Source organism: Magnolia sinica, chromosome 4, assembly GCF_029962835.1.
Source record: "Magnolia sinica isolate HGM2019 chromosome 4, MsV1, whole genome shotgun sequence".
NCBI lineage: Eukaryota > Viridiplantae > Streptophyta > Magnoliopsida > Magnoliales > Magnoliaceae > Magnolia > Magnolia sinica.
The window spans coordinates 80,319,931-80,464,109 of record NC_080576.1 but is presented as its reverse complement, the minus strand read 5'-3'; the positions used below and the strand labels follow the sequence as shown (position 1 = coordinate 80,464,109).

General features: G+C 40.9%; 1 protein-coding gene across 5 annotated transcripts; it reads left to right on the top strand.

Moving 5' to 3' along the window:
* Nucleotides 1-84,439: 84,439 nt before the first annotated feature.
* On the top strand, nucleotides 84,440-118,530 carry LOC131243274 (UBP1-associated protein 2A-like). Of its 5 annotated transcripts, none has more exons than XR_009169983.1 (5): nucleotides 84,440-85,794; nucleotides 86,623-86,802; nucleotides 95,391-95,518; nucleotides 117,236-117,475; nucleotides 117,914-118,530. XR_009169983.1 is itself a non-coding variant. In XM_058242499.1 (2 exons), exon 1 carries the CDS (start codon nucleotides 84,541-84,543, stop codon nucleotides 85,792-85,794), a length of 1,254 nt encoding a protein of 417 aa, XP_058098482.1. In that variant the 5' UTR covers nucleotides 84,441-84,540; the 3' UTR covers nucleotides 85,920-86,229. The 5 variants fall into 5 exon arrangements, 1 of the variants encoding a protein (XP_058098482.1); XR_009169982.1 differs by having other exon boundaries at nucleotides 95,382-95,518; XR_009169981.1 differs by lacking the exon at nucleotides 95,391-95,518.
* The last annotated feature ends 25,649 nt before the right edge of the window (nucleotides 118,531-144,179 follow it).

Here is a 144,179-nt window from a genome sequence, read left to right as displayed (position 1 = left end):
ATGGTGTACCTACAGAAGGTTTCAACGGTGGGCATCACTCTCCCCACTGTTTTCTGCGGTGGAGTCCACTCAAGCTTTGGATCTAACTCATTCTTTGGGCCCTAATATGATCTCTCCAAATGGATGGACGGTGTAGATACAAAACATACATTTATGGTGGGGCCCACATAAGTTAGTGACGTCGCTTCAGTGGCCAGTCTCGCCAGTCAACTTGTCATAGCTAATTCTCGACCGGGAAATAAATGCTGTTTTAATGATGAAAATGATTGTCCCGACTGCTCTTTGTGATTGGTTGGAAAATAAACGCTGTTTTAATGATGAAAATGACTGTCTCGACTGCTATTTGTAATGCGGTCCACTTGAGCTATGGATACCACTCATTTTTAGGCTCATGCTCCATGTAACTTTAATATCCTTTGAACCGTTTTACAAACGTGGCTCAAGGAGTGTGAGCGCTCCTCTTCACAGGAAACGTATCCACACTAGACAGGTCTGTGGTGTGCCGTACACCAAACACTTCGCTTCCAAAAATCGGACTGATGAACAGTGACGATGCGTGCAGACGCACGGTATTGAAAACTTCTTCACCCCACTGAAGTTGGAAGCGGATTGGCTGGTGTACCATGCACCATTGATCTGGCTGGTGTGATGCTGTTGATAGGTTCTGTGAGTCTTGAGTATCTGTTATATCCCAACCATCCTTGCGTAAGGCTTGAGCCAAAAATTAAGACATACAAAAATCAAGTAGTCTACACAGCAAAAAGCAGTGGGGATTGAGCGATACCATTGAAATCTTTTTGGGGTCACCTAAGTTTTGGATCAATATGATATTTTTTTTAACTCTTTATACAGGTACGCATGACCTTATGAACAAATTGGATGGAAAATAAACATTATAGTGGGCCATATGTTTTAACGGTAAGAATCATTATATGAATCATCTTTTGGGTCATGCTAAAATGATGTGGCAAAATGGATGAATAGTGTGGATATAATAAATACATCATTTTGGGTGCCACTAAACTTTGATCTCCTTTGAATCGTTTGTACAACTCACAGCTAGAGGAGTGGCACCGCTCGTATTCACACAACAGGTACCCACGCCAGCCAGATCGGTGGTGTGTGGTACACCAGCCAATCTGCTTCCCCTGAAGTTTTGAAGTAGGTCGGTATTTGCAGATGCAGTTTTACTGCAAAGCCCTCCTTAGAAGCTAGGTGGGGCCCACTGCGATGTTTTTGTACGTTTGTTTTACCCCAAATGTTAGGACATCGGCAAAAAAATGAGGCAAATCTAAAACTTAAGTGGGCTGCAGAACAGGAACTAGTAGGATTTAAAGGTCCACCATTGAAACATTTGTGGGGCTACAAAAGTTCTGGACAAGTCTTTTTCTTCTTCTTTTCTACCGTTCATCCCGGTGAGAATGAGATTATGAACAGTTTCATATAAATTGTTGTACACTATTTCTAATTATTCCTGAATAGCCAATCAAGAAAGAGGAATGTATAGCATTCGAGAGACATTTTGAGTATTATTTACGAAAATACAGCTAGCGTTAGATGCATAGCTGAGAAGTCCAAGAGGCGAAAATCAGTCGAGAAGCAGAAGGATGTGAAGAGCAGTCGAGAGAAGCTTGGTCAAGCAAAAGAAACAGAATGCGATCGAGAATTTAGGAAGTGCAGTCGAGCAGCCGAAAGGAGATATGCAGCTGAGAAGCCAGAAAGCGGAGAGCAGTCAAGAAGGAGAGGGACACGTATCAAAGAAAGTAAGGATCTCGAAGGCTAACGTGGAAACCCCTAATCTACCATAACCATCCAATAAAAAAGAGAAACATTTGAAGAATAATTACAGAAGAAATTTATAAATAGCAAGAATATTAACAGAGTAAAAAAAAAAAACACACAATCAAATCCAACAAACAAATCAAATATGTTTATCTTAGCCCAATCTATCTTAAAAGTAGCAATAATCTAAAAACAGTAATTTCTTAATTGTAATCTAAGTTTATGTTCATACGCTAAACATGATCCTTATCCAATACAAGTAGTTCTTTAGAGAGATGCATTCTTGTAATTGTCCTCAGTGACAGATTGTGAGTTTTCCCTTTTGTTTATTTGCGTTGGCATACTAAAAAGTCCCTTCTTGTGAAAGGCAAGGCGCAACCCATTTTTGGAGGAAGAATCCCACCCTCTGACAATCCCCTGATTATTATAAATATTATGTACGTCACTGAGTAGGCAACCGATCTTCTCAGATTTTCATCATATACATTGATATCGTACGTACCTGCTTATTTCGGCGCCGCAGTCAAAGTTGTTCGGTATGAATCGAGTCGTTACGTCGATTCTGGAACACTCATGTTATACCCTATTTCTGTTTGTTCCTAGGAGAGCCAATTAAAGAGGAACGCATGTAATTTTACGAGAGTTACATAATGTATTTGAGATCTATAAAGATATCGAAAGAAAATTTTGTGGTGATATAGTTAGCGTCTATCGAGTAACGCCACGTCATCCACAAAGCAAGGGTGGCTGAGGGGAATGTGGTCGAGTCGATAAAGTAGCTTTAAGTAGTCATGGGACAAATGTCAGGTTTAAGAGGGCTCCAGAAGATCAGTAATGCTGAAGCGGTTATAACTAGAGGTGTACACGAACCGAGTTAACTCGGTTAGCTCGACTCGACTTAGTTCGAAGTTGAGTTCGAGCCAAGTCGAGCTGATTTTTTTAGCTCGAAAATGAGTTTAAGCCGAGTTCGAGCTGGCCCTAGCTCAACTCGACTCAGATTGAACCCAGCTTGAATCGAACTCGGATCAAACCAGTTCGGTGACTCGATTACTTTGATATTGATGTTCCTCACCAAGTGTTTGATGAAATGACTCAAAGAAGTGTGGCTAGTGGCAAGGAAGGTATGTATATGAAACCTTCACCCTTTTTTTTCTTGATTTCTATGTTGCTTAGAAGGTATTTGATAAAATACTTGTAAAACCATTGATGTTGTCTCAAATATAGTGAGATTTTGAAGGTGCAGTCCAGGTGTTTATGAAAATGTTGCAATGGCGAACTCGGCTCCATCTTGGCTCGAGCTCAGCTCGAACTCACCCGAGCTGCTGACCGAACTGAGCCGAGCTGGCTAGTCAGGCTCGAGGACCAAGCTGAGCTGAGTTCAAGCTGAGGTTAGCTAGTGGCCGAGCCGAGTTGAGCTGAGGTCAACTTAACACGGTTTGAATTGATGTACACCCCTAGTTATAACAACCGCCAGAACATGGGAAGCATCCAGATAAAGCTATAAATAGCAAGGGAATTCAGCAGAAGAAGACATCTCATACTAACAAAATCAAATCAAATCTATCTTTCAATTATCTTATGCTCTTTAACATTGTCAGTCATTTACATTCCTTAATGTAATCAGCATTATGAATCATTTACATTCCTTAGTATAATCCATAGTAGTAACTAAGTAAATGTTAATTTTAGTTATAATTCAAGTCTACGCTCACACGTTGGATTTAGTTCGAGTATCAGGCACAGTTCTTGTAACGCCCCGGTTTCAGAACCCAAGTATACGACTCATTTACTGAAAACCTGAGAGATAGTAGATCAATAAGTGGTAATTAGAAAAGAATCAAAGTGCAAATAGCGAAATCAAGCATAATATATAAGCCACAACCAAATAATAACTATATCCTGGTCCATTCAACTGAGGACCCAAAATACAAAACCTCAAGTTTAAATGTACTAAATAAACAACAACATCTAGATGTACTGATTCAACCCAAAGTATTCAGCTGCTTCTTGATACGGCTCCTCCTCATACAGCTCTTCATCTGTTCTAGCTGCAATAGTCTCGAGATCTGCACTGTAATTGCTCATACTTGCACCTGTGTCCTCTAGACGGTTAAACATTGATGAATGAGTGACTAGCTCATTATAAATTCTCCTCAAGATTACAGACCACCGCCTTAGACAAGTATCGCATGAAAACAAATAGGCAAACCAAAACATAACAAAATGCAGTCTTATTATATGCATGGATGCGTGAATGCATTATCGACCTGGGGATGCTCATCCAGTCGGCAGTTAGGCTCGTCACCCATGCAAAGGCTGACCATTAATGAAGCACATCACGTGTGTACATCATATACCGCATAATGACTGCTTATCGTACATCACATACGTACATCGATAGTCGGTGGTCTGACAGCTAACGAAATGGTACCCCAATAACTCGGAGGCACGTATTACAGTATCTAGAAATATCCACTCATCATTGTCAATATACCATATATGCATAATTAACCAAGCCATTATTAGTCCAATTATAATCAGGCGGTTTAATAAAGCTCAAGGTCACTACGGGGGGCTCGTCACCCAGCGTAAGTCGACGGCTCGGGCATAGTGCCCCATTTCCACCATCCCCGGCCCATGAGTCTACCACCTTAGGATGTGGATAGAACCCATCAACATGTGGCCAATCAATTCTTAATATATGAGAAACTACCATCATATGCTAACTAGGAATGAAGTGTTGAAGATATTAAATATAGCGATTAAAACGAGTCGGTATGTATGATTCAAATGCGAATAAACAACGGCGATAAAAATGTTGAAAGGTTCATCCTATAGTCAAGTAGGTGGAATCACTCCATATATGGTAAATCTCATGAATTTAAACTGTCACTAACATAACCTCCATGTTGAAGATCTAGTCTTATCATAATCAATCCCGTTATACCCTAAGTACAGACTTTCTTTAAATAGAGGTTCCTCTAAAGAGATTTCAAGTCATATGTGTCTTGCAACCAATACAATAATATGAAAGGATGACATGGAGATTAAGTAGCAAACTAACTGAAGTGACTAAGGCATGATTCAATAATCAAAGTAAAACTCATGTACCCGTATAATTCAAGAGTCACTTAAGTAGTCAAGCCCTAACATTTATATGATCATAATTTATCAGTTCTAAGGCATGCATTCAAGTAAGTTACTCAAGTGATTTGAACAATTCTAAGACATGTGTTCAAGTAAATTAATCAAGTGATTTAGTTAATTCTAAGACATGTGTTCAAGTAAACTAACCAAATGATTAAATCACTTATCAGGCATGTATTCAAGTACACTAACCGAATGATTAACCAATTCTGGGTTATCGTTCATAGTTATTATAAAAACTATCCCCAGTTTAGTTTAGAAATGGAAAGCTCAAGGGAAGAAGTCATCACTTGTAGGGTCGTATTCCCGTCCTTGATCCAAGTTTTCGAGAGTACCTTATGGCCCAAAATCACACAAGTAATCTCCTAAAGTCATAGTTTATATTAGTCAAATGTTCCCAAGGTTTATCTAGCTAACATATTGAAGTTGTATGGGTTTGAAAAGTCCCATGAATAAGGTTATTTAGGCCTGCATTAGAGTGACCAGGCCTTCCAAATTCTGTCCAACAAGTGGCACAAATTGGGTCTAGAATCAACCCATCATTAAGGCCTAAACTGGGTCTGACTGGGCCCAGCTTGTTAAACCGAATAGATACTCAGCAATTGGGCTGGGCTAGACCGTCCCTAGCCCAGCAACCGTGCAGTTACGACGGGAATCGGCTAGGCCGTTTCTGGCCCAGCAATGGATGTGTATGTGAGGCCCAAGGACTGATCGACTGGGCTGGGCATGTCCTGGCCCAGTAAACTGTTAATTAACTGGGCCGTTTTTTGGCCCAGCTCATTGCTGCAAGGGTATGGGCCCAACTGCATGGTCCCAAAGGTTTGGCCATCACTTGATTTCACAGGCCGGCCTGGCACTACTTCGTGTAGCCCACTGAGATTCACGATGCGGCCCACAGGCGTGCACTCAGTGAGGCCCACTATGATGTGTGGCGTGGCCTACTGAGATCTCAACTCAGTGAGGTCCGATGTGAATTATGGTGTGGCCCACTGAGATGTTTCTCAGGTGCGGCCCCCCACATGGTTTCAAAGGGGATGGGCCGTAGCACTGCTAGGTGCAGCCCACTGGGATTTACGGTGTGGCCCACTGAGCGTGCAGCTTGGTGAGGCCCACTGTGGTTTGGAATGTGGCCCACTGTGGTTTCAAAGGGCCTGGATTTGGGCTGATTTCGGTCCATTTCTGGGAATGATTTCGGCCCAGTTCCAGGGCTGATTTCATCCCAACAAATGGCCCAAATCAAAGGTTGCCCTCAGCCCACACCATGGTCCAAATTTGGGCTGCTCTCGGCCCACGTTTCTGACCTAAAACTCGGCTTGATCTCAGTCCAGTTACACGGCCCAACTGAAGACCGTTTTCTGTTCAGTTCACGGCCCAACTAAGGGCTGTTTTCAGTCCATTTACACGACCCAACTGAAGACCGTTTTCAATTCAGTTCACGGCCCAACTGAGGGCTGTTTTCGGTCCATTTACACGGCCCACTACATGGTCTCAAGGTTGGGCCATCACATGATCTCAAGGCTAGCCCAACCACGGTGATGCCTACACGTCCAAAAGGGCAAGTGCGGCCCACCGACATCATGCAGGGTGCGGCCCACCTGCCTTTGGCTTAGGTGAGGCCCAGTGTGAATGCAAGGTGACCCACCGTGATGTGTGTGGTGTGGCTTACTGAGATTTCAACTCAGTGAAGGGAAGTGTGCCCAACCGAGTTGGGAGGGCAATCAGGTAGGTCAGAATGGGGCTCGGCCCAGTATCACTAACAGAGTCCGGCTTGAACCTTGGTTCCAATCCTAGCCGACCGTAACTCCAACAGCCATGTGTTGTTGGATGGGAAGAAAACGAGGGGAGGTTGAGAGTTACTTGGCCTACTACAATGCTGGCTGAGTCGACTCAAACGCAGCTACAGCTACAGCTACGATCACCTGCGGACATCCCTATCGAATTAGTAAGATTCTACGGCCAACAGGAGCTAACCGAGATATCCAGGGACCATACTTGATGAAAGACTCTGGTCCCAGGTCTTGGGTGAGCAGCGACTCACCCTGCCTGAGTGGATGAAAAAGGGCCGAGTCGAGCTCTCTCTCTCTCTCTCTCTCTCTCTCTCTCTCTCTCTCTCTCTCTCTCTCTCTCTCTCTCATATTTCTTCTTTGGTGCAAATTCCGAGGCGTGCTAAAGGCCTTTATAGCCGAGAGAGCCGGCTTGCACGACCCAGCCAATGGTTGGGATGAAAATGCCGCTTGCAATGGCCATTCTTGAAGATTCGTTGCGCATGGAGTCCATCCAACCATGGGGATGGATTCCCACTGAAATGGCCCACCAGGAAAGTAAATTTTTAGCCCTGGTGGGGCCCATCTCGTCAGCATGGACCAGACGCTCCAACGGGGAAGATGAGAGGGTCGTTAATGGCAACCTTCCATCTACGGTATTTCCTTTTGATCTGGTCCGTTTTAACGGACCAGATGGAGCTTTTGATCACCTTAGGGCCCACTTTTCAGGCTGTTCGAGCAGGTTTCGGAATATCCCACGAGATACTCCCTATCTCGTCGTTTTCTCTTGAGACAAGATGTCTCAGCTTCTAACTCGCATCGCCATAGTACGGTTGACTGGAATTGCTCCACGTGGCCCAGGGAAAGGCCCAGATCTCGCCAGCATCCATTTCTCGAAAGGGAAATGTTCCATTTTCCTTTTCCTGCCGCAGACGTCTGCCCGACAGTTTTTGGTAACGGGAGAGAGCGCTTTTAAATTGCAGATGGATGGCTGGGATTGCACGATCATGCCGATTGTGGGTCTCCCATGCGGCCACAAGTTGGCCCACCATCCAAGATCCTAGCCATACGTGCGTTTTTGAGAGGTACGAATCTCAAATCCGCGTCTCTTTGCATGGGTCCGGAAAGACCACTAGATTTTGGTCATCCGGGCCCTACAAGTCCGATAGACGGTTTGGATCGGCCAGATAGCCGCTAAGGTGGGCAACCGTGGAAGCTGATGTCCGCCAGTTTTTTTTTTTTTTTTTTTTTTTTTAATGTTTGCAGGAGGATTTCCCGACTTTTCTTATGGGGCACGGATCAACGCTGGTCAAACCAGCCGTCCCGTCCCATGCACCTCGTGCATGGGCGTATTTGGGTGCACTCGTAGTCTATGTGGGGTCCACCCTGATGTTTGTGATAAATCCGCTCCATCCATTCATCTTGGGAGCCCTACCTAGGGGCCTTGGCCAAGTATGGGGTGAATACGAGGCCTAGGTGGGCCGGATTGCACATCCCAAAGCTTATTTGATCAATGCATATTGACTCAGTGGTTGGATTGGCTTGAAAATGGGTTTCGACGGTTAAATGGGGGTTTAGGGGACAGTGACTGCTTGGTTGGCTACTAACTAATCCTCAAGAGTTGATCATAAGTGTATTGCCCCAATACTCTTTGACCAGATCATTTATAAACTGTTTTAACTTGAGGTGTTTAGTTAAGCTTACCCTCATGACTGATATAGGGTTCAACTCAGTTCCTAGAGTGTTTGATGAATGACTTTAATGATGATTGAAAGCCCCATCTTACATTCGTTGAATTACCGTTGTTTGTTAACAAATCTTGAAATCTCATTGATACAGGTTTAAATTGGTAACACCCGCGTACCAGAAGTGTGGGTGTTACAGTTCTCAATTTAGAAATGTGCTCTACAGTTGTTCTTTGTGGTCGATGTAAGAATTTCTTTTTGTTTTATCTGTATTGAAAAGGTCCTTTCATACGGAAGGCAGATTTTTAACCCATTTTCAGAGGATGAACCCCACCCTTTCATAATTGTCTAGTCATCTTAAGCAACAATGTGCAAGTGGCTGAATAGACAATCAATCTTATTCGATCTCTATCATATACGGTCGAGACGTATCTACCTATCTTAGCACTTGGGTCATAATTGTTTGGTTGAATTGAGTCGCACAATCAATTTTGGCACACCCACACAAATCACATGATCGAAATTAAAACTGAAAAAAGGAACAATAGTCACATACACTGCATGTGATAGAAAACAAACCAAGTGCCAATATAAACATCATAATGTACCTCGGGAGATTTCAACTATAGACATTTCCTGACCTACTTTTCCTTGTTGTGCGGCCCATTTAAGTTTTAGATCTATCATATATTTTGTACTCATGTGTTAATATGATCTGAAAAAATTAAATGGCAAAGATGGATTTCTCACAGAGGCCAGAAAGCTAGATTGATTATTTGTAGACTTCGATTCTGCCTTCCTAAGTTAGGTGGAGCCCACCTTAATATTTGTGAGAAATTTACCATCCATCCATTCCCCCCTTAATACTCTGTGATGCGGCCCACTTAAGTTTTGGATTTGCGTCATTTAAAACGGATGGATTCTCGCGAACATAACGGTGGGCCCTACCTTGCTTCTTGTATCAGGAAGTACCTGCAAAAGGCTTTTGCACGCAATTCCATCCCATATTCGTCCTAATTGTGCTCACTTTGTGAACTTATTGGATGGCATACGAACATCACTGTGGGTACCAAATGGCTTCACCGGTGGACGTTTTCATTCCCACCGTTCCATTTGGTGTGGTTCTCTTGACATTTACATGGACCTAAAATTTGGATATACGCACAAAAATGAGGTAACGGAACCGATGGACGGAGTGGATTTATCACAACCATCCAGGGTGGACGCACGGAACTTTTACTCGTAGATGCGAATCTCCGTACCGCATTACTCTGCTATGCTTGAAATCGAACCCAATTCGGCGTTGCGCTTTTTGGAGATCTCATTCCTCATGAACCGACTCACGATCTCCATGTCTGTCCGGCTATTCACGCACTTGCGATGCTTAGATAATCTGAACCGTCCATACTATGGGCGCTACTTTTCAGTGGCCTTCTGGTCAAATACTTGTCCGATTTATTTCTTATTTTTAATTTATCATGACCGTTGATTTATTGAGTATAAAGAATTAGAGACATTCTTCAATGGTCCACCTTTAAGTACAGATGCCAATAGTAAAAATTATAAATTCAGGTAGTTTTTGGTATTGACGCTTGGTGGACGGTTCTGATCATCCGACATCTCTTCAACTGAACCCAATGGAGCGATTGATTGCAGCATGGGCGAGACGAACTCTACTCCTCGGTACCACAATTACCAAATGCTGCGTGGCGAGAACGGATTGGCTACTCTCCCTGCCACCAGCCCCGTGGCTGATGGTCGGTGCTCTGTGTCCCTCACCATGTTGTACGTGTTTAATCCGTTCCTTTCATCCATTTTTAAAGATAATTTTAGAACTTGATCCAAAAAATCAGAGGAATATAAATCTCAGGTGGACCACATCACAGGAAAATAATAGTGATTGGATATCCACCATTAAAATCCTCCCGAGGCCCCCTGTAATGTTTATTTGACATCCATTCCATTGATTAGGTCATACAGACACAGGTGAAGGGAGAAAACAAAGATCAGCTTGAGCAAAAACTTTTATGGTCTCCAAAAAGTTTTTAATGGTGTACGATTCATTCAATACTAGTTCCTCTGACATGGTCCACTTGAGATTGAGATTGGGATATACCTCATTTTTTGTCTTCTATGTAAAATGATATAGAAAAATAGATGGACAGTATCCACGGAACGCATACATCATGGTGGGGCCCACAGAGCACCTACCGTAAGCCATTGGCTTCTGACAGGGGAGCAGGAGTAGCCAATCCATTTCCCTGCGTGGCTAAACACGTGTGTGACAAAGCGGACTGCGTGCAGCGGAAACGGATTGGCTACTCCCCTTGCCACCAACAGCTGATGGTCGGTAACATGTGAGCCCGACAATTATGTATGTGTTTCATCGATGCTGTCCATATATGTTTTCAGATAATTTTATGGAATAAGATAAAAATAATAATAATAATAATGTATATCCTAATCTCAATTAACCACATTACAAGAAAAAGAAACAGCGTTTAATGAGCGTTGACGGTTAAAAACTTTTTGGAGGCTATAAAAGTTTTAGATTAACATGGTCTTTGTTTTTTCCTTTCATCTGGGCTTCCATGACGTAATTAACTGATTGGAGGTCAAATAAACAGTACAGTAGGCCTTAGGAGGATTTTAATGGTGGATGTCCAATCACTGTCGTTTTCATGTGCTTAGGTCCACCTAAGATTTATATCCCTCTCATTTTTAGGATTTAGCTCAAAAATGATCTTAAAAAATGGATGAACGGCAAGATGAAACACATACATCATGGTGGGGCCCAAAGATCACCGACCACCAGCCACTGGGCTAGTGGCAGGGGAGTAGCCAATCCGTTTCCCGGTGCAGCACGACTGCGATGTCCTACTTTCTATGAGGCCCACCGTGATATATGTGTTTTATCCGCACCGTCCATCATAGTGGTGCAGGCAATCCACTTCTCGTGAAGGGAATATCCCTGTAGCAGCAGGTGACCCAAGCTCTGTATCTACCATGATGTATATGTTTATTCACGCTGTCCATGCGTTTGAACATCAAGGTATGCCGTAGGAGGGTTTGGAACGGTGGACGTCATTACACCTACCGTGGTGCGGTCCACTTTAGCTCTGGACTTGCTTATTTCTCCCCTCCCTCATGGTCTAAAATGAGGCAGCAAGGCGTGGATAAAACGGATAGGGGATTGCGTCCTGCCCCCGCCTAATCCGTCCATGCACAGCTCCATGGGCCCTCCTTCATGTAAGAAGTTTCAAATCCCTTCATCGAGTGAGTTTGAAATCCACTGTGAGAGCTTAGATTATATTTAAAATCCTTCCAAAAGTTGCATGTGTAATATGTGTGTCACTAGACTATTAAATTATTAGGCGCATGACCCACTAATGATATTCCGAAACAACTAGATTCTCAATTGCATCACTATAATTACTTTAATATGATAATCACCGCTGTGTAAACATTGTCCATTTAAATTAACGGTTAAAAATCATTTGTTAGTCACTCGGACATGATCTTGTGCTTGTGGCCCATATGAGAGATGGAATTTCATCATTTTCAGGCAAAGTATATATTTCATCGGGCTTATTACAACTATTATGGGGAAAAACGGACCAACCTATATAGGCAGGTCATGTCGAGACCTGGCACACCCCGATGCCCAATAGAGGACGAAAAACCCAACCGTCGGATTAAGGACAAAGGTCGGTACGACTAAGGTCGACCTGAAGGTCGGTACAACCTAGGTCAGTATGACCTAGGTCAGTACGACAAATGTCGGCCTAAAGGTCGATATGACCCAGAATGGACTCTCCGAGGGACAACCTAAAAAAGCTATCAGGACTCATAAAGAAGTTAAAGGCTACATAAATTAGACATCACAAAGATGTTCTTCCTAATTGAAAGGACAGGTCAGCAAGTGGGGATGAGCTTACCCGACCTTATGCATTGTTACCTCTATCATCTGACTATATCCGAAGGCAGGACAAATCCACCTTAATTCCTAACTAGCGTCTGACCTTATCCACGTCTGCAGTCCGACCTTATCCAAGGGAGCAGTCCAAAGTTCTCTCCAAGGATTGTGAAGGCTACTTCACGATTAGCTCAGGATCCCAAGATATCAGCCGAGGATCTCAGGAGAATCCCTATGCGTTATGAATCCTAATTCATCTACAACACGCATATATTAAACCAAGAGGATCCTTCTACGTTACTATCCCTCCTCAACTATAAATAGGGGGATCTCCAATGGTGGAAGGTACATACACATATTATCTCTACCCTTAAACCACTTCTACTAGACCCAGATTCCTGACTTTAGCATCGGAGGGTCTCCTGCTCTAACCAGGGTCTCTTTTGTCTTCTTTCTATGCAGGTACTCGAAGGTCCCAAAAGGGTGGACCAGATTTTTGCATCAACAGTTTGGCGCCGTCTATGGGAATCAGCATCGAAAGACATTCTCACCGCATCATAAGTTCAACAATGGCGCAAGGGAAGAAGAAAGCCCAGGCCTCCTCCGTTGCACTTGATCTCGCACCACCGGAGCAGCATGGAAGCCATCGGGATTCCACTTCCCAACTGCAGGCTGACACTGCTCCTACGAGGCAAGTGCAATGATCCCGCAATAGGGGAGGACACCTGGACTCCCTTGAACAACAAGTCGAAGCGTTGAACAACAATATGAATTACATGAGCCAGTTGTTGGAGCAGCTGCAGCCCCAGCCCATAGAAGGGGTCGGGCAAGCAGCAGAACAAGTGGTCCAAGACCCCTCTCAGCCCTCTGATGCACCTGTTGCCTCCCACAGAAGCCAGTAACTTAGATCAGTGAGGTCGGCGCCTTCTCATATCTCCAGTACTACAGCCATGCCCGCCTCCAACCTCCATCACGAGCTAGGCAGGAAGAGGCACGATAAGGCTCTCAAGGTAGCCGTTGAGGCAATGGCCAAAAGCGGTTGACCATGGGAAGCTGAGCTAAATGACCTGCGCGGCCAGATCGACGACATACGGTAGGCCTACCGTGCAAATGCTCCAACCTCAGTGGAAGCAATACTAGAGGAAACCGATCCTCCGTTTACCACTGACGTCATGCAAGCATAGCTGCCACCGAGTTTCCGCATGCCACAAATCGCTCAGTTTTCCCGAACTACCGACCCAGCCAAGCATTTGGAATTGTTCAGGGTCTGGATGGAACTCAATAACGCATCTATTGCGGTAATGTGTCGCGCGTTTCCACTAACCTTGACAGGAGCAACTCGGAAGTAGTTCAGACAGTTGAAACCACAGTCAATTAATTCTTTCTCCCAGCTCAGTAAAGTTTTCATCACTAACTTTATCGGCAAGAAGGAAAGACTTAAACCCGCCTCTCACCTCCTCTATATCATTCAAAGGGAAGGTGAGTTATTGAAAGACTGCATCAAGTGCTTCAACCTTGAGGCGATGTAAGTATGGGCACATTCCGAAGAAATTGCTTTGACCGCGATAATGGGAGGCTTAAGAGATGGGAGGTTTCTCTTCTCACTATATAAATACCCCCCGACGATGATGGCCGCCTTCTGAACAGTGCACAGAAGTATTCGAATGTCGAGGAAGCTTCCAGCCTACGAAAGGCTACCCAAAACAAGGGAACAGCGGCCAAGGATCGACGACCTAATGAAGAGCTCGGCTCGGCCAGGGAAACAAAAGGAGGAAGGACAACCAACCGCAAGGAACTCAGCGTTGGAACAAATGGCCCGACAGCAGATCCAGTAAGTACACTCCCCTCAACAAGATGGCCGAGCAAGTCCTTATGAAAGTCCGAGACAAGTATATTCTCAAATGGTCGAGTAAGATGAAGTCTGGTGTTGACAAATGAGACAAGCAAAAATATTGTCATTTTCATCGAGACCACGGCCACTCGATAAGCGATTGTTTCAACCCTAAGGAAGAAATCAAAGTGCTCGTCCGCAACGGGTATCTCTGAGAATATGTCAATAAAAGAGAAGATCAAGTTGATTCAAAGAATCAATAGACCATTAACAACGAATCAGCCAGAGAAATCCGCAGTGTTGAGTGTCAAATATTGCATATTTTCCCCTGTTTATATCTTGGTTTTATGAACATGATAATGCTTAATAGGTATATTTTATACATGTTTGATTGTAAGGTGAATTTGAGAGCTTAGGTTGAAAATAATGTTAAAAACATGGTTTGATGCTCAAGAATCACCAATGCAAGGGATGGATCTGAGGAGACTAAGATTAAAGATTTCAAGACTCCAAGATTCAAGGAAACCAAGTGGAGAATGAAGGAAGTCGAAAGTGCAAAGTGTAAAAATTTACAGAGTTTGAACTTTACTCTCTGTGTCATTGACCACCGTTCGATAATATCGAAGCCAGTGTTCAATGACATTGAACATGGGTTGATGACATCGAAGGATTACATGAAAATCAAGTTGGTTGTTGGACAAATTGGATACAGTTCTCGATGACATTAAAGCCTTTTTTGATTACTCAAAGACCTACTCGATGACATCGAAGACAGTTCGATGTCATCGAGATTTTTGTAGATTTCTGGAGCAACTCGTTAGAACATTAGAATGACACATTCTCGATTACTCGAACACCGTTCAATGACATCAAAGGTTGTTCAATGACATCGAAGCTATGTTCAATAATAAGAAAGTTACGCAGTGCGAAAGGCGTTATGCAGTGCGAAAAGACATGACTTCCAGATTCAAACTATGTTCGATGACATCGAAGGTTGTTCGATGACATTGAATGCGTTACGCAGAGTGCATAAATTTGAGGCAGTTTTCAAAGACGGTCGAACAAAGGCTATAAATATGGGTTCTTTGAGGAGTTCTAAACATGAATTAGGTTTTAAGAAGCAGAGACAAATGATGGAGCAGCCTCCCAAGATTTATTTTTAAGTCTTTCTTTTAGGGTTTTAGATCCAATCATGTCTATGGTTGGCCAAACCTCTTAGCTAGAGCTAAGAGCTGAAGCTTGTAACGTGTTAGGATGATTTTCTTGCTTTGATTCTTATTATTCTTGAATCTCATTGACTTCTAGTTTGAATTTAAGAAATATTTTCAATTTTTTATGATTTATTGTGACTCAAATTACAATAGATGTTGTGATAGCTTTGGATATCTTCTTCTCCTGTTTTGAAATTGTGAGATTGATAAATCCTGCTGTTCACCATCGTCTCCTGGGCATGGTAGGATGATGGAATCCCTTCCAATCATCACAATACTCCTTCATATGTGGTTAGGTCAATGAAAAGTTGAGATTTGGTTTAATTGCTTCATCTTCCAATTGGATAGGATAGGACTCCAATTCCAATTGTGTTTCTTGAATCAAAGTAAGTTAGCATCCTGATAGATACAAGTGGATCCTTGGCACCCTAGTTCCCACCTTTCAATTGATAGTTTTAATCAAAATTATTTACAATTACTCTCTTTTATTCCAAATATAGATTTAGATCCTATTCTGGTTCTAGTTCCAGTTATTTTCAGAATACGTACGAGTTTAATCCCCGTGGATTCGACCTCGGTTTCACCGAGTTATTACTACATCGCGACCCTACACTTGGGGTTGTGAACAAGTTTTTGGTGTTGTTGTCAGGGACTACGACTACGTTTTTCTGAGATTAATTGGTATTAGAATTAGATTAAGATTAGGGTTTATTTTTCTACTATGCTTTTAGGTTAGGATTTTTCTAAAATTGTTTTTAGAAACTAACTCTGTTTTCTGTTTTGTAGCATCTTAACATAGCAACCCTAATCGGGTAATTTCTCTCCAACTCTCTCTTATCTTTTTAGAATTCTTATTTGTTGTAGGTTTTATTTTTCTTTCTATTAGATTTCAATTGTTTAGTTACTTAAGGGTTGTGAGTGTTTCGTGCCCAAGTAGGTTCGTGACAACACTCTTCATCTCTTGAGTGAAGGAAGATTAGTTGAAGGGTTGCCTATCCATCACCGGATTAGACATCACTTGAGATCCTCTGAGTCAATAAAAGTGATGGCTGCACATCAACCTCAAAACTCAGTTGAGGAAGCCCAAGATGAGAATGAGGTGCATCATGCACCCCCACCTCGTACTCTATGAGATTATTTACAACAGGCAGAGGTGAGCACACCTTCCTGCATGATATTCTCATTGAATGAAGGAACCATGGATGTTAAACCAGGGGCAATTCAACTCCTCCCTAAGTTTCATGGACTTAAATCTGAAAGTCCATACTTACATATGAAAGAGTTTGATGAGATCATATCTACATTACACTTCCCAAACATGTCTGAGGACACGATAAGACTGAAATTGTTTCCTTTCTCTTTAAAAGAAAATGTTAAGTCATGGTTGCAATCCTTAAGACCACAATCCATTGACACATGGGTTGAGATGACAAGGGAGTTCCTTAAAAATTTTCTTCCCATATCACAAAACGAATACCTTAAGGAAAGCAATCATGAATTTTGCACAAAAAGAAGGTGAGACCTTCTTTCAATGTTGGGAACAATTTAAGTATCTCATAAATTCATGTCTATAACATGTCTATGAAATATGGAGGATAACAAGCTTTTTCTATAAGGGATTGACCTCATCCATGCGTCAATTTATGGAGATGATGTGTAATAGGGAATTCATGAATAAGGAAGCCGATGATGTGTGAGATTATTTCGATAAACTCACTGAAAATGCGCAATCATGGGATACCTCCTCAAGAAACACCACTTCTAAGCATACTCAATCAAAGGAAATGAGAGGAATTTATGTTTTAAAAGAGGAAGACGATATAAATGCAAGATCAGCCAAACTCACAAGAAAAGTCGAGGCCATGGAACTTAAGAAGGAAGAACCCGAAAAGACTACAGAAGTTGTCTGTAGTGTTTGTGCTTGTAACATGCATACAACTGAAAATTGTCCAACAATTCCTGCTTTAGATATTGAATGAGCAATCGAATGCCGTGAACACTGCCAAAGACCTTTTTGTAGACCCACCTCAAATATATATAACTCAAGTTGAAAGAACCATCCAAATTTCAGTTGGAGGAATGGACAAACTACTACTCCTCAAGGGATCCTTAACCAATTTTTGAGTCAAAGGAAACCTCGAGAGGATTCGGTCTTAAGACATATTTAAAATCAAGAGCTTTTCAACAAGGGTATGATACAAGCCTTCAAGACCTTACAAAGGCCATATAAGGGCTTGAGACAAAAAATTCGATTGGGGAGAAAGGGATCCTTTCGTCCCAGCCTCTCCCCAATCCAAAACCGCAATATGAAATAAGTGACCCAAGCTCTTCAAATCAGATGGAGAAACTTAAATCTATCACCACTCTTAGGAGTGAGAAGATTATTGACAAAACTATTCCACTGAGGGCTGAAAAGCCTTAAGATCCGGAAGAAACTGAGAATGATAGACCTAGCAATGCCTCAAATGAGAAGAACCGGAAAGAGTGAGTAAGCCGATTACACCATTCCCCTAGTGGTTGATTGCATTAAAACCTCTATCTAATTCTCAGGATATTCTAGAGGTGCTTAAGCAAGTGAATGTCAATATTCCTCTACTGGATGTTGTTAAACAAATCCCTTCATATGCCAAATTTTTTAAAGATCTTTGCACTACCAAAAGACGGAAAAATATTTAAAAGAAAAATTTTCTGACATAAAAGGTAAGTGACATCCTCAAGCAAGATGTGTCACAAAAATATAAAGATCTTAAGAGCCCAACTATCACATGTATAATTGGGAATCACCAGATTGAGCATGCACTTCTTGACTTGTGAACGAGCGTTAATTTGATTCCCTTCTCGGTATATGAACAATTGGGTCTAGGTGAATTAAAACTCACCCGGACCACATTACAACTTGTCGATCGCTCAGTTTGTATATCGAGAGGGATGATTGAGGGTGTGTTGGTACAGGTTAATAAATTTTACTATCCAGTAGACTTTATTATCTTAGATACTCAACCCGTTGTAGATATAAGCACTTAAATTCCCATCATTCTTGGTCGTCAATTCCTTGCTACATCAAATGCAATCATTAATTATAGGAATGGAATTATAAATTTATCTTTTGAAAATATGACATTGGAGCTCAATATCTTTTTCAACATGAGCAAACAGTAAGAGGATGTTGATGATATCCACGACATTAACTTGATAGATTCTTTTGTGAAAGATAGAGCACTTCTGACTCTATACTTTGACACTTTAGAGACGTGCTTGGCTCACACCCCTAATTTGGATGATGACACAATTAGGGAGATGGATGTTTTGCTTCATTCTGCGTCGGTACTTGAAGTTAACCGATAGAGGCCACAATTTGAGAAATTGCCCAAACTGATGTAGTGCCTCTACCGTATAGCCTCAAAGCACTGAAACTTAAAACCTCTGCCCGCTAATCTTAAATATGTCTATTTAGGTCAAGATGAGACATACCCGGTGGTGATGTCTTCCCACCTTGAGAAAGAAAAGGAGAGTGTGCTTATTTCCACTCTCATTGAGCATAAAGGATCCCTTGGATGGTTGCTTGCAGACCTTAAGGGAATTGACCATTTAATTTGTACTTAACGCATTTATCTTAAGGATAATGCAAAGACCTCCCAATAACAACAACATCAATTAAATCCAAACATGAAGGAAGTGGTTAAGGCTGAGGTACTTAAGTTGTTGGATGTGGGTATCATATACCCTATATCCCATAGTCAATGGGTGAGTCCAACTCAGGTAGTTCCTAAGAAGTTCGAAATCACATCGTAGCCAATGCTAACAATGAACTCGTGCCAACTAAAGTCACTACTGGTTGGAGAATGTGCATTGAATACATGAAGTTGAATACTGTCACAAGGAAGGACCACTTTCTTTTGCCCTTCATCGATCAAATTTTAAAAATGCTAGCTAGTCACTCTTACAATTGCTTCCTTGATGGCTATTGGGGCTACAATCAGATAAAGATAGCCCTTGAAGATCAAGAAAAGATAACATTCACATGTCCCTTTGACACTTTTGCTTATCGATGGATGTCATTCGAACTATGTAATGCCCCCGCCACTTTTCAGCGATGCACGTTGAGCATATTTTCTGACATGGTGGGGCAATATTTAGAGGTCTTTATGGACGACTTTTCTGTTTTTTGTCCATCCTTCAACAAGTATTTGGAAAATCTTAAAAATGTGCTGAAGCAATATGAAGAAAAGAATTTGGTTTTAAATTGAGAGAAATACCATTTTATGATTTCCAAGGGAATAGTGCTTGGACATATAATTTTGTCCAAGAGAATTGAGGTAGACAAGGCTAAAATAGATCTTATCTCTAACCTACCGCCACCCAAGAGCATAAGTGATGTGTGATCCTTCTTAAGACATGCCAGATTTTTTAGACGATTCATAAAAGACTTTAGTCATCTCTTTCGTCCTTTATGCAATTTACTTCAAAAGGATGCACCATGCAAGTGAACTGAGCAATGCCGAGAAGCTTTCACTAAGCTCAAGGCTATGTTGACTAATGCTCCTATCATGAAGCCATCTAATTGGAGCATCCCTCTTAAAATTATATGTAATGCATCCAACTATACTATTAGGGCGGTGTTAGGCCAAAGAAAAAAAAAAGAATCCCTATGTAATTCACTATGCAAGTAGAACTCTAAATTCTACTTAAATAAACTACTTTACTACAGAGAAGGAGCTCTTAGCTGTAGTGTTCTCTTTGGACAAATTTAAGTCCTACTTGATCGGATCCAAGATCATCATTTACACTAATAATGTGGTGTTGAAGTACCTTCTTTCTAAGAATAATGCAAAGCCCCGCATGATAAGATGGATCCTTCTAGTCTAAGAGTTTGACATAGAAATATGAGACAAAATTGGAGTAGAGAACGTAGTGGCCGACCATCTCTCTAGGCTTGATCTTCCTGATTCCCATGAACTAACACTGATAAACAACATGTGCCTTGATGAACAATTATTTAAACTCTTCCAATTACCTTGGTTTGTTGACATTGCGAATTATCTTGCCACAGGTTTCACGCCAACATATTGGACTGCGTAAGATAAGAAAAAGTTCTTCGCCGAGGTAAGTAAGTTCTTCTGGGATGATCCTTATCTATTTAAATATTGCCCAGACCAAATTCTAAGGAGATGAGTACCAGATAATGAAAGTCAGAGTATTATCTCATTTTGTCACCAGACTTGTGGTGGTCACTTTTCTGCTAAAAAGACCACGGCCAAAATTTTGTAGTGCGACTTTTATTGGCCCGCTATGTTCAAAGATACTCATAAGTTTTGCAAAGCTTATGAGCATTGTCAGAAATTAGGAGGTTTGTCCCGTTGAAATATGATGTCATTAAACCCAATTCTCATCATTGAAGCATTTGATTACTGGGGCATCAATTTCATAGGGTCATTCCCCCAATCCTTTAGAAACATCTACATATTGTTGGGAGTAGATTATGTCACTAAGTGAGTCGAAGTGATCCTGTACCGGAATAATGATCATAGAACGGCCATTAGATTCTTAAAAGAAAATATCCTTTCCCGGTTCGGAACACCTCAAACCATCATTAGTGATGGAGGGTTACACTTTTGTAATAGGCCATTCGAGAACTTAGTGAAGAAATATGACATCTCTTATAAAGTGAGCACTCCATACCACCCTCAGAGAAGTGGGTAAGCAGAGATTTTCAACAGAAAAATTAAACAAATTTTGAAAAATATGGTTAACCCTGACCGTAAGGATTGGTCAATCCGCTTGACTGATGTTTTATAGGCTTACTGTATAGATTTTAAGACTCATTGGAATGTCTCCCTTTAGACTTGTCTATGTGAAAGCTTGCCACTTGCTTGTGGAGTTGGAACATAGAGCTTACTGGGCTATCAAAAATCTAAATTTTAACTTGGACAACGCTGGCTCACTGCGCAAACTTCAATTGAATGAACTTGAAGAAATTCGAAACGATTCTTATGAGAACTCGAGAATTTACAAGGACTGGATGAAGGTATTCCATGATCGGAACATCCTTCGAAAATCATTCACACCTGGTCAAAAAGTCCTTCTGTACAATTCTCGATTACATTTTTTTCGGGTAAGCTTCGATCTTGTTGGACAGACCCTTTCACTTTTACGAATGTATATCCTCATGGGGCCGTTGAGATAAAGAATCAGACAAATGACAATGTTTTCAAAGTAAATGGACATCGTCTAAAGCCATTTCTTGAGAAGTTTGATTAAGAGGATATGTCCATACCACTGATTGATCCTGTGTATCAGGATTGACCTTCTAGTATGATGGAGGTATAGTTACGTTTATTGCTTTCATAGGATTTAGGTTTAGGATAGTTTGTTTTTCAATAAGTTTAGTCTTCATGCTAACCCATCTACATATTGAGAACTTTGGAAAAACTTCAATTCTCCTTCTTCAGGTATTACCTTTCCATCACTACTCCTTTATTTTCGTTGTCTCATAAGCATTGCATGTTTATATCTTTTATATTGAGGACAATGTAGATTTTAGATTGGGGGTGTAGATTAGGTAAACTAATCAGGTTTTTCTTAGTCTTTAAGTAAAAAGTTTTGAAAAATTTTAATTTTTCAAGTAAAAGAACTATTTGGAAAGCAATTGCTTTTGTAATTAAGAGTGCTTTAAGTATGATGATAAGATAGAGATTGAACTTTGAATTGCTGGAGTTTGATCAACCGAGTAGACTACTACTTAAGTTCTTTCATCTAATTGATTAAGAGGAAGTTTGAATATCATGTTGACCTAAATCACAAGACACATTCAATTTATTTTATATGAATTGTGCTAGAATTTCTAATTGCTAGTATATGAATCATTAATAGATGTTGAGAATTAAGTTTGGAGAATTCTATCCACTTTAAAAAGATAAAAAGAACCAGTTAAAATAACAGAGAGATCGACAAAAAGGTCATGTATGATGAAAAGACTAGAAAAGAATGAAAAGAATGAAAATACTGAAAGAATGAATAAATAAAAGTGATTGTCGATATAAAATCAAAAACTGAAAAAAGAAGGAAAATGGGATAAGTTCAGAATCAGTTCTTGATTATTCAATCATCTTGAGGTGATGAGCATGGCTAGCATTATGAAATGATAGTACTTCTATGGAAAGTAAGTTGAAATCTACTAAGCACATTGAAAAACTTGGTATGTGAACTTATACTCGTAAGTAATTAATAAAGAACCTATTTGATTGATCACTCATATGATTCGACTTTAGGTTTTCAAATTTTCACTCTTGCTTCTTTGAATTATACTCATTCATACTTGTTTGCACAAAAGATTGTTTTCTGAAAAAGGTTTGAACATTGAAAATTGAAGATTATGTCATGCATGTTTTGCTCGGGACTATCAAAATGCTAGTTCGAGGGTGTGTTAAGTGTCAAATATTGCATATTTCCCCCTATTTATATATTGGTTTTATGAACATGAACATGATAATACTTAATACATATATTTTATACATGTTTGTATTGCAAGGTGAATCTGAGAGCTTGGATTGAAAAGAATGTTAAAAGCATGGATTTGATGCTTAAGAATCACCAAGACAAGGGATAGATCTTAAGAGACCAAGATTGAAGATTTCAAGATCCCAAGATTCAAGGAAACCAAGTGGAGAAGGAAGGAAGTCGAAAGTGCAAAGAGTAGAAATTCAAAGCATTTGAACTTCACTGGCTATGTCATCAACCACCGTTCGATGACATCGAAGGATTACATGAAAATCAAGTTAGTTGCTAGACAAATTAGATACAGTTCTCGATGACATTGAAGCTCTATTCGATTGCTCGAAGACCTGCTTGATGAAATCGAAGACAGTTCGATGTCATCGAGATTTTTGTGGATTTCTAGAGCAACTTGCTGGAACACTCTAGACACATTCTCGATTACTCGAACATCATTCGATGACATTAAAGGTTGTTCAATGACATTGAAGCTATATTCGACGACAAGAAGAGTTATGTAGTGCGAAAGGCATAACGTAATGCGAAAAGGCATGACTTTCAAATTCAAGTTACATTATCGAAGGTTGTTCGATGACATCGAATGCGTTACGCAAAGTGCGTAAATTTGAGACGATTTTCAAAGACGGCCGGACAAAGGCTATAAATATGGGTTCTTTGAGGAGTTCTAAACATGAATTAGGTTTTAAGAAGCAGATTCAAATGGTGGAGCAACCTCCCAAGAGTTTTTCTTCTTTCCTTTTTTATTTTTAATGCTTTCTTTTAGGGTTTTAGATCTAATCATGTCTATAGTTGGCTAAACCTCTTAACTAGGGCTAAGAGGTGAAGCTTGTAGCGTGTTGGGATGATTTTCTTTTGTTATTAAACCTCATTGATTTGTAGTTTGAATTTAAGGAATATTATCAGTTTTCTATGATTTATTGTGACTTAAATTACAATAGATTTATGATAGCTTTGGATATCTTCTTTTCCTATTTTGAGATTGTGAGATTGGTAAATCATGTTGTTTACTATCATCTCCTAGGCATGGTAAGATGATGGAATCCCTTCCAATCATCACAACACTCCTTCATATGTGGCTAGGTCAATGAAAAGTTCAGATTTGGTTTAATTGCTTCATCTTCCAATTGGATAAGATAAGACTCCAATTCCAATTTTGTTTCTTGAATCAAAGTTAGGTAGCATCCTGATAGCTACAAGTGGATCCTTGGCACCCTAGTTCCCACATTTCAATCGATAGGTTTAATCAACATTATTCACAATTACTCTCTTTTATTCCAAATTTAGATTTAGATCTTATTCTATTTCTAGTTCTAATTATTTTCAGAATAAGTACAAGTTTAGTCCCTATGGATTCGACCTCGGTCTCACCGAGTTATTACTACATCGTGACCCTACACTTGGGGTTGTGAACACACACTATCTTCGATGGACCAACCAGTGAAGGGGACTCGAACCGAGCTCAAAGGGCTTATATAAGGAATATCAACTACTCCAGCTCGGAGCATCAGATCCTTGCCACCAGCAGACCCCTGAAAGACCAAAAAGTAATATCTTGAGGTCTGACCTTTACCGAAGAGGGCGCCCGAGTCACTCATCCCTATGATGATGCACTTATGGTTACGATGACTATAGCTAACCGCTAAGTGTTTCGAATCCTGGTGGACACTAGAAGCTCGGTCGACATCGTCTTTACCAATGCGTTCGACAAGATGGGAGTTAGACGGTCTCGACTCCGAGCCATTAAAACTCCCTTGCTCCGATTTGCGGGAGACAGAGTCACACCAGAAGGCTCGATACAGCTCCCACTCACCGCTGGAGATGAGCAGAACAAGGTAACTACCATGATCGACTTCTTAGTGGTAGACTGCCCGTCCATCTATAATGCAATTCTCGGCCGACCTTCCCTCAACGCTCTACGGTCATAGGCTCAACGTATCACCTCGCGATGAAGTTCCCAACTGAGCATGGTGCTAGACTGGTCAAGGAGGACTAATATGAAGCTTAGCAATGCTACACCATGGCACTGAGAGCTCGGCATCAAACAATGACGATCACCTCCCTCGATCCCCGAGAAGATTCAAGTGAAAGGGGATGTCCTATGGAGGACCTCGCGCTTGTCCCACTTGAAAATTCAGATCCTACCCGAACAGTTCAAAACGGGTTGTCCCTGACACCTTCTTTACGAGACAAAATTGTGGACCTCCTTCAGCAATACACCGATGTATTCGCATGGTCTCATCAAGATATACCCAACATCAACCCGAAGGTCATCATCCACAGGCTGAACATCAATCTTGACCACCGACCAATTCGATAGAAGCGTAGGCCGCTCGATCTCGAATGATATGGCATAATCAGAGAAGAAGTTAAAAAGCTCCTCAAAGATGGGTTCATAGAGGAGATCTACTATCCGGACTGAATAGCCAACATAGTTTTGGTTAAAAAGTCCAATGGGAAGTGGCGGGTCTGTGTTGATTACACCGACCTTAACAAAGCCTACCCCAAAGATAGTTTCCCTCTCCCTAGAATTTACCAGCTCATTGATAACATGGCAAGACATAAACTGCTGAACTTCATGGATGCCTATTTAGGCTATAACCAAATTCTGATGCACCCATATGACAAGTAGAAGACGACTTTCATCACCGACAAAGGCCTCTACTGTTACAGATTCATGCCTTTCGGGTTAAAGAACGCTGGAGCCACGTATCAAAGGCCCGTCAACAAGATGTTTGCCCGCCAAATCGGGTGATTAATGGAGGTTTATGTAAACAACATCCTCGTCAAGAGCAGTAAGGTTATAGATCATGTATCTGACCTCGAAGAGATGTTTGTAATCCTTAGAGAATACCAGATGAAACTGAATCCGAGCAAGTGCGCCTTTGGAGTTAGCTTTGGAAAATTCCTCAGATTCTTGGTCAGTCAGAGAGGAATCAAAGCAAACTCTGATAAAATCCAAGCTCTGCTCGATATGAGCTCACCAAAGATGACAAAAGAAATCCAGTGCCTTATAGGAAAGATTGTTGCATTCATCTGTTTCGTGTCTCGAGCTACAGATAAGTGTCTTAATTTCTTCAAGCAATTGAAAGGGAAACTAATGGTGGAATGGTCGGAAGAATGCGAGCTTACTTTTCAACAACTCAAGCAGTATCTGGGGTCACCACCATTACTCTTAAAGCTCGAGCAAGGAGAACCGTTGCTGCTGTACGTGGCAGTCTCAACCGTGGAAGTTATTTCTGCCTTGATTAAGGTACATGAAAGGAAACAACTCCTGGTATATTACCTTAGTAAGGCCCTAATCTCCACTAAGACTAGGTATCCAGACATGGAGAAATTGGCGTTGGCTCTAGTCATTTCATCCCGACGCTTACGGTCGTACTTTCAAGCTCATACCATTATCGTTCTGACTAATCAACCTCTCTGCCAAGTGCTACAGAAGCCTGAAGCCTCGGGAGGCTGACAAAATGGGCAATCAAGCTCAGCAAGTTCGACATCAAGTACCAGCCCCGAACAACAATCAAAGGCCAAGCAGTGGCTAACTTTATTGCCAAACTCATCCCTGATCACGATTAAGGATCCAACTCGAGCATTCAGCCTGAGTCGAAATCTGGTCCGAGCAATTCGCCCGAGCTAACCTTGGTCAAGTCCAACCAATTAACCTGGATGTTGTATGTCGATGGCTCATCTAATTCTAAAGCCAGTAGGGCTGGTATAGTTCTAAAAACTCTAGATCACACATACATACAGTATGCCTTAAGATTTGGATTACAAGCATCCAACAACGTCGCAGAGTATGAAGCGCTGCTAGCTAGGCTTAGGTTGGCGGCCGCCATGGGAGCCCAGCATCTTGAAGTTTACAATGACTTACAGCTTGTTGTTAATAAGATAGCCGACGAGTACCAGGCCAAAAAGAATGCATGAAAGCCTACCTACTAAAAGCCAGAGAAATGATCAGCAGGTTCCAGAAATGCAACATTGGCCTAATTCCTCGAGCAGAAAACTCTAAAGCAGACATGTTGGCAAAGTTGGCTACCACAACCGACGATGATATTCTAAGGTCGATCTCAATCGAATTCATTACCGAACCAAGCGTCAAAGAACAGTTGACCCTTATGGCCAAACCATGGTCGTTCGCCCAATGGGGAATCGACATCATCAGCCCCCTGCCGATCGGCAAAGGACAGACCAAGTTTACAGTGATCGCAGTCGATTACTTTATTAAATGGGCTGAGGTCGAACCCCTGGCGAAGATTACTGAGCAAAAAATCATGAATTTTGTCTGGAAGAACATCGTGTGTAGGTATGGGGTCCCTTGCACAATCATTTCAGATAATGGAAAGCAATTCGACAATAAACAGTTTCGAGGTATGTGTGAGAACCTCAGAATCGAAAATATTTATTCATCATCGTGCATCCACAAGCCAATGGACAGGTTGGGGCGATCAACAAAATCATTAAAAACCATCTTCGGATGAAGCTCGAGAAAGCCAAAGAGTCATGGGCTGAAGAGCTCCCCCACATTCTCTGGGTATACCGAACAATTGCCCGAACAGCCATTGGGGAGACTCCCTTTTCCTTATCCTTTGGGGCCGAAGCCATTACCCCAGTCGAATTGGGACTTCCGAGAGCTCAAACATTCTCATACGACGAACAACAAAATGCCGAGCTAATGGCATTGGACCTCGACCTTATCGAGGAAAGAAGAGGGCAAGCTTAGGTCAGGATCGTGATCCAGCAACAGCAGGTCACCCATTTCTACAACTCCAAAGTAAAGACAAGGAGATTTCAAGCTAGAGACTTGGTTCTCCGCAGAACCTTTCAAAACACTAAGGAACCTAACTTAAGAACCTTGGGACCAAACTAGGAAGGACCTTATATAGTAACGAGTACAAGCAGACCTGGATTGTATCGACTCGAGGACTTAGAAGGCCGGCTCCTATCACATCCATGAAACGTTGAACACCTCAAAATATACTATGCCTAGAGGGCCGACCTACCCTGAGTACGAAATCTATTATGTGTAGTCCACATTTAAACTATTGTAATAAAACCCCGAAGTCTACCTTCTACTTCTATATCTACAATTGATCATCTACTAGATGTCTACTGAGGGCTTCCCATGGCATTTGGGAAGAACAGCCCCTATTAATGCACCGACCCTCCAAGAAGAGGCTAAGCCATGTGCTACCGTCATTCACGTGTCCGACCTACGACAAACTACTAAGGGCTCCCTTGATACAATGAGAAAAAGAGCCTAAATCGATTACTCGACCCTTAACAAAACGGTCAGATATACGATGATTATAACAACTAAGGGGTCGAAGAATCAACCTACTTATTTAGAAAAACTTATGCACGGACGAAATGCTAAAAAATTGACTATATTGATAAAGCTCTGGAGAGCATAATACATCAGGTCTACCAAAAGAAAGGGAGAAACCATACTAAAAAAAAGGAAAATATAAGGATCTGGCTACTAGGGCTCGGGTGGCTGCTCGGCAAGTGCTTCATCAAGAGATGCCTCGGAGTCAGAGTCGGCCTCCTTAAAGGTCGAGAGATTAAGCTCTGGATGTACTTCCTTCACATCCTCGAGACACTTTTCGTAGCCAGCACTGTACAAAGTGTTTGTGTCCTCCACAAACAACTCAGAGGACTTGAACTCCTTGACAGCAGTTGCCCGAGCTGAGGAGATAGCTATCTGGGCCTCCTTGAGCTTCATCTCCAAGGTGCGGTGCATCCCGACATTATCAGCCTTCCACCTCGCCACCCTCTCTGAAGCCTTGGCCAGCTGCTTCTAGTTGCCTCCAGCTCAGCCGCCGACTCCATTGCCCGCGTCTCCATGGCAGAGCAAAGTTGCTCGATCTCAAGGCGAGATTGCTCTGCCTTGAGATGAGATCGCTCGGCTTTGACCCCTTTCCACAATAGTCTTACTTCTGCCTCCTTCACTTCCTCTCATAGACGCAAAAGTTCATGATGAATGTTCAGCAAGCAAGGGCCAAACTGCCAAAACAAGAGAATAGAAATATCAGAACGGGACAAATAAAGCAACAATAGCTTAAGAATAGCTTACCTTGAAGAAGGCCTTTACCAACTGGCTGATGGTTCCTTTCGGTGGCACGTTTAGCCAATGAGTAAATTCAGCGTTGGAAACATGACGCTCCACCTAAGGCAGAAATTGCTCCAAAGTCCTCGCCAACTTAAGATCACCCCAACTCTTGCCACCAACCGATGAGCGCCTCACTTGGGGTGTAGGAAGCTTTGTAGAGGTCTCCGCCACCTCCTGGACATCCATAGGACGTCATCGAGTGAGGTCATCCCAACGACCCCTTCAGAAATGGTGGAATGGGCTCTGAGGTCGGTGCCTCATGCTCGACCTCCACGACCACGGAGGGCGAAGGTCCAACCTTCCCTTTGCTCTTTGAGGTCATCTTCTTCTTCTTCTTTGAGGCCACACCCCTAAGAGGAGGTGCCCTGCACTTCGCGGCTGGCCGAGCTTCAGGCATGTTTGTACCAATGAAAATAAAAAGCTAGCAACAAATTCACAAAGTCCCTAAGTCCTAAGGTCGGTCAAGACTTGTACCCGTTAGTTCAGAGTCAAGGCCTGACTTGAGTAAGAGATCGGGTTAAAGGAGCCTCTGACAAGATCTCGCATCCTCCTCTAATAACCTTGCTCCAGCAATCCGAGCAAGAGCTTCAGGCCCAAGCATGGAAGGGAACTTAGTATAACTGTAAAAGGAAGTATATACGACCAAGTCAAAGTACCGAAGACGACCAAGTACCAAAAAAGGGGAGATGAACTAAGTCCGGACGATACCGACCTGGATCAGAGAAGGAAGTCGGGACCTAAGAGCGAAGCCCAGCCATTCCTGGCACTTCCCAATCTCCTGAAGCCCAAAACCATTTGTTCTTCCAGTTCTTATTCCGGTCAGGACGTTTGTGACTAAGGCCTTCCCCGTTCCCCGCCAAGAAGAAAAGTAGTATCAGCCATCATGCAGAGTGCTGGTTTTCACTTGGTACAGATGGAGGAATTCGTCCATGGTCAGCTCTGGCTGGTCAAGCTCAGACCAGATGACGAAGCATCCGACCAATGCTCTCCACACATTGGGGATCAGCTGTCATGGAGCCATCCCCAGATGCACGAGCATCCACCTTACTATCCTTTGGAGAGGGAGCCTAAGGCCACATTAGAGGGTGACTTAGAAAATGGCCACCTCTCCTGTGGAGGGGTTATTGGGAAGCTCACCCAGTGAGGGGACTCGGAGCACCACCAAGTCAGGTATATGATACTGTAATGCCCTGGTTTTCGAAACTCGAGTATATGACTCGTTTTCTAAAAACCCAGGTGTTAGCTTTTAAAATTCAGTGTAAATTTAAACCGCTTTGTCATTAATCAAAGTTGGCAACAAACGTAGCTAAAATAAACCATGCATTGTATGAGAACATTTCAAACACCATAAAAATTCAAATGTAGTGCCCATACAGGACTTATACAATCCACCTAACAAAAATTCATTAAATGAAAACATGAATCTATCATCTAATGGTGGAGTTCAATATGGGCCGCAGAGACCCTCTCTAGCTCCTTAGCTATCTGATCTGCTCTATCGACCCAGTGAACAACATCGGCTCGCTCTACACCTGTATCAACTATTATGGTTTGATAGCGTCAATGGCTATCGTGGTGAGGAGTACCCTCTAAGATTACACACTCATCATTCATAATCCAGAATAGATCTCAAGTCATAAGAATGGATATATTAAGTAGCGCAATTCATATTCATGATCATATACTCAAAAATTAAGTCAATCAACATAATCTCATCATAAGCAAAATATAATAGCAATCACAATGCAAGTGAATATATCCAGATAGTCAAATAATTAATCATACAACTTTCTATTGCACTTGGAAATCACATTATACGTGAACTCCGTAAAATGGCTAGAAAATCGATAGTGAACTCCCGCTCCACCCGAAAATCACAGTATAAGTGAACTCCGTAAGGTGAATAGAAAATTAAGCTTTAAACTTTTACTTCACCTGAAAATCATATCGTACGTGAACTCTGCAAGGTGGCCAAAAAATCAATAATTGAACTCCTGCTCCATCCAAAAATCGTGGTACGACTAAACACCGCAAGATGAAGAGAGAACAACATACAAACATCTACTTCACCAGAAAATCATATCGTACGTGAACACCGTAATATGGCTAAAAAATTGATAAGCGAACTCCCGCTTTACTCTGAAATCACAGTACGATTGAACACCGCAAGATAAAGAGACAATCAACATACAAACTCTAGACCACCCAGAAATCGTATCGGACGTAAATACCACAAGATGGCTAGAAAATCGATAAGCGAACTCCCGCTCCACCCAAAAATTATAGTACGACTGAACACCACAAGATGACTAGGAAACCAACATACAACCCTCTACTTTACCTAGAAATCATATCATATGTGAACACCGTAAGATAGCTAGAAAATCGATAAGCGAACTTCAGCTCCACCCAAAAATCACTATATGACTAAACACTGCAAGATGAAGAGATAATCAACATAGGAACTCCTGCGTCATTCGAAAATCATATAAACTCTGCAAGATAACTAGAAAATCAATAAACGAACCTTAGCTCCACCCAAAAATCAAAACGAACTCCGTATAATGACTCGAAAATCAACAAGATATGCGAATATAACCAACAAGCCACAAAATGGTGACGATGATCCATCAAAGCCACGAAGGGCAAATAAGCGATCCAAGCCGCGTCGGCCAAATATTTGGTATAAGCCATGTAAGGCAATGTGCGATCCAAGCCATGTATGGCAGATGTGTGATCCAAGCAACGTAAGTCAAATATGGACTGCAAGATGGTAAGACCACGACAAGTTTTATTCAATCCATCAAATAATCGCAAACGACAATCATACAGTTAATTAATAGATGTACAACTAAAGATAGCATGTTATCATCAAATCATTTATGATTGCTGTAATTAAAGAGACATATCCATTATCTAACATAGGAATAAATTTCACAGCAGATTAACATATTCATATAGTAAGATAAATAACTTAATAAGAGAAATCAAGGTATCATCTATGTCTAGATTGATGAATTTAAGTGGGAAGCTCAAAGGGTGAGTCCTCACCTTGATCAAGCAACCTAGTTGTGTGGTCTGCCAGATAGTTCGACTGTAGCTTGATAGTGTCCAACCTAATCGATAATTATGCGACCACGACACAATCAAAATATCATGAAAAACGGTTAGTACTTGACTTCTAAGGTCAATACGCTCAGCGAAATCTCACCGAGTCAACTCAATAACAAGCAAAGGAAACAGGTCACGATTTACCTCAACTAGATAATTTATCTTGGCGACTTGGGTCTAGGTCGACCAGCAAGGTGTGGATTCAGCCGCGACCCTAGGACTTAATGGGCCCAACTGAGTCCACTCGGTTTTGACCCGACGACATTTTCACTCTCTCTTCTCCCTTTTCCTTTCTTCCTTTCTCTTCCTCCTTCCAAACTCTGTAAAACAGCAACAAAATGACCAGTAACTTGCTGGAACCATAGCAACCAATACAGCGGATGAGTTAGCCGAACTCGACAGCAACCCTAGACTTGTTAAAACAACTCGACAGTTAGTCAAGATCTATACAAGCATCTCAAGTCGACAAAAACTCCACAGTAACTCTCCCATGTTTCTTCCATCCTTGGACTTCCCATGCCAACACAAAAATCAACCCAACTCACTGAGTCTATGGAATGACTTAGCGGTTGTACAGTCACAACTTAGTCCCAAGATCCTCGAGACTAACAGTAGTGTTCACGTATGCATATGGGATTGAGTTTCTGTCCAACCCAACAACAGACCATGTGTCGGCAGTGAAGGCCCAACTCAACTCCTTGAAATTCCAATCAACTCAGCGAGTTGATGCACACCGAATTTGGCAAACCCGACTTCCAGATCTGCATAAGCTAAACAGCCCCACTCTCTAATCTATCTTCTCCTCTTTTTCTCTTTTCTGGGATGGCTAGAGCGAGCCTGGACTCAGCCCCAACACACCAGGCCCAACTCGCAACCCAGTGAGTCGAGTAGGGGTGGTGCAATAGCAAGCATCCTCTCCTTTTCTCCCTTGTCTTCTTTATCTCTTTCTTCCTCGTTTTTTTCTTGCAACAATGACCAGCAGGGATTGAGCTCGATGTAAGGTTCGAACTTCGCAGCAGCAGCAAGGAGGAGGACAGCGACCTCCTCTTTCTCGTTTCTCTCTTCTTTCTATCTGTCTCCATTTTCTTCTCCTTTCCTTTTTTTTTCCCTCTGGATGGTACCAAGGTCCAACCGAGTCCGTGACTCGAGGTGGTAGCGAGTTGATAGCAACGGCAGTCCACTCCCTTTCTCTCCTTCGCTTTCTCTTTCTTTTCTTTTCTCCTTTTTTTAGAGTTGGGTTTCCCTAGTAGTTGCCTTTTATAGCCAACTAAGAAAACCCAAGCGTGTCGGATGCTAACCACAGGATTAGCCATAGCTTGCGACTTAAACTCAAAGGAGGGCTCGCATTCGTTGTTGATTTATCACGAAATTGGTTGCATGTAGATAGTCCACCTATACTAATGTATTTCTGAGGTCCTGGCCCTCAAAACGAATAGATTAGATCAACAAATGAGGCCCATTAAAGGATGATGGGTTTCTTGGTCAATCTGGGAAGAAGGCTTGGACGATCATTGCGAAATTTCAAGGGACAGGTGATCTAGTATCTGATGTGTTTGGACGATGTGGATAGGTCCTGTGATTGTTGTGGGACGCTCTAGATGGATGGTTATCAACGTCTTCACTTAACAAACTCGGGTGCAACGTGCGGCAGTGGCGGCGAGAGAAAAACTCGAGCCATAGCTGAGGTAGCCCTAAAAGGGAGGGATGAGATTCACTCAACTGGGTAGCCGAGATCTCTGGAGCAAGTTTCACGTGGATTGCCAGCATGGAAAGGCAAGAAAAATAGAAATTTTCTGTTTTCAGAACCAACTTTCGCCCGTGATTGTGCAGCCGCATGTGCAATTCATAGAGTGAACCTTTGGGAGTTTGGATGGATTCAAAGCCTCCACCAGATAGATGGTTTGGATCAGACGCTGGTAGCCCATGATCAACGAAACCAACAGTGTTTGGCAGGAAGCCAAAAGAAGAAAGAAAACTTTCTCCTTCGAGTCAAAGACGTTTGACAGGGGTTCTCGGCTCGGTGCACAGCGAGTGTGCACCAACTGTGCACATGCACCCCATTAAGTGGGGTCCACATGGAAGATCCTGATAGATCTTCACCGTTAATCAAGTTCTATGGGGTCCTATTAGGATATCTGGCCAAGGATGAGGCAGATCCCAGGCTTAGGTGGGCCATACTCGATCAATTCGAATTATTTGGTTGATTCGAGTTAATTCGACGGTCTGATTGACCCCAAATTTGATTATGAGTGTTCCTAGCCCAGTTTAGATGATCCTCAATGGCACTCCTATTGATCAGGCAATTTAAGTGTAGTAGTCGAGTGTTAGATCACTTGGTGCATCTATCAATCCAGGGTCCGATATTGATGATTTCAGCAAATCTATTCCTTCCATATGTTTTGTCAACTCGAATTGGGACCAACCCAAGGGATGGAGCAGATTCAAGTCTCAGGTGGGCCATACCTCCAAATCTCAACCTATATTTGAGAATTTTGATGATATAAGTGTTTTAGGGATCATAAGACTATCCACCTAGTGGTTTATGGCTGAATTTGAGGCCAAATTCCTATAGTTTGATCATGTATCATTCATGACCCATTTCTAAGGGTAAGGATCGATGGATTCAATGATCTAATACTATATGTTTCTAGTGGATGGTTAGGTTTACTAAAGAAATAAGTCCTCCAGATAACATGACACTATATTTTGAAAATCAATGGATAGATTGTTCTAAGGTCGATACCTTCTTTCCCCTGGCTAGATACAATTTTAAAATGTAACTTCGACAGTAGAGTTAGGCTTATTTTGATAATCCTATCCGAGCATCTGTGAGACTTTGTTCACATTGTAACACCCGAGTACTGAAAAGTACGGGGTGTTATAGATACCCTAACCTAATCTTCACCAGGTTAGCTTCCCTCAAGATGGACTCCACAGGTCCTTTCTCCTCCTCTCGTCCTCCCCTGTCGAGGACCCGACGAGCACTTCTTCTATAGGGAAATCCTCCTCCGTTTCAATTGGCCACTCCACCGGGGATCTCTCAAATACCCGTGATGCCTGCAATGCCCGAAATTCAACGTCGCTCATAATATCAGAGGAGATGGCGGATTTGACATGGGGCAGAGATTGTCTACCCCACTATCAGCACAAGAGGTCCGCTCCCGAAAACTTGAAGTTTCTGGCATGGCATTTGGTCCAAGAATGCCGAAAAATCGTTGTACAGAGAAGAAGATAAAATGAAGGGAGGGGAGATTAGGGATGGAGCTCACCGGAGATTTAATGTCACCGGGAGTCTGGTGCAGTGTGGTCACTAGAAATCGTCTACCACCAAGACTGGAGCAATTTGAAGGGAGGAAGAGGAAAATGAGCCCGATCGAGGTTTAGGGCTTCCCCTTTTATTTGGGAGCCATGTGTACGGGCATTCAATGCCCCCTTATTAATGTGAGGTTGTACAGCGCCTCCTTGACTCCCCCATTTTGACACGTGGTATATCCCCACTCGACACACGCCTCCACTACCGAGGATAAGCCATGTATCGCCTTCTCATTGGTCTGGCACCGAAAAGGCTGCCTGACAAATCACACTGCCTCGAACGACGACATGCCACCTTGACAGTGCCATATCATGATTACTGATATGCCTCAATTCTTGCACATGCCACCTTATTCAGCATTAATGGCGGAATGACCTGACCTGACTGTGTCCAACCTACTTTCCAAGCCTATTTCACCGACTTGAAAGTAAGAGGCTTATTGTTATAGGGTAAAACAGACCAACCTTTATAGGCAGGTCAGGTCGAGACCTAGCACGCCCCGATGCGCAATAGAGGACGAGAAACCTGACCATTAGATTAAGGAGGAAGGTTGGTACGACTAAGGTTGGTATGACCAAGGTCTGCCTAAAGGTCAGCACGACCAAGGTCGGCCTGAAGGTCAGTGCGGCCTAGGTCGTTACAACCAAGGTCGACAAGGCTAATATCAGCCTAAAGGTCGGTATGACCTAAAATGGACTCTCCAAGGGACAACCTGAAGAGGCTATCAAGACTCATGAAGAAGTTAAACAGGTCGGCAGGTGGGGATGAGCTTATCCAACCTTATGCGATGTTATCTCTATTGTCCAACCGTATTCGATGGCCGAACAAATCCACCTTGATTCCTGACTGGCGTCTAACCTTATCCGCATCCGCAGTCCGAACTTATCCAAGGGAGTGGTACGAAGTTCTCTCCAAGGATTGTGGAGGCCAATCCACGATTAGCTCAAAATCCCGAGATATCTGTCGAGGATCTCGAGAAAATCCCTATACGTTATGAATCCTAATTCATCTACAACACGCATCTACTAAACCGGGAGGATCCCTCTACATTACTATCCCTCCTCAACTATAAATAGGGAGATCTCCAATAGTGGAAGGTATATACACATACTATCTCTACCCTTAAACCACTTCTACTAGACCCAGATTTCTAGCTTTAGCATCGGAGGGTCCCCTGCTCTAGCCAAGGTCTCCTTTGTCTTCTTCATGTGTAGGTACTCAAAGGTCTCAAAAGGGTGGACCAGATTTTTACATCAACAACAACCATTGTGTCAAATATTACATACATTCAATAATTAAAGATATTAAAGTTGATTTAGTAATTAAATTCAAACCCTATAAATAACCATATGCAATACCTTTGGATTAAAGTTGATTCCCAATCTAGGTGCCAAATACAATAGGAGGATTTGAAATCTAGAGGCTTCCTATTGTGTGGTCCATTTGCTATTTAGACCTACCTAATTTTTTGGTTTATTATCTAAAATGCTATATAAAAAAAATGTTTTTATAGAGTGGATAAAATCCATACATTACGGTGGGCTGTCTAGAGCCTTTGCTTGGATGGATTATCCCAGTGGCAGGATGCAATCCACTGGAAACGGATTGGCTACTCATCCTGCCACTAGCCAATGGCTGATGGTCGGTGCTCTATGGGCCCCATCATGATGTAAGTGTTTCATGCATGCTGTCCATCTATTTTTCCAGATTATTTTATGGTATGAGACCAAAAATGAGATATATCCCAATCTCAAGTGGACCACATTACAGGAAATTGTGTTGAATGAGCTTCGACCATTAAAAAACCTTTTGGGGCCATAAAAGTTTTGGATCAAGCTGATTTTATTTTTTCCTTTTGTATGGGCCTGTATGACCTAATTAACAGATTGGATGTCAAATAAACAGTAAAGTAGGCCTTGGGAGGATTTTAATGGTGGATATTCAATCACTATTGCTTTCCCATGGTGTGGTCCACATGAGATTTATATACCTATCATTTTTGGTATAAAGCCCTAAAATGATCTGTAAAAATGGATGAACATAATGGATGAAATACATACATCATGGTGGGGCCTACAGAGCACTGACCACCACTCACGGGCAGTGGCAGGGGGAGTAGCCAATCTGTTTCCGAATCCACTTTGATAAAACGCATAGACAACAAGGTGGACTCCATAAAAATGGGAAATCGATTGGCTACTCCCCTGCCACCAGCCATCGGGCTAGTGGTCGGTGCTCTGTGGGACCCACCATGATGTAACATTCCATGCATCCATTTTTATAGATAATTTTAGGGCTTGAACCGAAAAATGAGAGGGATATAATTCTCAGGTTGGCTACACTACATGAAAACAATAGCGACTGTATATCCACCATTAAAATCCTCTGAAAGCCCACTGTACTCTTTATTTGACATTCAATCTGTTGATTAGGTCATACAGACTTAGATGGAGGGAAAAAACAAAGATCAGCTTGATACAAAGATTTTATGAACCCACAAAGTTTTTAATGGTTGACGTACATTCAACACGGTTTCTGTAATGTGGTCCACTTGAGATTTGGATATACCTCATTTTTTGTTTCATACCCTAAAATAATCTAGAAAAATATATGGACAGCATGGATGAAACATATACATCATGGTGGGGCCCACAGAGCACCGACCATCAGCCATTGGCTGGTGGTAAGGGGAGTAGCCAATCCGTTTTTGAAAAAAAATAAAATGATTCTATATAAGGACTTCTATTTCATTTTCTAAAATAACGAAAAATCTTTTCTTCTATTGTGAAAACTCTCTCTATCTTCTGGTTTATGAGTTTTGGTTGCTGAATTCGTCCTTGAGTCAACTAAGCACTTTCGGGTTAAACTGGAAGTGGTTCGAGCCCATTTATAGTGAGTACACTGCTGGGACCGGGTCATAGTCGTCGTATCTTGGAAGTCGATTGCTTTGGAAACCTGTTGCACTTGGGATGTTGTCTGAGGGGAGCAAATTTGATTTCAAGCCAAGTGACTCATGGTACGCCTCAACTCAAATCTATAAGTCTTCTATCTCAAATTTAAATTTTCTTTTTGGTTCTCGATTTTAAATAGTCTATTTGATTCAACCAAATATTCCAACACTGGATCGAGGGTATTTTTGTTATGCACGGTGAATATTCTCTCGCAGGACTGATAGACATAGTAGATGTTACACATGCATGATGGTAGGACCCATAGAGCTCAAGCTCGAGTGTTGCACTCACTTCTTACAATAGGATGCAAATTATTTGAGAGGGATGCGGATTCGGCTTTCGCAGGAACTTCTTGCACAGAAAGCTAGGTGGGCCCACCATGATGTTTATAGGAAATCCACCATGTCCATCAATTTTGCACAATCATTTTAGAAGATGGGTTAAAAAAATGATCTAAATAAAAAAGTCAAGTGAGCCGTACATCAGGAAAACGTGCGTAGATAAATTCCTACCATTGAAACCTCCTTAGGCATCACCGTGATGTTTATATACCATTCGTACAATTCATAAGGTTATTCATCCTTAGATGAAATGAAAACATAAAAAATAGCCTAATTCAATAATGGAATTTTGGATTTGTAAATTCGTAATTATAAAAGTTTGGATTAAAAAATTTGTGAAAGAAAATTGAAATAAAAAATAAAAGGTAGTGTAACATAATTAAGGACTTTTTAAATTCAATATTTCTCATATGTTTTAAAATAATGACTTTTGGATTAAATGAAAATAATTGTGGATTATATGAATGTTTAATAAACTTAAATCAATACTAAGAATAGATAAGGTAAGTTCACACGAGGCAGGTGACAAACGATCTTGAACTACACCCCTATTAATATAAAACGGCTCCAAACCATTTAAAACTCATTTTATTTATTTATTTTAAAACACCAAAAATATAAAAACCCCTCACATATTTTAAAATAATGACTTTCGAGTTAGACAAAAATAATTGTGCATTATATCAATGTCTAATAGACTTGAATCGTTACTTAGAATAGACAAGGTAAGTTCACAAGAGTCAAGTGACAAACAGTCTTAAACCAGACTCCTATTAATGTAAAACGGATACATATGCCACTCACAAAATTGTTTCAATATAAATGATTTTGTGGTTTGGTGCTTTTTAACCATGCACATTTACCTGAATTTCACTAGTGCTCTTAAGAATTTATCTAAATTCTCATTGGAAATAACAACACATCCATACTCGTATAGGTGAATTCCTTCAAATGTATGCAGCAATTGAATATACCACCAATATATATGACATATGAATTCATTAAGAGCTCAATACCCAACCTTACAAATTGTTGCTTACACTACCTACATCATAGAATAGTCTTTCTTATCACAGTGTTAAATGTCTCTTAGTGTTTCGTTGTTTACCCATTTGAAATCTATCGCATGGAATCTCCATTTATATAGGTTGGGTTGCCAACACTAGTAGTTCATGGTATTGGACTCAGCCATTCCCTTCGATGTATTTAAGACTAGTTGTTTACTAAGTCCTTTAGTCAGAGGATCTATCAGGTTCTTCTTTGATCTCATAAAATCAATGGTTATTACTTCATCATGTAGTAAATGTCTTACTATATTATGTCAGAGTCGAATATGCCTACTTTTGGCATTATAGATTTTACTATTGGCCCTTATTATAGTAGCTTGACAATCAAAATGTAAAGATACAGCCAAAATAGATTTTGGCCACAAAGGTATATCAGCCAATAAATTTCTAATCTATTCTGCTTCTGTTCTTACATTTTTCAAAGCAATGAACTCATATTCCATAGTGGACCGAGTAATACATATCTGTTTAGTGAATTTTTAGAGACAATTTCTCCACTCAAAAATGAAAACATATCTACTTGTAGATTTTGTTTCATTTGAATATGTAATCTAGTCAGCATCATTGTATCTTTACAATACAGCAGAAAAATCAACATAATGTATATCATATGCAATAGTACCTTTTAGATACCTTGGAACTCTAGATAAAACATTCCAATGATCATAACTAGAGTTAAGAGTATATCTACTTAATTATTTACTACGTAAGTTATATCAGGTCTTGTGCAATTTATTAGGTACATCTGGCTACCAATGATTTTGGAATATTCAAGTTGTGATATAATTTCACCCATGTTTTATTTAGATGTATAGAATAATATAAGGAGTGCTAACAAATATGTTGTCAAAGTGATTAAAACATTTTAATACTTTCTCAATATAATAAGATTAAAACAGGATAAAATCATGATATTTTCTTGTCACTTTTATTTCAAGAATCACATTAGTCCCACATATATCTTTCATATCAAAATGTGACAACAAAAATTTCTTAGTAAAGTTAATCAACTTAAGTGTGGTTTCAAAAATGAGCATGCAATTTGCAGACAAATAAATAATAACTCCTTCATTACCAGTGAATTTACTATATACGCATCTGCCTGCGTCATTTATTCTATAACCATTGAATTTTAAAGCATTGTCAAATTTTTCATACCATTGTTTAGGAGCTAATTTTTAGCCATATAGAGCTTTAATTAACATATATATTTTATTTTCTTAACCTTCAATTTTGTAACCCTTGGGTTGATCCATGTATATTATTCTTCTAAATCGTCATTCAAGAAAGTTTTCTTGACATCTATTTGATGTACAAGAAATGTATATATAAAGGCTATTGTTATAAGGACCCTAGAATAAGAGATCTTAGGTAGAGGAGAATAGGTATCAAAGTGGTCTATCCTTTTTTCTGTTTAAAACCCTTAGACACTAATTTAGCTTTAAACTTGTCAATGACACCATATGGTATTAACTTTTTTCTAAAAATTTATTTACAACCTATTGGCTTATTATCAAGTAGCAGGTCTACTAATTTCCAAGTTCCATTAAACGGAATAAATTCTAACTCATCACTTATATCTTCTTTCCAAAAGGATGCATCTGATGAATTAATAGCTTTTGTATACGTTAAAGGACTATCCTTTTTTTTAAAAAAAAAAGTATAGAACCCATCTCCTAGGTTAATCTCTTTCCTAACCCTTACACTCATTTACATTTTCTCTTTCTATGGTCTTATGATGTAACACCCCGTACTTTTCCATACTCGAGTATTACTATATAAACCAACTTAGTAGGATACAAACCTAGTTTAGTGAACATTTACATGCATCCTAGTTTAAATCTGACCGTCGAAGGTAATCCCCATCCACATATCAAACCACCCAGTGGTCAAATAATATATACTAAGTATATTATTTTATCTATTTATTATATTATAAATTTTATACAAATATGGATCAAAATATTATGGATGTATTCGATAATTTATTTATCATATAAATAATGTATGAAAATGTATTGTAGTGTATATATATATATATATATATATATATATATATATAACCACCGTATAAGAAATATTATGAAAATAACATCATATTAAATAAACATAACGAATGAAAATTTTACAATGTATAATTGAGCTATAAATATTAATGTAGTATTAAATATCTTTTAAGAAATATGTATACAAAAGATTATTAGATATTTTAATAAAATTGTATATTATCTAACAATATTACTGAATACAAATATGATTTTAATTAAATATGATATTTTCAATTTATGCATACGTATGTCTATTTATAATGTAATATTATGAATTATGTATTAATAGATATGTGATTAATAGCATGTATGTAGGAGTATGTTAATATTAGGATTTATATTTATATATATGTATGAGATTTTAATTATTTTAATTACAAGTAATACAAAAAGTAATGAAATCTATATTAATATTGGTATTGGCTAATAATAAATGATGAAAGCCTTACGAATGGCCCCTTGGACCTTTTAAACCGTTGTGGATCGATTTCGGGATAACCTTATCATCAGATCAACGTGAATCCGTGAATAGGGCCCAAATCATCTTGTGAGGCCCACATAAACCTTAGATCTACCTGATATTTGACCAAAGGTCCTGAGTGGACTCCTAGGAACGAATGGATGGTGTGGATAACGAAAAACAGCTAAGTAGACCCCACGTCTAGGTCGTGAGCGTGCACAACAAGGTGTGAACCCGTTGTGCACTGAGCCAAGGGGCTCGGTCAGATGCCTCTGACCCGTACCTAGCCAAAAGAGGCAAAGACCTCTCCTGTTTTCCCGCCAGCGTCCGTTTCAAATGGACGGACATTTTTGCTCAATCAATGGCCCACCATCGTGTCCCACATGAGCAATCTAAACCGTCCATCGTGTTCAGGGCTTGGGTCTTACCAAAATCCAACTCCTTTTCTACGCCGAAGCCCACGAGGATGTGCATATTTCTAGCCGAAATGGGCATGCGTACAAACAAAATTGTGTTTCCAGCCCTCTTAAAACTGACCGTTTGTAATCTACATGGGCCACCTTGAGCCAATCCAAACCGTTCAGGTTGTAGGTATCTCAAATCCATCCAGGATGGTGGACCCAAAATAATTTCATGCATACGTGTGTGTACTGAAATCCGGCCCAAAAACACCTTCACACGACCCGTTCCAAAAGTAGAAAACTATCCCCACCGTTTTCTCCGGCCAGCTGTTGTGATCCGTGTAAGGATCTCTCCTCCAATCACAGCTCCCTGTTTTATACCATCCAAAACTGCCTTAGAGTTTTCTACCTGCGGTGAAGAGAAACCACAACCGGTTTCATATTACTGGCGGTATTTGGAGCCATTGCACGGACAACACCATCCGAGCCACCCATTTTGGATCCTACGGTTTAGGATACTTAGAGAGACCCCATATATAGCTACAGATCGAGCGTACTAGGGTTCCTCACCATTCCTTGTGACCGGAAGGAGAAAAACAGCCGTTTTCTTCTTCCTTCAAAACCACCACCCAAACGTTGATGGAGCTTCGATTTGAGGCATCCATAAGCTTCACAGCAATGATTCAGACCTCTAGCACGCTCGTTTCAAAGGAACATGCTCATTAGTGAAATCCGCCATTAATGGCCAGTCATCTTCCTGGTCAAAACTCCATGCACGACCACCGTTTCGGCTCACCGAGTTGCTGCGATTCCAAACCGGTTCAACCTCAGATTAGAGGTGGCTGGAAGGAGAAGAAAGAAATGGAAGCGGAGAGAGAAGGTGAGCTCGACTCGAGCTGTTATGCACCACACCAGTCCGTTGGTGCTGATCCGACTCATTGCCAAGCTGAGCCTGTTCCAGGTTTACTGGGTGCTGGGAGACGGAAAGAAGGAAAAGAGAAGAAAGAGAATAGAGATAGGAGGAAGAGGAAGAAACATGGAGGAAAAATGAAGAAGAGAAGAAAAAGAGTAGGTGCGTCGCTGCACCAGCTCGAACTGAGCTGGCCCGACTCACTGAATCCGCTGGCCTGAGTTCAGTCCGAGTCCAAGCCGAGTCTGGGCCCTGTTGGACCATTAGACAGGCTTAAGAAAGAGAAAGAAAAAAAAAGTGGAGGAGAGAGTGGTGACAGTTCTGTAACTACACTGAGGTAAATGGGGTTGAGCATAGATTCCTTGTTGATGACAAATCACGTTGTGGAATGAACTCAACATGGAACTGGTTTCATCAAGCTATGAAAGAATCATGGCTAAAAGTTCATAAAAGACCAGCAGTCTTTATCTGCTAGGTGGTGTTTGATTCCTGGCAAGAGCAAAGCAGGTTTCCTTTATGTATTGCATTAGCCAAATGAAATCAACGGATCTGGTGGTTTGCATTTGCCAACGTGGTCCGTGTATGTGAGGTTAAGCTGCTCATTAGAAGGGGGGCTCGACCTTGTAAATCCGACGGTCTGTAAACCAGGTCAATCTGGTTATCTAGTGGGCCATACATAGAGTTCAATGCGAGCCATTGTGCAGTTTCTTATGGGTGTTGGTCCAGCAACCCTCTTGGTGCTTGGGCCTGAGTAAAGAAGAAAGTGAGAGAAAGAAGAGAAGGAAGGAAAGGGAGATGGGAGAGAGAATAAATGGGGCAGCTGAGTCAACTCGGCTGGGACCAAGTCCAGCTGAGTTCGAGTCACTCTCGATAGACCGCATCTTAAGGTGAGCCCACATTTTCTTTCTAGATTGAAATTATTTCAATTATCATTTTTATTATTATTATCATTTTTTCAGAATTATTAAATTTAGATGTAAATAACCATTGGCAAATGATCCATACTAATAATGGTTAATACATATAAGAATTATCATTATCAAAATATTAGTATTTTATTTTTACCGTTCTTAAAACATTAATATTGACGTTAGAGTAAACTATTTATTTCACCAAAATGATTATTAGTGTTGTGCTAGCTAATATTAGGAATATTGCTAATATTGATAATTTTTTGGAATTTTTAGCACTATTATTCATCATGGGTTGTTGTTAGATAATTTAATATGGCAGTAGCCATTGTTAAAATTCCTAAAATAATATATAACTAATCTATTTGATTATTTCTATTCATTCATTATTCCCTTTAATAATATCGTTAATGGCCATAGAAAAATAGGGTTTGAATCTAGGTGTAAAAATCTAATGTCGGTATATTTAAATACGAACTTATGAACTATCATTATTAACATGTTAACTAACATAAGTTATAACACTAATGCTAATAATATTCTTGTAATTATTAAGATTTAGTTTTAACTAATACACCAAGTAGAGTCCAAATCCTAGAATATAAACGGAAGACTAAACCTTAAGATGAAAACCCTAATCTCACATCAAAACCCTAAAAATGAGTAATCCAAACCCTAAGTTATAATCTTAACCATAGATAATATGTAGAACTTGATCTAACCATACAATTCGTAATTCGTGATAGGACTCGATTATAAGGGACCATACGTCCCCTAGCCATGCTGGTAGGCGATCCAACTATAAGATGATGATTTCTTCCCCTTGAGCTTTCCATTTTCCAATTAGCTTAAGTTATACTCTTTATCTTAAATTAATAATTGATATCTCTATTTCATAGTCACATATGTTAAATTGTTAGAATTGAATTGCTACATTACATACTTAATGTTTATCCTGTATATTTAATTCATGCTATTAGATTATTTATGGATTGCTTTTAGGATTTAAACTAGTACATTAGTGGGAAACCCCTACTTATAAATGTACACCCATACTTGGGATGTAACTCGATTGATTTTGGTTGTAATGAATCTTCGACTTAGTGATTATTGAATGGTGGGGTGATTTGAATATTGATGTGGACCTACCATCTAAGGGTTGTGTCCAAGTGATTTTTAAGGATGGTCTTTATTGCATGATTTTGATACTTAACCTATGTAGCTTATTTTGATATCTTGCGGCTTGTTTCGATATCGCCCTATATGGCTTTGTTTTAGTATTTGCCCTATATGGGGGTCAATGTTTTATATCGTGCAACCATGCGATGGTAAGCCCTATATATTGAATTTGATTGGCCACTAGTCGACGGGTTTCCATTAAACATCCTAAGGTGGTAGTCTCATGAGCCGGGGATGGTGGTATGGGACCTATGCTCGAACTGTCGGCCTACGATGGGTGATGAACCCCCCGTAATGACCTTTGAGCTTTCTTGAATTGGCTGGTTGTAAATGGAATACTAATGGTTGGGCTAATCATTCATTTTCATAACACATGGCCTTTTTCAGGTAGTTAATCTACCGTGGGCGATCTACATGGCCTTTTCCAGGTAATTCATCTACCGCAGGCGGTCTACATGACCTTTTCCAGGTAGTTAATCTACCGTGGGCGATCTGTATATCTTTTTCGGGTGATTAAATTCTCCTTAGGCGATCTATACTTTATGATCTTTTTCCGGGTGATTAAATTCTCCTTGGGCGATCTATGGTCTTTTCCGGGTGATTAAATTCTCCTTGAGCGATCTATATTTTATGGTCTTTTTCTGGTGATTAAATTCTCCTTGGGCGATCTATATATTATGGTCTTTTCCGGATAGCTGGTTCTTCTCGGGTGTACCTTTGTGTATTTTTTCAGGTGATTAGTTCCCCTAGGGTAACCCTTTATTTTGACAACGGGATGTGCATCCTCAGGTCGATGATGTACTCACGCACCCATACATTTAATAAGACTACATTATGTATTTTTTTGTATGCCTTGCCATGTTTTTATAACTATGCTTACCTAATGCGATGGTGTGTAATCTTGAGGGGAGTTCACATTGAGTTGGCTACTCATCTATCAAATATATAACCGTACAGGTAGCACAGGTAGCTTAAGTGGTATGCAGGTTCAGACTGATGAGGAGCCGTTATGGTGGTCAAGGGTGCGTGGTTGTACCTATCAAGGAAGCTGCGCAATCTTGTGGCTTTTGTTTATATGTCTTATATGCTTTTAATTTTCTCATGTATGTAATCTTATAATTTTTAATGTTAAGACATTGGTTTGTATAAGTCATTATGAGCAGCTCTTGTATATTTAAATGATAATGTAAACTTTTCTTTATGTTTGATTTGTCCATACTACGCTAATCTGCTTACTCTGGATGAAAAAAAAATGTATACTTGAATTTGACCATCCTTTACGGTTAACACTCGAGTTTTTGGGAAACAGGTCATGTACTCGGGTCTTGAAAAGTCAGGACATTACATACTACTTGAGGCAATATTAGGAGCATTAGTTTTTTAATTTTCTTTAGATGAAATTTCATTGAAAAAATATTCTCAAAGAATTATTAGTCTCTTGCCTCAATGATAGTGTTAGGATTTAGGATGTTGTCAATAGATTTCAAAACTAAGAATCTATACATTGCACTATTTTTTGTGTATCCTGTAAACACACAATCTAATGTTTTCAGACCTAACTTCTTTTTCTTAGTTTTTTATTACCTTACTTTTGTTATGCACCCTCACACTTTAAGATATTTATAACTTTCAATATGTTTCTTCCATAGTTCATACAGTGTCTTACCTGTAACCTTATAAGTTACTATATTTAGAACATGAAAAGTAGAAGGTATGGCTTCTTCCCACATGTTTAAAGGTAAACTAGAATTATTCAATATTGCATTCATAATTTCTTTTAAAGTTCTATTTTTTTATTCTGTTATAGGGCAGTGGTTTTATGTATTAATGCCATTATTTTCATAGAATTCTTTAAATTGTAAGGGTTCATATTCATCTCCCATATCTATTATAAGTCTCCTAATTTTCTTATTTAATTGGTTTTCAACTTTTGTCATATACTTGATATTAAAAAAAAAAAAAAAAAAAAAAAAAAAAACTCCAAGGCTTCATCTTTACTTCTTAGTAGTTATACCCTAGTATACTTAAAGAAGTCATCTATGAAAGTTATATAGTATTTTTTTTTCATTTTTATAAATGTGATTCTTTAAATCACTTAAGTCGCTACAAATCAGTTCTAGAATTTTAGTTTCTCTAAAAACTTATTTGAATAGTTTCTTTTGAAATTTAGATTTTATACACACTTCACATTTGTTTGGTTCTTAATTCGAAAATTCGGGTATAAGAATAAGTTTCCTCATTCTTTTCAAAACATCTACATTTACATGTCCTAATTTATTATGCCATAAATTAAGTGACTCAATCAAGTGAGCAAAACTAGAATTCATCTTATTAATATCAATAAAGGAAACATTCAGTACAAATAATCCATCATAACGGTAACCCTTCCCAATAAATGTCCCATTCTTGGATAGTAAAACCTTCTCCAAATCAAAAACTAATTTGACACAAACATTATTCTGAAGGGAACCAGAAACTATATTCTTTCTTATGTCAGGCACATGCGGAACATCATTCAGTGTAAGGGGCTTTCCACAAGTGAGCTTTAAGATCACTTTTCCTTTTCTAACTATTGAGGAGGTTTGAGCATTTCCCTTAAACACTTGTCCATCCCCTACTACTTAGTAGGAGGCAAACATGCTTCGATCCTTATAGATGTGGTGCGTAGACCCAATGTCTAATATCTAATACATTATGTTAATAAGGATTACTTCAGATACCACTACAACTATTTTATCTTGTCCATCTTGTTTCGTCAAATTAGCATAATCTTTAGAAGTCGTCTTCTTATGTTTACACTCTTTAATATGATGCCCTTGTTAGTGCACTCATTTTTGCACCCTGGTTTGTCAATCACGTGAGTTGTTGCATCATGTAGTCAATTGAGCCTTTAGAAAGTGAAGACCAAAGACACAAGCGAAGCTAGAGCATCAAGGAGCACATATAGGTAAAAGAGGTGCCTTGGTGACCCTAACCCTTGACCCAAAACAACCAATAACTTCTAGATGATCTTGACTCAATAGGAATATAAATTTGATCATTCCTAAGCCTCATGAGACCAAGAAACATATGATAAATAAGGTTAGAAGAGGTGTGAATTTGCTGTGTAAAAGTTAGCCCAAAATAGAAGATTCAAGCCATGTTCAATGGCATCAAACTGTCATCGAATGATCTTCGATGACATCGAAGACCTGGACGATGGCATCGATCGAGAGTCAAGGATGTCCAGCAATCTCCCTTGAGATTTCAACTCTAACGAGGATTCCAACCTCACCATTAGAGACATGCTTGAACTCCTCCATTTCCTAGAGATTGGACTTAAGCATCTTCATATATCATTGTCCAAGTCTTCTAGGAGACCTATCTGGTTGAATCCCCCAGGATAAACAACTACCCGTTAGTTGTAAGAGATTTAACCCACTCCTATCACCTTGGGCATCTCGGAAGAGCATCTAGTGCAAGGTGATTGATTGTGAAGCTGAAGTCATGGCGAAGCTGCAACAACATCATCGGGGGAGCATCGGTGAGCTAATTGGAGCATGTGAGAGCGAAGATCAAGCAACCCAAGAGGCTCAACAAGCGGGGCTCAATCATACAAGCGAGTTGTCATCTTTAGAGTCCATTATTGTGCTCCTTCCTTATGTAGGTTGAAGTGCAAAAGTTTGAGTCTAAACTCACTTAGGTTCTTTCGTAAGACTTTAGCTCTTTGGTAGGGCCTAAATCTGCGGTTCTTGCATAGGACCGAGGTTTTTAGGTAGCCTAAGAAAAAACCAATAAGAAGTCCTTTTGTAGGCCTCTGACAAGAGAATACGCATTGGGTTCTTGTGTAGGACCTTGGCTCGGGAGTAAAGCCTAAATTGTCAGGTTCGAGAATAGAACCTTTACTCTTGTGTAGGGCATAAAGAGTTGGGTCGTTAGTTAGGACCCTTGCTCTTTCATAGGGCATAAACTTAGAGTCCTTGTGTAGAGTTGTAAAGGTTAGAGATGAACCTGATTTAAAAACCCTTGATAATGAAATCTGGTATACTCATGGGTTGAGTGCGTCCATCGGGAGTGGAGTAGGTAAGTAACCGAACCACTATACATGCTTGTGTTTGGGAATGATTATTTATGCACATATTTAAATATGTTAATATGTTGAATGTCTAAATTGTGAATGCAAGATTAGATGTATGCTTAAATTGATAGGTAGCACATCTCACACACACATGTTCACTATCTCTATAGGCTAGTTGCTTAACTCGAACATCTTTTGTAGCCTATGTGATTAGACCCTCTATTGGCTTGGAAGCCTTAGAGTTAAATTGCCTCATTTAGTTTAATTGCAATTAGTTTAAGTTAGACATTATTGTTTTTAAATAGGCATATATTTTTAATTAGTCCTAATCACTCCCCCCCCCCCCCCCTTAAGACTTAGCCTACATTCCCTAGCTCCGCAAGCTTCCGCACTTAAAGGCTTAGTGGTCCATAAACCACAATTTCAACCCGACTTTGCCACAACGAAAAAAATTTCCTTTCTTTTTTTTATGGGTTATCCTTCTTTATTTTGAGCCTACATTGTTCAACACGATGGCCTGGTTATACAAAATGGAAACGGGTCCCTTTCAAGTATTGGCATTTATCAATAAGGTGACATGACTTTCCATAATGAGAACAAGATCCTTTGATCCTTTTGTTTTCCTGGTTCGTTTCAATTAAGTTAGTATTAAAAGCAATGCTAGTACCATTTCTCTTTTGATCTCATATATGATTAGCTTCCTCTATTTAGATATGTATGATAATGTTAGCATTTTTCTTGTGTTTCATCTTATTTTTGTGTTCTTTCCAGGAGAGAGTGAATTTTTCAATTAGAGCACCTCTAATGAAAACATCCTCCATTTTTAATCCTTAATATATAAGCCCATGCACTAAACTTTGATACTCAAGTATCTTATTATAGACAAGCCTATTATCTAACATAGAAAAATTCAGAAAAGAGGAAATGGCATGCATTTTGGCACCAACTTTTTCTAAAACATATTTCTTAGCTAATGTCAATCAAATAGCTTTGGCTCTTTCATATGTTGTGTAAATATCATACAACTCATTAGATAAGAAATTTAAGATGTAATTTTTATAGTTTTGGCCATCCCTTACAACATATTCTTCGTTGTCAACGTATTAGAAAGTATCAGACAACACATAAGATACTTTTAATGTATTTAAAGAAAAGATGAGTTTCCATTTCCACCTTTTAAAATGGTTGGATTTTTTATAATTCGGTGGTTGGGTTTGCTGTGATATTTGCCATTGTTATAGACATACAGATCAATAGATCAACTTCAAGATTGTTGGAATTTTGGATATGTAAATCCATAATTATGGAAATTAGGAAAAAATTCTATGGCCTCACGCATGTTTTAACAATGGGCGTTCAATCCTCTATTGTGTGGCCCACTTGACTTTTGGATTTTCATCAATTTTGGGCCGGTGACCTAACATAATCTGTAAAAATGGATGGAAGGGGTGAATTTCTCACAAATAACATTATGGGCCCCACCTAGCATCCTGTCACAGGAAGTTCCTGCGGAAGGCTTTCGCAGGAAATCCACGTCCATTCGAGAGTTACACTTGCGGCATTTGCTAATTTCCATCAGAGGAGTGTTAGAGTGCACTTAGAAATGCACTTACCTCATATAAGGAAGCCATAAATATGTGTGAAAAATCAAAGCTGCTCAGCGAATAATATATACTTTTTAGGTTAGCCTCCATGTAATCATTTAGTAATTTCTCGCAATCATTTATTGTTTTAAATGTGTGGGGCCTACCCTGATGATTACTTCTTCCTGCTTTAAGGCATCTCATCTACCCATTAGAGATTGACTAATGGAAGGTCCAGATGTTACACAAGTTTTCAAATTTTCCAAATGTAGTGTAAGTGAACTCAACATGGGTAGTTTTAAGTGCTAATGTTTTAAGCACACAAGTAGGTTATCAAATTTCATACACAAAATGTATAGTATATAGAACTTCAACACATTTCAGGTCACTTCAACATTTCAAGACTAGACCGCGACTCAACATCTCAAAATTAGAAGGCTCGAAAGGATTTCAAGAGAAGAATCTTTTGTATGCCAACCTATAAGTAAAGAAGACATTAGGAAAGATCCCAGGTTAAAGTACATCTTAGTGGTTTTTTAAGATTTCACTTATGGAAATTTTACATGAAAATTCAAAGGTGTTCGGCCATCCCAACCCTTCCTTCGGCCAATCGAACCATCTCAGGTCAGCCCGAGATCAGCCTAGGTCAAGTTTCCAGCAAACAATATCTTTGATTCTTATGTAACTTCAGCCAGCTGAACCATCTCAGGTCAGCCCGAGATTAGCCTGGGTCAAGTTTTTAGCAAACAATATCTTTGATTCTTATGGAACTTCGGCCAGGCGAACCAGCTCGGGTGAACCCAAGAGTGACCCAGGTCAAATTTGTAGTAATGTAAATTTTTTATTTTTCGGAAACTTAGGTCAACCGAAGTTTGGCTTGGGCCAACCTAAGTTTGTTTCAAAATCAAATCCCGTAAAATTTGATATCGTTGGAACAGAATCTGAAATTGCGGTAGAACCGCTATTACTGAAATATGAAGTGTGCCCAAATGTCCTAGAGGGGGGTAAATAGGACTTTTTCAAAGTTATTTCAAACTAAGAACAAACCATGCCTAACTTTAAAAACAGAAGAAGTAAGACAAAGTAACTTTATGGCTTCCAAGCCAATAGAGGGTCCAATTCACATAGGCTTATACAGGATTTATATATAAAAACAAAGCCTATAAGAATAGTGTATATTGTGTGTGGGATGTGATTTATATCAATGCTTATACATTAACTAAATCATGCATCATAATATTTATATGATAAACATAAGCATAATTAGATAAATGTACTCAAGGAAATCCCAAACACAATCATATATAGTGGTTTGGCTACTTGCCTACTCCACTCCCGGTGGACGTACTCTCTCCTCAAGTACACCGGATTTCACTATCCAATGGTTTTAAATCATGTTAACCGTGAACCTTCACAACATATATAAGGTTAACTAAGGGACCTACACAAGGTTTTCTTAAATGCCTACACAAAGCGACAAGTCCAACACATGGACGCAACTGGGTTCCTACACAAGGCATCCCAAGCCTACACAAGGCACAGCCTATACAAGGCAACTCGAGCCTACACAAGGTGATTCGGCCTACACAAGGACAATGTATTCTCCCTTCAGAAGCCTACACAGAGGTCTTGGCGAGTTTGTCACTCAAACTCTGAATCTCAATCCTACACAAGGAAATAGCTTCAGACGCGATGGACTCTATATACTTACAATAAGTTGATGAGCCCATTTCTCACATGATGTGAAGATCTTCGATGATGACGAAGAGTCTTCAACTCCCTTGAACTGCAACCTGTTGTTGATGCTTTCGCGAATGCTCTGAGGTTGTGAGGTTTAGGGTTTTTTATCTTCTCTATGAATATGATATGATCTTAAATACACATAGAGAAGGTTCCCATGAGTTATGTATTCAGGAGTTCTAATAACATGATTAACCTACAAGGAGGTTTGTTGGAATCTCACTAAATGCTAGAGTTCATATTTCAATCTTAAGCACATAAGATGTTGAGTTAATGCATATGTCAAGATTGAATGATGAACTCTAATGGGAAAGAGGGAATGAGGAAGAGGGTATAATGTATGTGAAGAACTCTCTCAAACTCTCTTAATTTTTAGCTCATTTTTTCTAAGAGGCAACTGTGGTATTTATAAAAGAAGAATCCCAATGGTAATAAAATGGGCAAAAATATGTCATTGTCGATACTATCAAATAGTCTTCGATATTATCGAAATTTGAATTTTGATGATATCGAGTCTCATTCGATTGTATCGACTTTCTACACATATATGATCATTTTTGTGTAGAATAGATTCTACTCGATTTTATTGAGTACCATTCAATGTTATAGACGTGCACTTCGATTGTATCGAAAGGTAGTTCAATCACATTCGATTTCTTCAGAAAATTTACATTTGGTTGTTGGAAGCTTTTGTCCAGATATTCAATGCAATCGATCATCATTCAATGCTATCGAATTTCGATGTTTGATCATATCGAATGGTCTTCGATGTAATCAAAGATATATATTTTCTTTGATAACTTGCTGGACAAAATGTTCCCAATATTTAGTGTAATTGAGCATGATTTAATATAATCAAGAACTTACTCTCGATAAAATCGAAGATGACTCGATTATATCGATGAAAACTTTTGAGAATGATTCTATGTAGGAGTGCCCAAAGTCGATGTTATCGAATAGGGTTAGATTCTATCGAATTTTGAATTTTGATAGGATCGAGTTATATTCGATGTAATCGAAATTTCCCAGTAGATGGTTATGTTGTTGCTGGATAGAATGGGTTTATTTATTCGATGCAATCGAACCATGTTCGATACAATCGAAAATGACTTCGATTGCAAATTGATGCAATCGAGTTTGTCTGTGTAATTCATGTTTAACTCCTTTATCATTCTAAGTGTTCAATCACTTAAACTTACCAAAGATGATTTCCAAGTATTGAAGTAAGACTTAAGTTTTAATGGGGGTCATTTACCTTAGGGTTTTGGTTAGGGAAGTGAGGTTTCATCTACCTATTTAGTGCACTCGATCTTCTTTCTAGTCGAGGTCTTGATCTTGTAATCTTCTTCTTGAGGCTCACTTAAAGACTGACTCAACATTCACGTAATTTGACAAACCAGGGCACATTCAAAATCAATGAACTCCGGCTAGCCGAAGGGATTCTTAGGCTGACCGAATATATCTTTGGCTATAAATAGATATCATTTCTCACTGTTTCAAAGCACGAAAAAAGAGAGAAAACTTCTAGAAACAAAATAGAGAAATCTTATTCTTTTTCAAGCTATTCACATTATCATTCTTATGTTACTTTTGTAGGTTATTCAATTCTCTTCTCAAGTAGCGATAAATTCAATTAGAGTGTGCCTTATACTCAACTTGATATTAGAGGATTAAATCTGTAGCTTTTAAGATTTTATTCTTTGAAAAATCATATATCCCTATATCCTTCTTGGTTGTGCATACATTGGTTCATCTTCATCTAAGAAAAAGGATTGTTGCATCTACTAAAGCTTAAACTTCATAGGCTTCATCGATATCTTCTCTTCGACTCACATATTTAAGAAGATAAGTTTTTAATTTTAGTAAATTACTTTCGGTTTGTATTTATTAAGATTTCCCAAAAATCTTATTGGGTTGGAGAGTGATAAGCCTGTGAAAATCACTTGTGTAAGACCCGTAACCTCGCGAGACCTTCCGTACACTTCTACTTCGACAACTACATGTTCCTGGCGAACTAGATCGATGAGTTTTGATCGCGGCCTTATTTTAGTACCGCAATACCCCAAAACTTGTACCATAGTAACCGCATGGGTGCTATGATTCCAACGCCGCATAACACACCCCATTGCGATCCCTAGTTTAGAAGTTGTAGTTTTGGGCATAATCCGAGGTGGGCTGCGCAACTCATGTAGGCCCCACTTGCACAAATCTCAATGTTGTCAAATCAGTCAATTTACTAATCAAGCCATTAATCAACTCATCCATCACTCATGTTACTCTCTCCTCATTAGTCAAACAAGCCTATGCCTTTCTCATGCAACCCATACTCTTACCCATGCTAGCCATCATTATTTCCTTCTTTTTCTCCTCATTTTACCCCTCTCTTTTCATAATTCCCTATCTACCTAAAAAGCTCTATCACAAAAACTCTCAAACCCCTCTCATTTCTCCAAATCTTCCTAACAAATATGAGTGAGAATAAAAGAGATAAGATATTAGAGAAAAAAAAAAGATAAAAGAGTAATTAGAAGGAGCGAGATTAAGAGAAAAGAGAGTGTGTGGGAGAGATTGGAGAGAGAGAGAGAGAGAGAGAGATTGAGGGTAATTTTGAGGGTTAAAGGAGTCTAAGAGAAGCTAGGACCATCCAAGCTGTCCGATCGACGATCTAGCCAGATCCGACCATCCATCGTCACTGTGAGTGCATGGGAGGGTCAAAACCCTCCCTTTCTTAGTATTATTCTACTTTTGGTGGGTTCACAAAGGTGGTACCCACCTTGATCTTGTATGATGTGTATGATAGACCCCATAGTGGCGAGGGACCACACCGATGGCTGGATCTCCTTCGTTTGCCTTTTCTTTCCATTTTCCTTTCCTCTCTTTCCTTACTTTAATATTATTGTGGGACCCATAAGTGGGTCATGCTGTTGGAGAGTGTGTCCCACACGCTATCACAGTGTGGACCATCTTGTGTGGCCCACCGTGATGTTTATTTTCCATTTAAACCTATTGATTTATGTAAGTACATTTGAATGGTGGAAATATGCCAAAATTGATATGATTGAAAGCTCATTGGCCCACAATGACCCTGCCAATCTAATGGACAGAGTGGATATGTTTAGGTGGACCCCACCACTCTACACCAAAAGAGAGAAAGAGAAAGATAAAGGGACAGATGCTGAACGTTGCTGTCTAGCGTCCTGACACCTATTAGTGGGAGTTGGGAGGTGGTCCACTCGTGAGATCCACCATGATGTATATGTTTCATCTATGTTGTCCATCTGATTCCCCTTTCTCATTTTAGGTGTTGAGCCCAAAAATTAGGTTAATCCAACCATCAAGTGGACCATACTGAAGGAAACAAAATCCGACTATGAAACTTCCTAAGGCCCACTGTTATGTGTGTGTGGGATGAAATCTGTCCAATCCTAGACTCCTTTAGTCCATGGAGAGCTAGCCAACAAGATAGATGGAGCGAATAATCCAGTCGTGGATCCCAATCAGCATAAAACCAAAAAAAAAAAAAAAAAAGTGACGTTGCGCGTTATTGCCTAGTGACGTGAGGGCGGAACCTCCTTGGGTTGCCCCCACTTGTGGGACCAACCATGATGTATTCGTTTAATCCACACCGTCCACCATCTCCTCCAGATCATTTTAGGTCATGGGCCAAATTATGAGGCAGATCCGAATGTCTAATGGACCGCACTAACGCAAATAAAGCCCATCTATTGAAATCTTCTGGGGCTCGCTGTGGAGTCCCTAGTCATCCAAACTAGCCCAAATCAGGGCCATTGGCCTCCAATATGGTTGGCCTACGCGGTGGATGGATCAGATCATTCACATGGGACCCCTTTGATATTGTGTGTGTGTGTGTGTGTATATATATATATATATATATATATATATATATAAAGCCAAGCACGTTGATGCATGCTGGGCGGTAATTCTTTATGGCCAGGTATGGGACTCACAAGTGGGACCCATCCTGATCTTTTTATGTAATCCATGTCGTTCACCGACTTCTCCAAATCACTTTAGGCCTTGGGCAGAAATATGAAGCAGATCTAATCTCTATTAGGCCGCACAAAGAGAAATAAAATCCTGCTATTGAAACCTTCCATGGCCCACTGTGGGGTCTCTGTTCATCAAAATCATTAAAACTCAGAGCTTAATAGACTTCTCTCGAATTGGACTACGCGGTGAACGGGTTGAATCATTCTAATGAGGCCCACCTTGGTAGTGCAATGAAAAAAAGAGAGACTGCTAGACATTAGCCACATGTTGGCAATGTTACCAGCGCCTAGATGGGCAGACGCCCTGCAGGGCATGGGGCCCACTCGTGGGAGCCCCATGATGTGTGTGATTCATCCATGTCGTTCATCCATCATGCCATATCATGTTCAGCTATGGGCCCAAAAATCAAGTGGACCCAAATCTCAAGCAGACCGCACCACAAGGAACTGTAGGGGTAGAAATCCCTACATTTAGGATCCATTAGATTTTGGTTGTGTTTGGCATCTTAGATTCAGAGTTCCTGCAATACTAAGTTAACAACGATGTGTATCTACATGATTTGGAATGAATTAGTAAATCAATTTAAAACCCCCCATAATTAGTGTATGCTTATAATGTTGACACTATGGTTGTATTAATCTGTTGGGGGATATACTTTGCCTGAAATGATAAAATCCCAAGACTCAAATGGACCATAAGCATAGGATCACATCCTAGTGACTAACCATCGATCTATAACTATCGATTTGTTTAGACGGTACAGATCATCCTAATAAAATAATTATAGAGATGTCATTAATAATTTGATTGTTTTGGGATATCAATAGTGGGCCATGTACCTAAATAGATTGATAGCCTAATGGGATATATGTTGCACATGTGAGTGTCCATCCTGGTCACTCCCAGTGGATCTCGCCTTGGTGTGTGTATTTTACCCATGCCTTATAAGCTACATGAAGAGCCGATTATAGTCTCAAGTAGGTCATGCCACATAAACCTTTACATTTCTAGTGAGGCCTGTCATTGGGTTCCAACTCTTTGCATATGATGTGCCAATTAGGGCCGATTATCTCATGAATGTCTGATAAAATGTTCATGTATTTAGCCCGGTAGGACACACTGATAACATGCTTAGTGTAATGGTTTTCATGCCCAATTATATGCCCTTACACATCATTTGTATGCTTGTTGTGGATGACAATTATTCATAGTATATGTTATTCAACTTGAGACACTCAGGGGACTTTATATGAGACAGGATCACCACAAATGATTCACATGGTACACGCAAGTTTGATGCATGCCTTGTGTAAGTGTTAAATTGTTTAAGCACACTTTAGTTGTCAAATTTTGTATAGCCAAAACAACTTGGGGATAGCTCAAGATCAAGAGAAGATCAAGCTCAAGATCAAGAGAAGATCAAGCGCAAGTTCAAGCTCAAAGTCAAGATGAAATCTGAGACTTCCTTCTAGTCACAGAAGTACAAATATTTGATATATCTCAGGTGGTATAAAAACCCTAAAAAGACCTTAGGACTAGGTGCTTTAAAAATTGTTTAAAGTTGGGTTTTTAGACTTATTTTTGCTTGGAATTCAGCCAGCCCAACTTTTGGTTCAGCTAACCCAAGGCTTCTTGGCTAGCCCAAGTTTAAGACCAAAGCAAAACTAATTTCTATTGCAAATTCGGCTAGCCCGAGTTTTGGTTCGGCTAGCCGAAGATTGAAATTCGACTAGCCCGAGAATCTTCGGGTCAAATTCCAGCAAACTCATTCTTTAGAATTCAGATGAATTCGGCCAGCCGGAGGGAAATTTCGGCTAGCCAAAGGTAACCTCGGGCCAGCCGAATTTTGGATAAATCTTATCCCGCGCGATCCAAAATCCATTGAACTGAATCCAGTCCGCTCAGGCTAATCGAAGACTATCTCGGGCTAGCCGAGGATTTAACTTCTTTGCCTATAAATTGAGTTTCTCTTTCATTCCGAATTACACAAGTTAATTATCAAAATCCTTCTACAAGAGAGAGAGAAGCTCAAGTTATTAGCATGCTATTTGAACGGTATTTATAAATTTAATTTATATAGCTTTTTGTTCAATTCCCTTAATCTCAGATCTTTCTAGTTTGATTTTAAAGAGAGTAAATTATACTCTTATTTTGAGATTTAAGAGAATTGATTCAAGTAGCGATTGGTTTGAACTTAATTAAAATTAATAGAACCCTAGACCATTTCTATCTGACTAAACAAGGAACATTCTGCATTCAAGAAAGCGGTTCTTTGGCTAAAAGCTTTTGATACATCTTCCATGGTGAAGATAAGTATACCTTTTAAACTCTGTTTGGTTTTTCTGAGATAGCCAGTTAAAATCTTGGTATCGGTTTTGTCTGAATACCCTGAAAATCACAGTGAGGGGTTTGATTGTGATAGCCCGTCAAAATCACAAGAATTGTATCAAGTTTTAAGGTGACCCTAAGAAAACCTTTTTCAAAGTGAAAGCCAAAATTACGTGGAGAGTAATTTTAGGAGTGGAGTAGATGTGGTTGTTTTTAAAGCACCGAACCACTATAATCCTCTGTGTTATCTGGTAAATGCCTTTATTTTTTATGTAGTGAATGACTATATTTAATTTCAAGTTGAGTTTGAATGTTGTAATATTTTATTTTTATTTACTCTTGCAAGTTTGAGGTTTTGATTTTAAAGAAATTCGTGAAATAAGGTTGTCCTGCCTAAAACTTTAGGTGAAGGTTGTCCTATGAATTATTTGGAATCAATGTTTCAATACTTAAGCAATTGAGATCTCTGATTTATTTACATATTCAGCACTTATTTCAATTATTTGGCATAATCCTATTCAACCCCCCCCCCCCCTCTAGGACATCTTAAGCTCTCATTTTCAAGTGGCTTTAGGTGTTTGGAAGTGGAGGACCTTGAAGAAGATGGGTTTGTGGGTTTTGGGAAGGGTTTGAGTTGAGATAAGGTAGGAATGGAGGGCTGCTTGGAGTTAGGAGGGGTTAGAAATGGGAGTTTAGGGTAAAAGGGGTTTTAAAAGGGGGCCAAGCAAGGGTAGGAGGGGCTGACATGCTCTTTGGGGGGCCCACACGAATGGCACTCGGCGAGGTCCCGCCAAACTGGCAGTGTCCCCGCCACCATCTGGACATCTTGGCAGGGTCCCACCGAACTGGCGGGGGCCCTGCCACCTTCTAGACATCCCGATGGGGTCCCGCCGAACTTGCAGTGGCCCCACCACCTTCTGATTCTCCCCCTTGTGTGGGCATGTTAAAACGGCAGTGGCTTCGCCACTGCTTGCCCCTTTTTCGGTGGGGGCACGCCCAAATGGCGATGGCCCACCTTCGCTTGACTATTTTACTAGGTTCCCGAGCAAGGGCGACACATTTTTCGTGGCCCCATGGCCCATCAGCGATTGGAGCTGTAAGTCGCACTCTTGTGGCATCCTTGGCTCGAGTGGTCGATTCCCGAAGTCGGCGGTGGCCCATTTGGGCTTAGGGGTGTTGTTTTATGGCAAACGTAGACCTTATTGGGTCTACACTTCTCTCATTCCCGCAATTTAGCTTTGATTTGATCATTCGACGATCTAGGTTGGCTAGGAAATCTTTGATCAAAGGCAGGGATGATTTGGTCCGTCAAAATTTAGAATGAATGCATGTCATAAACCGGAGTGAGTTATTGGACGTGCTATATGTGAATTCGGGGTTGGGTGAGCTTCTTTGGTCACCTGACTCATCTATGCTGGGTAGCGACATTAAAATCGAGGATTCCTAGTTAAGTGCAAGTCGAATTATCTCTTAACATCCCAAAGCCTTGTCCTTAGTGTTATCTCCACCATTCCTTCTGGCTTAAATCCCTTCTAAGTCTAAATCCTAGACTAAGATTACAGCATTCAAAATAGCTGGAGGGCTTGATCCTAGGGTTTTAAATGTTACTAGGTTTAATCGCTCCCACCTATGTCAAGAATTGCGTTATGATAGGCCCACAGCCCAGTTTAATTCCAAACCATGCTCTGATACCACCTATAACGCCCCAGATTTCAGGCCGAGTAAATACTCGACTCCCTACATCCCGGGTGCCACTTATGCTTTGCAGAAGCGGGATTTTATAATTTGTTTCACCTGGCATTTGAGTAGTTCATAGAATTAAAATAGACTATGCGATGTACCCTTGAATAAACATAAATTTTAATGCAAGTAAATTAGTTAACAAGTAGAATACGTTTATCCAGAGTACAGGACTACAGCCGAAGAAAGTTTACAGTTCTAAGAATACATGTGTGTTAACTCTAAAATCTCGTTGACATCCTGAAAGTGTCCTACATCAGCCCATCCAGCAACTGGAAGTACAAGAACTCCTCCGAGTCTATGTAAGCCTCCTTCAACGCATTGGATTCCTAGTACTTACATCTATGAAAGTGACTGGTTGGTGTTTTAAAACACCATCCCAAAGTGGGAGTGAGTGATCAACTCAGTGGATACCTGAAAAGGGTGAGCTTAATAGTCCTAAAGGGGGGTGAATAGGACTATGCCAAATAAAAATTGAAGTACATAAATAATAAACGAATCTAAAATCTCAATCTCACTAGTATTGAAAAATTGATTTAAACTAGTTCATAAGACAACCTACACCCAAAACGAAGTTTAGGTAAGACAACCTTATTTCACGAATGTTTGTAAGAATTAAGATCTCAAACCAAGCAAGAGTAAATACAACTATTTATTACAAACATTCACCACTTTTGCATAAAAGAAATTACACACATTCTCCACAACTGCAAAAAGGAAACATTCACCACAAACACTAAGAATTATAGTGGTATAGTGTGTACAACAATTGTTCTCAAACAGCCACACCTACTCCACTACCATCATTACTAACCTCGTAATCTCAGCTTTCACTATGAACAAGGTTTTCACAGGGTTACTGTAAAACCTGATACAATTGTGATTTTATCGGGCTATCACAAACAAAGAAACCCCTCTCTGAGATTTTCAGGTTATCTCATACAAAACCTCTAATGAGATTTTCTGGCTATCTCATAAAAAACCAAATACAGAAAGTAAAATGATACTTATCTTCGCTGAAAAAGAAGTTGTAACCGTAGATCACTTTTCTTGAATGACGAATGTTCAATGTTCAATCCAATAGAAAAGGTCCAGGGTTCTAGTTGATTTTAATTAGATTTAATCCCAAAGGCTACTTGCATTAATTCCCTCAAATCTCAATAAAAGTAAACACTCTTTTTGATAAATTAGAATGACAAAGTTTTGAGATAAATGAATTAATGAAAAAGCTATAAAATAAAATTATAAATACCGCTTGATAGCTTGACAATAAATGAGGCTTCTCTCTCTCTCTCTCTCTCTCTCTCTCTCTCTCTTGAATTAGGGCTTTGATAGGCTTAAGTTGCATTCTCAAATTAAGAAATGACCTTTATTTATAGTCACAAAATTTGTTCCTTCGACTGGTCGAAGGCAGTTTTCGAATGGTCGAACCACCGGATTCAGTTCCAAAAAATTTTCAAATTCGATCGGGATAAGATCCAACAAATCTTCCACTGGTCGAAGAGCCTATTCGACTAGTCGAGGCAGTAAAATCCGACTAGATTATAGTTGCTGGACTTCGAGTCGAGGAACCTTCAATTGGTCGAAGGGGGTCCTTCGACTAGTTGAGGACTCCACTTGACTGGTTGAAGACTCAACATAATTTATGTTATACTTCAGCTGTTTCTTGGACTAGTCGAGGAATTTCTTAGACTGGTCGAAGCAGAATTTGGACAAGTCAAAATTCAGACAATTATAAGTATTAAAAACCCAATTTAAATATGTTTTAAAAGCCCCCTAAACCTAAGGTCTTTCTAGGGTTTAAAATACTTGTATAGACTGAACTTCATAAGAATAGAAATTTGAAGTTCTCAAAGGATCTTGATCTTATGCTTAGAAGATTTATCAATAGGAGTTGAACTTGCACTTGGAGTTTGATCTTTTACTAGCATTTGAAGTAGAACTTAAACTTGCACCTGAAGCTTGATCTTACACTTGAAGCTTGATATTGAAGGTGAACTTTCCATCTTGATCCACATGACTTGAACTTTAGCTTGACTTCAACTTGAACATAAGCTAGACTTCAACTTGAACTTGAGCTTATCTTTAACTTGAAGAATACTATGCTAAGTTGTTTTGACAAGATAAAATTTGACAAACCAGGTGTAACATGTGCGTTAAACATAATAGCACTTACAATACCATTAGTAATAATTTACGCATATTATCAATCCTATGGACAAAGTTAGTGAAAAGTAATCAATCACAAGATCCTAATTACTCTTATTAATGTGTATGCATGGTTCCATGATATGATGCATGCCCTCACATCCAACACTCCCTTGAGCAACACCGTCTAGCGATCGTAATGCCGAACACTCCCTCAAGGTGACCTCGACTGCCAAATCGTCAACCTAACTAATGCAATGTGATGGTGAGTATGTTAGCCGTGTTGGTCAGTTACGTTCATTCAATTAGCAGTTTGGGAAAACTGAAACACCCTAACAGATTAATGCCCTATACCGATCGCGCGGCCGTGGCAGTCTTGCTCTCGCGATCCTTGGTCCGTTTGGGTTCGTCATTCCCAATAATTAAAAACATACAGGGGGTAATTGCAAGGAAGAGTTTTTGCTCACGGTAACTACGGGGAGGCTTATCACCCCAGCGTATGTCAACAGCTCGAGCATAGTGTCTCATTCCACCATGCCCGGCTCCCGAGACTTGTGGGCTACAACAAGCAGGTTATCAGTGGGTGCAACTGGATGCAGGGTGTCTCAGGTTCAAGCAAGCATGTACATACATGGTTAACAATCATGGTTGGCCAGCTGATGAACCAATTTGGCCCCTCTAGACGAATTGTGAAATGAACGACATTGGGAGCAAGCATCTCGCATAGTCCAACTACTGCCGACTATCCGTATTTTAACTAATTGGGTTAAATTAGTCCTTATGCGGCCCTACTTAAGGGGCTGTCCATGCAGGTTCTAAAATTTACTGGCCAAACCTGTAAGACGCATATCCTTGACCATACCGTACCGTAGGCTCCCGCGGTCCCCTCGGTCGAATTCCGGCAACCCTCGACCTGTATCCAACGTTTGTGCGTGATCCTAAGCCGAATCCTACAAACCGAAGTTGGCTTGACTCGAAACTTATACTCTAGCGACCGCACCGTCGCTGTGTTTCCAACGCCGGGACTAACGCACTTATCCGATATACAAGCCAGGAGATGTGGGCCCCCGTTCATTCTAAAGAGACACCGCGCGTTGCGAATTTCAAGAGAATCTCTACGAGTTGTCACATCAAATCAAGTCAAGTACACTACCATACCTCAATGCAACCACACCCTATCCCAAGTACAAATGCCCACTCCTTTTCCACAAGTCAACTCTCTCTCTCTCTCTCTCTCTCTCTCTCTCTCTCTCTCTCTCTCCCTACCCATCCCTCTTTTTTCAAATTTCAAACAAATCCTTACCTCTCCATCCCCTTTCCTTACAACACCTATTCTACCCATCCCATATCAATCCATCACCTCTCTTTCTCTCTTATTCTTCCAACTTCCATGAGAGCTTCCAACATCCAAGCTCAATCTCCCAAGTGTGGCCCATTTTCCATTTCTCTCACCTCCTATCTCAACCATCAAAACCTCATCATCTTCCGTTGAGACAGAAGCTAAGGCGACTACCTTTCCAAGGAGCTAAAGAAGGAGGCTAATAGGTGGGTGATCTTGGACCACATTTTTATTTTATTTTATGATTCAAGGGCCTACCTATGTTGGGACCCACATTGATGTATGCTATCCATGAGGGGCCGATAGTGGCGGGGCCCCTCCATCATGGCCGATTCCTCTCTCTCTCTCTCTCTCTCTCTCTCTCTCTCTCTCTCTCTCTCTCTCTCTCTTAGTGATGATGATGATGATGAGAGTGGCCCACTTATGACATATGTATTATATCCTTATCGTCTGTTTTGGGATTTATGGACACCACCATGATGAATGGATTAGATCCACACCGTCCATATGAGGACCACGTATGAGTGGGGCCAACTCAATATATGTGGTTGGTGGGCCACGTGTACGTGGACCCCACCTTAATGAATGTATTGCATTTATAAGTTAGACGTCCAGTAGCCTCTGCTGCTAGACTGTGTAAGGGATGACCCAAAAAAAAAGAGAAAAAGAAAAGAGAAATAACATTTAAAAAATATATCATATCTATATTATATATATATATATATATATAATGTTATCATGGTGGATCCCATGTGGGACCCACCTATTGTGGTTTAATTGCTGGAGCACCCAGCTGCTGGCTTTACGTCAACAAGTTGGTGGGGACCACCATCATATGTGTTACTGAAATGGCCAAGCTATATGTCCTAGAGGGTGGGTGAATAGGACTATGCCAAATTTAAAATAAATACAGCGAAAATAAAGAAAGAGAGATAGCCAAATAAATAAATCAATACACAATGCGGAATGCAATATCAAAATATTAATTGTTCTAAGGACAACCATGCACCATAAAAATGGTAGGGCAACCTTACTAGAACAAATAAATAAACTGAAGCTCAAACTGATAAAGAGATAGCAAGGAATAAATTGCAGAAATATAAATCTAAACTTATTGCAACATTCCCCACTAAGCTTCAAATAAAATGATTACAACATTCACATCCACATATACATCCCACAAATGAATAATTAAAGATATGAAATATAAATCACACAACCACAAAACACAAGGGATTATAGCGGTTCGCCTGTGTGTACACCAACTGTTAATAAACAGCCACACAGCTACTCCACTCTTAATATTCTCATACAGGGGATATCAGCATTCGCTATCAAAGATAGGTTTTCCAGGTTCAGCCAAAACCTTCACAATTGTGTCTTTCTCTGTGGGCTTACACAATTAAAAAAACCCCTATTCTAAGTTTTCCTGGCTCTCCTCAGATAACCAATACAATGAGATTTTTCTGGCAAATCCCAAAAGAAAACCAAATGATAGTAAATTACTTAAACATAAAATACCTGAATTTCTCCTTCGTTGTAGCAGCCCAGAAGAACCAAGTCGGAGTAGAGATTTGAATGTCAAAGTTCAATGTCCAATACTCACTTTATAATGGTTCTAGGTTCTTAATAGATTTTAAATCAAACTAAATGGGTCTAGCTTTAATTGATTTTGATTCCAGAAAAAGGAAAAATGAAACTTCCTCTTTTTCAGATCAAATTGGAATACAAGAAACAAAATCAATTTGAAAAGCTAAAGAAAGAGAATATTAAACACGCACACTTAGCTTAAATGGAGCACAGACTTATCTCCCAGAAGGCTGAATTAAATTAGCTTAAATTTCATATTTTGTTCTGAGATTCGTGCTCTATTTATAGGTGAGCAAATCATGTCTTCAATTGGTCTAAAGATCTCTACGACTGGTCGTAGAACCAACAGATATTTGAAAATTTAGGCACGATAAGATCTGGTGGTTTCACGACTGGTCATAGATAGTCTACGACTGGTCGTAGGTTTCTCATGACTAGTCAAAGCTAGCCGAATTTCAACACTGTACTTTGAGTCGTAGGACTACGACTGGTCGAAGCAACAGTCGACACTGTTCATACGACTAGTCGAACAATCCCTGAGACTAGTCAAAGCCTAATAGAAAATTTTTAAATTTTGCAACAAACTTAGGACTGATCCAGGAAATTCTTAGACAGGTCGAAGTAGTGCTAGGACTAGTCGAACAAAGTCCAAGACTAGTCTTAGAACCGACTAAACTCACTTATATAAAACATATGAATTATGTATCCTAAATGGCCTACTCTAAAGGTCAACCTAAGGTCAGTCATACCTCAATAGTGAAGTAAGGACATTGAAACTTAGAGACGAGTGACCTTTGAAAGTAATGAAGCTTGAAGTCTTGGTGTGTAACACTCCGAACTTTTCAATACCCGAGTATTGAAAGTCCTCGAGTGTTACCATAAATTTAACCTATTATATATACGTGTACGGTACTAATCTAGTCAACCTAACCCTACATCCATCCTCCAACATGAATCTGACCGATTATAAATGATATTCATCCATAAATCAAGTCATCCGACCGTTGATCATGCGGTCGGATACATGTACCTTCCCTCGACTAAATCGGTGAATAACTCTTTAACCATAATAATTTAGATGTAAGTTATTTTGTAAGAATTATTTAGAAATAGACATAGAACCAAGTAGAACCGTTAGATTTCACAAAACTCTTAGATCAACAATAATTACAAAAATGCCATCAACCTATACCTTGAATTCAAATTCACATGGTTCTCATGATCCATTTCATGTAAAATTTTATACCAGGTCTAATTATCATAAATCAACCGTACACATCAAATTTCAGCCCTTAGATCCCATTAATTTAGCTACTTGATCCCTACATCCATCCGTACACTTATCAGATTAAGATTCTGATCCGTTCACCTTGTTCACACCATATGAATATGCTTAACCCACCATTAGAATTACAATCTGAGAAACCTACACGTGTGAATAAGACACCCTAATCCGACGATACACATGTTTTACCCCTAATCCTCCTGAAACCCGCTTTACATATTATCCGTTTACGAAACTGACCGTATACCCACCTACATACATAGTAAGAGTGCTAACCATTAAGTTCTCTTATTTTTAGCTAGTCATCTGACCCCCAGTCATATTTGGATCTGCCAAACGGGCCACAAGAACATCACGGTAAACCGATCATCATGAAGATCTTAGGTTCTAAGTCCAAACTGCCTAGTAACTTGTTAATTAGAGGTGTACAAATATTATTTTAGAATTTTGAAGTATATTAGCCATTAAAAGAACATTTTATTCATCCTCGGGAGATCGTGACCCAAACTGGATCACAGGAAAGAGCACGAAAAATGATGCATGTTTGTCAAATTTCAAAACATTCGGACGGCACATTTCGACATAACGGGCGTCGGGTGCCGGTTGAGAAATGGATGGCGAGTTCGTAAATAGTGAATGCCATTACATGCCACCATTGATGCTTGAATCGGATAGTATGGCTCACCCGATCAACAGATCTACCCCATTTTTGGACCTTAATCCTAGTAGGATATGTTAAACACAATGAACAGAGCGGATCGTACAACTATAAGTAGTAAAGTGAACTTCTCACAGAATATCTCAATTCATTCAAATTCCTACATGCATGGGGTTTGACGGTAAATACCATTTAATGTATTAACAGATCGTGTGGCCCACCTGGAAAGCAGATCTGACTCAAACTTGGGGCTGTTGGCTACAACGACATGTAAATAGTGGTGAATGGCATGGATTCTCCGAAAGATCATCACAAGTGGACCCCACCTAATCAAACAGGATTGGCATTTTTCCGCACAAGCTAGCTGTTGTTACAGCGACTAAACCGAGCGGAATGATGGGTTTCACCCCACTTCCCTACCCCGCGTGTGGGTCACCTGATCAATGGATTCTCACCATATTTTCGCCCCTGGCCTAAAACAACCCTACAAAACTAATGAACAGATTAGATCTATGGGAATGCCATTAAAGTGGACCCCACTCAATGCTATAGTAAGTCACAACTCTCCAAGCTAGAATCCTTCCGAAATAAGTACGTATTCAAATTCAAAACGAACTGCCTCCATTTCTTCCTCCTAAAACAATCACGTTTCAACTAGGATTAGCATCAATAGATCAATCACGTTCCAACTAGGATTAGCATCAATAGATCTCACCACTCTATATGGGATGATCCCTACCCTCAGTGGACCCTGCTAACTCAAGGACCGATTTGAAAAAGAAACTCTCTCGCATGCTACAGCAGTGCCCATGAAAATCGTCATTGTAACGATATGTAGTTTAGATTTGGGGTGTACCCCATTAGCATGGGCCACTTGAGTTTTGATCTTGCACCACCCATAGTCAGATGGCCTAAATAGGACCCATAAAACATGACAGACGATATGGATCTCACTAATCATCATTGAAGGCCCCACACATTGGTGGTGCGTGTACACATAATGTGTACACTCCCGAGGATCACCAAAATTAAGGCGAGCCTAAATTTCACGCGAAGGAAATCCTTTCTTCCTTCTGCATTCACGGACGACCGTCCACTGGGACGAGTTGTGGCCCACCACGATCGTCCCTAGGATGATCTGAACCATCCATTCCGTTAGTTACGCGACAAAACCCAAAACCTCAAAAAATTGAAAGACTCTATACAACTCGTGACGTGCGCACCAGCCACACAAGGACAGCCGTTTCCCATTAAAACCGGTAGTGGCAATTGTTCTGCGTAAAGCCAATCATCTGGTTGCGTGAAGGATACGCATGGGTCCTCATGTTTACAAAAGACCTCCCATCCCACCAGTATAAGCCACGACAGAAAGAAAAGAAGAAACGTGGGAGAAAGAGAAAGCTGAAGATTCAGGTAAAACCCCAGATCTGAACTCCAATTCCCACCATTATTAGAATTTAGCCGTTCTCCCGTTTAGTTGAATTTAAATTCTCCTATTTTGATCACCTCATGTAGTTTTCTGTTTTAAAATTTCGATTCCAGTTCCAGTGTGGATCTCTTAAAACCGGTTGCATTTCGGCCACATTAAAAGGTCTGGCTCTCACTTTCTGATTTTAATATATAAATATCTATCTTTTTATCCATTGCTATAAAACCCCTCTCTTATTAGTATTATTGCCAAATAAATCCTAATCTTGTACGCCAGTTGGCCGAAGTTTTCCATCCCACCTGCCGACTTGGATGGGGTACTACTTCTCTAGTAATCTAAGGGGCCCACATGATCTCTGGTTTAATCACTACACATATATTCCATATAGAGTGTGGTCAACATTACCTGGATCTTACCTGTATCAATGTTCAACCCGACTAGGTAATCTAAACCTTAGGTTGAGACCTTAACCCTAAATAGTTTGTAAGCTTGAACATAACTGTATAAATTTATAACTCATGATAGGGTTTGATTCTAAGGAAATACGCACTCCCTAGCAACACTGGTAGGCGATTCAAAGTATAAGGTGATGATTTTTCCCCTTAAGCTTTCCATTTCCAAATTAGTTTAAGTTATAGTCTTTATCAAATGTTAAAAATTGTTAATTCATAGCATGCGATCTCTTATATGATTTATATATGATTTACGATTGATAATTGTGAAACATGATTGCATGCGATAGTTACTACATGATAGCTCTCATTTAAATTTATAATTCACATCATGACCTATCGTGATTATTATGCTTAACATATACCTGTCGTGCTATGGCAGTATATTTTCATATGAATTGTTGTAAGTCATCATGAACCTATATTCACTACACTTATTAGTGGGTAAACCCTCTAGTGTATGTGAACCCATACTTAGTATGTAACATGATGGAGTGTGGAATCGAATGAACCCTCGATTGGAGGTTATGAAGGACATGAGATTCTCTACTCAATTAATTTGATTGACCACTGATCGATGGGTATTAAGCATCCTAAGGTGGGAGAAATCTCATGAGCCAGGGATGGTGGTAATGGGACACTATGCCCGAGCTGTCGGCCTACGCTGGGTGACGAGCCCCCCGTAGTGACCATTGAGTAACTTAAAATGGCTGATTGTAATTAGAATAATAACGGGTTGGCTGATCATGCATCCATAGCATATTGGCGATGACGGGTGGCTAATTCTGGATGTTGTAACATGTTTCCTTAGGAGCATTAAGGGATTACTATGCTAGCTCCCAAACCACCGACTATCGACCTATTTGTCCGACTGGATACATCCCCAGGTCGATGATTGCATGGGTGACGAGCCCAAGTCCGACTGGATAAACATCCCCAGGTCGATGATTGCATGGGTGACGAGCCCAAGTCCGACTGGATAAACATCCCCAGGTCGATGTGCATTCATGCATCCATGCATATAAAAAGACTGCATCATGTACTATTTTGAATGTTTGTTGTTTTTAACTATGCTTAGCTAAGGCGGCGGTGTGTAATCTTGAGGAAAATTCACACTGAGTTGGCCACTCATCCATCAAATATATAACCGTACAGGTAGCACAGGTGGCTTAAGTGATATGCAGGTTCAGACTAATGAGGAGCTGTATAATAGTCAAAGATGCGTAGTTGTACCTACCAAGGAAGCTGCGCGATCTTACGGCTTTCGTTTATATGTTTTTATATATTCCTTATGTATGTAAATCTTGTAATGTTAACATGGAGGCATTGGTTTGTATAAGTCATTATGGGCAAACTCTTGTATACTCTAAATGTAAATGAAAATATTCCTTTATGCTGACTTGTTCATTCTACGCTTATCTGCTAACTCTGACAAAAGAAAAAGATTATATATGGAATTTGGCTCTTTTTAAGTTAACACTCGGGTTCTTGGGAAACGGGTCATATACTCGGGTCCTGAAAACACAGGGCGTTACATGATGTAGCTTAAACTTGAAAGCTTCTTGAGATCTTGAGGTTGAACTTGAAAGCTTCTTGAGATCTTGACTTGAACTTGAAAGCTTCTTGAGATCATGACTTGAACTTGAAAGCTTCTTAACAATGTCTTTGGCACCACAAATTTGACAACAAAAAGGGGCTATAAACTATAGCACTTACAGTTACACATCGGGTTGTCCGTGCTTGGACGATTTCGTGGGGCCCACATGATGTTTATGTCATCCAGACTGTCCAAACACTAGGTCTGGACGGAGGGAAAAACACGAATATCACCTTGATTCAATCATGGTGGCCCACCCATGTGGCACCACCATGATGCATATGCTTTCTCTCACTGTCCATATGACAAGGATGGTGGGCCCCTGCTACCATCCAGCCATCCGTCTAAGACACTGGATGACTGATTATTAATATATATATATATATATATAATATTTAATATAATATATTATAATATAAGAGAGAGGGTAGTGGGGTTGGCCCATCTACGTGGGACCCACCTTTAGTGTATGTGTATATGCACCATCCGGATCCATCTGGACGGTGCCATGAGGGCCTTATATATGTGGTGTAATCCACACCATCCACACCACAGGACAGTGGGACACCTCACGTATGCTGTTGCATGTGCAGCAGCAGCTGCATGCCTAGGTGATGCATTTAGTATCCACGCCGTCTATCTGTTCCCCTACGTGGGGCCTGCTGATGTATGCATTATATCTAAACCGTCCATTTAGATGGCGAGCTCGTCTCAGGGTTTGAGATTAAAATAAGACAGATCTTGTATCAAGTGGACCACACTATAGGAAGACAGTGGAGGTGGACGTCTGCCATTGAAACCCCTTTGGATTACTGAAGCTCTGAATCAATATAATATATATTTTTCCTCCCTGTTCAGGTCCTTGTGACCTTATGAACAAACTGGATGGAAATAAATACTAGGGTGGGGCCCACTGAAAGATTTAACTGTGAAAAATCATTATCACCACTACCAATTGTGGTATGGTCCAAATGACCCTTTGGAAATGGTTTCTTTTTCTTTTTGATAATACTCTACTATGATCTCTAACAATAAAATGAATTGTGTTGATTGGCCCATTCGACTTGGCCCACTTGACTCGGCCCATTTGAATCGGCCCAGTTGACTCGACCCATTTGGTCTGGCCCATCGATTTGGCTCATTTGAATCGGCCCATTGACTCGACCCATTTGTATCGACCCATTTGATTTGGCCCATTTGACTCAACCCATTTGCTTCGACCTATTTGATTAGGCCCGATGTGATATATGAGGCCCATTGTTAAGGCCAACCTTGATATATATGCAGCCCACTTGATGTGTTCGAGGCCCATGGGTTAAGGCCCATTGTGATGTATTTGGAGCCCATGGGTAGAGGCCCATTATAATATATTTGAGACCATGGGATGTAGCCCTTTATGATGTATAGTAGGCCCGTGCCAGAGGCCCATTATGTTGTGCATGCGGCCGATATGATGCGGCCCACCTGATGTATGAGAGGCCAATGGATGTGACCCATCGCGATGTGTGTTAGGCTCTTGTGTGAGGCCATGGGCCGACTATATGTTCGGCCCTATGTGGGCCACTCCTTAGGAGCAATGTTGGTTAAAGGTCCACATTAATGGGCAATGATCGTTAAACGTGCACATTGTGACCTTCCTTTAGGCCTGGTTAGGCCCATTCTCGTCATTCTCTAGTGGGTTACCCTAAATAGTTGGGCCTCATTGATATTGCTTAGTCCATCATCGGTTGTCCATCCATAGATCCCGCCTTATGTAGAGGCCGATTATCGATGCTGTTTATGGAGGCCAATTCCAATTGTCGAGGCCGTGGTTGAGGCTGATTCCGATTGTTGAGGCCGATTCTAATTGTTGAGGACAATTGTATAAGTCGATTATTGAGGTCAATTATCGAGGCTGATTCCGATTGTCGAGGTTGGATATCGAGGCCGATTGACGAGGCCCAATGTAATGTATATGAGGCCTATGTGATGAGGCCCATTATGATACATTTGAGGGCAAGGCGATAGAGCCCATTGTGATTTATGTTAGGCCCATGTGAAAGGCCCATCGTTATGTGTATTAAGCTCTTGAGTGAAGCCCATGGTGTTGTATATTTGACCCTTGTGTGAGGCCACGGGTCTACCATATGTTATGCTCTATGTGGGCCACTCCTTGGGGCAATGTTGGTTAAATGTTCACATTGTCGAGGCTGACTGTTGATGCTGATTATTGAGGCCAGTTATTGGTACTGATTATGAGTATGTGACAACATAGGATCATGATACATGCACATACGCATCATCTGCATGATTGTTATGAGATGTGGTTGACCATTACATATGTCATTGGGCAGGTTGTTATGAGACTCTCTGATAGGCGGAGATTATCTCACATGAGTGTACGATATGCGCAGGATTAATACATGACTGGATTGTATAACTCATCCATCTTGCATTACATGTTATGATTACAGTACGCCCTAATGACATTAGGGTCATAGCCTCCACAAGCATGTCGTGGATAGCTAGATGGGACACCAAAAATATTTAGTTCGAGCATCTGGGCACTTTGAATATCCATGGGTGAAAGTCTATAAACCTCCATAGCCAGGAGACGTGCCAATGTCAAGACCGAGTGGATACATGAGCGCTCGAGTACCGAATACCAAGAGGCCACGTCTCCCACTGTGTCTGGTCAGTTGGGAGGGGGTATGGCCTTACCTACTCAAGAGTAGGGGGCATAGCTAAGCTGAGTTTGACCAGCTCGTGAATGGGTCCACTATCGATGTGCCGGGTAAATATTGGCTGACGACTGGTCAGGCGGATAATGAGGTCTCTTCCATTTGCATGGTGGCCCGTCAGTGGGCGGTGATTTGCTTGTAGAGTGTACTAGACCCCGGTGATGATCCCAAAGATGTATAGTATGAATTTGTGGAGCAAGCATTGCATACTCATTCATTCACTATCCACGCGGTCTGATGGTGCGCAACTATTTGTTATGTGTGCTTTCACAATAGCCAGGATTTTGGTTGGGGGCGCGCGACTAACTTGAGATCAAGAGTTTATCATATTGAGTCTGACTATTCAAATTAGGTATGAGACTAGTTTGGATAGAAGTCCCTTGTGTTGAATCCCGTAGCCTGCGATACTACGTACTATCATCCCGACTTCACACTCCAGCATGGTCATCCCATTCACACCGCATATTGCATTACATCCACAGCATGTGGCATTTTGGGTTACTGTGTTATGCATTTATATGGTCTAGATACGGCTGACGGTATTCGTGAACTCATCAGGAATTATATATTGCATTGCATCCTCGGTATTTGATATTTGGCTCTTTATGGCTCCTCGTTTGTGTAACTGATATATATTACGTACTCTAAAATTGTATGACTTATGAATTTGTTAGTATTTTTGCTTATTCTGATATTATATGATTCATGATCTTATCAGTACTTTTGATATTGTATGATTATGACATTGTATTAAATACTTGACACTTACCTTGTGCATACACGTACACCACCCTTTAAGCTTTCTATAAGCTTATGCACGATAGATGCGTGCTAGTGATGTTAGGTTGCAGCAGTATAGAGCTTGAAGCTTGCAGCGGACTTCTGGAGCTTGATTTTTGATATATGTATTTCCCTTTCGGCACTGTACTCAAATATTTATATTAGTGGATATGTGATGATGATGTTGCCTTTGTGATTTGGGTAAACTTGTGGTTATGCTTCTTACGAGATAAATGTACATTGAAAAATCCTCCTTGCAGGATCCTAGGATCGAAATCTGGCGTATACATGCTCGAAGCCGAGAATGGGGTAATATGGAGGCTATCGGCACCGGATTTGGCGATCGAAAATTTTGTAAGCCCGGTTTCCGGGTTTGGGATGTGATAGAAGTTAGTATCAGAGCATAACTTGGGAATACCTGAGGATAACATCACATATCTGCTGATAGCTACCCTATACTCTATGATTGTCGAGAAATTAAAATGATTAGGTCCAGAGTTCGAATAACTTAGCGATCTTCTGTTATAGACTCTTAACGTGCGTGCCTTCGAGAGTTCTCAAGGTTAATATGCGCCTTTGTTCTTCCCTATAGGACATGCCGCCCAGGAGAGAGATTCGAGCGACTTCAACTCCACCACATGAGTCCCCTGCTCCCTAGCCTGAAGATGCCGCTCCTCTACCCGAGGCCGGTGCGGATCAAACCACCGGTGAGTGCCTCCCAGTTACAGCAAATGTTGCAAGCTGTGACGACCGCCCTCTAGGGGCAGGGCAGGCACCCCGTTATTTCACCAGCCCATGCAGAGCAGGAGTGCGCAACGCCCTTCTTCGAGAGTTCTAACAATTCGATCCACCGTGTTTCCAAGGCGAGCCAGACCTGACAACACTCGAGAGATGACATTCCGAGATAGATAAGATTTTTGATACAATAGGATGTACGACCCAACAGCGGGTCCGGTTAACCATATTTCTTCTCAGGGTGAGGCCGAGCACTGGTGGACCTTTGTTACCCGTGTTGTAGAGCCTGATTTCATCTGGACATGGGAGGATTTTATAGACCGATTCGACCAGCAGTACTTCCCCGACCACATTCGTTGGCAGTGAGCGTTAGAGTTCGAGACCTTGGTACAGGGAGACATGTCTGTGGCGCAGTATGCGGCTCGTTTCGTGGTGCTATCAAGGTTTGTGCCGTATTTGGTTAATGACGAGGAGCGAAAGGCCCGTCGTTTTGAGAACGGCTTACGTTTTGGCCTAAGGAGCCATGTCGTCGAACACATGCTCCCAACCTTTGAGCAGGTAGTTCAGAGGGCCCAGATTTACAAGGCAAAATGGAACAATTCACAAAGGGTTCATGACCACAGAGGAGACCGGAAGAGGAAGATCCCCTCTGGTAGTTTTCAGCAGCAGCAGCGTCGACGGCCATAGAGGCACAAGAACCGTCCATCCTTTCGAGCATCGGTAGCACCTTTAACACCACCAAAGAGACCGTTTACAGGCATTTACTTCAGATGTGGTGAGACGAGGCATCGTAAGTGTGAGTGCCCCCATTTTCATTAGCAACGACCTCTTTGGGGGGGACATACACCTCCCCAGCAGACCTAGGGCAGGTTTTATGCAGCTCTGCAGGACCCTCAGTTGTTAGGAGTCGCCGACGATTCACGTAACTAGGCATTAGGACCATCTTGTTAAATTAGTCATTGGTGAGATGGTGAGGTAGCAAGGTATCCAAGTTTCGATCGTTCTGATCCAGGATCTGATATTTAGTAGGGGTCACCATAGTATTGGTGAGGCATCTTGGGAGCGCGAGGCTAAGATTCGAGAGCGCTATCCCCATCTCTTTGATGATTGATTATATGTTGTATCTTGTATGCTGTCTCCAATTTTATATGACGATGCTTTGTTTCCTCCTCTATTATGAGTTATGTTTACTTGCAATGATAATGTAAATTTTAAGGATGAAATTTTTATTTCGAGCAGAGAGTTGTAAGACCCATATCCTTGACCGTACCGTTCCGTAGCCTCCTGCAGTCCTCTCAGTCGAATTCCGGCAACCCTCGACCTGTATCCAACGTTTGCACGTGATCTTAAGCCAAATCCTGCATACCGAAGTTGGCTCGACCTGAAACTTATACCATAGCGACCGCGCCATCGCTGCGGTTCCAACTCCGCAACTCGCGCACTGATCCGATACACAGGCCAGGAGATGTGGGCCCGCATTCATTTCGAAGAAACGCCGTGCGTTGCGAATTTCAAGAGAATCTCTATGACCCGTCACATCAAATCAAGTCAAGTACACTACCATACCTCAATGCCACCTCACCCTATCCCAAGTACAAATGCCCACTCCCTCTTTTCCACAAGTCAACTCTCTCTCTCTCTCTGTACCCATCCCTCTTTTTCCAAATTTCAAACAAATCCTTACCTCTCCATCTCCTTTCCTTACAACACCCATTCTACCCATCCCATATTAATCCATCACCTCTCTTTCTCTCTTATTCTTCCAACTTCCATAAGAGCTTCCAACATCCAAGCTCTTTCTCCCAAGTGTGGCCCATTTTCCCTCTCTCTCACCTCTCATCTCAACCATCAAAACTTCATCATCTTCCATTGAGACCAAAGCTAAGGCGACTGCCTTTCCAAGGAGCTAAAGAAGGAGGCCAATAGGTGGGTGATCTTAAACTACATTTTTATTTTATTTTGTGATTCAAGGGCCCACCTATGTTGGGACCCACATTGATGTATGATATCCATGAGGGGCCCATAGTGGCGGAGCCCCTCCGTCATCGCCGATTCCTCTCTCCCTCTCTCTCTCTTTTAGTGATGATGATGAGAGTGGCCCACTTATGAGGTATGTATTATATCCTTACCGTCCGTTTTGGGACGTATGGACCCCACCGTGATGAATGGATTAGATCCACACCAACCATGTGACGACCACGTATGAGTGGGGCCACCTCAATATATGTGGTTAGTGGGCCACGTGTACATGGACCCCACCTTAATGAATGTATTGCATCCATACGTTAGACGTCCAGCAGCCTCTGTTGCTGGATTGTGTAAGGGATGACCTAAAAAAAAGAGAGAAAAAGAAAAGAGAAATAACATTTAAATAATATATCATATCTATATATATATAATATAATATAATGTTATTATGGTGGGCCCCACGTGGGACCCACCTATTGTGGTTCAGTCGCTGGAGCACCCAGCTGTTGGCTTTACATTAGCAAGTTGGTGGGGACCACCATCATATGTGTTACATATCAGGTCGTCCGTGCTTGAACGATTCCGTGGGGCCCACATGATGTTTATGTCATCCAGACTGTCCAGACACTAGGTCTGGACGGAGGGAAAAACATGAATATCACCTTGTTTCAATCATGGTGGCCCACCCACGTGGCACCACCATGATGCATGTGCTTTCTCTCACCGTCCATATGACAAGGACAGTGGGCCCCTGCTACCATCCAGCCATCCGTCCAGGACGCTAGATGACTGATTATATATATATATATATAATATTTAATATAATATATTATAATATAAGAGAGAGGGTAGTGGGGGTGGCCCATCTACGTGGGACCCACCTTTAGTGTATGTGTATATGCACCATCCAGATCAATCTAGATGGTGCCATGAGGGCCTTATATATGTGGTGTAATCCACACCATCCACACCACAGGATAGTGGGACACCTCACGTATGCTGTTGCATGTGCAGCAGCAGCTGCATGCCTAGGTGATGCATTTAGTATCCATGCCGTCTATCTGTTCCCCTGCGTGGGGCCCACTGATGTATGCATTATATCTAAACCGTCCATTCATATGGCGAGCTCGTCTCAGGGTTTGAGACTAAAATAAGACAGATCTTGTATCAAGTGGACCACACTACAGGAAGACAGTGGAGGTGGACGTCTGCCATTGAAACCCCTTTGGATTACTGAAGCTTTGAATCGATATAATATTTATTTTTCCTCCCTGTTCAGGTCCTTGTGACCTTATGAACAGACTGGATGGAAATAAATACTAGGGTGGGGCCCACTGAAAGATTTAACTGTGAAAAATCATTATCACCACTGCCAACTGTGGTATGGTCCAGATGATCCTTTGGAAATGGTTTCTTTTTTCTTTTTTTTTTATAATGCTCTACTATGATCTCTAACAATAAAATGAATTGTGTTGATTGACCCATTCGACTTGGCCCACTTGACTCGACCCATTTGATTCGGCCCATCGTTATGGCCCATTTGAATCGGCCCATTTGATTCAGCCCATTGACTCAGCCCATTTGTATTAACCCATTTGATCAGCCCAATTGATTTGGCCCATTTGACTCGACCCATTTGATTCAGCCTATTTGATTAGGCCTGATGTGATATATGAGGCCCGTTGTTGAGGCCCACCTTGATGTGTATGAGGCCCGTTGTTGAGGCCCACCTTGATATATATGCGGCCCAGTGATGCAGCCCACTTGATGTGTTCGAGGCCCATGGGTTAAGGCCCATTGTGATGTATTTAGAGCCCATGGGTAGAGGCCCATTATGATATATTTGAGACCATGGGATGTGGCCCTTTGTGATGTATAGTAGGCCCGTGCCAGAGGCCCATTGTGATGTGCATGCAGCCGATATGATGCGGCCCACTTGACGTATGAGAGGCCCATAGATGTGACCCATCGCGATGTGTGTTAGGCTCTAGTGTGAGGCCATGGGCCCACTATATGTTCGGCCCTATGTGGGCCACTCCTTGGGAGCAATGTTGGTTAAAGGTCCACAATTATGGGCAATGATAGTTAAACGTGCACATTGTGACCTTCTCTTAAGCCTGGTTAGGCCCATTCTCGTCATTCTCTAGTTAGTTACCCCAAACGGTTGGGCCCCATTGATATTGCTTGGTCCATCATCAGTTGTCCATCCATGGATCCCACTTTGCGTAGAGGCTGATTATCGATGTCAATTATCAAGGCCGATTCCGATTGCCGAGGCCGATTCCGATTGTTGATGATAATTGTATAAGCCGATTGTTGAGGTCAATTATCGAGGTTGATTCCGACTGTCGAGGCCGGATATTGAGGCCGATTGACGAGGCCCAATGTGATGTATATGAGGTCTATGTGATGAGGCCCATTGTGATGCATTTGAGGGCTAGGCGATGGAGCCCATTGTGATGTATGTTAGGCCCATATGAAAGGCCCATCGTGATGTGTATTAAGCTCTTAAGTGAGGCCCATAGTGTTGTATATTTGACCCTTGTGTGAGGCCACGGGTCCACTATACGTTATGCTCTATGTGGGCCACTCCTTGGGGGCAATGTTGGTTAAATGTCCACATTGTCGAGGCTGACTGTCGATGCTAATTATAGAAGTCAGTTATTGGTACCGATTATGAGTATGTGACAACATAGGATCATGATACATGCACATATGCATCATCTGCATGATTGTTACGAGATGTGGTTGACCATTGCATATGTCCTTGGGTAGGTTGTTATAAGACTCCCTGATAGGCGGAGGTTATCTCACATGAGCACACGGTATACGCAGGATTGATGCATGACTGAATTGTATAACTCATGCATCTTGCATTATGTGTTGTGATTACTATACGCCCTAGCGACATTAGGGCCGTAGCCTCCACAAGCATGTCGTGGATAGCTAGATGGGACACCGAAAATATTTGGTTCGACCATCTGGTCACTTTGGATGTCCGTGGGTGAAAGTCCCTAAACCTTCGTGGGTAGGAGATGCCCCAACGTCGAGACCGAGTGGATATATAAGTACCCGAGTGCCGAATATTAGGAGGATGCATCTCCCACTATGTCATGGTCGGTTGGGAGGGGGTGTGACCTCACCCACATATGAGTAGGGGGCATAGCTAAGCTGAGTTTGACCAGCTTGTAAATGGGTCCGCTATCGACGTGCCGGGTAGATATTGGCAGACTACTGGTCAGGCGGATAGTGAGGTCTCTTCTACTTGCATGGTCGCGCGTCAGTGGGCGGTGATTTGCATGTAGAGTGTACTAGACCCCGGTGATCAGTCCAAAGATGTGTAGTATGGATTTGTGGAGTAGGCGTTGCATATTCATTCATTCATTCACTATCCACTCGAGCTAGTTGTGCTCAACTATTTGTTATGTATGCCTTCGCAATGGCCAAGATATCGGTTGGGGCGCGCGACTAACCTGAGATCAGGAGTTTATCACATTGAGTCTGACTATTCAAATTAAGTATAGGAATGGTTTGGATAGAAGTCCCTTGTGGTGGATCTCGTAGCCTGCGATACTATATAGTATCATCCCAACTTCACACTCCAGCTTAGTCATCCCATTCGCACCACCCATTTGGCATTTTGGGTTACTGTGTTCTGCATTTATAAGGTCTAGATACGGTTGACAGTATTCGTGAACTCATCAGGAATTGTATATTGCATTGCATCCACGACATCTGATATTTGGCTCTTTATGGCTCCTCATTTGTATAGCCGATCTGTATTGCGTACTCTGAAATTGTATGACTTATGGATTTGTCAGTATTTCTGCTTATTCTGATATCGTATGATTCATGATCTTGCCAGAACTTCTGATATTGTATGATTATGGCACTGTATTGAAACTTGGTACTTACCTTATGCACACACGTACACCACCCTTTAAGCTTTTTATAAGCTTATGCATGATAAATGTGTGCAGGTGATGTTAGGTTGCAGCAGCATTGAGCTTGGAGCTTGGAGCTTACAACGGACTTCTGGAGCTTGATTTTTGATATATGTATTTCCTGTCGGCACTGTACTCAAATATTTATATTAGTGGATATGTGATGATGATGTTGCCTTTGTGATTAGGGAAAACTTGTGGTTGTGCTTCTTACGAGATAAATGTACATTGAAAAATCCTCCTTGCAGGATCCCAGGATCGGAATCTAGCGTATACGCGCTGGAACTCGAGAATGGGGTACTACGGAAGCTGTCGGCATTGGATTCGGTGATTGAGAATTTTATAAGCTCAGTTTCCGAGTTTGGGGCGTGACAAAACCGGCAAGCGGGGCAGTGTATCAATGAAACATATTAAAGTAGATGTCGATCTACTTGTAGTTGTGAAAGATTTAGACATATATAGCAGTAAATTGTAAACATTGTCATCATGATTCATCAAGGATTCTTAAATACAGGAAAAAAATTTAAATAAGCATGTAAACAAGCTCAATTTCAGAGAAATTAATCATGCATAAAATAAAATTGGAAATTAGTCATGTATATAGGAGGCATGCAACAGAATTTCGACACCCCAAAACTAACATTATAGCACATGCAAGTGACATGCAAGCGAATTCTACATCCACAGTCACTAAATTCAGCTTAAGTTTGATAAATGGCTATATAGAGATAATGGTCCGCACCTAGGGGTTGCCGAGGGCCTGCGGAGTAGCTCTTGGGGTACTGGACTTGTGAATTAACACGTCGGAGCCCTGTGTCAAATGGATTCGCGTGTTAGGAGACATGCATGTGGCTCAATGTGCTGAAATTTGGGAAGTGATAGGGTGGTTACCTTCCAATCACCAGCAAATCACCTTTGTGGCGACGGAGTTGCAGTTTCCAGCGTGAGGCCGTGGTAGGAGGGGGAATTTCCTCAATTCCTAGCTCTTTTTGGAGCTCCTTCTCCTTCCACTCCCTCCACTTTCTCCCTTCTCTCTCCCTTCTTTGTTGGAAAAATTCATATGGGAGTGAGGGAGAGAGTCTTTTGAGCTTATATAATCTGAAATTTAGCTCTAATGGCCCAAGGGTGGCTAGTCTTAATACATATGACCTTATGGGGTACATTTATGGTCCTTGGGGTTGTCCCAATGGCTCCCTAGCCCATATGTGTGATGGGATAGGTATCCCATAATATGATGAGGGGCTGTCCCAAGTTTGATGGCAAATGGATGAGGCAATTGATTGTAGGGGCTTGATTTACGATCAATGGTCACTGTCATTCGATCATGGGTTTAATTTGGCGGGTAAGGGCAGAGAAATATCCTTGATCTATAGCTTGAGTTTGAACGAAATCTAATGCTCGGAAGGTCGTAATTCACTGTCTATAGCGGCGGGGCCAATTACTTAAACTTCAGATTTTTAGGTTTTAGACTTGAAGAGTCGCGCTTTGCAAGTGCCGACTTGACGGTTTAAGTTGCCCAATTTTAGGCGCCATTTGGGTCCTCCGTCCACAATGGACCACAAGCCCAATGAGGTCCACAGTTTTCCATGGTTTCGGATTTATTGGATCCTTTACGGGCGTTGCATGACCATTACAATTTGTCGTAATGTATTATTGGGTAGACCGACTCTACGGCCCACGCCCGACCTGAACACGCTTAGGCTCATTTGCGTTAGCGACTTAACTTATCCTAGCTTATCGACGGTGGGCCCCACACTTGTGCATGATGTGACTGTCTGGGGTGGTCATACGGCAGTTCACTAGTGGTCGCCCCAGGACCACGCTCTGATTGGCCTGGGTGTTGCACTGTGACTCATCTAAACCATTCAAGTGTGTTGGATCGGAAGGTCAACCACCTGATCCGGTTTTGCCATTAATGGGGTGGTTGTCTTCTTTGTTTGACCGTAAATCGCACCATCTCATATTTGGCCCTGTTCCCTAATCAGATACGATTATTGGATGGCCCATGGCATCATAACATCATTCCCATTGGTTGTTGATAGCTATGCAACCTATTTTGAACTGATCTAATCTCATATATGTGAGAAATTGTCTTATGTTATTTGAGTTTATAACTGACTGGGCACAACCACTCTCTTGATTTGTAGGGCTCAATTTCTCTAGAAGAGGATTAGAGATGCCTAGTGGACCCTTGTAGTTTTCAATGCTCATCTCTAGTGATCACTTTTTCCGATTACGTGGTCCACTTGAGGGATACATTCAATGATCATTGTTTCCTGGGGTAGGTACACTTGAGGTTTGGATTTGCTTCATTTTCGAGCCATACGTCTGTATAAAAGTTTTGTATCAGGCTATACGTCTGTATGACCTAAACAACAAATTGGAGGTAAAATAAACAGTACAGTGAGCCTTTGGAGGATTTTAATGGTGGATATCCAATCACTATTATTTTCCTGTGGTGTGATCCACCTGAGATTTAAATATCTCTAATTTTTAGGATTAAGCCCTAAAATGATACGTAAAAATGGATGCACGGAATGGATGAAACACATACATCATGGTGGGGTCCACAGAGCACCGACCACAGCCACCGGGCTGGTGGCAGGGGGAGTGGTCGATCCGTTCCCCTTCCCCCCACGGAGCTTTGGGTCACGAGCAACACCTTGACGTCCTTACTTGTTACCTCTTCGCGGCTCTAACCCTAAAAACCCTTCCCCAAAAAAGACAGGAGAAAGGAAGAAAAAAGTCTCCCTTTTTTTCCTTTCCATCTTCTCTTCTCCTTCTCTCATCCATGGCGAAGAAGCGAAAGCTCGAGTCGGAACTCAACCCTCTCGAAACCGACTCAGCGGCGACCGATTCCGCGACCGATTCGGAATCGGACGAAGAAGATCTGGCCAAGACCCTCGAGCCCTTCAACAAGGAGCAGCTCATCGACCTCCTCCGATCCGCAGCTTCCTCCGACCCTAGTATCGCTGAAGAGATCCACCGGGTTGCCGACCGCGACCCGGCCCACCGCAAGCTCTTCGTCCACGGCCTTGGCTGGGAGACCACCTCCGATAAGCTCAGCTCCTACTTCTCCAAGTACGGCGAGCTCGAGGACTGCAACGTCGTCGTCGACAAGGCTTCCGGCAAATCCAAGGGCTACGGCTTCCTCCTCTACAAGCATCGCCGGTCCGCTAGGAAGGCCCTCAGGAACCCTCAGAAGAAGATCGACGGTCGGATGACCGCATGCCAGCTTGCGTCGGCTGGCCCCGTGCAGCCGCAGCAGGGCCTACAGCCCCAGCAGAAGGAGGCGTTGGCAAGGAAGATCTACGTTGGGAACGTGAATTCGGATATCCCTGCTGCAAAATTGCTCACATTCTTCTCCAAGTATGGGGAAATCGAGGAGGGGCCCCTAGGGTTTGATAAGCAGACGGGCAAGTCGAAGGGTTTCGCCCTTTTCATATATAAGACTGTTGAGGGGGCGAGGAAGGCATTGGAAGAGCCGAACAAGAGCTTCGAAGGGCACCAATTGTATTGTCAGAAGGCGACAGATAGTCACAAACTCCGGGCTGCTTCCACTGCCGTGCCATCTTCCAATAATGCTCCAGGGCCCGCAGGCCCATCCGGGTATAACGCGTCAGGCAGTGGTGCAAATGTGGGTTTTGGTGGGCCGGACATGGCTGCTTCGGCGGCTTTATTAGGACAAGGGCTCCTGTCTGGGGCACTGCCGTTTGGTGGACAGGGTGTTGCACAGAATCAAGCAGCGCTTGCTGTGCTTGCAGCTGCTGGGCAGAATCCGGCTGCTTTCGGTGTTTCACCGGCCATGCTTGCATCATTGAACCCTGCTGCTTTGGCTGCAGCACTGAATATGGGGGCTGCGCCGCAGGTGGCGGGGTCGGCGGTTCCACAGGCGCTGCAGGGTTTTGGGATGGGAAATGCAGGGTATCAGAATTCACAGGGTCATCAGGGTGCAAATTCATTTCAGGGTGGGCATATGGGGCAAGGTTCTGTGCCGAGGCCGCATTCTGGTGTGGGACCAATGGGAGGATATGCATCACGTTAGGTATGATTTTTACACTGCCTACATGTCTGAGTTTTATGGTGGCATTTTAATTTTCAGTTTTTGTTTTCGATGTTTATTCGGTGATTGTTTCTCTCGCTCTAATTGATGTTTTACTCTGTTTTTAGTTTGATAATTCAGAACGTGGTTATTCGTGTGGTTTAAAGAATGGACGGCTTTTGAACTGTGGGACGCTCGGGGGAATGACCGTGTTCGGATGCATCAATTATTCAGAAAAGGAACTGCTTTTGCCTTTTTTTTTTTTTGGTTTTGTTTTTCTTTCTTGTAATGGATGTATGGATTTTGGGTTTTACTTTGTCGTGCATTTTCTTAGTAGTTTTGCCGGTTCTATGTATTGGGTGATGCGATAGTTCTTACTTGTATTTTGTTATGGATTAAGTTTTGAAGACTCGTATATTGCAGATGATTTTCACGAGAGCTTGCCGCATGTGATGTTGGTTTTGGTTCTTTCTCTTTATTATGACTTCGTTTCAATGGAAGTATATGAAGATTGTTTTTTGAGACTAAGTTATTTTTTCTATCAACACCATTTGTATGGGATCTATCACATGCTATGTGTGATCATTTTCAAATGCATTTGGATTGTATCCCTTGTCAAAAGGGTTGCTGTTTTTTCAGCCCCATTCTTGAAAAGAAGGAAAATATACATTGTCTTTTATGTACTTGGTCATCCCCACGTTCTGTGAAGTGATTTCAATGGAGTTTGAAAATAACACCTAATGTAATTGAATTTGAAATCCTTTGATTGCATGTGCACATGATCCATTGAGTTCTCATTTGTTGGTTCTTCAATTTGTCAACACTCAATAGGTTGGCAACATGGCCTCCTTGCATCACTTGTTCTCCCACTGTGGTCAATTCAGAACATGTCAAACGATTGGATCATAACTCCTACACTACGACTTGAGAGATTAGTCAGCATGCTTCGGCTAACCAATCCTGTGTAATTTGGACCAATGAGGGGACTTAATTTCCTTCTACGTTTCCACTGTAAGTCTCTCATTTAAGCTACTTTTGCTTTTGCATGCAATTTCTTGTTTTTTTCTTCCATGTGAATGCATATGCATATAGTTGGCATGTCTTTTACTTAATATTTTTTAAGGACTGCTAGGTGCCTATTTGTGGTTCTTCTCTCTCGGTTTGCTTTTCACTGCTACCAGCCTGAAATGTGCATGTTGGAGCTCAAGAGTGGAGTTGCTTCATCTGCAATGATGTCTTGATGGGTTACTTGAATCATTGTGATAGGGTTGCCTTTTTTTTTGGTAACTATGTATAAAAATGCATGCATGCTTCCTATTAAATGTCTGTATTATCTGGCGTTGTTCATTGTATCTGTTGACTAGAAAAGTTATGGACGCTATGTTGTTCTTAGTTTCGCTGCTGGTTACATTGCTCTGAAGGTTAAGCATATGCGATCTACTGTAATTTCAGTTTATGTTGTGGTTTGTTATTGATGGTCTAGGAGTGTCTATGTTTCTTGTTGACTTGCATGGAAGTAGCATATGCTATGAAAATTGACCCCAAATAGCAAGTATAGGACTATAGGCAGCTGGCAATCATAACTTATGATGAAGGTGGTGATGATGACAATGGCTTTGATGGTGTACTATGCTATTAATGGCATCTGTAATTGAAACCTGGCTGTAATTGGGTGACTTGTTGGCTAGAACTAGCCTACTATCGTATTGTAATTTGAACTTGTTGATTTGGTTCTGCAATGTAGACTGTAGGAAATTGCATAAAATTGAAGTTAATTATTTGATTGTTTTAGAGGGAAACATTTTATAGGATAAGATCCACTTTATAGAAATTCACTTTAATATTTGTTTTGAAAGTATGAAAAGTTTCCAAAACATGGAGACTAGGCAAAGAGCAAAACCTCGTAGGTGAAATTTATTTTTATTTTGTAAAGGAGTTATGAGCATGTTCAAAACTTCAAATCAATTTTATCTCCAAATAATCATTTCAGCCAGATAACTTTATATCATATAACATGCAAAATTTTCAAAAGAATGAAGCTGTTAGAGAAGAATACAATTGCAGTTGTTTATGATGCATTAAAGAACTCTTGGAAATAGTATTATTAATTATTGGCAGAAAGGGGCTCTAAGCAAGGCTGGCACACTTGGACTTGACTCGGTCCACCCATGTTTCTGAATATCTACTGGAGAGCGCATTGGCCTGGCTGAAAAATGGTACACGTAGTGGTGTCTTGGTATTGTCCCCTATGAGACCATATTGCTAGATATTGGTCAGAATTTTTTAAGCAAAAAAAAAAAAAGAAGGGGGGGGGTGTTAATATCAGAAAAAGGGTATTATGGTGATAGAGAGGAACTATGATCCCGGATGAGATTCCGAAAGGATTTTGAGGAGATGCAAGAAGAAGAAAGCATCCAAGGGAGAGAGAATATCTTTTGTATTTTGGGTATGTATATATGGTGTATTTAGATGACCATTCTTTGATAAGATGTTATCTATCAGCTTGACCTGTTGGAAGCTAACCAAATAGGTCCTAATTGAACACAAAGCAAACATCATTTGGTGAATTAGGGCTCATTACATTGAAATACAACAAAAACTTGCTTTAAAAAACATTTAAATACATTTAAATACAACATTTAAGAAATTGGCTTTAAGCAAGGCTATTAAACTTGGACTAGGACTTGACTCCGTCCACCTATAAAATTTGATTTAGGCGGGTCAACACGGTGACTCCGTTGCTCATGTTTTTCTAATTGAATTAGTCTATAATTATAAACAATATGAATGACAAAATTACTTATAAAATCCATGATTAATGTGGATAATTTATTTATGATGTGATTTAATCTTTTTAAGAATAAATGCAACAAATTACTCCGAATAATCAGGAGAATCCAATTATGATTCAGTTGGACAGGTTTCTAGTGGACAAGGCCTTGAAGGAGAAACACAACGATGTTTGTCAGAGCACCCTTTTAAAACCAGCTTGGGATAGTACCCTGATTTTTCTCGAGATGGATGGCCAGTCATGCAGTCTTTCATCGTTTAAATTAAAAAATAAGTCATTGGTTCTTGTTGAGAAGTGGCGGAAATAAGGTGGCAGGGCTGGCCTTAGGGGACAGGGTGTAAAGCTGAAAAAAATAGCTCTTAAGTGTGAAAGGAGAACATATAGAGTGGAACCCTAAAAAGGATATGAAAATGGAGGTGATCTTAGAACAGCTCGCCGATGTTGACAACTATGAAGAATTACTGGGGTGATCCAATGCTGAAAAAGATGGAAGAATTGCTCTTAGAAAGAATTATTCAACTTGATCAAGATGGATGAGATGGCATGGAGGTAGACATGTAGAGCCAGATGGATGAAGGAAGGTGATCCAATGCTAATGTTGACAACAATGAAGAATTACTGGGGTGATCCAATGCTGAAAAAGATGGAAGAATTGCTCTTAGAAAGAATTATTCGACTTGATCAAGATGGATGAGATGGCGTGGAGGTAGACATGTAGAGCCATATGGATGAAGGAAGGTGATCCAATGCTAATGTTGACAACTATGAAGAATTACTAGGGCGATCCAATGCTGAAAAAGATGGAAGAATTGCTCTTAGAAAGAATTATTCGACTTGATCAAGATGGATGAGATGGCGTGGAGGTAGACATGTAGAGCCATATGGATGAAGGAAGGTGATAAGAATACATGATTCTTTCATTGCATCACCAATGCTTCCAAGCATGGTAATGCTATTAAGACGACCAAGCACACGAACGTTTTGTCGAAGATAGAAACGAGATAAAAGGAAACGTGGTTGAATATTTTGAGAAGATTTACTTAAAGGATGATTTTATCAGGTTGAATTTTGATGATTTGCACTTCGATTCTATCCTCTGATATGAAGAGGAGATAAGAAGTGCAATCTTTAGACCATAGGATAAAGCCCTAGGCCCTAATGCCTTCACCATTGATTATTTATTTATTTTATATGCTTGCTGGAATAATGTGGTGAAGTTTGATTTGTTAAATGTTTTGAAGGAGTTCTATCAAAGAGCAAGGCTAAACATGAGTCTCGATGCTACTTTCATCTCTTTTACCTAGGAAGGTGCCATCAAAAATAAAGATTTCTGGCCATGCCCCATGCTACTCGGGTTAGAGCGTAAGCTAGTGATGCTTTTGGCTACTGGACTCTAGCCATCTAGGGTGCATCACTCCACTGCTTCGCCTAGCAGCACGACGCTTGTATTGCTCTCCCACATCCCCATTTTCATGGTTTAGGCTGCTCCCATTTCGCTCGCCGCTACTATGGATTTGATTGGCAACGTCTAAAATTATTGTATAAGTTCTATTGTGCAGATTGAGGAAGGTCACCCCCTTTGTCATTTTCTAGTTCTACTTGGTAATGGGCAGAACTGGTGTTTTAAATACCGAATAGCGTGTAGCATAGGGTTCACCCCTTCAAAGCATGAGGCATAAGCTACATTGTGTGTAGTGTAAGCTACACTCTACTTTTGTATTTTTAATCGAGGTCGCACTTGGTTGCACCAATTTCATGATATTCTACACCAAATTACACTGATTAACAATGGAATTTGACAAAATTCATGACATTTGGTGCAACCAAACACATCCTAAAGTAATAGGAAAGGTCAATGATTAAGTATAAAGCTAAAGGAGCAACAAAACTGATTTAATATCGTTACTTGTATTATTTTACTAAAAGTATTGAAAGATTAACTAATTTTTATTGAAAATAGAAAACCGTAACAAATAATTAAAAACATTAATTGATTTTAACGTTTTATTGTAATGTGAGCTACATAGCATGTAGTGTTTGCAAATTATCATGTACTATAGGCTACACATGACTTAAGCTATTTTCACGAGCAACATAGCATTAAGGCCAAGCTACGCTATGTAGCATAAGCTACACACTACATAGCAAAGCTATTTAAAACATTGGGGAGAACTTGGGGTGGTTCACGCCATGGTTTGATATTGACTTTGCCTGGCCATGGCTCATCCCATTGCCAACCCTAGTTACAAGGGACCTTTCTGCAAGTTCGACAAATTTTAGGTGTCCTCATGGCTGACAATCAACTTCATTCTAGAAAAGAAAGTGTTGTGCCTGGGTTAGTGTGCATAACTTAGTTGTAGGATCCTTCTAACAAGGTGTCGTTCCCATTTCGAATCTCGCTTTGGACTCTTGCTACCGCTCCTGCTTCAGACTCATGCTCCTGCGCCTGCTTCGAATCTCGCTTCGTACTCATGCTCCTGCGGCCGCTTCGAATCGCGCTTCGGACTCATGCTCCTGCGCTTGCTTCGTATCACTCTTCGGACTCATTGCTCCCACTTCCACTTCGAATCACGCTTCAGACTCATTGCTCTTTCCTACCAATTTATACTTGTTTACATTTTGAAACAAATGCTTCCTGCTCTTGCATTCAATTTGTTGCTGCTTTGTGCAACTATAGTGCAAATGCTTACAAGTTATGACATCTTTGACTGGAGTTTTCTTCATTGTCTCTATATTTGCCCCATTTGGATTAGGTAGATCATTTGATCCAATCAGTCTTTGGCTGACTTCTTGTTCATGATTTAAGCCAACCTGGGATTAGTGAGACTGCACTTGGCAACCTAATTTCTAGCGAAGTCCTTGAGGAACACCCTTCAAAACCTTAACCTACCCAAATCTTGACTAAGTGGTGAGGTACCTAGACTATTCCATGTTAGGGGCTGACACCCCATTTCATTTTCAAAAACTCTTGGGCATTGAGATCCAATTTTAATGCCCCAGAAAACATTTTTGAAATCCCTAGGACATGTGAATCCCATTTATGTGCCCATGGGAAAGCTTTCTGGATTTAAATTCCTGGTCCTGATTTCCCTACCTGAGAGTTGTGTAGTGACAATTTGGAATGAGATTTTAGGAAAATGATTTTACTTTGAACCTTCCTATCTCCTTAACCACTTTGAATTCTGATCCCAAATTAAAACCATTAGTCAGCCATATCGTTGTGCGAAGCATGAATTGAATCGGCTCTATATTTGGGTGAGGTAGTGGGGAAGCACCTTTTCAAAATGTTAGCAAGTATAAAAAACTGGGAAGCTAGAGGAGCATGAGTTCGTAGCACAATTCAAAGTGGGAGTAGCACCTGGTTAGAAGGATCATATGAATTAGGTCAGTGTCAACCCTCCCATTTAGTTTTCTAATCATACCATAGATACCTAAAACTGATACTTGAACACAAAGATTGAATACCAGATTGCATAATATGAATATTTATGCAGGACACAATTTGAAAAATGACAATATCTCAACATTATCATTATCTAAGCCTTATCCCAGTTAATAACAATATTTATGGAGGGCACAATTTTAAAAATGACAATATGAATTCCACGAAAACCTAATTTTCATATAGTTGACTTCTTTGTCCCAGTTTTGACCTTGAGAAATCTAAATCTCCTCTATCTAAAGCAAAACCTCTAGTGAACCATGTAAAAGTTTCCATTTAACTTAATTACCCCTCTTGGCACCTTAATTTAGCCTCCCATGATTAAATCAACATATTAGATGAAGCCACTTGTGAATCATCCAAAATTCCTCTACCCTTAGTAAAGCCCACAATTTCCTGCAAAATTCAAGCAAATATCGAAGAAATGAGAGAAAAAAAAAAAACTAGGAGTGGCTGTAGAACATGAGAAGAAGAGAATTCCACATCACCCTTTTTAGGTAGCCCTAGAATCCCTATCTCTTGCAATATGCTAGTCCTTGTTTATGTTGGACCCTTTGAAGATATTGTGCAGTTCTAGCCTGTAATTCCATGGTGCGGGTTATAGATAGAGGTTGATCCACCTTGTCCACTCTTCTCTCCCACCTTCCACTTGAGCATCCTTCATTAACAGTCGGGGAAATCACAGCTATAATGCCCACAACTAAGCTTGAAAGTAGTGGATGCTTGTGCTGCTCTTGTAAATTGTCATGCTTCAGGCAGCCACAAATAGCAGTGGCATGTTTCGCAAGGAATCCCGATGCCCCTGCTAAACAGCTTTGACCAAAACTTTTTTGATTGATTGTACTAGAAAGAACCAGAGTGGGACACCTCCGCTAAGGATTAAAGGCAAACATATTTGGATCAAAATTACAAAATAAACAGATGTTGAGGCAATTAATTTATCTACAAATCAAGAATATGCAAACAGATCTTGGAAAAAAAATAAATCAAGTTGATGCTTTACCTGCTATTACTTCCTACCCGTTTGCTCATCACATGGCCGTAGAAATGCATCTTGTTTAATGCTGAATTTTATCCACTATTAGTCGACAATTTTACCTGGACTTTCCTAAAAAAGGCCTTTATGGGCATGAGAAGCATATGGCTTATATTTAGAAATGTCAAGATAGTGAACTAGCTATCTTGCATTGGATTGCTCACACAATTGTCTGGGACTCTGCTTTTTGTGTCTTGCTTGAGCACCAGTTTGTCATCTAAACGGGCTCCTAGTCTCGCCAATCTCAGAGGATGGCCAATGATATGCGATAGATATTGTCTCTATGATAGTTCCAAGCATGTCTAAAAGAGGAAAAAGAAAACCTCCACTAGATGGTTCCCACAAGTCGTAATGCATGACTAAATGGTCCAAATCTGCGTGCCCAAGACGCATCACACATGTTGGGAATAAACATTTGTCTATTCCTCAAGTGATCGATTGGTGGTAAGCACTTTATGCTTTCCCACAAGCCACTGAATGCGATGATCCTTGGGGGTCCCTTATGAGAGCAAATACCCTTAGTTGGTTCCCACTTTTTGAAGAAAGGCCTAACAAAGATGGGTAGAAGGAATTTACTGACAAACTCCATGGCATTTGTAGTTTCTTCAGTCTTCACCCAATAATACCTTTCTTCAGGAGACAGCTTCCATCGTTGTAGCAAATTGAGTAGAATTTTAGTTGCAGGAAAATTCTAAATAGATGCTGCTCCTGCTTCGAATTGTGCTTCAAATTCTCGCTTCTTACATATTTATACTTGTTTACATTTTGAAACATGTGCTTCCCCACTGCCACACCCAAATTTGTTGCTGCTTCCCTTCACGCTTCGTGCAACTACAAGTAGAATCACCGTTTATCCAAAATTTTCTTCACTTAAACTACTGCACTACGGAGGAGCTCGTACTATTTGATTCCCTACCATGTAGAAACATTGGGAATTTAGCATATCCACTAGGAGCTGCTTGAGACCAGCTTTAGAAGATGTCGCTAAGGGGACAAGTGGCACGCTAAAGATCCTCCCAAAAGTGAATTTGGGAGCCAATTCTGACATTAAGAGCAATCTCCTTCTTGATTTGATTTTCGACTTTGAAAACTGCTTTCCTCACTTCCAAAGATCTATATTGAGTTGAAGCCTTAGCATGTCCACTAGGAGCTGCTTGAGCCTAGCTTCAGACATCGCTAAGGTGACAAGTGGCACGTCAGACATCCTCCAAGAAGTGAATTTGGGAGACAATTTTGATGTTAAGAGCAATTTCTTTCTTGATTTGATTTTCGGCTTTGAAAATTGCGTTCCTCACTCCCAAAGATCTATCTCATATCAGTTGGGCAACTATGTGATGATAAGCAGCGTTCAGTCAAATTTATTGAGATGAAGCCTTACTAAACTATCCACTAGCATCCATGCCACATTTACTTGAGATGACTTGTTTAAATGAATTGTCATCTTACACTTGACACCCCTTTATAAGAAATTTTTAATTGGGTCGCAAATTTTTCTCTCCCTCTGATGTCGACTCAACTTGATCCTTTTTATTATCATTTAAGTTGTGTCCTAGATATTGGCTTTGGCGTCGTTGACCTCCCCTAAATGGACCTTTTCCAGCATTGTTTAACTTGCCCTTTGAGAAACTTTAGTTTTGCCATCAAGCCTAACCAGTGGGATGTCCATCATTCCTTTATGTTACGAGTTTGTGCCTGACACATTGCGATTGAGTTTGTAAGATCCTTAATCATTCCTTGACGATACCAAGACTTGCCCATGCAAAATTTGGTATCTACAGATATGTGCATCTTAAACCGTAAGTGATGAGGACGTTAGACCCTTCAAAGTTTATCGAAGATGAAGGCGACTGACTTTATGGCTCGATGATGGTTCGTGGTACAACCAAAGAGGATTTTGAAGACATTACATGTGTCTCTAGATTAATTGAAGGCCCCACATTAGGAGGACACACGTGTAGGATGAGTTAGAAGATCGATCTGTTGCGCGAGATTTTTTTAAAAGCTTTGTTTTGCGCATTTTTTTTCTTGTTATAGGGGTAGTTTAGTCATTTTTTTTTCTAAATCCGAATTTTATAAATAGGGTATTTTCTACCCTAAACTCGATGATGTTTTTTAATGAAAGCTTGGTGCCTCCTTCCCCTTTCTCTCTGTGGTAATTTCTTCTCTTCCCCTAATTTCATCTTTTTCTAGATTCTGTGTCTAGCCCTCCAACCTTCTTCTCTTTCTATGCCAAATATTCTTTGATTGCTATTGTTTACAATTAGATTCTTTGAAGTCCCCTTATCCTGAAAATCTGAGAATTAATCCTAATCCTCTCTCAGGTTTTTCAGTTGTCCCTATTCCAGAAATCCTTTGATTTCCTGGACTAGAGAAGATGCATTGATTATTGGATTGAAACCATGCAAGATCGGGAGGTCCCATCCCTCGCCGGATCCAATCCACGCATGATTTGAATACGGTATTGTAGGATTGTGATGATGGTCTTTTAACCAATGCATGTTTCCTTTGTCATTATCTTTACTGTGATGTGGAATGTTGAATATTTCAATTGATTTGTTTAGTTTATTTCATTGGATAATTTCTGTGCTCACACATGCATCCTAGTTTAGACTGTCCTGCATCAAATTTGTTATCAAATCTTTAGGTTGTGTGTGGTTTTTGTTAGATCGAGTTATCTGAACTTGAGATTATCTATTTTCTCATCTAGGATTGTCTAGATAATTCCAGATCTACATCCCACAAAAATCGCGAACCTGATTTTTTCAGATTCATAGCCCTGTGAGATATAAATATGAATTTCCAGATTTGTGTTTTCATTCTAGTTAAATTTGAAAATCTGTAGCATTCATACATCATATGGAAATAGGATCATATATGCATATTGAGGTCTGTTCAAACCTTAGAGTCGAGCTTAGGAAAATCGAGTTCGAGTTTTTAGTGTATGCTCACTAGAGGAGGTAAGGGTTTTGGCAGACACCTCATCATGAGTAACGAGCAATTAACCGATCACCTCGCTCAATTACTCCAAAAGATAATTGTCATAGAGACATCCAATAAAAATATCGAACGAGAACTGACCGCCATCGAAGCTAGACTTGAACAATTAGAGGCATCCCAAATGGAGAACCCTACTGTTGGGAGAGATGTGCAGTCGCAGGTAAGTGGTGTTGGTGAGGAGCCAACCCTTAGACAAATTCCCACTAATGAAGGGCATGTGGGTAGAGAATGGGCATATCAGGACCGCTTTGATCTTGACGAATGGGCCATGAAGAATGTCAGGATTGATGCCCCGAGCTTTGATGGTCGCTTTGACCCCAAGGCATTCCATGATTGGTTAGGTGACATGGACCACTATTTTGAGTGTCACGAGATGTCAGAGAATTGACAAGTGCGATTTGCCAAAATGAAGCTTGTGGGGCAAACTAAGATGTATTGGACCAATACAGAGTGTAGGATTGAATGGGTAGGAGGAGCTCCCGTTACCCAATGGAGCGAGATGAAAGCTATGCTAAGAGAGAACTACCTCCCTCTCTTATCTCCAGAAGCTCCTGGAACAACGACAATCTTTACAGCAAGGATCCATGCCTGTCACGGAATACATCACAAAATTTTAGGAATTCATGATGCTGTGTGACATTGAGAAAGACCCTCTAGTAACGATCACACATTTTTAGATGGGCCGTCGATCGGATCTTCAGTGTGAGCTTTGGGCTTGTCCCGTGACAAATTTGGACGAGATGTACCAAGTGGTGCAGGAATTAGAGCAGTATCTGAAGACTCCTATCACAAGACAGTTCGACTCCCGAGACTCTAATATTAGGACTGGTTCTTAGGGAACTAGACCCAACATTGGCAATCAACCCAAGGCGCAGGCGAATGTTCCGCCTAGGCCTAGTGATGACAAGGGAAAATGCTTCTTTGGTGTTGGTCCAAGTGGAGGACAATGTGCGATGCTACGAATGTGGGAGTATTGACCATTTTGCAAATTAATGTCCTATTAAGAGTAAAGGAAAAGCCTTAGTCATAGGCGATTCCCAAGATAGTGAGTATGATCAGGGCGACTCTGAAGTTGAAGAATATCGGCCCGTAGGATCATTGAATGATGAGGATGAGGTGGGTGATGTTGCCACACTAGCAGTTGTTAGGTGTGTGCTAGCCCAGACTAGAAGTAGTGTTGACTAGCGTCGCAACATTATCTTCTACACGATCGCCAACTATGGCGAGAAAAATTGTAAGGTGATAGTGGACAGTGGGAGTTGCCAGAATTCCACTAGCACCTTAGGCCGTCTAAAGTTAGAGGTCACCCCTCATCTTGACCCGTATAAAGTTTCATGGGTAGACAAGACTTCCCTTCCTGTCACCCATCAATGTCTTGTACCCATCGAGTTTGGGTCTTATAAGGAGTCCCTATTGTGTGATATGTTGCCCATGGATGTAGGTCACATCATCCTAGGTAGACCATGGCTATTCGATAATGACGTCACGATTTACGATCGTTCTAATGCGCGTACCTTCATGCATAACGGCAAGAAGATCAAAATTAATTCTATACCACCACAAAACACTGCATAGAAGAAAGGTGAGAAGGCTAGTGAGCCTAAAGAAGTGAGGAAATCCACACCCAGGTCTCTCCACATCATCACAACTAAAGAGTTTGAAAGAGAGATTGAGGAGGATATGACGGTATGCCTTAGTGGCTAGAGAGGCTACACCAGAAGTACCAATAGAGTTACTCCACAAGGTAGCCCTAGTCTTAGAGGAGTACAAAGATGTATTCCTTAAGGATTTGTCGGATAAGTTGCCACCCATGAGGGACATCCAGCATGCCATTGATCTTGTCCTTGAGTCGACTCTACCAAACCTTCCTCACTATAGGATGAACCCTGTAGAGCATGCAAAGTTGAAGAAGCAAGTAGATGAGCTCCTATGAAAGGAGCTCGTGTGCCAAACTTGCTTTACTGACACCTAAGAAAGACGACTCTTGGCGCATGTGTGTGGACAGTAGAGCCATTAACAAAATCAAGGTCAAGTATAGGTTTCCTATGCCTAGGCTTGATGACATATTAGACATGATGGCTAAATCCACCATTTTCTCCAAAATAGATCTCAAGAGTGGATATCACCAAATCCGTATACGCTCCGGTGATGAATGGAAGACAACTTTCAATACGAAGGATGTGCTATATGAGTGGTTAGTCATGCCTTTTGGCTTAACTAACGCACCCATCACTTTCATGCAGGTAATGACCTAGGTCTTAAGACCGTTCATGGGGAAATTCTTAGTGCTGTACTTCGACGATATCCTGATCTATAGCACCACTAGAGAATCACACCTTGAACATTTGAAGGTGGTTTGTAGCGTCCTTAGGGCAAAGAAATTATACACTAACTTTAAAAAGTGTTCGTTCATGTCTAGTCAAGTTGTGTTCTTGGGGTTTATAGTATCAGCAGAAGGGATGCGTGCAGATCCAGAGAAAGTCAAGGCTATAGTTGATTGGCCTGAACTGATCAACATCCATGAAGTGCGAAGCTTCCATGGCTTAGCCACATTTTATCATCGGTTCATTAGGAGTTTTAGCACGATTATGACTCCCATTACAGAGTGTATGAAGAAGGGAGAATTTGTGTGGTCGAAAGCCGCAACTAAGGCTTTTAAAGAAATTAAGGGTAAGATGGTCGAAGCTCCCGTCATGCGCCTTCCTGACTTTTCTAAAGTCTTTGAAGTTGCGTGTGATGCGTCTGGTGTTGGTATAGGTGGAGTTTTGAGTCAAGAAGGTCATCCTATTGGCTATTTCAGTGAGAAACTGAATATGGCAAAACAAAAATACTCGACCTATGACAAGGAATTCTACGCGGTATTGTAGTCTTTAAGACATTGGTGCTACTACCTCCTACCGCAGGAATTTGTCTTATTGTCCGATCATGAGACCTTACGTTATCTTCACTCCCAGAAGAAACTTAACCCGAAGCATGCTAAGTGGGTTGCGTTCCTTTAAGAGTATTCTTTTGTCTTGAAATACAAGGCCGGAGTAGAGAATAAACCACCCTTAGTCGTAAAGTGGCGTTGCTCAATTCTTTGAGTGTAGGAGTTGTTGGCTTTGAGCAATTGAGAGATGAATACCCCACATGTCCAGATTTTGGAGGTACCTATACGTCACTCTTGAGTGATCAACAAAGTGCGGGGGATTTTGTGTTGAGAGATGGATTCCTTTTTAAAGAAAATCGTTTATGTATTCCCTGTACATCCCTCCGTGAATTCCTCGTCTGGGAGCTTCATTCGGGAGGGATAGTTGGTCACTCTGGCCGCGATAAGATTGTTGCCCTTGTAGAGGATCGTTTCTATTGGCCAAGTCTCAAGCAAGATGTCGCCAAAATTTTCGGGCAGTGTAAAACGTGTCAGTTGGCAAAGCAGCAAAAGAGAAGTTCTGGATTATATATGTCATTACCTGTGCCACATGCTCCGTGGCAAGACATTAGCATGGATTTCATGCATGGGCTTCCCAAGACGATTAAAAAGCACGATTCCATTTTTGTTGTTGTGGACTGTTTCTCTAAGATGACACATTTCATCCCATGTTCTAAAACTTTAGATGCGTCTAATATTGCTAAGGTCTTTTTCGATGGTGTGGTCCGTCTCCGTGGTTTACCTAAGACCATAGTGTCTGACTATGATGTCAAATTTACCAACTATTTTTGGCACATGATTGGAACATGTTTACAGTTTTCTACTACACACTACCCCCAAACTGATGGCCAAACTGAGGTGGTTAATTGCAACCTTGGAAACCTCTGACGATGCTTAGTGGGTGAACATGTGAAAACTTGGGATTTGATTCTACCTATAGCCGAGTTCGCCTACAACAGTTCAGTCAATAGATTTACAGGGTTGATTCCATTTGAAATTGTTAGTGGGTACAAATCTAGGATGTCCATAGACTTGTTACTCGTGTCAGTTACCTAAAGATCTTCCGAGTCTGCCGATGCATTTGCACGACACATTCATGACTTGCATGCACATGTTAGACAACGAATAAATGCGAGTAATGATAATTATAAATGTTCAGCTGACCAACATTGTAGGTGGACAAAATTTAATGAAGAGGATTATGTAATGGTTAGGATTAGACCAGAGTGGTTTCTTCAGGGTTCTGCTGAGAATTTACAAGCTCGCAGTACTGGACCATTCAAAGTATTGTGTAAAATTGGGTCTAATGCGTTCAGGGTAGACCTTCCACCTGAAATGGGAATAAATCCGACGATCAATATTGAAGATTTAGTCCTTTGTCCTAACCCTTCCATTGTTTCTTCTTCCCACCCTTGGCCACTTTCCGACTTTACTTCTCAACCCACTTTATCCCTTCTACCATCAATTGATCGTAAGGAAGAGATTGAAGGGATAGTGGATGAGGAGATTGTTTTCACACGAGATGGGGGCTTCCAAAGGTAGCTTGTCAAATGGAAGGACAAGCCACCATCCGATTTCATGTGGCTTACGGAAGCAGAACTGCAACGGATTGATCCGGACCTTCTCGAGATGCACAAAAGTCTTAACTCGTCGGAGCTGAGTTCTTCTCACCTGAGAGGAGTTGATAAGGACATCAGACCCTTCAAAGTTTATCAAAGACGAAGGGGTATCGACGAGTACATTTTTATGACTCGATGATGGTTCGTGGCACAACCAAGGAGGATTTTGAAGACCTTACACGTGTTCTTAGATTAATTGAAGGCCTCACATTAGGAGGACACATGTATGGGATGAGTTAGAAGACCAATATGTTACGTAAGATTTTTTAGAAAGCTTTGTTTTGCGCGCTTTTTTTTTTTGTAGGGGTAGTTTAGTCATTTTTTTTTCTAAATCCGAATTTTATAAATAGAGTGTTTTCTACGCTAAACCCAATAATGTTTTTTTAATGAAAGCTTGTTGCCTCCTTCCCCTTTTTCTCTGTGGTAATTTATTCTCTTCTCATAATCTCTTATCTTCTTCTAAATTTTGTTTCTAGCCCTCTAACCTTCTTCTTCTCTTTCTATGCTAAGTATTCTTTGATTGCTATTGTTTACAATTAGATTATTTGAAGTCCCCTTACCTTGAAAATCTGAGAATTGATCCTAACCCTCTCTCAGATTTTTCAACCGTCCCTATTTCAGAAATCCTTTGATTTCCCAAACTAGAGAAGCTATATTCAGTGTTCGAAATATCGATACTATCGGCCGATATATCGGCCGATATTATCGGTATCGCACCACTGCGAGACGATATACTCGCGATAACCTCCGGAAGATACCAAAAAATCCCAAATCCAGATATCGGCCGATATTATCGGCGATATCGCACGATATATCGACAATATCGCGCCATTTCCTCTCCATTATTGTCGGACATCAACGCACGGACAGTCACGGGTAGATTGCAGGGGACTCACGAGTCCCACTGTAGCTAACCACCCACACACACCATAAAAATCGGATCCGAGCAATGGAGAATCAAAAAAAAAAATTGAATTAGAAAAAAAAGAAAAAGAAATCGAAGGGTACCTGTTGTAGCGGTGATCGGAGGTGAGCCATTCGACAGGTAAGTGCCTTTTCTTCCCATTTTCTTCATCTTCCCTTTTTCTCGGAGATTCCGGCGAGGAATCAGGCCGGATCGACTCACCGTTCCTTCCGGGCCGAGATTTGAGGGGACGAATTGGATCGGACTGCGTTGATGGAGGCATGTAGGCGAAAATGAAGAGGGAAGATGAAAAGAGGGCGGAAGGGGAAATCGAGTTGCGTACTGAGTAACGTACGCTCTTATCGTACTGACTAAACTCTGTAGGCCCCGCTGTTAAGCATTTAGTCCATCCATGCCGTCCATCCATTTTTCCAGATCATTTTATGGGTGGGGCCCAAAAATAAGGTATATCAAAATCTCAAGTAGACCATACCAAAGGAAACAGTGGAAGTATTGATTTCCACCGTTGAAATATTTATAAGGCCCCCAATGATGTTTATTTGTCATCCAAACTGTTCATAATATCACAAAGACATGGATGAATGGAAAAAACAAATATCATCTTGATCTAAAACTTCTGTCGGCCCCCAAGAACTTTTCAACGGTAGACTTCAATTCAAACTGTTTCAGGTGGTGTGGTCCACTTGAGCTTTGGATATGATTAATTTTTTTTCAAAAGACATGAAATTATATGATAAAATGGATGGACGGATTTGATAAAATGTATGAATGACAGTGGACCCCACAGAGTTTACTCCGTACACAGTGCCCAATCCGCTTCGGCGGATGGTAAACCAATCTGCATCTCAGGTTCTTTAATATTTGAATCATCGTACTGAGTAAACTCAGTTGTGGTCCACCTTGAATGTGTGCGGTTTATCCAATTCGTCCATACGTTTTTTCACATAATTTTATCCGTTGAGCCTAAAATTGAGGCATATACAAAGCTTATGTGAACCATACCACTGGAAACAGTGGGAATAGTGATTTCGACCGTTGAAATCTTTCTAGTGCCCAAAGTGATATTTATTTCTCATCCACCATGTTCATAAGATAAAAAAGACTTGGATGAAGTGAAATAAAAAATATCAGCTTGATCCAAAACTTCGGTGGCCCCTAGAAATTTTCAATGGTAGACACTCATTTCACACTCTTTCCTGTGGTGTGGTCTATTGATATTTAGATATAATTTTTTTTTTTTTTTGGTATATGAACTGAAATTAACTTTTAAAATGGATGAACGGTGTGGATCAAATAGATAAATCACAGTGGATCCCACAGAGTTTACTCCGTACGCTTAGCATACTGAGTTACTCAGTACGCAATCCGCTTCCCCGTCAGATGGGGGTAAATGCTTTCCACCGTTGAAACATTTCTCCACTGATTTCTATGGTGGGGTCCACTCGAGCTCTGGATCTGAGCCATTTTTTAGCTCATGCTATAAAATGATCTCTTCAAATGTATAGACGGTGCAGATCTAAAAAATACATCATGGTGGGACCCACGTAACTTGGCTATCATGCCCCCGTCACTGACGGGCATTCCAGGATTGCGTACTCAGTACGCTATTATCATACTGAGTAAACTCTGTTGGGCCCACCGTGATTACACGTGTTTTATTCACGCCGTCCATCCGTTTTTACTGATCATTTTAGGCGTTGAGCCCTAAATTAAACCATATCCACGACTCAAGTGGGCCACATTACAGGAAACAGTGTTGAATGAACGTTGACCATTAAAAACATTGTGGGAGCCATAAAAGCTTTGGAACAACCTGAAAATTATTTTTTCCCTTCATCTGGGTCTTTAGGACCCAATCAACAGATTGGATGTCAAATAAACAGTACAGTGGGCCTTAGGAGGATTTTAATGGTGGATATCCAATCATTATTGTTTTCCTTTTGTATGGTCCACCTTTAATTTACATCTTATGATTTATTGTATCAATCCCTAAAATGATCCATAGAAATGGATGAACGGAATGGATGAAACAAATACATTATGGTGGGGCCCACAAAGCACCGTCCACCAGCCATGAGGCCGGTGTCAGGGGGAGTAGCCAATGGAAATGGATTGCGTACTGAGTAACTCAGTACCCTTAGCGTACTGAGTAAACTGTGTGGGGTCCACTGTTATTTATTTATTTTATCCACTCCGTTAATCCATGTTAACAGATAATTTTAGGGCTTGATCCCAAAAACGAAGCAAATTAAAATCTCAAGTGGACCACACCACAGGAAACAGTTTGATTGAACATCTACCATTGAAACTTTTTTGGAGGCCAAAGAAGTTTTGGATCAAGCTGATGTTTGTGGTTTCTCTTCATCTATGTCTCTGTGATCTTATGAACAGGCTGGATGATAAATAAAAATTGCTTTGGATCCATTTTTTAAAGATTATTTTGAGATATGAGCCTAAAATTTAAGAATTTCCAAAGCTCAAGTGGACCACACCACAGGAACAGTGGGGATAAGGACGTCCACTGTTGAAACCTTTCTAGGGCCCATAAGTGATGTTTATATGTCATCCAACCTGTTCATAAGATCACAGACCTGGATTAAATGAAAACACTAAATCCAGCTTGATCAAAAACTTCTGTGCCCCCAAGAAGTTTTCAGCGGTAGGCATTTTATTTTGGTATCATACCCTAAATGAGATTTGGGTATGCTTCATTTTGGTATCATACCCTAAATGAGATTGAAAAATGTATGGACGGCGTGGATAAACCATATCCATCACTGTTGGTCCCCACGGAGTTCTGACACCACGTAGGTACGTGGTAATGGTGTCACTGCGCAGTACGCGTCCGCCAACAGCAAGTTCCCGCAGCGATGGATGTGTGGGGTCTACCGCCATGTTCTTGAGAAATCCATTCCGTCCATCAGTTCTGAAAGCTCACGATAGGTTAGGATTAAAAAATAAATAAACACATCCAAAACTCAGGTGGGCCACACAGAAGGAAAAAGTGGGATGAAAAACTCTCACCATTGAGACCTTCCCAGAGCCCACTATTATTTTTACATCAGGTGATAATCATGGTGTGGACCACATTTTTAACGGTTTGGATATTCTACACATATGACGTGTTGGTGGGAAAAATGGATGCATTGGATGTTACATATTTAGAATTAATCCCATCCGTAGAAACGATGAGACCCAACATGATGATTATCCTCTTCAAAAATAAGGCTAATCAACTCATTAGGGGGGCCATAAAGTACACTAAGTCATTCCATCGGCTATAAATTGATAATGATTTTGTGTCCCCTTCTATATGTCTATCAGCCTAATTTTCAACCAGATGATCATCATAGTCTGGCCCACACTTACGCACAGACAGGATCATCGATATATATATAAATTGGCAGTGAAAAAATGGATGTATCATAACTTGTGATCCGTTAATCTGGTCATTACGCGTTTTTGAATAAGGAATGCTATTCCCATTTCCTACGCGCTCAAGCGCCAAATAGAAACGCAAAACGTGTATTGGATCTGAGACGTTAATCAGATTATTATTTCAGGAGTATCTACTGTTGTAAAAATTAATCTGGCCCACTGATCATTTTACACCGTGTAAATTGAATGTCCAACGCTTATTAATGTTTTCTGGGCTTTAGGAAATTTTAATGGTGGACGTCACTCTCTCCACTGTGTTCTATGGTGGGGTCCATTTGAGCCTTGGATTTGACTCTCTCCACGTTATAGTACTTCTAGTTGCACCATGATACTTGAATAGTCCAATCTATTGATCTGTACCGTCCATTAGATGCACAATACATGTCATTGAATACCATGTAAAAATCACACCAATCGGGCAAATCTAAGCGTCCAATGCCATGTACATGTGGATGGTGCTCTATGGACTATTCCTTAAAATAATCTAACAAAATGGATGTTATGGATATACAGCACATGCCCCAAGGTGGGCCCTAACAAGTACTAATATAATATTATTTTACAGATAAAATATGTCGGGAGGAAGAGGAGGTAGGCAACCTGATATAGGGTGGACGTACGGTCGGCCCATTCCCGATAATCGATTCGGGAGTATATGTAATTTGTGTGGTCATGTATCGAGGAGTGGTGGGGTAACCCGCTTAAAGGAGCATTTAGCGGGAGGGTATCGCAATGTTGTGGATTGCCCGAAGTGCCCACAGGATGTGCGAGAACAGATGAGGACCATATTGAAAAAAAATGTGAAGACAAAAGATGAACGACATGCACGGGAGAGGGAGATTAGGGAGTAGTTGGGGCGGCCACCATATGCAGGTGAGGATGATGTAGTGGATCTCGATAATGATGATGATCCTGAATACAGACGTGCAATTCAAGAGTCCATACGGGATCAGTGGGAGAGGGATCAGGATAGGAGATGGGACACAAGTAGGCCTAGATTTGAGGGGTCTATCCATGAGCGTGGTGGGGGGAGTGGACCAGGGGGGAGTGGAGCAAGGGAGAGTGTTAAGGGTGGATCAGGGGAGGGTAGTAGGCGGGGAGGAATATGGGGCATGGGCAGGAGCAGCAGCATGCGGGTACCGGATCTACCTTCAGATCCGAGGATGTACAAAGAGGCAGGAGGGACACAAAAGAAAATAAAAGAGATGTTTAGTGGAGGGGATGTGAGGAAAAAAGTTGGAAAATTTATAGCAAAATTTTTTATATACGATCAAATCCCCGCAAATGCCGCAGCAAGCCTGCACTTTAAAAATATGATAAGTGAAGTGCAGCGTGGGGGTGAGGGTGTGCAGCCTCCCACACCCGCCCAGATCATGGGGAAATACTTGGATGATGAACATGCAGAAATGAAGACATACGTTGATTCGTATCGGCAGTCATGGGAGATGTATGGCTGCACCGTCATGTGTGACGGTTGGACCGGACCGACGAAGATGTCGATTATAAATTTTATGGTCTATTCCAGGGGACGGGCGGTGTTCCTAAAGAGTATAGATGCGAGTAGTAAGATCAAGGATTTTAACTACATTTACAAACTAATGCACAACGTCATGCAAGATGTTGGGAGGAGAAATATTGTGCAGTTTGTTACGGATAATGGGAGTGCATTTATAAGGCGGGGAAGGATATTCAGAGCAAGTATCATATGTATTGGACCCCCTGCGCAGCCCATTGCATCGATCTCATGCTGGAGGCGATCGGGGATAGGCCATCAGTGAAAACTGTAATTAATGATGCACGGCTTATCACAAACTTTGTATACAACCACAGTTGGTTATTAGCCGCAATGCGTGAGAGGTGTGGTGGGGATATAGTGCGCCCCGGAGCGACGCGGTTCGCCACAAATTATATTGCCTTAAGTAGCCTTCTCAAACACAAACAGGGGTTACGAGAGCTTTTCGCCTCTCATGATTATGTAGAATGGAAAAAGAGGTTGACAAAAGTAACCTATAGAATTGAGGAGTTGGTGCTGGGAAATTCATTTTGGGATAAAGTTTGTGGTGTTATGGGTATTATAGAGCCTATTTATGTGGTGTTGAGGATGGTGGATAATGAGACAAATCCGTCGATGGGGTCGTTGTATCCGTCTATACAGCTGATGAAAGAGGCTATCATGGTTAAAGCTCCCAATGCATATAAGTGGGTGCATGCAATAATAGACGATCGTTGGGAAAGGACGCTTTCTCACCCACTACATCAGGCCGGTAAGTACCTATATGGATTTTTTTTCCCATATGCAATAATAAATGAGGGTTGTATTGATGTGTATATGTTGGTTTTCAGCATATTTCCTAAATCCCAAATACCACTACAGTCGGAACCTCTTCGATGATAATTCATTAAAAAGGGCTGTGCATGAGGTGTACGATCACTTATTCCCCGACTGTCCAGGGAAAGGCACCTTTGGTAGTGAGGTAAATATGTTCCGCACTTACATTATCCTTATCTTCATCTCAATCATTAAACACTTATTCTAGTTGCTATACACCATCAACAGATTGTTAAATTCCGCGATGCAGTTGGGATGTTTGGGTGTCACCCTGCAGTGAAGTCAAGGAGCACCATGATGCCATGTGAGTCACTGTAGTAAACTTAACTTTTATATTATTTTGAAAAATCTAGGATAATGAAAGAATCTTATGATATGCAAGCGAATGGTGGTCCATGTATGAGACTGACTGTGAGGTTTTACAACGACTGGCTGTCCGTGTGCTTGCACAGACGGTGTCCTCATCACCCTGTGAAAGGAATTGGAGTACATTCTCCCTCATACATACAAATAAACGTAATAGAATAGGGTATGAGAGGCTTCAGAAGCTAGTGTATTGTCACTACAATATGAAGTTACGAGAGAGGTTGCTCCGCTCGGAAAGAAGAAGAAAAGCACAGGAAGACCCACTGGACCTGATGACGGTCGGACAGCATGCATATGCTGAGGATGTGGAGGATGACCTAGTTTACCAGTGGGTTAGGTCGGATAACTTAGATACCTCGGATGGGCGACCAGAGCCACATATTGCGGCAGAAGCAGAGACACAAGGGATTAATGTTGACAAACATGTGGAGCAGTAGAGGTCTCCTGATGAAGCATTCGGCCCATTAACGAGGAGTCCGGAGGGCAGCCCGCGGCAGTCACTATCACGCGGGACACGTGGCGGGGAAACATTATCTGACATCGAGACTGAGTCAGAGAGTGATGCAGGAAATGAGTCCGGTGATGATGGCGGCGATAAGGGTGATGATGACTCTGATGACAGTAAGGATGATGATGATGGTGGTGGTGGCAACGGAGATGGTGGTGACACAGGTGGGAGTCAGGATAAGAGGCCTCTTAGCCCTTTTACCGGGGAGGAGAATTTTGATCATTCCACACAGGACCCTGACCATGGTTCTCGTCCAGGAGAACCACGACCTCGTTTTGTTAACAATAAAACATACACGCGTCAAAAGCTACTACAGAAAAAGAAGACTCATAAACTTTCAGATTTTGAGGAGGAACTGCTAGCAAAATGCATGAGGGACACAAGCGTTCGTGGCAAGCGAGGTGGCTCTAGATTTGGATCACGGACGAGGGAGGGGAGCTCGAGTTACAGGCCACAACATGAATCTGGATCACAAACACTGGAGAGTAGCTCGAGTTCTGTGCCACAGTATGAGCATGGATATGGACCTAGTGGATATGCGACGAGTGACTCCAGCAGTTACGGCACATCATTTTTCAACCCTGGTCAGGAGTTCACTTCTACATATGGGCAAGGATATGAGCAGCAGTATGGATATGGCCAACAATATGGATACCAAGGAGCTTCATATGTGCCCATCCCAGATCCATATCAGTTACAGACTGTGACGATTACACAGTACCCACGAATGGGCGTATTGATTTAGTTTGGAGAGGATGAGTACCAGCGTTATGTAAGGGAGTATCTTAACTGGTACCACTCTACTATGACTTGGGCACAATATTGTCGAATTGTGGAGCAGCAGTACTATGCCCAGCCCCGTCGAGATGGAGATGATGATTACGAGCCACCACGCAAATCTATGTGGGTCTAGACCACAACTGGTCCCCATCATTGATATGTATATTTATCAAACTTTACTTCTTCAGTTCTTATTTTGCTTTTCAATGAATTGGTTGTGTTTTCATACATGACTATGATATATTTATAAATATCATTCATTTAATTTAAATATAGTTGCATTAGTTCAGTTAAACACCGCATAACTTAGGACCCTATACAAAGGAAATATATTATGTGCATCTTTTTTTTGAGATGTTATGATTTAAAAGTGTGTATTAAGGGCCTTTTTAACAATCCCCAAAGTTCCATTAAAAAATTCAACCATTTTCTCAATGTTTCCCCATGTTTCCCAAAAAGTGCGATAAACTATGCGATACAAACGATATATCCCGTGCGATAACTGATACGTATCTGTATCTCAAGGGTGCGATACATTGTGCGATACCGATATTTCGAACACTTGCTGTATTGATTGTTGGATTGAAACCATGCAAGATCGGAAGGTCCCATCCCTCGCCGGATCCAATCACACATGATTTGAATATGGTACTGCAGGATTGTGATGATGGTCTTCAACCATTGCATGTTTCCTTTGCTATTATCTTTATTATGATGTAGAATGTTGAATATTTCAATTAATTTGCTAAGTTTATTTCGACTGGATAATTTTTGTGCTCACACATGCATCCTAGTTTAGACCGTGCTACATCAGTAAGCTTGTCATGTGGCATTGTATCTACAACACCATGCCCATCGGTTGTGATTACATGAACTTATAGCACTAAGTTTAGTCATGGCTGTTCTGCATCCAGCGGTTACTGCCTCATTGACTTGTATTCTATTCAAGCCCCATGCATGATACATCCGCATGCTTCTCAAAGCAAATGCAAGCAAGGGTTGGTCAAATGGTCAAAGGATTGAACTCTGAACTACTGTATGAAGGGCTATCAATGGGTTAAGTATTGGTGCATCTGGACCCGACTATGAATTGGATTTGGGAGCTGCCATCTTGAGGTATGTCTACTGCATATGAGGTACTGGATGCAGTCCCAACAGATTCAGGTACCCATCCAGAACAGAATCGAGTCTCAGGATCAACAGTCTGTCGTACAAAATGTACAAATTGAGACCTTTCCATGGTGGGGCCTGCGGAGGATGTGGGGCTGGAGGCAGCTCAGCTCGTGTCTTCTTTGTTGTTTCAGTTCTTTAATACAATTCCTTAATTAAAAGAAAAAAAGGTTTCAGGGCTGAGCATGTGAGTTTAATAAGTTTAGTATGTTAGTAATATTGTAGGCATATGAAGGGAATCATATAATATACCAAGGTGGTGAGGATGTATCTATGTTTGTGTGAGTCCTATTCATAGTAGTGTTTTAAATAGCGGTAGCGTGTTGCGTAGCGTTCAACCCTCCGTAGCGAGTAGCGAAAAAGCGTAGCGTGTAGCGTAAGCTACACAATACTTCTATTTTTTAATTTAAAATATATATATATATATATATATATATATATATATATATATATATATATATATATATATATATATATATATATATATATATGATAAATATTAAATAGTAAAAAAAAAAGCAAAATATATAAATGTCACATTCTTCAAAATAAAAATCCCAAAGTTAAGAGCATTAAGTACAATACAAATGTCATATTCCTCAAAATCAACATCTCAAATTCTCAATAATTAGTCTCTAGACTCTAGTGTCTAAACTCTAAAGGTCGTCTATATCTAATAGGTCATCGTCGTTGTCGTCATCCTCATTCACTTCGTCACCAGGTCTAGGCCTTTCATCATCAGCATCAGCATCTACATCTGCATGTATATCATCCACACCATGAACACTCGTTCCTATATCTCCTTCCTCTCTTATAGGAGTAAGAAATCTTCCCATGGGACCACCTACACATTTAAAAAAAAAGAAGAAGAGATTCATGGGTCTTTTACTTTCTTTGTTAAAAATGTTTATGTAACTTAGTCTATAACTATAAACACTTACTTAAAGTAGTTGCCTTCCTTTTCCTTGAGGAAGGTGGGGGGCAATCTCCTTCAGAAATACTAGATGTTGATGGTGCATTGCTGTCAACTGGATCATCAGACTCTGAAATAGTTGTAATGACACTAATATCAAAGGCCATATTTTGATTTTCGAGCCACGATGGATCAGTTGGGAGAACAGGGCCTTCTTTCTCAGCAATCCATTCATCATCTGATTCAATGTGGTCCACCAATATTAGATCCATTGCCGCCCTTTTCTTCATGCTTCTTTCTCTCAATTTCATATTATACATCACATACACTAGAGAGTTGAGTTTTTGTTGCTCTAGCCGATTTTTCTTCTTTGTGTGGATCTGATCATGTGATGATCTATGTTAGTCAATTATCAAAGACTTGCTAATCTACTAAATAAAAATTAGCCAATTTAGAATATTGAATGGTACAAATGTCACCTGCTCAAAAGTACTCCAATTTCTCTCACAGCCAGAAGCACTGCATGTGAGGCTTAAAACTCGTACTGCAAACTTCGTGAGTTGTGGAGTTCTATCTCCAAAGCGTTCCCACCAATCAGCTACATAAATTAGTTATAATTTATAAATTAATTAAATACTTTCACCAATTATAAAAATATAATTTACATAACAATGAAAATATCAAAATATAAAATTATAAATTACCTGGGGAACGCTTTGTCATGGTTTTGAGTGTAAGGCGAGAGCCAAAATCCCCTCTTCTCTTGTCATATTCATCCAACTGAATATCAGCATCAGCATGCTCTTCACGGGGGATCATCCTATCCATGCACTCAAACAACCCCCTTGTTATCTCAGGGTGTGTAGAGAACTTATTTGAGTACCGTATTTGAGGATTCAGATAGTACCCGGCTGCATGTAGAGGACGATGAAGCTGAGGAGTCCATCTTTCATCTATTTTGTTCCAAATTGGAACATATCTCTTTTTTACATCATTGCAATTAAATGCAATTTTCTCCTTCGTTGAGTCCATCAATTCATAAATGAACCCCATTGGTGGCCTCTCTTCCGAATCTACTTCTCTTAAAACGCTTACCAATGACATGGTGCTCTTAACACATAAGGCAACATGAGGCCAAAACTTTGAATCAAACATTATAATAGCCCGTACCTTTATTCCTTCAGGTTTTTTAGCCCAAGAACATGAGCACCATTGTTCCGATGCAAACATGGCTATAAGACCATTCTTTTGCTTGTAAATACTTCTAAGGGTGAGGTATGATGTTGCAAAGCGTGTTACTGTCGGCCGTAGAAGCTCATGGTTATTCGTGAAGCTTCTCATCATGCTCAATACAATTCCATGCCCATAAATAAACTTCGTCACTGTCCTTGCCTTTTCAAGCGTTTCAGAATATATTTTCATTTTTTCAATATCCTCCAACATCAGATCTATGCAATGTGCAGCACACGGAGTCCAATATATCCTTTTTCTCTTATCCATCAACTTCTTCCCAGCACTCACATAGCTTGAATGGTTATCCGTGATAACCTGGACCACATTTTCTTTCCCAATTTCTTCCACAATTTTATCAAGATATTCGAATAACAAATTCCCATCTTTTATTGAATCTGAAGCATCAATAGACTTGTAAAACATTGTTCCGATCGGAGAATTAATAAAAAAATTAATGATGCTTCTATTCTTTCCATCCGTCCAACTATTAGACATAATCGAACATCCATAAGTTTTCCAGGAAGCTTTGTATGCTTTCATTAAACTATCAGTATTAGCAACCTCCTCTTTTAGTATCCATGTTCTCATCTCATGCATGGATGGTGGCTTCAATCCCGGTCCAAACTTGCCAATAGCCTCACACATTGCTGAAAAGTATGGGCTATTACACAGGTTGAATGACAAAGCATTCCCAAAAAAAAATAATCTTCTAATCACCCTTCATACTTCTTTTCTTTCTTCCTTCTTCCACCTTGAATTCAATATGGATTGACGTTGCTCACTGCTAACAAATTGATCCATAGGACCCCTTGCTCTTGCCATTGGTTGATTACTAGAAGATCCACTACCAAGTTGGCTGCCAATGAAAGCATCATTACCCACACTAGCGCTATCACTTACAGAGCCAGAACTAGAAAGATATATCGATCCCCCTCTCCCAATATCTCGAAACACCTCATTTCTTTTATTTTTTCCATCGTAATATTCCTTTAAAGCCTTTCTACACTCCTCCTTGGCTTCTTCCGTCACTTTTGGGCACGACTTTATCCCATTGTGGGTTTCGGCCAAATGATGCTTTAGGCGAGTCACGCCTCCTGTACATCTTTGACCGCAAAATTTGCATAGCACATAATTTCTATGAGATTGTCCAAGTGGATTATCAGCCACATATTTCCATGCAAAATCTCTCTCTCTCTCTCTCTCTCTCTCTCTCTCTCTTCAAACATTCTTCTCTCTTTAGTTCACTACTAGACCAAAAAAAAAAAAAAAACATACGCACACCACAGTGGGCCCACCATAGAAAATAATGCAAATCCACCCCTTCACGCACCTCAGTGGGCCCCACGTGGGCCACACCATAGAAAATAATGCACATCTCATCCCTTCACGCACCTCAGTGGGCCCCTCGTGTGCCACACCATAGAAAATAATGCACATCCCACCCCTTCACTCACCTTAGTGGGGCCCACGTGGGCCATACCATAGAAAAAAAAGGTATAAAGAACAACAAACCGATAGTAACTAGTATTTTAAAAGGGAAAAAATTGAGGAAAAAATTGAAAATACCAAGTTATTTTCATTGTACATCGAAAAAATTCAAAAAAAAAGGAAGGGGCGTACCTGTTTTTGTCTCGAGATGAGGTTGGTTTGCGCCTGGCAGCTGACTTTTGACCATAGCACTGAAGTGTGGGGAGAGAAGCAGCGTCGGATGGCCTCTCTGAGACGATTTTGGGTCTCCAAATGGATCGGAAGGGAGAGCAGCAGCGTTGGATGGCCTCTCTGAGACGATTTTAGGTCTCTAAATGGATCGGAAGGGAGAGCAGCAGCGTCGGATGGCCTCTCTGAGACGATTTTGGGTCTCCAAATGGATCGGAAGGGAGAGCAGCAGCATCGGATGGCCTCTCTGAGACGATTTTGGGTCTCCAAATGGATCGGAAGGGAGAGCAGCTGCGTCGGTTGCTGCGGTTTGGGATTAGAAACCCTTTAGAATTAGGTTTTTTGTTTTTTTGTTTTTTTTTGTTTTTTTTTATAACTTAAGTTTAGCTTGTGGTGTGAGTTCACCACTGTTTCCTGCACTGAAAAAGCAAAAAAAAAAAAAAAAAAAACTAAACAGGTAGCGTACGCTACCTGCGCTACACGCTACGTATCTGTAGCGTACGCTACGACCCTTGTAGCACACGCTACAGGGGAAAAACGCTATTTCCAGCGCTACGTAACGAAATCGCTACGCTACGCTACGTAGCGTACGCTACTGCTACTCTACGAACGCTATTTGATATACTGATTCATAGTTGTCAAAATCCTACGATTTATGATTTCCTATTTGAGTCGAATCTTCAGCAAAACTATTTGGATCCCATCTTGAATTCCTTTTTAGATAAATCCTACGATTTACGATTCAAATCCTGATTTATTATTCAAATTATACCTGTTCTCTTCTATTTTAAGCTTTATGTGGCTTTCATTTTGTGTTTTTAAATTGGTGGGGGCTTTAATAACCATTTGGAAAAGTCAATTATTTTATTTTGTTCTTTATAAGAGATTAAATGATTGGCAAAAAAAAAGAGAGATAAAATGATTGATATTCTCTTCAATGTTAAATCGTGACTCGTGAGGCTTTTTTTCCTGTGATTTTGTAACTGTTTGAGACGCCAAATTGTTTTATGACTTATCTGGAATGTTTTTAGGGATGGTTGCCATCATGTTGATTATGTAGTTTGGTGTTGATGGTTAGTAATCAAGATATATTTTTTCGTCTGTCTAGTGTCTACAGAATCAAATGCTGCTTTTTCCAACTTGATTCTACACAAGAAAGATAAAAAGAATATAAATTGGTAAAGGATTCTTGTATGTTTTTAAGGTAAATTTCTTAGAGGACCAAAAAAAAAAAACGAAAGACGAGAATCCTTTAACACCATCATAATTTGGTATTACTTGGTGCACATTGAAGAGGAAAGGATGATTAATGAGTTTTTAATTTTTAATTTATATTTCCAGATTTTTTTCCTTCTTTTTTAAAGAAAATAATAAAAAACTAATGTTACGATTCAACCCCAATTACAATTTGCGATACATTAACGATTTTGACAACACTGGACTTTCATTCTACTACATCCAATAAACTTTGTTAATTTATATGTAGTGGTTTTTGTAAGAACCCATTTATATGGAGGGACCGACTTTGGGGCTGGTGTTAGAGTTTCAGAGTCCACTATGTTAGTAATATTGTAGGCCTACAAAAGGAAATCCTAAGATACTTGTGGGTGGTGAAGATGTGTCTGTTTATGTGTGCATTTGAATATTTATTTATTTATTTTATTATTATTTTTTAACATCCAATGGTTGCCATTTAGTAAGAAATTTATCTGTAATGATTTGTGTAAGAATCCATTAGCATTGATGTTATTGTGTTCCTATTGGAGTTGAAGGGATGCTTTGGGTCTTTTAGTTGCATCTTAAACATGAGGTTTAGAGTGGTTCCGATGTGACAACTTAATATTTTGGATGCACATATGAACTCATTTGTCATGCATCTATCTCTCTTTGCAGGCAAACAGAGATAACAGAATTAGATTAATTAATAAAGGGAAATGATTAGGTCTGCACCTTTATGAGGATGTTAGCAACTTCTCCAAAGCTTTTAATTGGTCCAACCAATCATGAAGTTGGACAGCCATTAATTCACGCCATTAGGCGCAAGCCATGGTGAAAAAAGCCACTCCAATCAAATGATCCTAACAATTCGATGTGGGCCATTTTGCTACCACCATTTGTTTCTTATGAACCATAGATTGGATGGTTTGCATCATTAAACCAAATTGTCTTTGGAATCATAAGCAATCCATGGTGGGGTCTATTGAACATGTGTTTCAAGTTGATGATTATACCTGTTTCTTTTTCTTTGATTGATCTGGACTGTCAATTTTTCATGTTGCTGATCACTTGGTTTGAGTTAATCCGATTGGCATTATTTTTTGCACATAAGATTTGCCCCTAGTGGTGTGACTAAATGGGCAAATGAGATCGATGATTGGCTGTCCCATGTGTAATTTAAAAGCTTAGGGGGTGTCACTGGCACCCCATGAAGGTGGGGATGTTAGATTAGCCATATAGTAAATATATAATACAACTTACAGAGTTCTCCTCGATCCTTTTATGAATAATGAACAATTTTCTTGAGGCAAGGATGTGGTAAATTAATCTTTTGGCAGAAGATGCCCCTGATAGTCGTAGTACCAATGACTGATCTCTATACACACTCTTTTGCAAGTGGATATCGGCTAATCTATTAGCTTATTCATCCACACAGGCAAGTGAATTATTTAGCCCACAAGCTAAATCATGGATATTACAAAAAATGAGGGTGTATCCACTATTTGGCCCTGATTGTAGGTGCAAGAGAAACGAGAGTTAAGAGTCACCTACTACCCTAAGCAGCCGTGAGAACGGAGGAAACCTTCAGACATTCCTGAGTGTGCACGGAGGAAACCTTCAGACATTCCTGAGTGTGCCTGGAGTCCACCTTGTCAGAGTGGACTTCCCTGGCCAGCCCACTTTTGAGACCAATGGCTCCCTCCTGTTTCCATCAAGCAAATCCCCTTTGTCTTACAGTCACAAAATGCCTAAGGTCTTTAGTTTTTGCACTTTGTTTCCATCACCCCCTTACAGTCACTTTGCACTCTGAAAGAAATTGAAGGAAATAAAATCGTTTCTTTGTTCCCCATCCCATCCCGACTACCCTTCTCCATTTGGAGAGCTGGGTGTTGGTGAGAGGGAATTGGGCGATTCGATACATGCCTTGACATGCGGTTCCCATTCTTGTCCCTAGCATTAGCATTTCTTGGTTTTCTCTATTTAATCCATTCTGTGTATGTAATCTAGTTTCCCATATCATCATAGCTATTTGGGGTTGGCTTTACAAATCCTGTGCAAAATGGGGAATCTCATAATCCTGTTTTATCGTCTGATCATGAATCATATGCTTTGCAGATCGTAGTTTCTTGTATGGAGATCATAGAATCCGTCAATGGAACAGCAATAGCAACAGCAAATGCTGAAATAGAAGCAAAGAGTCATGTGATTCATTCAAAAGTGAGAGAGATGGGTTTGAGGGCCACACACAGTTTCATTCCAGCTGTGGTGTTTGGAGGGGATGCACTCTTGGGGCTTGCAAGATAGGAAAGGGAGTAGGAGGAAAAGCAAAAATCTTCTCGGCAGGCAGCGGTACAGGTGGGTCGCAACCTTAATTTTTGACCCAACACCCCCCCTTGCACACACACACACCCCACATGGGCACTCAAACCCAGGACTTCATTGTTGAAACTCAGAGCGTCTACTACTGAGCCATGCATCAAGACGCCCATCTGGTGGACTTTTATTTTTTTAAACACCCACACACACCACATGGGTACTTGAACCCATGACCTTAGTGTTGAAACCCACAAGGTCTGCCACTGAGCCATGAGATGCAACCTGTCATTAAACAATGGGCTTGAACCCATTTAATATGGACCATCACTCACTCTGCTGGTCAAACAGTTATTCTTCCTAGCATCACATTGTACCTCTTTTTGTAGTTTTTATTATTTTTATTTAATTTTGGAGAAGAATGGTATATTTGGAAATCTTGGAGAAACTAACAGTTCACAGAAATTTGTGTAATGATAGGAATTGTCTGATCAGGGATATGATGTGGAAGAGCAGAAAGAAGCTAGAATATGGTAGAGCCATCTCTCTGCAGTATGTGAGGCAAGTTGATGTAGCAATTCATTCTGTCCATCCAATGGGCCCCATCAAATGATGCTGTCCCATGCACCATTGCCGTCAGTTGGAACACATTCATCATGGCTGAGTAGGATGAAGTTGCCATCTTTTCAAAGCAGCTATGGATAGAACGCATCATAACATGTTTCTATGGTCTGGCGAATCAAGCTTCCTGCACTTTGACCTGGATGAGAAAGGTATTATGAACATTCCTGTCATTGCAGGCATTGCATGTGACAACCTGTGCACGTGGGGCTGAAATTTGAGCCAAGGAAAAGGTGGGTCACACTTGAGATGATCTTGCCAGTAAAACATTGAATGTGTTTGTGCAAGTGTTGCTTACATTAGTGCCAGGTGCTTGATTACTGAGCCGGTTACACCACTGGGTCCACCTGAAACAAGATTGGGATTTCCATAACACTTAGGGTTGCATATTTAATGTTGTGGTTGAGCAAAACTCTCTTCTGCATACGCCCATGGTGCATATCTGTGGCATCAAATAAATGTAATATTCAATCTCAGGGAGAGGACATCTTGTGAATGATCCAATAAGTAGTAAATACTTGTATGGTAGGGAGAGTTTGGGGATAAAGGTGACAGAGAGACATGGAGGGAATGGGGGAGAGAAAAATGGGGAGATTTGGAGGTAAAGGGTGCAGCTACTAGCTGGTGGGTGAGAGAGAGAGAGAGAGAGAGAGAGAGAGAGAGAGAGAGAGAGATTATTTTTCTGCATCGAGAGAGAGAGAGAGAGATTATTTTTCTGCATCAGTTTGGGCTCATGTGAGTTGTGGGCACAGTCATGATGGTAGGCCTTCATTGCTTTTTGTTGCATGGGCATGTTTTGGTGTGGGGGCTACAGTAAGGCAATGTAGTAGTGGGCTACTCAGAAAGTAGTAATAAGAATAAGAATGAGACAATGTTGTTGGATGAGGGGCTTGAAAGAGAGAGCTACTGTGATTAATTGTCATGGTTTAAGATATCCATAATTACACGTTCTATATCGTTGAAATACTTATATTAGGTGAATGGTTTTCCATTGATTTTGATGGTGTGGCAGGCACAATAGGTGGGCCTGATTTCTACGCAGGTGATCTTCAGGTTTTGGCCATATCTTTTGTGCGGCTCAGATGTGTGGGAAAGATGGTGTAGCATGTGAAAGTTCGTCTCAGCGATTCATATGATCATCCATTTTGAACAATTTATCCCGTTGTTTGTTGATCATGGGCGAGTTCCATTTGCTGGCCCAATCCGGTGGGAGGCCCAATCCGGTGGGAAAGATCATCCAGCGTTGATGTTTGTGGGTACTTGAAACCACTAGATTTTCAGATCATCTAACGACGACTAGATTATTGCTCACTGGTCCATGCATTATTAGGTCTTCGACATTGTTCATCAAGTGTCCGTTGTGGATATGCCCTGGGTTATTAGCCAAAGGTAAATTCTGTTGGATTTGCCTCATGAACAGCTCGGATCTTGTGCACGGGACACTTGAGCATGGGTGATTCTCCAGTGCGTTGATCTGGTAGGGTTTTGCATTTTTCTTTATTTGGAAATATACTGATGTTTTATTAAAAGAAACCGAAAAGACCAGCCATTTACACACGGAAATATTAGTCTGCTAAGGACAATGCAAGAAGCTCACCCAATAACATTTATCTTAGAGCAAACACTTCTTTCACCAAACCACTCCTGTTTCGAACGCGTTTATTATCCCTCTTTATAAAACCTTAATACTTGCTACGCTAGCTAGCCTCCGTCCTCTCTCTCTCTCTCTCTCTCTCTCTCTCTCTATCACCGTGATGTAACGCTAGAAAAAAACCTTCAGTAGATCTCCGGTATTACCCACTCCATTCTAAAGAGTTCCCTCACACTTATCTAGTAAAGGGGCGATGAATAAAAGGGTGTTTGACCGATTCTGCATTTTGCATACGTATGATATAGATGTTGGGATCCTTCACTACACAAATGATTATTTACATCTGATCAAGAACTGAAGGCTCAGCATTTCGCATTCAATGCCACAGCTAGATGGCCATGGCGGTTATCCAAAATGGTCTCATGACATGGATCTCCTACCTGCCTAGGAGCTCGGGTGATGTATCCAATTCGGCTACTTTACATTCATGCTGAATGATCAGCTCATGCTGCCTCAGTTGAGTTCTATATGCCAACTTCAGCAAATTGTACGCGGTCCTAGAAGCTGGTATTCTCTTGTTAAATAATTATATGTCTAAGTTCATCTATATTTCTCCTCAAATGACTACATCGGGCTCAGTACTTGGAAGCTACCACGGGCTTAGAGGACCAAGTGCCCTGACTCCCTGTTGCGTAACCTCATGTTGTTCAGTAGGATACAACTATGTGCTCTCTATCTTCCAAGTCAATAACATACAAGCTGATGCTAGTCAGTCATGAGAGAAGTTATGCACGACTCTTTAACATTCTATAGATTGACTGCTGGTTCTTTGGGCACTGCCCAATATCCCTTGGCTATGTGGTAAGCATATTCTAGCTAGCTGGGGATATGATGTTAAGGCTAAGCTCTTGATAAATTAAACTTATTTGCATAGCATGCATCATTTACATCATGCATATCTCATTTATAATTCTCTTAAGCTTTGCCTTGGAAGCAAGGGTCTTTCCCCTTAAATGTAATTAAGAGCTTATGCCATATTATAGACCCGAATGTAATAAGAACCTAAATTAATAAAAGCCTTTCAACTATGTGTATTCATTTATGTGTATCTTGGCAATGTTTGTAGATGTCAGTGGAAATCGTATTGATCACAAACACACGCCAGTTTATATGTATCTTGGCAATGTTTGTAGATGTCAGTGGAAATCATATTGATCACAAACACATGCCGATAAAGAGCGACTCTACTGGAGATCCAACCTAGAATCTTTGGTTCTGCTACTCCAAGTAGTGCCAGGGGGTTTCGGGTAAACCCCCATTGCAGACATTCTTTAACATTGGCAATACACTTTAAGCGCATATCACTGAAAATTTCCTGTGTCGCACGTGGTGCTAAAGAGGCTACTCTCAAGGGTGGCATTCCTCCATTCATATCTTAGGCAAAACTTAAGAAAGCTACCCTTTCGCCCTCTTATGGGCATTGGTTTGTTGTTCTATAGGTGCTCATTTATGATGGTGAGACAACCTAACTATAAAGGTTACATGACATCTTTAAACACCATGTTTGTTTGTTTGTTTGGTTTTTTTTTTTTATTTTTTATTTTTTAATATCGAGGAGCAATTCTGTCATCATTGTCCTGTTCTTAAGTGGTAACACTAATTGCTCCCACACTTCTTATCAAAGTTATTGCGACCACAAAGGCATTCTCTATGATGACCGAGGCCGCTACAGTAAGGGTGTCGTGTCCTAAACCCTCGGAGTCTGTGACTTCCTTTCACACTGGAGCCTTAGACCATGACTCACTCGTAAGAGGTTGGCTTCCTCTTTGTTCCTTTGGTGCTCCTCACCGCGACACCAAAGATGCCTGAATTCTAGCTTTAACCATTTCAATCAGATTTATCCTCAGCTTCTCCTAAGACTCGGGTATCTACTTATTGAAGATTGGTCTCTGATGGCCCCGATTGTGAGTCACATTGCAGTTCTCCAATGATGATTTCATGCTGGCTCTACGATAATCAAAGTCATTATACTAAAGGCTCTGTTTCAAAGCCTTTGAGTCTACAAAACCCCTCACATTTTGGAATTAAAACAGCCTTCACAAGGCCTCTAGGCCTGCCTCGGCCATCCTCCATAGGCTTGCTTTGATGACATTGACATTCTTCGTGTATTGAGATCCCTATCATCAGGGCGTTGGCACGAGCAAATCCTAAAGATGTTCCTATCACTCCCTACTCAAGGTTCTCGTTTATCTCCTATTATTACATAACTCTTTGAGATTGTGTCTCTTAACTCCTAAGTTGAGGATCACACATTCTCTAATGGCCTTCATACTTCCTTGGAACGTTACGCCATCACACGTGCCCAATGGTTATCATGCCTTTGCTCCAGCTTCTATTCTTAAAGCGGCCACTTAGACGAGTTATTTTGACCGACTGTTTGGTATGGGAGCATCACCAACAATCTTAGTTCTTGTGCGCTAAGAGGCCCACTACTAGAAGCTTTGTACACTATAATCCTATAGTTGCACTTCTTCCTACTACTCATTGATTGACTACCAAAGCTTGGCCTCAATTGGCTCTTTCTATAAAAGAATTTGAGCACTTTCACTACGAAGTCCTTTCTTTGCCTATCGACCTATATTACTCACTAGAGTCATGGCCACCACCTTCCAAGGAGGGCATGATCACTCGAGGGTGGTGTCTGTTATGATAATGGGGGCAGAACAACTGGATTGCCATGATTGCATGCATTAAGGGCCTGTGACACCAATCGCCTCTAGATTCCTAATATTAAGATTGTTTGCGCCAAATGTATTCTCCATCATAGCAAAGGCCAGAATTAACCTCAAGGTAATGACTATTTGCTTTCCTAGGCTTAGAGAGATGGTAGAATATTCCTTGATCAAGCCATCCATAACCTTATACTTTTTATCTCTACCCCCTTCCTCTTGCTCATTTGAAATCATTTTTATGAGGCATATATGTGTCAACACTTGGAGATTTGTTCAACGCTTAAGGACACAAATATTCATGTTGAATTATAGATTTATGAGTTCATTGTATTCCAAAAACAGTTTGTCATACCCTTTGTTTCACACTTGTTGGAATATCCGGAAAAGAGCAACAAATCTATCTCAAGATATTAACTAGTCAAGTCAAGACTTGATCCTATAAATCCAATAATTTTATCTCAAATTTCTTCATTTCTTCCATTGTGTACTACTTCTAATTACCAACACTTGTATCTATCGCTGAAAGGTATTATTATATATATTTGTTTAATTTGATTTAATTTTCTTTAATTGTTTGCTTAAGTATGTGAATATTTTGGTTTTTTTATGTTGGATTAACATATAGATGAGATTAGAAGTTGGGATATATAATAAATGACTTAGATTGATTATGATTAGGTTTTATTATAAGTACTCTCTTTGCATTGTTATTTGTGGTTTTGTAATGAATGAACTAGGATTTCTTCTTTAAGAAAAAGAAGAACAAGATGATGGATTCCCATCTCTTATTCTTGCAGTTGGTTCTTATCTCTTACTAAAGTTACTCTGGATCACATATCTTTGGCGAATTTCATTTTTATGTGCTTGAGTTACTCACTAGATTTGCAGTCCTCACCATAGCTGATTGTGTTGTGAATTCAGTACGCCCCTTATTTTGTCAATTTTCTCTATTCTAGTTATTTCCTAATTGCCAACCTTTCTAGTGTTTAAGCTTTCTTAAAATATGTTTTGAGTAGAGTTTTTATGGTTGTCATGGTGGTGTTGTATTGTATGATTTCTAAGGTTCCAATTGTATTATCTGGTTGTGTTTTTAATCAATGAAATTTTTACGTCTCAGTTTTGTCAGCATTGAATTGGCCTAACGATTGTTTGGGGTAACCATGGTTACTGCAAAATATGATTTTAGCTTGTTTATGGAATTCACCAGAGTTGATCATGTGGTTATAATCACCTTATGAAAGTTATTATTGAAAGTTATAATCACTCAAAGGTTAAGACCTACATGCATTGTCCATAAAAAAGTTTGTCAACATACTTAATTTGTGTTCTAAATGAATTTTTGCAATTTTCAATTTTAAAATGTGTAATAGGTTCTTACTTGTTTCCTTTCAATTATGAAAGATTATGTCCATATAAACCTTTTAGTACTCCCTAAGAGAGTTAGAGTCATGTTCAAGTATATATTATACATATGATAATGTACATGCGTGTGTGAGATGTGTTAACTATTAACTCCTAGCATTCATCTAATCATGTATATATATATATATATATATATATATATATATATATATATATATATATATAAAATTCACTAATCAATCACAAAAGCATAATTAAACAAGTGCTCAAAAAACAATACTAAACACAAGCATGTATAGTGGTTAGGTTTCCCTACTTTACTCCTAGCAAATGCACTTAACCTATGAGTGCACCGAATTTCACTATCGGAGGTTTTAAATCAGGTTCACCTCTAACCTTTACAACCCTATACAAAGACCTAACATACACTCCTGACGGAGGCTCCTGCAAGAGCCTTTAGTTAGGTTTCTATCACCTAACCAATAACCTTGGTCATAGTCCAATGACCTATGTTTACTCCCACCGGAAGCTCCCACGAAGATTAACACGTACATACCCATGTCTGGTGAATTCATTCCTATGTAAGATCTTAAGTCCTACACAAGAACGTATCGAGTTTGGGTTACAAATTCTTACCCTCAATTTTACACAAGGAAAGAAGTATGAACTTACTAATTGACACTTATGCGTCGAATTGAACCCCTTTAATGCACCATGCTTGAGTTACTTATTCAAATCTCTCTTGTGCTTGAATTAGCTCTATAATTGCTCCCTTGATCATTGATGTCGATGTGTTGTCAATAATTCAACTTCAAGACAAAAAACCTTACATGCGATGCTCTATTGAGGTAACCAAGGTGATGGGAGTTGGGTAGAATCTCCTACAATAAATGAAAAGTTGAACTCTTAGGGGATTCTCCTTAATTGATATATAGGTTTATAGACACTAGAATTTTTCAATAAAATTGGTGTCTAAACTCTAGAGAATGATTGAGATCATAATTTTTTGTATAGGAGCTTAGAATGCTCATAAGAGTGAAGAATTAATAAGAAGGGAGCATGAATCTCATTGGGATAGAGCCTAAAAGTTTTGTAGAGCTTGGAATACACCAGGGTCTATAAAATGTCAAAATCTATGAATTGCCCAAAGATTCGAATTTAATATATAACAAAAAAGCTCTAACGGATCTCTAACGGCTAGGCTCGATCGATCAAGCCTGGCGCTCGATCGATTGAGCTGGGCCGAAAATGGTCCGGTAAGCTCATTGGACTATTTTGGCCATGTTCGATCGATCGAGCTCGATCGCTCGAGAGGAATTGAAGATTCATCAATTGATCAAGCGCTTGAATTAAATGATTTTAAGCTAGATGCTTGCTGGACATTTTTTGCCATAGTCGGTCGATTGATTTGATCAATCAAGCTTTGTTCGAGCATACTAATGAGTCTATTGGTTTAGGCAATTTATTTTTCAGTAGCTTGAAACCTCTATAACCTATCTTATCATGTTTTAATAGGCTCCTAAGGCTAAGGGATAATCAAAACAAGGTTTACCTACCAAGTCATGATCATTTGGAGGTTTTGGGTTAAGTTAGGCTCATCAAGGCAACTTATTTATCTATTCTTTACTTCCTTAATACACCAGTCTTTAACATCTAAGGGCTCAGTCGACTCTTTAACACAGACACACATGATTGACAAACAAGGTGTATAAATAAATGTACTAATAATGTCACCCCCCAAACTCAAAAACCGGGCTCACAAAATTTTCGATTGCCGAATCCGGTGCTGACAGCCTCCGTAGTACCCCATTCTCGGCTCCCAGCGTGCATGCGCTAGATTCTGATCCTGCAATCCTACAAGGGAGATTTTCCAACATACATTTATTTTGTAAGAAGCATAACTACAAGTATACCCAAATCACAAGAACAACATCATCATCACATATCCACTAATATAAACATTTGAATACAGTGCTGAAAAGAAAATACATATATCAATAATCAAGGCTCCAGAAGATAACTGCACGCTTCATGCTCAACTCTACTGCAACGTAATGCCACCTACACGCATCTATCGTGCATAAGCTTATAGAAAGCTTAGAGGGTGGTTTAAGTGTGTGAGCAGTATATGCGTGCTCAGAATGTAATATCAGAGTAAACGGAAATATTGGTAAGTCCACGAACCATTCAATATCAGAGTAAAATAATCCATAAAAATATCATCAACCTCATCCAGGATATGCGATGAAAAGACATAGCAAGCCAATGTCATTTATTAATAAAGTAATATAAATCGGCTATATAATGCGGAAACATAATGAACCAGATATCAGATATCAAGGATGCAATACAATATGCAATTCGGAAGAGCTACGAATGTCATCAGTCTTATCTAGGTCATATAAATGCAGAAATATTGTTACGCCCCAAACCAGGAGATCGGACTCACAAGAATCCCGATCGCTGAATCCGGTGTCGACAGCCTCCATAGTACCCCATTCTCGGCTCCCAGCATCTATACGTCAGATTCCGATCCTGGGATCCTATAAGGAGGATTTTTCAACATACATTTTTCTTGTAAGAAGCATAACCACAAGTTTACCCAAATCACAAAGGCAACATCATCATCATATATCCATTAATATAATCATTTGAATACAATGTTGAAAGGGAAATACATATATAAAAAATCAAAGCTCCAGAGGTTCGCTGCATGCTCCAAGCTCAATGCTACTGCAACCTAACGCTACTTGCACGCATCTATCATGCATAAGCTTATAGAAAGCTTAGTAGGTAGTGAAAGTGTGTACACAAGGTAAGTGTCAAGTAAGCAATATCAAAGTAATCAGAGTAAGTGGAAATACTGACAAGTCTATAACCAATACAAATCAGCTATACAAATGAGGAGTCACAGAGAGCCAAATATCAGATGCCGAGGATACAATCAATATGTAAATCTTGCTGAGTCCGTCTAGGCCATATAAGTACAAAAACATAACATCCCAAAATGTCATATGCCTGCAGATGTAATGCAATATGCGATGCGAATGAAATGACCAAACTGGAGTGTAAAGTCGGGATGATAGTATGTAGTATCGCAGGCTACGGGGTCCACCACAAGAGACTTCTATCCAAACCAGTCCCATACCTAAATTTGGATAGTTAGACTCAATGTGGTAAACTCCTGATCTCAGGTTAGTCACGCGCCCCAACCGAAATCTTGGCCATTGCAAAGACACACGTAACAAATAGTTACACACCACTAGCCCGAGTGAATAGTGAATGAATGAATATGTAACTCCTACTCAATAAGTCCATATATTAGTACGGTTCCTCTCTGAAAAATCACTGGGGTCTAGTACACTCTACGCAGCCTGCCGCCCCTATTCGAGCACATAACTGGGTAAGTGGAAGAGACCTCACTATCCGCCACCAATATCGGGCTCGGCTTGTCGATAGCGGACCCATTTCTCAAGCTGGTCAAACTCAACCTAGACATTGCCCCCTCACTCAGGCGGGTAAGGTCACACCCCCTCCCAACCGACCATGACACAGTGAAAGATGCGGCTTATTGGTATACAGCCCTCATGTGCTCATATATATCCATTCGGTCTAGATGTTGGGGCATCCTCTGGTACCAAGAGGGTTTAAGAATTTTCACCCAGGTCCATCTATGGCAGCCCGATGCTAATAACATATTTTGGGTGTCCCATCTGGCCATCCCTGATATGCCTATGGAGGATACGGCCTTGATGTCGCTAGGGCGTACAGTAATCACAACACAATGCAAGATGCATGAGTCATACAATCCAGTCATGCATCAATCCTACGGATATCGTGCGCTCATGTGAGATAATCTTTGCCTATCAAGGAGTCTCATAACAACTTGCCCAATGACATGCAATGGTTAACCACATCTCATAACAAACATGCAGATGATGCGTATCGGCATGTATCATGATGCTATGTTGTCACATACTCATAATCAGTATCAATAACTGGCATCAACAATCAGCCTCGACAATGTGGACATTTAACCAACATTGCCCCGAAGGAATGACCCATATAAAGCCTAACATATAGTGGACCCATGGCCTCGCACAAGGGCCTAATATACAACACCATGGGCCTTACTCAAGAGCTTAATACACATTACAATGAGCCTCTCACATTGACCTAATATACAACACCATGGGGTCCATCACCTGGCCCTCAAATGCACCACAATGGGCCTCATCACATAGGCCTCATATACATCAAGTGAGCCGTATCATATGGGCCTCAACAATGGGCCTTGACAATGGGCCTTGATAATTGGAATCAGCTTCGAAAATCGGCCTCGACAATCGGAATCAGCCTCAACAATCAAAATCGGCCTCAACAATCGAAATCGGCCACAACAATCGGAATCAGCATCGACCACAACAATCGAAATCGGCCTCGACAATCGGAATCAGCCTCAATAATCGGCCTCCGTAATTGGAATCGGCCTTGATAATCGGAATTGGCCTCGACAATCGGAATTGGCCTCAACAATCATAATTGATAATCGGCCTCGACAATCGGAATCAGTCTCAATAATTGACCTTGGCAATCGGAATCGACCTCGACAATCAGAATCGGCCTTGACAATCAGAATCGGCCTCAACAATCGGCATCGATAATCGGAATCGGCCACTACAATTGGCCCTAACAATCGGAATCAGCCTCGATAGTCAGCATCGACAATCGGAATCGGCCTCGGCCTCGACAATCGGAATCAGAATCGGCCTCAACAATGGAATTAGCCTCGACTCGGAATCAGAATCGGCCTCGACTTAGAATCAGAATCGGCCTCAACAATCGGCCTCGATAATTAGAATCGGAATCGGCCTCAACAATCAGAATTGGAATCGGCCTCGACAATCGAAATCGGCCTCGATGCAAAGTAGGGTCCATAGATGAGTAGCCGATGATGGACCAAGCAATATCAATGGGGCCCAATCGTTTAGGTTAACCCACTAAAGAATGATGAGAATGGGCCTAACCAGGCCTAAGGGAAGGTCACAATGTGGACATTAAACCATCATTGTCCATCAATGTGGACATTCAAGCAACATTGCTCCCAAGAAGTGGCCTACATAGGGCCAAACATATAGTCGGCCTATGGCCTCACATATAATCACGACGGGCCTCATTTACATCACATCGGGCCTCGAATACACAACAGGTGGGCCTTGCACCTGGGCCTCAAATACATCATATGGGCCTCATCGCGCGGGCCTCAAATACACAACAGGTGGGCCTTGCACCTGGGCCTCAAATACATCATATGGGGCTCATCGCACGGGCCTCAAATACACAATAAGTGGGCCTTGCACCTGGGCCTCAAATACATTATATGGGCCTCATATACATCATAATGGGTCGCATATCTGTGCTGCATATACATCGTTATGGGCCTCATCATATGGGCCGAAAATATATCATAATGGGCCACGACATATGGGCCAGAAATACCTCTTAATGGGCCTTACCAAATGAGCCAGAAATACATCACAATAGGCCTTACCAAATGGGCCGGAAATACATCTCAATGGGCCTTACCAAATGGGCCAAAAATACATCACAATGGGCCTCATCAAATGGGCCGTAATTGCACAAGGTGGGCCTTAACGGATGGGCCACCAATACATCAAGGTAGGCCTCATGGATGGGCCATAGATACATCAAAGTGGGCCACATTTACGGACTGCACTAATGCGTCGCACCATCTACAAGTGGGCCGCATCGATGGGCCACAAAAACATTCAGGTGGGCCCCATGGATGGGCCACAAATTCATCAAGATAGGGCCCATCATATTCTCCATATAATTTGGTCATAAGGTCACAAAGACTTGCATTTTAGAGGGAAAACAAATTTCATATAGATTCGAAATTTCAGTAACCCTAAAAAAGGGTTTCAATGATAGGTGTTCAATCTCCACTGTTTTTCTGCAGTGGTCCACCTGATAGATCTGCCTCATTTTTAGTCTCAGGCCTTGAGACGAGCTTGCCAATTGGATGGACGGTTTGGATGTAATACATACATCAAGGTGGGCCCAGTAAATGGGCCCAGCAAATGGATGTCGTGAAGGTAAAATACATACATCACTGGTGGGTACCCACCGTCTAGACTTATTGGACGGCTGGGATATACCACAAATCATTAAGGTGGGCTCCATGGATGCTGACGTCACAGCAGTTGTAACTGCTGGTCCCAGCAGATGGACGGGGTGGTTGAAACAGATGAACTGCGTGGGTATAAAATACATACACTGAGTGGGGTCCCACCGTCCAGAGTGATGGACGGTAGATGGCGTGAATATAGACAACATGGCCCCACCTCCACATGCGCTGCATGTGTGGAGCGGGTCCCACCATCAGCAAAAATGGCTGGATGGTATGGTCGAAACAAACACATCATGGCATTGGGGTCCCCATGTCCCAATCCAGTGGACGATGAGGATATAAAATAAATACATCAAGGTGGGTCCACCCCACACGTGCCACACGTATGGGTGGGCCCTCATCTCCAAACGGATGGACAGTATAGATATAATACATACCTCATGTACAGACCCACATGGATGGGGTCCACCGTCAGATTGACGGTGTGGATATACTTCACATGCATCGTAGTGGCTGGTGGGAGATACTCTAGCCAAGCCACTTCCATATCAGGTGGGTCCCACGTGTGGCCCACCCCATATAATATAACACATATTATTATAATATTATCATCATTATTATTTATTTTATTATTTACTTTTTTTTGTTAGCTGTTTAGTACACCCCACTGGCAGTTCACACTTCAACGTTAGCCACATCCAGCATCCTTGGATGCTAGACGAACGGTGTGGACGGCTGGTGGGTCCTACCGTCCTGCTATGTGGATGGTGTGGATATACCACATCATCACGGTGGGTCCACGTCAATGTGGCCCACCCGTTTGGGATCAAGCTCATATTTATGTTTTCCCATATCTGGACGATGTAGATCCATCACGTCCATCAGGTGGGTCTCACACACTCCAAATTGCTGGATGGTGTGGGTGCAATATATCATCAAGGTGGGCCATCAAAACAGGGAGAAGAGAGAGGGAAAAGAGAGAGAAAAAGATGACGGATGGAGGAGGGACCCCGCCACTATGGGCCCCTCTAGATGATACAAAACGTACATCAAATGGGTCCCACCACAAGTGGGCCCTCAGATCATCAAATCTAAGCAAAAGAAATATTTCTAATCCTAGAAAACACCTACCTTTAATCTCCTCTTCCTTCTTCCGCCAATGCGATCTAAAGCTCCAAGGGGTGTGATTCAACGGTCGAGATGGACTTTGGATGGTGGAGATGGGAGGTAGGAAGGTGGGCCACACTAGCTCTCTCATGGGAAGCTTGGACGTCCACCTCTTATGGGGTTGCTTGAAAAATGGAGAGAGAGAATGAGAGAGAGAGAGAGAGAGAGAGAGAGAGAGAGAGAGAGAGAGAGATATGATGGGAGAGAGGGATTGTGAGTGATGGATGGGTGTACTTTGTTGTAAGAAAAAGTTGACTTTGGGGAGGGTGGTTGTACTTAGGGATAGGTGTGAGTGATGGGAGTGATGTGTACTTGATTGATGTGATTGATGTGATGTTTTCTAGGGATTGCAACGTGCGGCATTTTTTCTCAAACTGAACGTGGGCCCACATCTCCTAGTTTTGGTATCTCCTGGGTGCGCGAGGCGCAGCGTCAGAACCGCAGTGACGGCGCGGTCGTAAGGATACAAGTTTCGAGTCGAGCCGACTTTGATATGCAGGACGCGACTCAGGATCGTGCACAAACGCCGATAACAGATCGCAGGTCGTCGAAATTCGACCGGGAGGACCGCGAAAGCCTACGGAATGGTACGGGCTAGGATACGGGCCTCATAAATAATCTCTCTCTTTGTCAATTACATAACAAAAATCCAAGATAGAGAATGTCATGGTCCATACCAAAACAACATAAAATGTTATATGTCAAATATAAATGATTTACAACTCGAATACACTAAGACATGTAAACTTACACTGCTCCCTTATAATTGCTCCCTCCATCTTTATCAACTTCTACAACAACAAACCAATCCTGCAAAACAGAATTAAACTTGTTTTGATGGGACTTGATCTTTCTCTCCCTTTTGTCAGTATTTGATAAAGAGTTAGTTCCATGAATATATCAAAAAAAAATCATAAAATGGAAATAAACTCCATACGTTATACATGTTATTATAAGCACATACTAACAAAGGAATATGATGCATATAAATATTAAAATATGGAGCATGCTTATTATGGTCATTCAAAGGATATACCAATTAAATAGGAATGACTAATGACAATCTAAGCTAAAAATATATGATACCAAAATTCAACAAGTTTAAAGCTTAAACTATCAAAATAAATGAAGCTATAATTATCGAATGTACTAATTAAGCGCAAGACGAGGCTAAAATCCTCATATTTTCCTATAGTGCTCACACAAATGAGGCTTAATCCCCTAATTTAACAATTTAGCCCAAAGGGACCTCATAAGGTTACCTATTTGAGGTGTTATGGTCTCCCAAAGATCTAGGGATGGCCATCGTGGTGAAGGTTGTTAGAACACATAAGTGGCTAAGGTCTTTAACACTAGAGGAGTCTTCTAAATCATATTCAGACTCCTCCGTATCATCCTATGTTGCCATCATAGCCTTGCTTTTGGATCTTACTCTGTTAGGGCAATCAGTGGCAATATGTCTATATCCCTTACACTTGTAATATTGGACTTGCTTAGATTGTTTAATATATTTACCTTTCCAATTCTCAATCATTTTATCCCTCTTGTCACAACTCTTCCATTTATTCAATTTTAGAAATTTCTTGAATTTTCTTTCAAAATCCTCATCCCCATCCTTATCATCACTACCACTATCAGATTTAACAATCTTAAGCCTATATGAATACCTATGAGATATTTTAAGGACGGCTACTTTCTCTACTCTAAAGAGGGCCTTAAAATTTAGTTCATATGTTTGTAGGGAACCTAAGAGTTCTTCTACATTCATCTCATCTATATTCATACACTTTTTTATCGAGGTTATCTTAGGGGTGAACATATCTGGAAGGAATTTAAGTATTTTTTTTTACATATACTATAATCCAAAATCCCCTCTCCTAAACCCAAAATGGAGTTCCATATATCATTAAGTTTAGAATAAAACTCTATGAAAGTTTCAGACTCTTCCATTCTAATGTTTTCGAATTAGATAATTAAGAGTTGAAGCTTCAATATTTTTACTGTGATAGTTTTCTCGTGAGAGACTTCTAATATGTCTAACATTTCCTTGTCAATTTCACATGTGTAAATACGTTTAAATTTATAAGAAAAAACTACATAGTAAATAGCATTGAGATCTTTGGCATCATAAGTATACAACATTCTCTCATTGGCACTCCATTTAGTTTTATCTTTGGGCGTACTAATGGTTCTACCATCAACCACGACTTGTTCTGTGACATAGTCCATCTTTGTTCGACAATTGCTTAAACCATAGGGTTAAGAGATCTTAGAAAGACCCTCATCTTAGCCTTCTAATAAACATAATCAGACATGTCAAAATATGACGGTTGTGTGACGACACACCCCTCTTAAGTAGACATCGATCATTTTTAACCTCATTGGATCAACCTAAGGTGGTAAACCCTTCAAGAGCTCCCCATTCTGATATTAATTGAAATTGCACACAGTGAAGGATACTACGGCTATACGCAGAAGCTTGGTGGAGCTAATGAATTAATGGCTGTCCTAGAGGAGGGGTGATTAGGACAAAATAAAATTAATAACAATTAACACGTAATTTCTTACTTTAACTACTATAACATTCTAAACTAAGTAAAATAATTTAACATTGAGGCTTCCAAGCCAATTGTTATGGGTAAAAATGGAGTAAAGAGAAGACGTCAGCTCGGACATCTCTGCGGGACATGGGGTCGGCCAGCTCCAGTCATGACCTATGAGCTCCTCAATGGCCAATAAAGAGAGGTCGGTTACCTACTACATATGGAGGCAGGTCAGTAGGTCAGCCATTTACCCAATGATAAGAGGAGGCTCGAAGCTCATTCAAATATCCAAGTCGGCCATCTACCTAATAATAAGGAGAGACTCAAAGCTCATCCGAGTATCCAGGTCGGCCAAGACTACCTCGGACTCTTGAGTTCGACCCCCCACAACATATGTCATCCGAATTCTACTAAGGAAATGATCTTGACTTCACTGCCCTAACACGAAGTATGAGGGCAGGTTGGTAAGTCGGCAACATATACAACATTGAGGGAAGGGTCAGGGCTCGCTAGAGAATCCAGGTCAGCATACTACCACCAGGTCAGGTCGGCCAAGACCACATCGGTCTCTTACTGCTCCGAATAATCAGATCTTATCTAAGAGAGATCCACTCGAGATCTTCTTCAAAGATCTCGGAGGATATCAATAACATGCTCGGGATCCTGAGATCTGTGCCAAGGATCTCGAGAGATTCCCCCACGCGTTTGGGATCCAAATCCCTTTATAGAATGTCCCTATTAAATAAGGAGATCTCCTCTATGTCACCGCCTCTCCTCAACTATAAATAAGAGCATTTCTAATGGTGAAAAGTACGCAGAATCTCTCACCCAAAATCCCTCGATACTATTAGACCCACATTCCTAGCCTGACTTTGGCATTAGAGGGTCCCCTGGTGTCACGCTCCAAATCCAATTTTCGACGCTCATTCACTATAAATTGAATCTGGTGCCAACAGCCTTCATGGCACCCCAATTTCGATTCCTAGCTTACGCTAAGTTCTGAAATCGGAATCCCACAAGGAGAATTTTTAAGGTGATTTTTTTAGGAGAAGCATAACCATGAATGTACCATAAGCCAAACACCATCACATATATCCATTATAAAAAGATTTGAGTACAATACTGGAAAGGGAAATACAATACATATATAAAAACTCCAAAAGGTTAGGCATGTGCTCCTGCCTTATTATTGCTGTTGTCTAGCATACACGTAAACAACATGCGTAAACTTGCTATGAAGCTTAGAGAGTGAGTGTATGCACGCACAATAGATATGACAAGTATAACGATATCAGAGTATACGGAAATGATGGAAAGCTATGCTGCCAAGTCATGAATGTTAACGGTCATACCAAGGTTATACAAGGTAAAAGGCCTATCGAGCCAATTATCACATACAAATATACAATATGAAAATGCATGATAAAGGAACGAGTCATAGTGCGTAGTGTCGTATGCTGGTAGGGGCCTCGCACCCAAGATTGCAACACATATTAGTCTTATAGCAAACATGTAATGTAATTCCAAAACGATAGACTCCTGATTTCGAATAGTCTCATACCTATTGGGGATCGGGCCCACAAGTGTATAGCACTGAATTATATTTATGCATCTACAATCTCGAGTGCTACATGAATGTATGGTTTCCATCTATCACCTACCAATCCTGATTTCTAGTCCACATCTCATAACAGTTCACAATTAGATCATCACCGGGGTCTAGTACACTTCCGACACTGGTTGCTGCCAATCGTGCACGAGACCAAGCGAATACAAGAGACTTTACTATCTGCCTCATTAGTGGTATACGAAAATACACCCGACTCGCCAATAGCGAACCTATTTCACGAGCTAGTCAAACTCAACCTAGCATGTAACCCTCTTCACCCGAGCGGGTAAGGTCGAACCTCCTTCCAATCGACCTTGACACAATAGGAGACGTGGCCTACCAGCATCCAGCCCTCATGTGCTCATGAATCCACTCAGTCTAGATATTAGAGCATCTTATTGGTACCACAAGGTTTAGGGACTTTTACCCAGGGACGCCTGTGACGCCCTGTAACCTCAATATTTTTTGGTGTCCATACTCATATATGCCAGCCATATCCCAACTGCGGAACTACATCCCTGCTGTCACTAGGGAGTATATATAATGTGTCATACATAATGCGGCATGCATGAATCACACTTTCAAGTCATGCATCAAGTCAAACGACGATCATGCGGGCGACCCTGTCTCATATAGGTCCCCTAAGTATATTAATTTGAAAGGCGTATGCTATGATCAATCGGAATCCATAACAGGCATACAGATGATGTGTGTAGCAAATGAATGAGTATAATATGCCTTATACTAAGCATAATATTAGTGTCAACTTTATCAAGGCCAGGTATATTAACATTTTACCAAAATTTGGTACACACATATGCCTGTGATAAGCAACATTAAATAGCTTAAGATAAAGAGCGTGGACTCGAATGGCGGTCCTAGTAGAAATTTAAATATTCATATGGCATGGCCCACTTAATACGTGCATTGCACCGTACTTGGGTCTGTGTATATAAAGTGAGCTAGTAAAACAGATGTACGGTCTAGATAAAACATATACATTACGGTTGATTACAGTGACCAATGGTTGTGTTTTAAATCAAGCTAACATTTGTGATTTTCTTTTATACCGATCTCTTTAACCTTATCAATGGTTTGGTTGCAAAGCAAATTACAAGGTAACCCCAAAAAACTTCCAACTATGGCCAATCATTCACCGTTGCTTCTCTGAGTGGGTTTTACTAGAGCCTTAGATTTGCCCTGAATGGGTTTTGCTAGAGCCTTAGATCTGCCCTAGATTCGGGGTTTGGTCATGCCCATACCTGGGTGACCTTGTCACCAAGTTAGATGATAATCAATCATCATGGTAGAGCCCTGGGAAAATTTCAATGGTGGACATCATTGTCCCTTTAGTTTTATGTGATGTGGTCCACCAGAGATTTGGTTCTATTCCAATTTTGGGCTCCAATCTTACAATGATAGGGCAAAAGGGATGGACGGTGTGGATATTACACATGTTGCGTGAGTTCCACAGTTAACCAATGTACACTAGAAACACATACAGTGGTTGAGATGAGCTAATATACGTGATTTCCACTCATACAAGTCGGTGTCACTTGCCGAGCAGGTTAGATGTCAAACCACACTATAGGCCTTGAGAATATTCAACGTAACCATTTAATTACCACTGATCCAAGGTGGGGCTCATAGGAGTTCGGGATCAAAGATGATATTTATGTATTCCTTTCATCCACTGGTTGCATGTGCCTTCACACGTATGGGTTAGGCGAACAAGGTGGCCCTTAGGAAGGTTTCAACGTTGGACTTTCAGTATCTTACCGTTCATGCTAGTGTGACCTATTAGGGATCTTGAGCCCAATGCTTAAAACGGCTGGTCCAATAATAAATGAACGGCTTGGGTAGAGCATATATATCATGGTGGGGCCCACACCGGGTCCCACATCCTATTTGTATAGTTAAGGGATTGGACATCCCTTTCTGGACGCTGACATCCAGAGAGGACGTTCGTTTTAAGGGTGGACAACTGTCCATTAGGCTTTTGGTGTGGCTTTAACACCCTGTACTTTCCAGTACTCGAGTGTTACCCTGTAACCAAATTTGGTATAAATACAAACTTAGGTTAAGCAAATGTTCACGTTCATTCTAGTCTAAATTCGACCATTGAAAGAAATCCTTATTCTTAAATCAAGCGATCCTACCGTTGAATTAAATGAATCAACCGGATGTCAAAAATTAGGAATTAGACATTCACTTGGAGTGGGCCACTTTAATGTAAAGTAACCCCAATATTAGGGTTTGTAGCTAAATGACTCATAGTGAGTAGTCCCACGTCTTAAATATAAGTACAATAAAAAGATAAATAAATAACAATGTATAGGTAATAATAATAATAATTAAATATTTAATAATATAAAGTCATGAGATGGATAGTCCTAATAATCTACAGAGTGAGACCCACAACATGATAAAAGAAAACATGCATATGTAAAGTAAAAAATAATAATAATAAAGAGAAATAAACAATAATAATAATAAATAGTTTATAATAAAGTAATAATAATAAAATTAATATTAATATTAGTATTTGGCTAATAATCTATTATGAAAGTCTTGCAAATGACCCATTAAGATCTTTTGACTGTTGATGATCGGGTTGAAATTGGTCCGACCATTGAATTAACGTAATCGACACTTAAAGAATGTAAATCAAGTAATATGGCCCACCAAGGCCTTGGACTTATCCCCATCTTTGGTTAAGGGCCTTGAGTGGGCCCTCCAAGTGGAATGGATGGAGAAGATTTCACTGATCTTCAAAGTGGACTACAATTCTTAGTCAAACGAGTTTCACCCATTAGTTAGCTGAAAAAGGAGAGATTTCTCCTTTCTTTTTCTTTTTTACGCCTGCAGGCTTTTGAACGAATCATGCTCGTTGTGATGAAATGTGGCCCACCACATGTGATCGGAAGGAAGATTAGAACCGTTCATCAGGAGTGGACCTCAGTTTCAACCCAAACCTAATAGATTTACCATGCTGGTACATGCACACGACATCGATCGTAAGGGGCTAGCGTGCAACAGAATTATGTTTCCAGCCCCTTCAAAACCAACCCATTGTCATTAATGTGGGCCACCTTGATCTAATCCAAACCGTTCATATGATCCAGGAGGTGGGGCTGACCAAATCCACACTGCCCGTACACACTCATGCACATGTGCATGCACTCAAACCCGAGCCCAAATAGACCCGCGTGTGACATTTTTGAAAACAAAAACTGCCCCATTTTACAACTGGAAAGATTTTTTCCTCCCCACGATTCGCGTGAACTAACAAAGGCTGATCTAGACTATCCCAAATGAAGTAATCTCAACCATCCATTTCTGTTCACGTGGATTAGGGTTTTCTGTGGGAAATCGACGCCAAAACCACCATTGTATTAGTTGTTTCAAGAAAATCGGACACCGGGATCAAATCCTAGCCTTTCATTCTCATTTAATGGACGTAAGAGCATTGGAGTTGCTATAAAGGAGGGAGGAATCAGACCGTAGTTAGGTTTTCTCTTCTGGTTGCGGCTGCCCAAGAAAAATCCACTATTTCCTTCCAAGCTCGAACTCACAGCCCAAACCTTTCCCAAGCTTTGAAAAAGCTTATCCACAAGCTTCGTATAGTCCATTTGGACCATCTAGAAGAAAGAAAATGAAGGAAGAGGCACTGGTAGAGAAAACGCCATTAATGGCAGCCTTCTTCTTCCCCGTTCGAGCCGCACCAGTTGCCTCGAGTTGGGGCAAGTTCTGATCAGTTTGGAGGCCCTGCTGGCCATGGTCGAAGGAGAGAGGGAGAGAAGTAAGAAGGAAGGAAAGAAGGAGAAGAAACTCCGAGAGAAGGCAAGAGAGCCGGATGGTGGTGCTGCACCACGTTAAGCCGAGTCGTGGACGTGACTCAGGCCAAGAACGAACTGGTTTTGGCCGGGCCTGACGTCCATTGCTGGACGTTTCTGCTGGAATAGAAGAAGGAGAAGGGAGAATGGGAGAAAGAGAGATTGAGAGAGATCGAGAGAAAAAGAAGAAAGCAAGTAGAGAGGGGTGGAGGATGAGTTGTTGTCCATTATTGTCATGCCACACTCAGACTCGGTCCGAGTTCAGGTCGAGTTGGGCCTGTTCTAGTCAGGGGGGAGAGAGAGAGAGAGAGAGAGAGAGAGAGAGAGAGTAGCCAATGCGCCCCTTCGTTTTCCGCTGACTTACTGTGTCGTCCATCACTATGGGTCCAGCAGCTTGCTAGTCGTGATTTGGGCTGCTGTGCTTGGAAGGGAAAGGGAAGGAAGGAAGAAAAATAAATAAAGGATAGAAGAAGAAGATGAAAGAGCGTTGATGGCTGTGGTGGTGAGCGGAGTCAACTCGGATGGCGAGCTGAGTTGAACGTCGTGGGCCCTGTTTAGGTCTATGATTGAGTCGCTCTTGTTCAGCGACCTTGTTGAAATAAGCAAGAAAGAGAAGACAAGTAACAGGAAGAAAGAGAGAGAAGGAAGAAATAAAAGTAAGGAGGGTGAGTTGTTATGTGTTATGTGCCGCATCAACTCAACTACACTAAGTTGCGGGTTGGGTTTGGTGAGTTTGCGTATCCTGGCTGAGTTTGGGCCTTATTTGGCATTTAAAGGAAAGAAAGGAAGGTAGAAGAAATAGAGGAAGGGAGGGAGTCACCGAGTCGACTCGGTTGAATTGGATCATTGATCCCATCCATCCTCCTGAGTCAACTTGCTCCACACTGAGTTGGACTGCATCAAACTTCCGCTGAGGTATAACTGTCTACCCTCTTGTATGAGAATTTAGATTTGATTGTTAAATTAGAGGTTATAATTATGAAGCTTGTATTTATCAAAGCCCTAATCTTAGGTTGGATTGTAGGTCAAAATCCACTAGATAACATACGTTAATCATAACCGTAGATAGTTTGTAACACTTTGATCTAACTGTACAACTTACACTTCATGGTAGGATTCGAGTCTAAAGGCGTGCACACCTCCTAAGGACACTAATAGGCGATTAGATTAATAAGGTGATGATTTCTTCCCCTTGAGCTTTCCATTTTTCCATTACCTTAAGTGATAGTTTATGGTTTAATTTTGGTTGATAATTGATATCTTTATCTCATAATTATTTGTACCAGTTGTTGGAATTGAATTCTAGATTATATGCTCAATATTTATCCTGCACGAACATCTATATGCTGCACTATATATTTTCTCATGCTTGTGGATTGCTTGTGAAACTTGAATTGGTACATCGTAGGGACACCCCACTTATAGATGTACATTTAGACTTGGGATGTAACTTGATTGATCGTGAAATTAATGGACCTTCGACTTAGTGGTTACTTAAATGATAGGTTAAATGGAATATTGATGTGGGCCTACCATCTATGGGTTGTTGTATCTAAGTGGTTTTTGAGGATGGTCTTTTATTGCATAGTTTTGATATTTGCCCTATGTGACTTAGTTTTAGTATTTGCCCTATGAGGGTTCGATGTATTATTTTTATGCAATCATGTGATGGTAAGTCTCATATATTGAATATTAATTGGTCACTAGTCGATGGGCTTCCATTAAACATCCTAAGGTAGAGGTCTCATGAGCCGGGGATAGTGGTATGCAACTTATGCCCGAACTGTCGACCTACATTGGGTGATGAGCCCCTCGTAGCAACCTTTGAGCTTTCTTAAACTAGCTGGTTGTAAATGGAATAATAATGGTTGGACTAATCATGCATTCATAGCATAGGGGCGATGACTAGTGGTTAATTTTGGATGTTGTAGAACGTAACTTTAGGTTTTAGTTGTGGTATCATTTCGCTAGCTCTCAGACCACTGTCTATCGGCCCACTTTTGGTGAGGTTGGCACTATGCATGTATGATATACTTTCACTGGTGACCGGCCACATGCATGGGTTTCGTCCAAAAGCCAATTGGATGAGCATCCCCAGTTGATGTGCACTCATGCATCCATGCATTCAATAAGACTGCATCATGTATTGTTTTGAATGTCTTTTTGCTTGCAACTATACTTAACTAATGCGGTGGTATGTAATCTTGAGGAAAATTCACACTGAGCTAGCCACTCATTCATCGAATATATAACCGTACAGGTATTGCAAGTGGCCTAGATGATATTCGTGTTCATATTGATGATGAGCAATGTACAATTGTCAAGGATGCATGATTGTATTTGCCAAGAGTTACTACGTGATTTTATAGCTCAAGATTAGTTATAATTTACTTTGTTTCACATGCAATACTGTTTCATTTTGTAATTATAAGTATTGATACATCGGTTTGTATAAGTCATTTGGGCAACTGCTCGTGTATTCTGTATGTAAATGTAAATTTTCCTTTATGTTTGACTTGCTCATCTTCTGCTAAACTACTAACTAAGAGAAAAGAAAAGAAAAATATACGTGAAATTTGGCTCTCTAAAGGTTAACACTCGGGTTTTTGGGAAATAAGTCATATAATCGGGTTCCAAATACACGGGGTGTTACAGTGGCCCACCTGAGATTTGGGTCTGCCTCATCTTGAAGCTCACACCCTAAAATAATATGGAGAAATAGATGGGTGGTGAGGATTAAATGCATATATCGAGGTGGGAACCACACGTGTGAACGGTGTCATAACTGTCACCAATTTTTTTAATAGCGTGGTCCACCCGCGATCTGGTCTGCCTCAGAGTTTGGCTCCTAAACTTAGAGTTATATGGTAAAAAGTACGGATGCTATGACCAAATGTATATATCCAGACAGGTCCTACGAGTGGACCATCTATTGTTTGGGATGTTACTTTCAAGCCTAAGTCATCTCATGAAAATGGCATGCGGCAATAAATGCCACAGTAGTTAGTTTTCAATGGTCTAGATCCTTATCCTAACTAATTCCTATGGTGTGGCCCATCTGAGATCAGGGTTAGGCCTATTATTGGAAGCAAGGCCTAAAATGGTCAAGCAAAACTAATAGATGGTTTGGATGCCACACATACAACAAGTGGGTCTTATGAGTGGGGTCACCTCTTTGGTTTTGTGTTTTCACAGCGCACAGAAACCTACTAGCAAGGAAATAAATGCGATGGTACATCTTTAGGAAGGTTTCAACGATGAGTGTCACCCTCACCACAATTTCCTACGGTATGGCCCACTTGAGGTCTGAATCTACCCAATATTTAGTTTTCAACCATAAAATGATCTAGCAAAGAAGATGGGTGATTTGGATTAACCACATGCTTCAAGGTGTGGCTACGAGTGAAAAACTTCACTCACCGATGGAGTACGTGGACACCTTTTGCATGTCTTTGACAATGACTATCCTATTTTATTTTATTTTATTTAGATAAATACATAAGTAGGGTCCAGGTAAGTGATCAAGTCTATCTATAAGGTTGGCCAGCTCATGGTCAACCTACTGAGCTTTGCATATCCATTAAAACCCAAGAACATATAAATAGAGAGGGAAAAGAAAACATGGAATTCCAGCCATTAAATGAACTTCCACCACTATGGAACCCATATATACGAATAATATGCACATTTAGGTGAACCATACATTGGCCACGCTGGGTAACATGGACAAATGTCTCCCACCTTCTGGCAAAATGAAAAAATAACTTGAATATCAACATATACATCAAGATGGAGTCCATTTGATGGGCCCGACATTAAGACAATGGGTAAACGACCCATGCACTCACCTAAACGGTTGATTTGGACACCGGATGTATGTGAACGGTTGAGATTGCCTTTCCTTCTTCCTAATCTCCTTTAATCTCTCGTTTAATTACATATTTTCTTTCTTCATATCATTTCTTTTTTTCTTTCTATTTCTTTCATGCAGTCGTTGAGATGGACGGGAGATGGTTTTATACATGAGGACGACATGGTCATCGTTGAATATACAGGCGAGGAGACGTGGGATAGGCATGGCGTGGTATGGGTGAGGTGTAAATGCGTTAGATATATATTCTTTTTAATTGAAAGCGACGCTTTACTATTTTAGATATTTTTAAAGTGGGCCCTACATCATGTGTGCACACATGTATGATGCATGCCATCCGTTGATTCTAATGGGGTATGCATCTTTTGATCTGGCTGTCGAAATGGAGCGTGCCGTGTGGCGTTGGAATTACAACATTCGCGTGATCGCTAAGGTATAGATCTTGGGTTATTACGGCACTAAAATATGACAACCGATTGGAACTCATCAATCCAATCCATTCTAAATAGGCCGACACCAAAAATCAAGCTTATGGAAGGTTAATCAGGATATGGATCTCACACCTGCTCTAGCCAGGGTCTCCATTGTCTTCTTCCTGTGCATGTAATCGAAGATGTAAAAAGGGTGAACTAGATTTTTGCATCAACAGTTTGGCACAATCTATGGGAATGACATCAAAGTTGTTCTTGCTTTACCAAAAAACTATAATGGCGAAAGGAAAGAAGAAAGCTTTAGTTGCCATTGCTGTAGCCATCCCATCTCTTTCTGAATAATCTGTTACAGTTATCCCAGCTCTTCCTGAATCATCTGCTGTAGGCATCCCAACTCTTCCTGAATCATCTGTTGCAGTCGTCCTAGCTCTTCCTGAATCATCTGCTGCAGCCATCCTAACTATTCTTAGATCATCTACTGCAGCCACCCCAGCTCTTCCCAAATCATTAGCCGAGCAGGGTGCTCAACCTTACCAACAACGGGCTGACTCTACTCCTGCAACGCCTGCTCCTCGATCCCACACTCGGGGTGGTCGATTAGTCTCTTTAGAGAACCGAGTCAAAGCCCTGAATAAAAACATGGATTGACTCATGCAACTCCTGGAGAGACAGAATCCACCCCTCGGTTACGATGTAGAGGAGGGTGCTACCACTACACCACCTCAAGCATTGGTCAACTTGCAAAGAAACAAGCAACCTCTTGAGCTATCAGCCCAGGCTCTTTCCTACACTTCAAGAGCATCCACGTTTGCAGACTCTGACCTGTGCCCCG

Coding starts and splice junctions, on each gene's coding strand:
- LOC131243274 (XM_058242499.1), top strand. CDS start 84,541: ATGGCGAAGAAGCGAAAGCTCGAGTCGGAACTCAACCCTCTCGAAACC.